Source organism: Juglans regia, unplaced genomic scaffold, assembly GCF_001411555.2.
Source record: "Juglans regia cultivar Chandler unplaced genomic scaffold, Walnut 2.0 Scaffold_94, whole genome shotgun sequence".
Lineage (NCBI taxonomy): Eukaryota > Viridiplantae > Streptophyta > Magnoliopsida > Fagales > Juglandaceae > Juglans > Juglans regia.
The window spans coordinates 1-108,174 of NW_023364404.1; the positions used below are offsets into that span (position 1 = coordinate 1).

Sequence of the window (108,174 nt, forward strand, 5' to 3'; positions counted from 1 at the left end):
CCAAATTTCTAAGAAATTGCTGCACCCATCCGAGCAAGGGAACACCCGCTGTCCTTTGAGAAGCTTCATGATCTCCTTGTGAGTCGTGAAGGCTATTTGCGTCGTCTTGATGCCACCACGTAGCAGCTCATCGCTATGGCGAATTTCTCAAATCGCAGGTCCTTTCCCAATTCTTCTGGAGGAGGAAATGGCTCCAGAGGCTTCAACAAATCAAGCGAAGGAGGCCAGTCCAAGTCTAATGGCTCTTCGGCCCAAAACTGCAACAATGGAGGCCCACAAGACAACAAAAAGGCCAACAAGCCCAATGGCCAGCGTAGGTATCAACCCAAGTGTCAAATATGTGATCAATTAGGCCATATTGCCTAGTATTGCCCGTGGTTGAATTTCTCTGAGGCAACAGTTAACTGTGCTTCTACCTCGCAAGCCAAGGACACTAAATGGCTTATTGACTCAGCCGCCTCTCACAATATCACCGGCGATCTTGCAAATTTATCAATCCATTTAGAATATAATGGAACCGATGAGGTTGTCATTGGTGACGGATTAGGTTTGCGTGTCTCACATATTGGTTCATTGGTATTTCATTCACCCACCCGCACTTTTCATTTAAATGATACACTTTGTGTTCCCAGTATATGAAAAAATCTTATCTCTATTCATCATTTCACTACCCAAAATAACGTTTTTGTTGAATTTCATCCCTCATTTTTTCTTGTTAAGTATCAAATCACGTGCGCGGTTCTACTAAAATGTGCATGTGAAAATGGTGTCTACACACTTCCAGACTCACTGGTATCCTCTCCAAAAATGGTTGCAAATGTGCATGAACGAACGTCACTCGATGGGTGGCACAAACGTCTAGGAGATTCGTCTCAAAAAATTGTTCAGCAACTTGTTAATTCCTTTTCGCTTCCCATAAAAATTAAAGAGCAAGTGTATCATCTTTGAACATCTTGTTCAATCTATAAAGCTCATAAACAACCATTTCGTCTAACTAGTCTTCAAAGTCATGCACCACTTGATCTAATTTACACTGATGTTAGGAGTCCCTCTAACACGGTTGGTCTTGAAGGCTCACGATTTTATTTGATTTTGGTTGATTATTTTACCAAATACATTTGGTTTTACCCCATGGCAACAAAATCCGGTGTAAGCAGCATTTTTCCTCAATTTAAACACCTCATTGAAACGAAATTTCAAACAAAAATCAAAAGTCTTTACTCGGATAATGGTGGTGAATTTGTTGCTGTTAAACAATATCTCTTTGTACATGGAATTAGCCACTATACCACCGCTTCTCATGCACCTCAGCAAAATGGTGTCTTCGAGCGTCATCATCATCACTTAGTGGAAATAGGGCTCACACTTTTACATGACGCTTCCCTACCACTATCTTATTGGTCTCATGCCTTCTCCACAGTAGCCTACCTAATTAACCGGCAACCCACTCCCTTGTTACAAAACAAAACTCCATTTGAAGCCTTATTCCATCAAATCCCAAATTACCTCAAATTAAAAAAATTTGGCTGTCTCTGTTTTCCCCTTACCAAACCTTACAACACAAATAAGTTTCAACCAAAAGCCATCATGTGTCTATTTGTAGGCTATTCTCAAACTCACAATGCTTACAAGTGTTTAGATCTCTCCACAAACAGACTCTATCGCTCTCGCCACGTTACATTCAACGAAGCCCAAAACCAATGCAGACCCTTTCCTTTGTGCGTAAACAAGTTCCTTCGTCGTCTTGGACTATTGCTCCAACCATTTGTGTGCTGACTCCACTGCGACCAATGCTAGTGACCTCAGATCGTGCCACCACTTCTGCATCACCTTCAGGTAACTCCTTTGATCTCCCCTCTTTTGCTTCTCGACATTTGCAATTAAATTCTCCATATTCTAACCCCAATCTCTTGTGTCCCGATGAGGGCTTCTCACACTCCACACACAGAGAAAATCATCTGCAAACCCACACAAAATGTTTTGGTTTCTCACAAGTTTTAGCCTCCATGGAAAATCCTCCACTACATTCCCACATAGAAGTTCCCAATTCAACACAATTTTCACCTTCTGTGTTTATTGCTCCGAATGTTTCCCAGCCACAAAGAACACTCCATGGTCACTAGGTCAATGAACCAAATTTACAAACCTAAGCAATTTCATGCAGTCACCAAACATCCTATTCCGCCTTCCATTGAACCTAGTTGTGTGAGTCAAGCATTCCTTGAACCTCACTTGAGACAGGCCATGTCTGAGGAGCTCATAGCTCTAATGAGACACGGCACATAGACATTAGTTCCTCCACCTAAAAACTATAACCCCATAGGCTGTAAATGGGTGTTTCGGGTTCAGAGAAAAGGTGATGTGATCGTTTTAAAACGAGGCTTGTTGCAAAAGACCTCAATCAATGACCTGGTTTGGACTACGAGGAAACATTTAGTCTGGTTGTGAAACCGACTACTATTAGGACTGTTTTAACAATTGCTCTGACACAAGGGTGGTTATTGAGACAACTTGATGTCAACAATGCATTTCTACATGGTAAGTTGACTGAGGACTTATACATGGTTCAACCTCTGGGTTTCAAAGATGACACAAAACCTAATCATGTTTGTCGGTTAAATAAAGCAATTTATGACCTCAAACCGGCTCCAAGACCATCGTATTCAGCTCTAAAAGGTGCAATTCTAGATTTTGGTTTTGAGAACTTCAGAGCAGATTCTTCATTGTTCATCTATAAAACCCAATTTGTCACCTGCTACTTCTTGGTGTATGTGGATGATTTGGCTATCACAGGAAATGATTCCACTTTCGTTTCATCAATCATTGACCAACTTGGCAATCGGTTCTCTTTAAAAGACATGGGCCAGCTACATTTTTTCTTGGGTATAGAAGTTATTCCAACTACAAAAGGTCACTTCTTGTCACAACACAAATATATTAGAAACCTATTGACAAAGACTAACATCCATGGCGCAAAAGATGTTAGCACTCTGCTGTCCACAAGCACTGCTCTCAAGCTAATTGATGGCACATCTTTGGTTGATAGCACAAAATTCAGAAGTGTCATTGGTACCTTGCAATACTTGTCACTCACATGCCTGGACATCTCTTTTGTGGTAAATAAATTGTCCCAGTTTATGCATAAGCCAACAACAACTCATTGGACAGCTGCAAAAAGGTTATTTCGATACTTGAAGCATACCATTTTCCATGGGATTCATATTCAAAAAAGCTCAACCTCCAACCTTACCACATATTCCAATGTCGATTGGGCAGGTAACTTTGATGATCGAAAATCCACTTTAGCATACATAAGCTTTCTTGGTTCTAATCTCATATCTTGGAATTCAAAAAAATAAAAGGGTTGTTGCACGATCATCAACTGAAGCTGAATATAAAGCACTTGCAAATGCTGCTTCTGATCCATTATGGCTCTTAGTACTTTTTTCTAAACTCGGCTTCTCCATTTCAGCTTCTCCAAAACTGTTATGTACTAATTTGGCAGCAACACAATTGAGTTTCAACACAGTCCAACATTCAAGGATGAAGCACATTCAGATTGACTTACATTTTGTCCGCGACATCGTGCAAAAGGGTACACTAAATGTTCATCATGTTAACACACAAGATTAGCTTGCTGATCTATTAGCCAAATCCTTGTCACGTCAGCGCACAGAGATTCTTAGAAACATGATTGGAGTAACTGATGGCAACTCCATCTTGCGGGGCATATAAAAGATGATTTCTCAAATCATGCTGAAGATCACACGAGTAGCAAATCTGGCAACAATCAAGGATGTAACAGCTAGAAAATACGCCCCGCATATCATTGCATGCGGGATGAAATCTGAAATTGTTGAGGAACCTGGATGGTAGACAAATATGGATTTTTTTTTCCTGCATATCATTGCATGCATCTCATGTTTATCATGAATCATGCATATCTTATCTCTGTGCAAGTTGGTTATTTAACTTACTAAGATTTCAAGTAAATCTCACCTTTGTGGATCCACTATCATTCCCCTCAGAATGATAGAAGTTGTGTCAGAACTAGTAAAGGAAGAACGTGAAGGACCGCTGGATATAGATGGTTGAAGAGGAGCTGGACAATGAGCGAAGACTAGATATAATTTTGATGCTCATAAGTATTGTTTCTTCATTCTTCAGAGTGTATGAAATAATTGATCTAACCATGTAACTTAGATTAAGTATTTACTATTAAGCAAATTCTATCCTTAAATTTGAACTTATGATGGTTATTAATGCTACTGGGATGTTTTAGTTCATTATGGCACGAGTTATAACTAATCAGCCTTATTTCGCTATGATTATTTCATACTGGTAGTTGCATACTAGGATGCATTTCATATTAACTGTTATGAACGAATGCTCCAGCCACCTTCCAAAAATGCATGCTCAATATTTTCAGTGATTTAATTGAGAATAGTTTAGAGATGTTCATGTATGATTTCTCTTTATTTGGAAGTACTTTTGAGAATTGCTTAACTAACTTCCAAGTTGTTTTAACCAGGTGTGAAGAGAAGAACCTGCTACTTAACTGGAAAAAATGTCATTTTATGGTTCAGTAGGGTGTAACTCTTGGGCATATAGTGTCATCTAAAGGCATTGAGGTCATCAAATCAAAAATTGACTTGATATCTAAACTCCCTACACCCAAGGCAGTGAAAGACATTAGGTCATTTTTAGGGCATGTTGGTTTTTATAGGAGGTTCATAAAGAACTTTAATTCCATTTCCAAACCCCTATGTAAGTTGCTCATGCATGAAACTGTTTTTTAATGGACCCCAGAACATCAAGATGCATTTGATTAATTAAAAATCATGTTCACTACAGCTCTCATCACGCAACCCCTTGATTAGTCCCTCCCTTTTGAAATCATGTGTGATTCTAGTGACTTTGCCATAGTAGTTGTTTGGGCAGCGTAGAAACAAGCTTCTCTATGTCATTTACTATGCTAGCAAAACTTTAAATGGTGCCCAAAATAATTACTCCACCACAGAGAAGGAATTCCTTGCAATTGTTTTTGCTTTAGATAAATTTCGAGCTTATATCCTTGGATCTCCTGCAGTTATTTTCACTGACCATGTAGTTTTAAAATACTTATTGACCTAGAAGGATGCCAAACCAAGGTTGATCAGATGGATACTACTCCTCCAAGAGTTCAATATCACCATCAAAGACAAAAAGAGGGTGGAGAATATGGTGGTGGATCACCTTTCCAGACTTACATTTATAGAAATGGAACCACACATTCGCATATCTGATTCTTTTTCTGATGCGCATATACTTTCAGTTGAGTCAGCCCCTTGGTTTGTTGACATTGTGAATTTCCTGGTGACAGGCAAAATAACCCTCTATTAGACTGCTCCGAATTTAAAGCAATTCAAAATAGAGGTTAAGTATTTCTTTTATGATCATCCATATTTGTTTAAGTACTATTTTGATCAAATTATCCGTAAATGTGTCTCAAACATTGATATACCCTCTGTTCTTACTATCTGCCATACTGAAGCTTGTGGTGGACACTTTTCTACCAAAAAAACAGTGGCTAAAATCCTACAATCTGGGTTATATTGGCCACACATGTTTAAGGATTCTTACAATTTCTGTAGAGTGTGTGAACCATGTCAGAGATTGGGTGGAATCACTAGGAGAAATATGATGCCACTACAACCAGTTTTAGTTCTTGAGATTTTTTACTGTTGGGGGCTTGACTTCATGGGACATTTCTTTCATCTTTTGGGTATTTGTACATTCTAGTTGCAGTAGATTATGTTTCTAATTGGGTAGAAGCTATTCTATGCAAAGGAAATGGTCATCAAGTGGTGCTTAAGTTCCTAAAAGAAAACATTGTAGCTAGGTTTGGCATGCCAAAAGCTATCATCAATGATAATGGAACCCATTTTTGTAATAAATCATTGGATATCCTCCTGAAAAAGTATGGGATCCATCATAAGGTGTCCACCTCTTACCATCCCCAAACAAATGGCCAAGCTAAGTTGGCAAACAAAGAAATTAATCAAACCCTTGAAAAAGCAATCAATCCAAATAGAAAAGATTGATTATTAAGGTTGTCTGATGCTTTGTGGGCCTATAGAACTTCTTATAAAACCATCCTTGGCATGTCTCCCTATAGGCTGGTTTATGGTGAGGCATGCCATCAACCTGTTGAACTGGAACACAAAGCATATTGGGCAATAAAAAAGTTTAATTTTGACACGGATCAGGCTGGATCTTTGAGGAAGTTTCAGCTTTTTGAATTAGATGAGTTAAGGAGGGATACCTATAAGAATTCTAAGTTGACCAAGGAACATATGAAGGTTTTGCATGATAGGAGTATTCTCAAAAAGTCTTTTGAGCCTAATCAGCAAGTCCTACTCTATAATTCTAGACTTCATTTGTTCCCTGGTAAATTGAGATTTCGGTAGAGTGGCCTTTATGTGATAAAAATAATTTTTCCTCATGGTGCTATTGAGGTTGTAAACCCTCAAAATGAAAATATTTTTAGAGTCAATGGCCAAAAACTCAAACCTTCTCTGGGAAACGTTTCACCCGAAGACACCACCATCCCTTTGCATGATCCTATCTACACTACAACCACCTAGCTCCTTACTTTGCTTGATGCTTTCTTTTCTGCTTTTTTTTTTCTCTTTCTTTCTTGCTTTTTTGTTTTGCAGGTTCAGTTCCACCTTTCTCTCTTTCTTTTCTTATTGTCATAACCATTCAGATTAAGATAATTACCCCCCCCAGGCCGGAACTACCTTGTCCCTATTCAGTTATTCTTTACTCATTGAGGACAATGCTAAATTTAAGCTGGGGCTGGTAGAGAAAATCTATTTCTAAGAGTTCCCATGGTGTTTCTTTGGTTTTTAAAGATGCTTGACTGAACTGTGCAATAACTGTCTTCAAAATTCTAAGCTTGAGAAATGGTTGTTTAGATCATGGGTTATATTAAGTTCCAATAGCTTAGGTGTAGCTTAACATAGAAGTTCATCAAATAATCTATCACTCGAGCAAGAGAAATGTTTGATTAAGTTTCTGGTTGCTAAACTCAACCACACACAATCTAGGACACCTGGTTGCCTTCTTATTTTACTAAGTCTAGCCCAATATTGCAGCTAATAGGAGCTCTAATAAACCATATCTTAATGGTTTAATAAAAAAAAAAAAAAAAAGAAGAAGAGAGCAACCAATGCATCTCTTGATTGAAAATGAGCAAAACACTTGAGAAAATGGACAAACCAGAGATCAAGAAAAGTTTAGGGTGCTTTGGAAAAGGCTGCTTATCACCGGGGTTTAAAAAGGAAAAAAAAACTCTTAAAGTGTGATAGCGTGAAAGTCACCATTGCAATGGTTTTGAATTCGAGCAAGATCAATTTTGATTCTTCTTGATTAAGCTATTGATATTGGGAGTGCTTAATAAAATTTGATAGCCAACTTTGGTATTCTTGCCACCCACTTATTACACTTAGTGAGCTGCAGCATTTTTACACATTTCCTCTATTCAAGTGCTTGAGTATTTCATCAGCTTCTGTGAAGAGCTGTAATCTGATCTATCTCAACTTTAATACCCATGCTTTTGAAAATCTCTAGTTTTGGCATAGATTTTTTTATTTCGGTAACTTTGGAAGGAAGTTAACTTTTTTGTTTTTCTTCCAATGGCTCAATTTGTTAGAGACTGGCAAAAGACTAACTGGTGGGTGTGATGAGATGATAATAATGTATAATTAGGCATTGTGATTATTATACATTAGAATAGAGATAATTGCTTAAACTCAAGTCTGATAGCATTTTGGGTCTTTTATCTATTTTAACTTTTAAATTTTTAAGTGTGTTAGACCCCTCTGGTAAACGATAAGTGATAATTGAGCCCACATGACTTCCTACTTCCATCGTGTGATAAAACAACAGGTTTCTAGAATGGAAAATGCTGGGCTCCTGCTAGAGCTTTAGTGTATTTTGTTATGTGTATTTTTTAATTTTTTTTATATAGATTTTTTTAATAATTTTTAATATTTTAAAAAAATAAAAAAATTCATTATATTATTAAATAATATTTTCTTAATTATGAAGTAAAATATAAAATATTTTTTTATAATTTTTTATTTTACTTCGTGATTAAAGAAATATTTTTTAATAATTTTTTTTTTTACTTCTTGATTGAGAAAGTATTTTTAATGATGTTCTAAATTTATTTTATTTTTTAAAAATATTAAAAAAATTTATATAAAAAATAACTTTAAAAAAAACACATATAAATACATGCTACAGTCCCAGCAAGAGCCCCCAGCTATAAAATATGAGGGTAAACGAGTAAAATTGTATGTTTTTAAGTGGTGTGCAGGAATGTGGACTTCTGTATAGAATTTTTCTTCTAAATACCCAAATATGTTTCTAACCTTACACCATCACTAATTTACACCTACCCTGCCACAGGGAGGCCTCGGCTGGAATGGAAAGGGCTGTAACCGAAAGGGACTTGGAGCTGAGTGGGAAGGAGATTGAGGAATATTCACACACATCAAGGCTGACGGGAGAAAAACAGAAAAGAGGAAGGAAAGATGAGATTGGGGATATACTCGGCTGGGGCATAAATTCCAAGAGAGCATAACCTCGTCCATTCTTCTTTTCCATTTCTTTTTTTTTTATGTTAAAATCTTATGCATTAGTTAAAGAACTTTATGTTTTCGTTATGCAAAACTAATTTCCGTGCCTAAGCTCGACCATAACTTGGATTGGGTTGTGGTTTCTATAAGTTGAATTTCCTTTGGTTTAATTTCATAGTCTAAGGGATTGTAAATCAGTTTACAAAAAGAATCAACATGGGTTCTTCCTTCGACCCTTGATTTATTGTTGACAAGAGGCAAAATGAATGCTTGGGTTGCAATGAGAATACATGGTTGTTATGTTTATTCCAAAACTGTTTAACAATTCAGTAGAGGTTTTAGTGTTGATTGAATTTACGTTTATGGTTGAATCTTTCGAGTGCTTATCTCTCGACAAAGAAAGTATTTGAAGGGGTTAGGGAATCAAAATTTATTTGAGCACAATCCATGAAAAGTGAACCCGTAGCTTAGGTGTTTGATCTTTTGTCCCTTAGATACCAAAAATTGCACACATATTTGATTTTCCGCCATTGTTCTTTTTTTTGACGTTTTCTTCTACTCTACAAACATCCTAAGAAATCTGAGTTGGTATATTTGTATTTAGCATACTTCACATTTGCTACATTTCATTCCTTTGAGTACATATAAGACTAATTACTTCGTTTTGAAGTCTAGATCAGATTTACACATCTAATTGTTACATAGCACATTTACACCATTTTCTGAAATCAAAAGCATCATCAAGCATTTTAAAACTGAAGTGATTTTCTGACCACCATAGTCCCAGTGGAATCGAACTTGGGACTCTCCCTTGAATCAACTTGACACCTTCTACACTTAGGAGGCAGCTTTACTAATGAATCACCAATATAGGGAATTTGCAGTAGTGAAAATGTATTTTCTACCTGCACCAGTGCTTAGCATTATCTGTCGATTTATTGTTATCCAATTATGCTAAGAAGGTTTAATTAATACATCCATCATATATGCTGCTTAAAAAAAAAAATTACTTAGCTGAAAAGAAGGGGCTAACATTCATGATCAAGAACATGCAGGGACAAGCGCATGCGGCCTGAGTAATCATACAACCTAATTTGTTGCCGTTCCTAATTAGGACCTGAATTTTTCTGGATATACGTTTGGTAAAATCTCAAGCTTTGTTGGTGTGTTGCTCTTTAAATATTCTTGTGGAAATCAAAGTAAGATCTCATGAGTTACTATCACAATTTCAAGGGTTCTAACAGATCAGAAGCACGTAATATGAATTTTTCAACTGTTTTATTTTGAGATTTATAGCTTGGGGACAAAGGTGATGAGGGGTCACATTAAAAGCATTCACTCAATATTTCTGATTTAGGTCAAGGGTTAATGTACAGTATTTTGCAACTTCCTTTTGCGTCATTAGGTTTCTTAATTCGTATCAAATATTTCTGGAAATCTTTTAGATCTCACGACATGCCTTGTGTGAATTGAACTTTCCTGCTGTGTTGGTGGGTGGATTCAACTCAACGTGAATACTTATATATATATATATATATATATATATATATGCAAATCAGCCGTCGCTTCCAACCTCAAATTGACCTGCATCCTCTGTTGATCGTTTGGCTCCAATTGAATTTGGCTGGAAAAATATCTCAGAACCGTGTGAATGGACCTGGGAGGAGAATAAAGTTTTCGAGAACTCTCTTGCAATGTACTCGGAGTACCTTGGGAAAGAAGAACTATGGGAAAAAATTTCTTTATTGATTCCTCCCAAAACTCCCAGTTAAATAAGCTTGCACTTCAAACATCTGGTTGAGGACATTGAGTTAATCGAATTTGGCGGCCTCCCGCCACTCCGATATTATACGAATTAGCATGCAGAAAAGAAAGAACAAATCAAGATTGATGAAGATGACGAATATGGCAATAATCACATGAGATCTTGAAGAGGAAGCGAAATCTTCTACAAGTACGTACAGTTGAGTGATAGATTTATGTTCATGCAGAGACAAGTTACAGCATATGCTACAAATTAACGAGCTTATATAGTTGCTGGTTGATATTGCACATTAGAATGTAACTTGTTTTCTTGTTTTCCTGTCAGTGAGCAGAGGTAATGTGCTATCTGTTAACAAGCCTTTCTTGAAATTCTTCTCAAAATTCTGGAGGCCAAGGTTATACAACATGGATCTTGTTTTAGTATAGAAGTCGTCTTCAACTGGAGGTTTAGAGAACTTTTCCCCTAGCTGCATAACCACATGGATAAGTGCTCAGCATAAGTGTGTGCCAATAGAACACTACATGTTACCATCTCATACCACAAAGGGAAAATGATCTAGCGTGTCACTGCCCCCATTGTCACCCATTATACATTAACTTGTGAGACTATTGATTCAAACCGCTCACATCCATCCAAATCTGCTCCATTTAGCTCAGCACCATTCACTTCTACACCAGATTCTACTAACCGAACCATTCAGATGGTGTTTGATCACTTGATTTGCATGAATGCTCATCTTGATCACATGGATCCTCGATTTGATGATCTGCATGCTCGCATAGATAGCCTCCAATAGCTAGTAACATGACGCTTCAACGACATACATGAGCTCCTAGCTGCCTCAACTAAAGAGGATGGTGAGAATTGACTGCGAGAGCCCTTTGTTGTTTCGTGACAAAAAGGGGGAGTGACATATATGTAGGGGGAGTAGGATTGGATACATTCAGGCGCAGTAGCTTGGAAATAAAGGGAAAATTTTGAAGGTTTTTTTTTTTTTTGTGAAACAATTTTTTATGCTACTGTAGTCCTTGATTAAACTCAATGTTTGATTGTTTCTTAATGATGATTTCCATGATAAAAAAATGTATTTGTCATGTCTATGCTTGAATTCTTGTTTTTTGATTTATTAGCAGGCATTGATGAAACATGTGAGAATATTTCTTGTATCTCTATGTTTTTGGTGCGTTTACCTGTTTGTTAAGTGATTATAAAAATATTTCAACTTATTCAGAGATTGTACCTGTACTTGGCAATCCTGCATGAGATCTGTCAGGATTAGGTTCATGTATAGGTTAGAGGTTTTTTCACAAAAATGCCAACGGGAGATATTGTTAATGTGAAATGAGTGTGTTGGCATATTTCATATGACAACACGTGTTAAATTGTGTTGTAACTTGTTTAGTGTTGAGTGGCTGAAGAAAACTGGTAAAATGACAAGGGATTGAAATTAGCTCAACATGGCTTGAGCTAAGCTTCATACAAAAAGTTCACTCGACCTGCGCTCGAGCAGAGCTTATACAGAGAATTCGCTTGACACTCGCTCGACTTGGCGCTCGAGCGAAAGCTCATATAGAGAGTTCGCTTGATATCCGCTCGACATAAAGCTTGAGTGAAGCTCACACAAAGAGTTTGCTCGATACCCGCTTGACATGACGCTCGAGTGGTAACCTAGATAGAAAGTTCTTGCAACATGCACTCAACTCATGCCTCGAGTTGAAACTTGGATACAACGTGTGCTTGACATTCACGAATGTTAAAAAATATGACTTTGACTAGGGTTTCGGCGCTATGTCCCATTGTGGCTATAAAAGGAAACTTGTTTGTTCCTTCATAGGGCAGACACGTACAGAGCAAATAGAGAGCTAAGAAAGAGAGAAAAATATCTCATTCCATATACTTTAGTTTTCTCTTGAAATCAGATCCCCATCCGATTGTGGTTGAGGTCAACTACTGCTACATCAGTTTGTGTGAATGTTCTTTGGCCAGAAGGGATTCCAAAGTTTCCATTGAAGCAAAGATAGAAAGGTTCTTGTGGCAAAGCTATAGAAAGGCTAGAGTTTCGGAGCTGCATGCATGCAGAGATTGAGTGGGTCACTAGTGACGTTGCAAGCCAAATTTAGCTACTACAAGGGTTTTGTGAGCATTTCTAAATTGGTTGTAACAAATTAAATTTCTGTAGTGAATTTTAGGTGGTGACTTACACTTGGAGTGATTTTAGATTTAGAACATGTTCTTCATTTGAGTTTCTATTTCGTGACCAAATTTCTATGTTGGTTATTTTTCTATGATTTTTTTTCAGTGACTGATTTTTGTTTGACAACATTTTTAAATCGTGTAATAAAATTGAAAACACCTAGAAGGGGCCTATTCACCCCTTCTAGGTGTTGTGTTAGGTTAGAACCATTTATTTTTCAAACCTTTTACCTGAACATTATCCAACACAAAAGTCAATGCAACTGTTAAAAATTTCGACAAAAAAAATTCTTAAAAAACTATGCTCAAACAAGTTTTCAACTTTTCCTATAGAGTTTCACAAATTTCATTACAAAAATTATTTTTAAAAATAATTTAAAATTTTCTTTCATTTTCAAAAACCCAATCTAAAATAATTATCAAAATCCTCAAATATTCTTTGAACTTTCCATAACTAAGCATGTCCATAGTTTCTACTTTTCTCGAAAGACAATCAATAGAAGGAGAAAAGCAAAGTTTGGTCAACCGAACTAGCTTGTTTAATCTATATAAACCGAATTAATTGGGTATATCCTTTAACAACCGGTTCTTAAATGAACCAAGTCTTGGGCCTTGAATGTGGGAAAACAGGGGTGTGCATGTGCTGAATACTGGTACATCCAGTTTTAATGAATCACCCTAGGGCTAAGGCCACCACAATCTTTGATCAGTATATGAAGTTGAAAAGAAGTGTTGTTCATCTTATATGTTTTTTTTTTCATCTTCAATTACACATGATATATATTGATATCATTTAATGATACATCATGAGATGTTTAGAGGATAATAATTGAAAGGATGATGAATTTATTTTTCTAACCAAATATAGATAAGAGCTTTCCTTCTTTAATGCTGAAAAATAGATGATATTATATTTAGTTAGTTTGTAGAGAAATCAAGAGAATATATTTAATGAAAAATATTTCATGTTAATTTGTCTTCTTGGGATCGATGGATATGATTAATTAATCACGAAGATTGATACAATATTTATATTAATTGAAGCAAATCTCAGCTTCGAGTAAGACTAATACTCTTCACTTTTTATAATTTCTTCATTAAAACAGGGTTAGATTTAATTTTGGGGATAGACTGATATATATATATATATATATATATAGAACGTCAACAAAATCCACGTGTTTTATAATCGAAGTGTCAAACCATAACTAACATGCAGGATTGATCAATTATAGAATATAAAAAGTGGCTATCCATTGAAATGATGTAGCTGTCTCTTGCTAGCTGAATCACTGTAAATGAACAAATATTAGTTTTGAATAGTAAAACAACATTATTCAAAAGCATATTAAAAAATTAAACTACAAATTAAAATCAGCTCATCATGATAAGCATCCACACTGCCAAAACGGACAAATAAAAAGAGGGGATTAAAATAATATTTTTGCATAAGAGACGATCGATGAACCATTAAACATATATACTATGTACCTCATGAACCGACTTACTAAAGCCAAATTCTACATAAGATCAATATGTAAAAACTAATATTTCCTATATAATCCAAGGTTTATGAGATTTTTAATTGCAGATAATTCAATTCAAGGGATGCAATTAAGTCATGCTATAACGTCATGCTAACAATTATATATTCATACTATAATATAATAACATAGAATATATATATAGTAATATATATTCATACTATATGTGGTGAAGTATATCACTGGCTAATTTATGAATATGAATACAAAATACAAGAAGAAGACTTTTACCTTAAAGTTGAACTTTACTGCAAACTGAGCATACATAGAGCTGCTGCCACATGTAGCCTATGCTAATATCATTCGAGCATTGGAAGTGAGACGCTTCATTATATACCGTATGTTTAGCACTGAAATGCAACACACCCCCCAAAATCCAACAATGAATCCGAGACTTGCAGCAACATAAAATCCTTTAGTAATAAATCCATCATCATCATTTTCCTTCTTGTGACCCTGGTTGTTAATGTAATTTGGATGAAGATCTTCTAGACATTTGTTTGGAAGTGGAGAGCCACATAGTTTAAGATTTCCCAAAAATGCAGAAGCATCGAGGCTCTGTATTTGAGTTCCTGTTGGGATTTTTCCTGATAAGCTGTTGGTGGACAAGTCCAATTAACTAAGAAAATTTAAGTTGGAAATGCTCATTGGGATTTCACCATAAAGTTGGTTTCTAGATAAATCAAGAGACTCCAACTTTCTCACAAACCGATCTTCAGAGTGATTAATTCAGATAAGTTGTTTCTTGATAAATTCAAGGCAACTAGTTCTGTAAGATTAGTAATTCCTTCTGGAATCTCTCCATGTAATTTGTTATTTGAAAGATCAATCATCTTCACAAGTCTCAAGGAATTTTTGAACATTAACTCTCTTCCTTTCCATACCAAGTATGCATAGTCTGCATAAGTATATATTTTTCCATTATCCGTGTATATGGCAGAAATTGTACTCTTTGTACGAGACATTGCGGTCAAATTGTAGATACATTATGGAATAGTTCCCTCGATCTTGTTCAAAGAAAGGTCAAAGATTTGAATATGTGATAGACGACATATGCTTAAAGGCAACCTTCCATAAAGCTGATTAGATCGTAAGTTAAGAATAACCAAATTTGGTAGACTATTACCAATCCATGGAGGTACCATTTCGGCCAAGTTATTTGCTTCCAAGTCAATGGTTATCAACTCGCTACAATTCTAAAAGGACATCGGCATTCCAACAAATCTATTGTTGCTTAAATGCAAAAGTTGAATCAAGACTAGGGAGCCCATTGAGTTTGGTATTTTCCCTAGAAATTGTTGTTGGCCAAATTAAGAACAACCAAGTCACGAGTATACGTCCAGCAATCTGGAAGCTCTCCAGACAATGTATTGTTTGAGAGGTTTAAAGAATCCAATAACATTGGAGTATTGAGTTTACATAGGAAGGAAATTGGCCCTGAAAACCTATTATTTGATAGGTCTATTAACATATTCGATGGAAAAGGTGGTATTGAACCGTCAAAACAGTTGGCGCTTAAATCTATACTAGCAAACTCACCAAGTCTGGATGATGACAAGTCAGGCAAGTTCCCATGCAATTGGTTGTTAGATATATCTAAATTGTATAACATGGGAGGGAAGTCCTAAAACCAAGCAGGGATAATGTCAGAAATTCCAGCATAAGAAATATCAAGGTCATAATAATTCATTTGACTTTTAAGCCACTTTGGGAAAGCTGATCCCAATCTGCAAGAGCTCAAATAAATAACATCTAGTTGGAATGGTGGAACCCAATTGTAGCTGAATCTCAAAACCAAAGGATTTAACCCTAAATATAATGCTTTCAGTTTGATGAGATTTGAAAAATGGGCTTCAGTGATCACCCCTGCAAGGGAATTCTTAGCAACATCCAATGTCTGAAGATTGGATAGGTTTCTAATATTCTCAGGCAATGACCCCGTGAATGAATTGTTCCTTATTTGAAACTTCTGCAAGGAGTCCACCAAGCAACCCGACACATTACTGATAAATTCGTTAAGACTTCCACTAAGATTGTTATCTGAAAGAGTCAATGACTCTAAGGTGCATAAATTCCAAAAAAGATTTTGGAATGCCACCAACAAGTTGATTTCCAGCAAGATTTAGTGTTCAAAGAGAATTTAGGCTACCAAAAGTATCCAGAATGGAGCATTGTAAGTCATTAATATAACTGAGGTGAAGATCAACAAGGCTTCTAGTGGCGTTGAACAACCAAGGAAATATTGAGTTGGTGAGATAATTGAAAGAAAGATCTAGAAATAGAAATTGTGATGAGGAATTAGCATTGATGGAAAGAAACCGAGGAGTCACTGTGGAGATCAGACTGCAATCACGTAGACTCAAGTATTTCAAAGAAGGGAGCATCATAACCTTATTGGGCCAATTGACTACCTGGCTGAGGTTAACACTGCTTAGGCCCAAATGTGTTAAGGATGGAAGATGAATTAACCAATCAAGATTATGTGCCTCTGTCAGATCAAAATTCCATCTGAGATCAAGAGAAATCAATCCCGAGAGATTTCCTAACTGTTGTGGAATGGTTCCAACTATAAAGGTATATGAAAGATAGAGATGTTGTAATTTAGTGAGTGAGGCAATAAAATTTGGGAAGGGTTCCCCGGAAAAGTTATTCAAACTTAAGTCCAGGTAAGTCAAATATTGCAATCCAAGTAATGAAGAGCTTATCTCACCTTCTAGATATTTATTTTTATATTTATACTAGTAGATTTTCCCAGGAACATAAATAAAGTAGTTTGAAACCATGTGGGGCATGAACTCCTTGGACCTACTAACATGATATGGCTAACAATTATTAAAGGAGTATAACTACTTTTCAGTCTCATTCACATCTATGCAGCAATATGTAACAACTCTTTATAAGGAGTCGTCTTTGCGTGTAACATAAGGGCAATAATTAGTTGGAATAATTCTGTTATTATTCTGTTAATAAGAATTAATATTCTGTTAATTTGTTATTAAGTTCCTATTCTAGTATAAATACAGTGCAGACTTTATAAATATATGTATTTATATATATATATTTTCTTCTTTTTCTTTAACTCCATATTTTCAACATGTGAAGCTATATACTCAACGAACATCATGATCAGGCAAATTCAAACTAAGCCCAGTTTTTGTTGCCATACATAAGAGTCCAGGTAGTAAGAGAAAAAATGTGACTAATCTGAAGGCTACCGACATAAGTTTTGATATCCCAATTAAGTACTGAACTATTGATGTATTAGGTTTGTTTAATTTCTATGTACTGTCTGGGTTTTGCCGTACGTACGTGATTAATTATATATGAAACTACATGTGGTGTGAAAACGAGTGGAGCCTCAATATAAAAAGTAGTTTATGCAGTAGTTGATGATAATTTATGTCTTGAATTCGATCCTAGCTAAGACCTACATGATATGGCTAACAAACCACTAAATAAATAATAATAATAATAATAATAGTTACAATCGTGAATACATAAATACCGTGTAATCATTTTAAAAAAAATAAATAAATACGAGATTCATATGAAAAGAAATTAATTTTTTAATAGTTGATCTCACTATTTTTTAAAATGACTATATGTCATTTATGCATTTCACTATATGTAACATTACTTAAAAAAAAAAAAAAAACTATATATACGTATTTATTTATTTGGAAAAATAGGACAGAACATTAATTATTTATTTATATTTTCTAATGTTGTAACATTGCGTGTCTCTCTCTTATATGCTCTGTCCCAAATGACATAATTTTTTATTTTTTTTAGGGTACTTATAATATTATTAGACGTACTGACCATCAATAAAGCGAGCGATGTAGTGCAAAATGAGTGATAATGAATGTAACAAGATTATTGAAAGGAGTACTTTTCACTTGCAGCAATATGTAACAATTCTTTAGGTGTCTTCCTTGATTTTCGTATTGGACTACAAATCGGTTCGACCCCGTCCTTGGCCTTTAATTATTCAAATTGCAAAAGGGGGCTTTCCTTTGTTAGAAATCCACAGACAACATTCTGAAACTTCCCAACGATGAGAGTCCAATTCCACGCAAAGTTCACTCGAATTTGATTGGATCAAGTCAATTTTTCGTGTAACATAAGTCAATTTTTCCGTCGTCACAATTGTCTCAAAAAAATAGACTTTGGGTCATCCAAAGTCTATTTTTTGAGAGACGGGGCAGGTTTGGGGGGTGAGATAAAAATTTTATGTTTTGTTTTAGTATTTAAAATATTATGTTTTAGTATTATTATTGTATTGAGATTTGAAAAAGTTGAATTGAGATTTGAAAAAATTGAATTGTTTATTATATTTTGTATGGAGATTTGAAAAATGTGTAATGATGAGATGAGATGAAAATTTTGTGTCTCATCCCACCCCCCAAACCTGCTCTAACACTACAACAAATTTGAGTTATTTAGTCGTTTGCGGTGCTGAATCCTCTTATAATGCAGTCCTGTTCGAACGATGTATCGTTCCGTTCGACTGTTTGCTCGTTTGAATTTGTGGTTGAATGTTTTATTATCAATGTTTTGAATACCGTACCGAAAGCCGTACCAGTCAAGGTACTGGAACGAAATATTTCGATACCAGTATCGTTTCTGTACCGTTTCGAGATAGTTGATATATAAATAAATTATATATATAAATTATATTCCAAAATAATAGCCTATTTATGAATAAATTATATATAAATACATATATATAAATTATAAATAGTCTAGTCTGAATTGGAAGTAAAAAAATAAGTTTGTAATTTGAAAAAATGAAAAAAAAATGGAAGGCCGAAATATCGGTCAGTACCGGCCGAAATATAGGCTGGTACAGGCCGAAATTGAGGTACCGGCTGGGATTTGTTAGCTTCTTCCTATAGTACTCTAGGCTAATGAGGATCTCATGAATAATAATGGTGTAAGAATGTGAGAATAGCGATGAAACAGATGCGGATTGTATTATGGATGAATGTATAAAAATCTATCAAGAACATGAGAAAGAAATGAACGCAGGCAAGGTGTATGATGAAATTCCTCAAAGGGATAAACTGTTTATCACGCTGGGAGCATTCGAGGTCTCCCTTCCTCCAACAAGTTCCACTACAAGATTCTGGACCCCTTCCCACTACCCCACTGTCTGACTATATTCCATTCTAACAAACTCCTCCCTTTGATAAAATCACCTCTCACAACAGAATGTAAATGACAGCATAAAATGCACCGTTTAAGACACTCCCCCAAACGGTGCGTTTCACAATCAAACTGAAAATGACAATACTAATTATAATTCTCAAAACGACATTAATTCCTTCCCCATGAAACGGTGAGCTTTGATATTCAATTACTCTACTGCTTCCTCCAACGACGCCGTCCAGAGTATATCCATCTCAAACACTTGAACTCCACGTAACACTTCCGAACCCCCTAGCTTCGATTCTCTTCCTCAGTTCTCTAGGGTTCTTGACAACTGCCCTCTTCTTCACAGCACCTTGCCCACAAGGTGTGGGTAAAGGTGCTGCAACTCCCACAGCTTCTCCCAAGTATTATTCTCCTCCGTTGTGCCCACCCACTTCACTAAAACTTCCGTAATCACGTGATCCCCATGTCGCTTCATTCGGCGTTCAACAACAGCTTCGGGTTCAGGTTGGACCTCGCCTTGTGTATCGACGAGAGGTAGAGTGGCTAAAGGTTGCGTTTGGACTCCAATCTTCTTCTTGAGGCAAGACACGTGAAAGGTGGGGTGGAGCTTGGACCCCTTCGGCAAGTCCAGCCGATAAGCAACCTCCCCCATCTTCTGCAATACCTTGAACGGGCCATAAAACCGAGGAGAAAGTTTCATGTTTCTTCGATTAGCCACTGATTTCTGTCTGTAAGACTGAAGCTTTAGGTAAACCCAATCTCCAATCTCAAAGTGTCTCTCCGATCTATGTTTATCTGCTTGAATTTTCATATGATTTCTTGCATTGTCTAAGTTCTCCTTAAGCACTTGTAACACCTTATCTCTACTCTGTAATGTTTGGTCAACTTGGTTGTTTGCCGTTGTTCCTGGTATATAAGCTAAAAGAGGCCGAGGCGCACAACCATACAAGGCCTCGAATGGGGTCATTTTTGTGGAGGTGTGGTATAATGTATTGTACCACCACTCTGCCATTGCTAACCACTGCACCCACTTCTAGGGTTTCACTCCAGCGTAACACCTTAAGTAATTTTCTAAACATTTGTTTAAGGCCTCAGTCTGTCCATCAGACTGTGGATGATATGCTGAACTGTGATTGAGAGTCGATCCTTGTAGTGCAAAGAAGGCTCTCCAAAATGAACTCACAAAGATCGGGTCCCTGTCTAAAACAATAGTTCTTGGTAAACCATGCAACTTAAAGACATGATTTAGGAATAAGTTGGCCACTGTTGCAGCAGTATATGGGTGGGACAGTGGAATAAAATGGCCAAACTTAGTGAAACGATCAACCACCACTAAGATGACATCGAATCCCTGGGATTTAGGCAATCCCTCAATAAAGTCCATTGAAATGTCCGTCCATGCTTGTTTCGGAATAGGTAAGGGTTGCAAGAGACCAGCGGGGGAAGAAGTCTCGTACTTAATAGCCTGACAAACCCCACACTCTCTTACCATCCTCTTAATGTCCTTCTTCATACCACTCCAAAAAAAATCTCTCTTAGCCCTTTGGTATGTTTTCAAAAACCCGAAATGTCCTGCCATTGGATTGTCGTGTATATACTGCATTACCTTGTTTTTGAAGGCTGATTCAGCCACAATCACAATCCTGCCCTTTTTGAGTAAGAGCCTTTGCTGTAATTGGTAATCTTTTGGAGGAACGCTGTCATGCTGTAATTTCTGCATTAACTGCTGCATTTCGACAGAAACTGTGTAGCTGGCTTTTAATTCTTCTACCCAATCAGCTGTGCGAAATGATATCATAGCTAGAACAGCCCCAACATCCTCATTTTGATCCTCCACCCGTGACAGGGCATCTGCCACCACGTTCTCCTTTCCCTTCTTATACACGATAGAGAAATCATAACCAACCAATTTACTGATCCACTTTTGTTGAGCTGCAGTACCAACTCGTTGTTCCAATAAAAACTTTAAAACTTGTTGGTCGGTTTTAACTACGAATGATTGGCCCAGCAAATAGGGCCTCCACTTCCTCACTGTTGTGACTAAGGACAACAGCTCCTTTTCATAAGTAGAGAGTAGTAATGCCTTTCCCTTTAAGGCCTTACTCATGTAAGCTAGTGGCTGTCCAGCCTGCATTAGTACTGCCCCCATTCCGCGTCCACTAGCGTCACACTCAATAGTGAACGTTTGTGAGAAATCCGGAAGTCTTAGAACTGGTGGCTGTGTAACCGTTGACTTCAAGTTGTTAAAGGCTTCCATTGCCTCGGTTGACCACAAAAAAGCATTTTTCTTTAGAAAATCAGTAAGGGGAGCTGCTATCACCCCATAATTCTTAATAAATTTACGATAATAGCCAGTAAGCCCCAAAAAACCTCTCAATGACTTTACATTCTTTGGTTTGGGCCACTGTAGCATAGTTGCTACTTTCTTAACATCAGCTGCCACTCCTTTTTCACTTATCGCATGACCCAAATAATCAATTTCGGGCACCCCGAACTGACATTTTGATAACTTAGCGAATAACTCATGCTGCTGTAATGCTTCCAACACCTTCTCTAAGTGACCCAAATGTTCCTCCCAGCCCTTGTTGTAAACAAGTATATCATCGAAAAATACTAGTACAAACCTTCTCAAATAAGGTCGAAACACATCGTTCATTAACCCTTGGAAGGTTGAAGGTGCATTTGTTAACCCAAAAGGCATAACTAGAAATTCGTAGTGCCCATCGTGAGTCCTAAATGCTGTTTTTTCCACATCTTCCGGTATTACCCGTATTTGATGGTAACCGGATCGTAAATCCAACTTGGAAAATACAACCGACCCATGCAACTCATCTAGTAGTTCATCAATAATGGGAATCGGAAATTTATCTTTTATAGTTTCCTTATTAAGGGCCCTATAATCGACACACATCCTCAAACTTCCATCCGACTTCTGTACCAACAACACCGGAGATGAAAAGGGGCTGGCACTAGGTCTTACTACTCCAGTTTCCAGTAATTCAGCAACTATTTTTTCGATTTCCTCCTTTTGATAATGAGGATATCGATAGGGTCGTACTGTAATTGGCTTGGTTCCTTCCTTGAGGGTGATTTTGTGATCATGTACACGTGAGGGTGGTAGCCCTTTAGGTGTTTCAAATACCCCTTTGAACCTTTTGAGCAGATTCTGCATCTCTTTTCCCAAACAACCCACATTCCCTTCTTCCTCCCTTACTAATGACTGTAACAACAGCCCTTTTCCCTTGTTAATCAAATTAAACAAGGATTTTTTACTCTCCACCAATGTGGAGTCCTTTAAAGTCAACCCCACCAAGGTAACTTCCCTTCCGCCATACTCAAATTTCATTGTAAGATTCTTGAAGTCCCACCGTATGAGTCCAAGAGTTTCCAGCCACTCTACTCCCAACACCAAATCACAACCACCAAGAGGTAAAATGTAGCAAGGAGAGTTGAAATAGGTACCTTGTATTTTTGTGTGAGCTGCATTGCAATAACCTTCACTATATATAAGCTGTCCGTTTGCAACCCTCACAGCAATTTTCTGTGTTTCTTCCACTGTCAACTTGGTTTTCCTCACGATAGCCGGGTCGAGGAAATTGTGTGTACTTCCCGAGTCCACAAGAATCACCACTAGCTCTCCCCCAATGGTTCCTCTCAACCTCATTGTCTTGGCACTAGGAGTTCCTGTGAGAGCATTCAATGAAATCTCGGGTTCTAGGATTATTTCTTGGACCAAGGCTGGAGCTTCTTTAGTCAACTCCTTAGCTACTTCTTCCTCTTCCCCTCCTTCTTCCAGCCCATTGTACCCTTGTAATAAATAAATTCGGGACTTCGTGCACATGTGATTTGGGTTCCATTTTTCTTCACAATGGAAACATAGGCTTTTCTTTCGTTTCTCATCCATCGATAATGATGACACTGCTCTCTGGAAGGTTCTCGGCCCCCTACTATTACCTTCCCCTCCAACAGCCGTGTTGCTAAGTCCATGGCCTATTAGTATCATGCCTCTCTCATTGTGCAGCTTAATGGATTTACGAATGCTACTTACATATTCCTCTTGCACCCTAGCTAAGCCAAATGCAGCATTTAAATTAAGAGGATTAAACATACGTAGGGGTAACCTAATTTCATCTTTCAGTCCACTGAGAAAACAACTCAACTTATCATGGTCCAAAAGCCCTCGTAATCTGTTGGATAGTGCCTCAAATTGTGCTTTGTAGTTAGCTACTGACGAAGTTTGCTTAAGACGAGTAAGGGTCTCCATAGGATCGTCGTAAGCTGTGGGTCCAAAACAGACCAGCAAAGCTCTAACCATGGTGTCCCAGCTATTAAACTGAGCTGTGTCAAGGGCATCCCAGTACCACACCAAGGCTTCCCCCTCCATGTGATAGGAAGCAAGTAGTAGACGTTGAGCTTGGTTTGTTTGATGATATTCAAAATATTTAGAAGCTTTGAATACCCATGCTGATGGATTTTCCCCACTGAAATGAGGAAAGTCTAATCTGATTCCTCTCTGAAATCCCCCTCTATTTTGATGTTGATCTCCTTCATGTGCTTCATACAGGTCTCTGTTTACATGGACATTTTGCTGGGCATTCTGATTGGCTACCATCGTACGCATCATATCCATGAACTGGTCCATCCGAGTATCAGCTGTCTGTTGGTTTGCCCGTATTTCACGTAGCTCCTCGCCCAAAATATCGATTTGGCGTTGAAGACCCTCCAGATTGTTCTGTTTGGAACGAGTTGCATCAGCCATGCTGTGATTGGTTATATGAGACTGAAATGGATTTCTGGGTTGTAAGGCTTGTTGAGTGCGAATTGCGGAAGCTGTGTCTGGTAAGGATCAGTGCTCAAGATACCAATTGTTAGCTTCTTCCTAGAGTACTCCAGGCTAACGAGGATCTCATGAATAATAATGGTGTAAGAATGTGAGAATAGCGATGAAATAGATGCGGATTGTATTATGGATGAATGTATAAAAATCTGTCAAGAACATGAGAAAGAAATGAACGCAGGCAAGGTGTATGATGAAATTCCTCAAAGGGATAAACTGTTTATTACGCTGGGAGCATTCGAGGTCTCCCTTCCTCCAACAAGTTCCACTACAAGATTCTGGACCCCTTCCCACTACCCCACTGTCTGACTATATTCCCTTCTAACAAACTCCTCCCTTTGATAAAATCACATCTCACAACAGAATGTAAATGACAGCATAAAATGCACCGTTTAGGACACTCCCCCAAACGGTGCGTTTCACAATCAAACTGAAAACGACAATACTAATTATAATTCTCAAAACGACATTAATTCCTTCCCCATGAAACGGTGAGCTTTGATATTCAATTACTCTACTGCTTCCTCCAACGACGCCGTCCAGAGTATATCCATCTCAAACACTTGAACTCCACGTAACACTTCCGAACCCCCTAGCTTCGATTCTCTTCCTCAGTTCTCTAGGGTTCTTGACAGTATTTGAGCCGGTACGAAACGTATGGAGTACCTGTATTGGCCCAACAGTCGGTACGAAAAATTTCGGCCGTACCGGCCTGTACAGTACAAAATTTAAAACAATGTTTATTATACCATTCGAACATTTGTATACTATATGAGGTGTTTTTTTAGAAAAAAAAATTAAAAACTATTTTATTAAATAAAATTTTAAATAATTTATATAGTTTTCAATATGTGCAAGGCCCTATAATACTAAATTTAATACTTAATATAATATTTTTTTTGATAAGTAGTATAATGAATTATTTATATTTTAAATAATTTTATTAAGATTTTTCTAAATTGAGACACAAAATCTGCATTGAGGATTTATTTTAAGGTGCTGTAAATATAAATGGAGTCCTTCTACGGATCAGCTTCTGTTCACAGCTAATCCGTAGCACACCTTAGCTGGCTTCTTCTTTTTTTTTTTTTTTTTTTCTAAATGTTCGTTTTACCCAAATACCTAATTCGAAATCCTCACGTAGAAGAACATCCCGCGTCGCCTAGCACCTGCCCCTCCTGCCCAGCGCCACCCCGCGACGGTCATCACTCGGTCTAGCGCCACCCAGCGCCGCCCATCCCTCTGTCCTACGCCGCCCCTCGTTCCTCCTCTGTCGCCCCTCGAATTTACACATCCCGCGTCGCCCCAGCACCCGCATCGTGTCGCCTGACCAGCGCCACCCCGCAATGGCCATCCCTCGGCCCAGCGACACCAACCGACGGCTCTCGAAACCTGTTGCGATCTCACAAGGTATAATTTTGTCTGGGCATTGTGTCCTTGCTGTCAATATTGGAGCTATGAGCGCACTGGGTTCACATCAGGCTCACTCACAAACCATTCTCATATGGTACGCGTAATGCACAGTGCCCCAGAGGTATATATATATACACGAGTCCTAGGTACTTGGATTTGTCTTTGATTTGTGTTTGTTGCTGGCTTTGGAGTTTATGAAAATGAAGATATTTGGTTCCTGAGATAGATGTTGGAAAAGATACAATTAACAAGCATTATTGGGATTTAGGAAAACATAATTTTCGCCAAGTTTTCATTCATCTTTAGGGTGTTCGGTTAAATTACGGGAAATCGTGTTTCGGAATCCAAAGAGATGATAAAGTTTTGTGAGTCTTTGTGATTCGTATTGGTTTGATGTGTTCAGAATAGGATTTGAACTGACTCGATTTTATTTGGTAGATCAATTATCTTATCCATCCGGATTGAATTTCATGTGGTTGCAAACTTGGCCTTTCATGGTTTTCCAAAGTTTGGGGTCTATATTGTTTATTAGAACATGGTCAGTCCTAGATTATCGTTCTTGGAATTTGATAGTGTTGAGGGTTCTATAAATGGAATTGTATATTATCCAAGTTGTTATTCTGGTTTTTTGAAAGTTTTCTCCGACTCTGTATTTGCAATGATATGGAATGCTCGAACTGATTCATTTCCTCTGGAAATCATTACTAACTCAACATTTCGATTTTCTGATGTACAATTCTTTATGTCATTATCTAGTCTTTGACTTCTCTTTCTTGTTGCAGAACGTTTGTCGTGCCTTCTAGGATATGTATCAACCCAATACATAATAAGAAAGGAATCCTGCATCACTCTGATAAATCAAGTTTAGAGGAAAGGTGAGTTCATTGAGTCTTTTCGTGTCAGTTGGTCTTTTCAGAATAAGGTGCTATGTTGTTATTGAAATGTCTATTTCAAAATTGTTATTTTATCCCTCTGATTTGAATTTTGAAGGTTCCAGAAAAGATGCCTTCTAGGTTAGGTTGTATAGATGCAGCTTAACTTTATTTTATATTTTAATGTTATTTTATATCCTATGCATAAGGCACACTTTAGCACTGTTCTCTTAAGCAGATTGGTGCTTGAAAGTGTGAATTCTTATTTCCCTGTGGTTTCTTGTTTCTTGAAAGATTCGATGGAAAATTCTGTTGAGATAGTGTGATTGAGAAGCTGCTTCATGTTACAAAGGAATTAGAACCAGGTAATACAAAATTGCTTGCATATGATTGTGAATTCGGAACCAACTTATCTACTTCAAGTCTGATATATCCTAAAGCAACCCTTTTCACCTAACCTTCTCTAGTTCCAAACCTCATAAAAACCCACTTTTGGTGTAATTCTTTAGTGCTATGGCTTTTCAGCAACCTTTTCCATTGCTGAATCTACCGACCAAAATTAAATTACCATGACCATATGCACCTCACAGCTAATAATTTCTAAGAGCTTTTAAGCATTCACTCCATGTTACCTATATGCCCTCCTATGAAATTATTTCAGTCTTCTATATTTCTTTTTTTTTTTCTTTTTTGTTTGACCTAAAATTGAAAAGAACCACTCCATCTTTCTCGTTCTGTATTGTTTCATTCCAGAAGCAAAAGTTTACTTTAAACTAAGATAGCACTCTGTATTCCTTTTAAAGAAGTAAAATTTAGTGCTCTTCATGCTCATGTTTTCGCAAGTTTCATAAAGTTTTTTGATTAACTGTTTCTTGTCCATTTTTATCTTCCTTCGAATGAAAAATACAAGTGTTATTTAAATTTTATTTGTGTTGTCTCAGATATGTGCCCATATTGATGTTGTGTAACTCGATGGAGAATTTGCAAAGTCATGGAGATGGTGAAGACGTGGAGATGCACTTGGTGTTGCTTGTCGAGATTCTAGGCTAGGAGTTTGGACCTTGGTGTGCAAACACTTGTTTCTTTGTGGGGATGTTCTCCTGTAATTTTTGTACATTTTGTTGATGCTATAAGTTGGCCCATTTTATTGTGTCAATGCTTGCACATTCTTGACACAAGCAAATTAGGGTGGTTGCACTGTTATGTGGATGGCTAATTATATTTATGGTTGTCATGCATTTCCAAATTGATTGCACAGATCTAGAAGTTATTGTTTTTATTTTTATTTCCGAACAGGTATACAATTTTCATCTGCAATAACTTGCTAGTTCCATTGAAAGTGGATGTTAGTTTCAAATTTCTAGCTGAAAATCGTAACAATCAAGCATGATTAAAGCATGAGCCATGAGGAAACCGTAACAATCAAGCAAGGATATTTTATTTTAATAATATTCCAATGTTTCTATTGTTTCGTCAAACTCAAACCAGAAGTACAAAAATAAATCAACACCAGCTCTATTACTGAGGACTGGCTGGCAAAACTATTTAAGGGTAGGTACCATTACATAGTGGGCTGTACATTTGATATATACAAAGTAGATGCTACCGAGTTATTTACATGTTACAGTTTATTCAAACCATGCAAAAACTATTACAATTGATACAACTCAATACAAACACAATAATTTTTTATTTCACTTCTAAAGATTTGCCTCTCTCTCTTACTTTAGTTTCCTTTTTCCGAACTTCATACTCGCATCGCAACAAGTCATCCCACCTCTTCCAAACTACATTTTTTCTTGTATGCTTCTGAACGATATCCCCCGTGTCACTGCACCTTTTAGTCTGCTGGTGGTCAAAACTTCAAAGAACTCTAGCCAGCAACCCCATAATCAAGTTGTATCTGTTCTACCAATACTAGCAACTAAAAGCAAACTGAACGTGAGTTACCTCATTTAAACTCCCATTTAAGATGAGTCTTTCACACAAATCTAGATATCCAGCAAGGAACATAGAGATTAGAGTGAATGGGCACAAGACCCTGCAATAAGAATGACAGATAAAATTATAATGGATGCAGATTAAAAACCAGTAGAAGCTACTTCAGAGATTCTTACACTTGAAATGAGTTCAAATGCAGCCTCTTTCACATCGTCAATTGTGATATCTGATATAAAAGAGCTCTCAAGATTACAAGAGAAAGCAAATGCTATATATGTCATGGTGAAATCCCATGCAACCCTAAGACCATAGACAAAAAGAAAGCAACACTGTAAGTGAATGGACATTATGTTAAGAAAATGCATAGAAATATGTCATACTTTAGAACCTAAAGCACCTGATACAATAAAGACACAAACCTAAAGCACCTGTTGCAATGAATTTATCATCTTTTTATTTCCCTAATGGTGTACAGGTGTACACTAGGCATGGGGGGTGGGGGTTAGCGGGGGTTAGCTTTCAAGGCAAAGCCGCCTGTATCTAGAAGGTTATTTCAAATACTTCTTGGCTTCCATTCTAACAGCTATTTCTATTTTCACTTCTTTTGAACCATAATAGTAAAATTCAATAAATAGTAGTACCATTTAGGAAAGCAAGAACCGCAAATCACTCCTTTCTATTTTTGTTTTCTAGTCCATGCCATCATCAACATTTTGACTGGGCCACGAACTCTCTTCACCAAAAGGTTCACTAGCTTGTATTTTCTTAGATTTTGAAGTTTATGAGGATACCCATACAGAAAGCATCCAAATGGAGAAACAATTTCCATATGCAGCGTAAGTGTACAGTGCTAGTTAGCTTTCAAGGCAAAGCTGCCTGGTTCTCGACGGTTACCATTTTCATTCTAGAATGCCAATCAATTTAGAGATGGCTATCTTTAGTGATGGCTAGACAGTTACTACTACTCTTGATGATAACGGTGATGCAGATGAAGATGATATAGAATACAACACAATCCTTTTTGTATAGTTTAAGAAATTAAATTCACCACGATGCAATCAAGCCCATTTCTTAATTTCGTATATAATCTATAGGAACATCAGTAAAGTGAGAATTAAAACGAGAGAAAAATGACCAAATTTTGTTAGAAATATCCATGTATCAATTCAAACCCATAAGAATATGATGATGATCGGTATTTCAAGAAAACAAAAGGCACAAGATTTCCACAAACGTCAACCAAAATTTCAGGGGAAAAATACACAGAACCCATTTGATAAAGAACAAAAATTAGATAGACAAACAAGAAAGAAAATAGAACTCAGATTAAAGCACAGAAGCGTCACGCCAACACGAGCCATACGTCGGAGTAGTGAAACATAGAAACAACAGAGAAAGTAATGGTACAAAGTCATGAGCCGCATATTCTTGTAAGACCCAGAAACGGTAATAATAGTAGAGAAGAATGAGAGCGCTCCCTCTACCTCTCTTAGTAGAAAGCAACAGCTTTGAGTCGCCTGCTCAAACACAGAAACCCCATTTGGTACGAGCCATGTCTGTACGCTTGGATTCTTTCTATTGCAAGTCGCTGATTTACATTTTGGGAGAAATGTAAAGGAATGGAGGGGGTTCTAGACAGAGGGAGGGTCGACGGCGACGGTGCAACTTTGCAGAGGATGGGCGAGGCAGGGGTGGTGGGGGGAGGGAGGGGCGGAGGAAGAGGATGGCGACAGGGCTCAAAGAATTTCAAATGGATGAGACATGAGGAATGTGCGATAGCAAGAGGAGGGAAAAATAAATTACTTTCCACGTAAGGTTTGTTTCTGCTGATCCGAAACAGTAGGCTAATGGTAAGATTTATTCATATAAATGCACTAAAATTGTATTTAAAGATTTTAAATAAAATCTCATTTTATTGAAAATTTTGAAAATATTCTATATAATAATTTATATTTTATTATATTATAATTACAAATAACTTGATAAAATTTTACCTTAAATTTTAATTTGTATTGAGTCGTCCCTGTGAATCAATTTCCAGCTTGCATTTCTCCAATCTAATCAGTTTGCTCAACCTTTTTTTTTTTTGATATTAAACCTCTGTATTCATTCATTGAACTATAACATCATTACATGATTTTTCCTTACAAATAATACTCCTAATACAATTAGGAGTCTCTTCAATCCAAACTAAATCTCTATGTAAAGATAAAGCTTCTTGAGCAAGCACATGAGCTGCCGTATTTGCTTCCCTATAAACAAAATTAACACTCCAGTTCTCTATAGTTTTTAACATCTTCTTGGCATCTTCAATTACACCCCCATAAGAGAAGTAGTCTTCATCCCCTTTGTTTACAACATTCACTATAGCTTGAGCATCACCCTCAAATAAAACTCTGTTAAAGTTGAGCTCTCTACACACTTCCATTGCTTTCCATAAAGCAAGGCATTCGGCTGTTGCAGAGTCTGTCAAGTTAATCTGTTCTCGTGCAGCAACCAAGATTTCCCCTTCCTCATCTCTAATGACCACCCCGAGCCCCACCTTTCTATCTTTTCTCGACACTGCTGCATCCCAATTAGCTTTAACAAAGGACTCTCTTGGTCTGCTCCACGAAACAGCTCCTCTATCTACTCTTGGAATTGGATTCTGTTTTGCATTCTGTTGAGCCAGTTGGAAGACTCTCAATTCATCTCTAGTTGCTTTAATGACTTGGCTTGGTCTTTTGAAAACTCCCTCAAAGATGAACTCATTTCTTCTTAACCAGATGTTTCTCATAACCATAACAGTCTCCTCTAACACATCTTTGCTTACCTTCTCCACCAAACTGTCCCATAGTTTTAATAAATCAGTTTCATACAAGCTCCACTTCTGTATGACAATGTCTGATTCGGACCAAACATCTGCTGCTGCTGGACAGTACCATATTGCATGCATCACTGATTCATCATCATTTTTGCATATTGGGCAAGATGAGCTATCTGTTATTTTCCTCAGTGACAGATTCACTCTAGTTGCTAATAATTCCTTCATAGCTCTCCACATAAAAATTTTTACCTTTCCTGGGATATTCAAACCCCAAACTTCCTGCCATCGAGCATCCCCTTCTCTGCCCCTTGAACTTTCACCCTTCAATGCTTCTTTCTTGTTCATTTCCATCTGATATGCACTGCTAACAGAAAATTGTCCCTTTTTGGTACCTCCCCAAATGATTTTATCTTCAGAGTTTAGTCTACTAATAGGGATGCTACATATTTGTTCAACTTCTTCTTGAGTGAAAATTCTTTCAATCAGTTGTTTATTCCATTTTCCTTCAGAGATCAGCTCATTAACTTTTGCTTCCTCATTTAGAATCGAGCAAGGAGATTGCACACAGTAAGATGAGGGTGTTTGAAGCCATTTCTGCCCCCAAATCCTTATGCTACTCCCATCCCCAACTCTCCACCTTAAACCATCTTTTAACAGCTTCAAGGCCCCCCATACACTCCTCCATATGAATGAAGGTCTATAACCCAACTTAGCTTCAAACAAAGAGACTGAGCTAAAATATTTTTCCTTGAAAATCTTGGCTGCCATACTCCTTGGATTCTGTAAAAACCTCCATCCTTGTTTAGCCAACAAAGCCACATTGAAGCTCTCGAGATCTCTGAAACCCAAACCTCCCCTCCCTTTTGATTTTCCAAGTTTTTCCCAGCTGCACCAGTGAATATTATTGCTACTAGACTGGTTGCCCCACCAAAACTTTGCCATAAGGGAATTTAATTCCTTACACAGATTTTTTGGAAGTTTAAACACACTCATAGTATATGTTGGGATTGCTTGTAACACTGCCTTGATCAAGATCTCCTTTCCTGCTGAGGACAGAAAAGAGTTCTTCCAATTGCTGATCTTCTTCCACACCCTTTCTTTGATACCTCTAAAAGTGTTGTACTTAGATTTCCCTACTACAGGAGGCAAACCCAAGTATTTTTCATAGCTGCCTTTCATAACTGAGCCTCCTTGTTCCAAAATCTTCCTTTTTTCTTCATTCCTTGAGTTTGAGCTGAAAAAGATTGCTGTTTTTTCCTTGTTCAAGAACTGCCCTGATGCTTTTTCATATTTCAGTAGTAATTCTTGGATTTTAATCCACTCTCCTGCTACAGCTCTTCCAAACAAAATGCAATCATCAGCAAAAAGTAAGTGGTTAATTCGAGTTCCACCTCTTGCTACTGTGACTCCTCTTGTGTGACCCCTAGAATCTGAATGATTAAGCAGTGCACTAAGCCCTTCAGCACAAAGAATGAAGAGATATGGTGACAAAGGGTCGCCTTGTCTCAAACCTCTCAAAGGAAGGAACCTAGATCCAGGGCTACCATTGATTAACACAGAATAGCTCACAGTTGTTACACATTTCATAATAAGTTCAATCCATTTCCTGCAAAAACCCAATTTCCCCATAACAGCCTCTAAGTAACACCATTCGATCCTATCATAAGCCTTAGACATATCTAATTTGATAGCCATACTCCCAACTTTGCCTTTTTTCCTAGCTTTCATTGAATGAAGCACCTCATAAGCCACCATTATATTATCTGTAATCAACCTTCCAGGAATAAAGGCACTTTGGTTGGGTGAAATAAGAGCATTCAGAAATTTTTTCAACCTATTTGCCAAGACTTTTGACATGATCTTGTAAGCAACATTACAAAGGCTTATAGGCCTAAAATCACTAGCCACTCTTGGTTCTTTAACCTTAGGAATAAGAGCAAGATAAGTGTAATTCAAAGAAGAATTCAGATCATTACCATTGAGCCATGATAAAACAGCTTTGCACACTCCATCACCTACTACATGCCAATGCTTTTGAAAAAAGCATGGTCCAAAACCATCTGGGCCTGGTGATTTTAATGGAGCCATTTGTTTAAGAGCTACCTCGACCTCTCCTCTAGTGAAGGTTCTAGTTAAACAAATGTTCATATCATCTGTCACACAAGGTACCACCTCCCTTAAACTGTCTTCAATATCTGCAGGGGTCGGGTTTGTTGAGGTGAACAGGTTCTGAAAATAGTTGTTAAAAACCATTTCAATCTTCTCAGGTTTGGTCTGCCTCAAGTTATAATCATCATAAATCTGCAAAATCATATTCTTTTTCCTCCTTTGATTTGCACAACAGTGGAAAAACTTAGTATTTCGATCCCCATGAATGTACCAATCCAACTTGGCCCTTTGCCTCCATTTTAAGTCCTCCATCTCAAGACAGGTCCCTATCTCCTCTTGTATTTTCTTTATCTCCATCATATTGTGACTCCCTTCATCTTCTTGTAATTTTTTAAGCCTTTCTGTTTTTTCCTTTAATAGTCTTCCCTTATCTTGAGTAATCTTCCTGCTCCAGCTTTGAAAGGCTACTCTACTGTCTTCCAGTAGCAACTGCAAATCCTTTTCTGTATCCCTGCCCATTGTTCTCACTTGCCAAACTCTTTTTATAACCTCTTCACAATCTTCCTCCAAAGACCATTTGGCCTCATATCTGAACAGCCTCTTCCTCTTCCTTTCACTAGAAAAAGTCTGGTTCACATAAAGTAAGATGGGTCTATGGTCAGAGCACCTAGCAGCTAGAACTTCTACCCACCCTTCCTTAAACATCCTTTTCCACCTTATATTAGCTACTGCTCTATCGAGCCTTTCCTTTGTGAAAGTCTCATCCCCATGCTTATTACTCCAAGTATATTTATCACCCTTCCACCCTAAATCAAACAGACCTCCCATCTCCAATGCTTCTCTAAACCTGCCCATTTGTTTCTCTAGTCTTGGATTGCCCCCTTTTTTTTCATCATGTGTTAATATTTCATTGAAATCCCCTACCACACACCATCCTACCTCCTCTAATGGTCTCAATGATGCCAACAACTGCCAAGCTTCTGCCCTTAGTCTAGTTTCAGGCTGCCCATAGAAGCCTGTCAGCAACCACCTCTCATTACTATCTTCATTTTTAATCCAAGCATTAATGTGTCTATTGGAATAGTTCAGAATTTCCACTCTCGTGTACTGGTCCCAAAGTAACATTAATCCCCCTTTCCTACCCTAAGGTTCCACCACAAAACATCCCTCACTCCTCACTCTTCTTTTTATGCTATCACATTTGCCACTCCTCAACTTTGTTTCCATGAGGAATATCACATTTGGCCTCTTATCCTTTACCAGTTGGCAAAGGTCTTGAACTGTCCGAGGGTTGCCAAGCCCTCGGCAGTTCCAACTGAGAGTTTTCATAATGATTGGTGGGGCTGTCCACCAGCCTCCACCAAAAGTTGTGACTCTTCAAGCACCTCACAACTGGTACTTTTTTGCCTCTTCCTCCCCCTTACCTCCTCCTTCCCTACAACAGTTGGACTAAATAATCTCTTTGAAAGGCTGGAGACACTATGAGAAATTGTTTTGTCACCTTGTTCTCTTGCTCTTCTCTTCCAGGCTCCTATGGTTTTTCCTCTCCCCCTCGTCTCCCTTATGCTATTTTCAACTTCCTCTCTCAGAGAACTCCTTTCTTCCCTCCCTTCCTCACTTAATGTTTCCTGACTCTCTATAGTAATATCCTTCACGCCCAAATTACTCTCTTCCCTTTCACTTCCTTTAGTCTCTTGACCTATCTCTCTCCCTTGTTCAAACCCTGAGTCAATCTCTACCCCTCCCTTATCAACAGTCTACTCTTGTGGAACCTCCTTCACCTTCATTATAGCAGCTGATTCCCCTCTCTCTATGCTGACTCCATTTCTAGTTGGACTCCATCTACTCTCTCCTTGTTTTTGGAACTTAGCTCTCACTCCAGCCCTCATCCAAGCACCAAACTGTATTTCCTCCCCATCCTTTCCCCTGCAACCTACCTCATCGTGGATAATGCACCCACATCTGAAGCAGAAATGAGGAAGTTTCTCGTATTTAACAGGTATCCAGAGAACCTGCCCTTTTATAGTAATAGTTCTTCCCCTAGCTAATGGTTTTTTTAAATCTAACTCTGTTAGGATTCTAAGAAACGACCCCCATCCGCTTCCATCAACCAGAGTCTCCACTTCCAGCACTCTACCAATAGTCTCCCCCATCACCACTCCTCTATCCTTATTCATACATGCTAAAGGTAAGTTGTGTAACTGAATCCACATCCTTTCTCTACTGAAATCCATCTTCTGTGGAGGGATAGATCCATTCAGCTGCATTATCACAAACATCTGGTTATCAAATAACCATGGCCTTCCTTGAAGAATACGTAGTTTGTCAGCTTGGTTGGCAAAAGTCATAACAAACATATTTGTTCCAACCTCCTGGAACTGAGCTTTTCTACTAATTCTCCATACTTTTGCCATTGTGTTTTCTATCACCATCCTACTAATGCTTCTCTCCACCCACACTTTCCCTACCAGACTACAGTCTTCCTTGTTTTTCAATTCCTCTGGTATCTCATCGTCTAGATCGATGCATTTGGATTCCTCCTCCGTTAGTTTCATACTTTCCCACCTCTTCTCCAGTTCATTCATGTTTTCCTCAGCCTTCACCACCTTGCTTGCCTCTCTTACTTATCAGAAAACAGAGAAGAACCAGCGTCTCCTCCTCTGACCACCCCTTCCCTGCCACCTTCGGTACTCCCACTCAGCCGTAACGAAACCGTTGTGCACGTCCCTTGCCTCTCTGCCACCTCCAATTCTGTTAGAATATTTTGTGGACCCCACTTCACCTCACTCCCCTTCCCGAGAGAGAAAAAGAGCGAGAGAAGACTTACTGATTTTACTCAGAGTTTGCTCAACCTAGATATGCATTGCATGCCTTGAAAATTAAACACTTTTCCTGATACTTTGTTTTAGATCAAAGTAGTTAATATTGTGCATTCGATCAAATAAATTTCTTAACGACCTGTTAATGCCTGTACGTACATCTATAATAACAAATAGAAAATAAATATAAAAAATATAAATAAATAAAAAATACAAATTTACTTTGATACAGAACATACATCAAGGGTCGAGTTGTTGGAAAATACTTTTTACCTGAAGACTTTTGGGAACCGTTGTTGAATGGCAGAGAGGAATCCAGGTCAACTCGCCGAAAGCACACGTGAAACTTTTTCTAGATCCAGGCCTTGCACGTTTTGATGCCATAGTTACACCAATTAGGCACACGTGTAAATAAGAGTTATTTACCATTTATAAGTTTGATAGCTATTTTTTGCTTGATCCATTATATTCATAAAAATAATAATATTTTTCTGTATAAGTTGATGTGGTAAGCCGTAAGTGTCCATAACAACGGAGTGTTAGGTGAGTTATAAATTAATAGGCATGCAAATAAATTTATTCTAAAAATATTATCAAAACCGAAAGTAGCACGAAGCTGAATTAGAGAAATAACTCTTGAAGTCCTTGGAATATATATATTATTCCTAGCAAGGCATCCTGTAATAAGAATTATTTATCTAGCTTTCCCAAAATGTACTTATGTTTTCATTTTAAATATATAAGACTATTTGGTACAAAATATCTCGAAATTAAATATTGAAATTTACTGAAAATAAAAACTATATACAAATTTTGGTTTTCTTTCAGTTCTAGGCTAGTGAAATGCGCTGTGGGGTTGGGATAGTGAGATGAGATGAGATAGTTTTAGATAAAAGTCAAAAGTTGAATAAAATATTGTTAGAATATTTTTTTAATATTATTATTATTTTGAGATTTGAGAAATATTAATTCTTTATTGTATTTTATGTGAGAATTTGTGAAAGTTATAATATTGAAGTAAGTTAGCTTTTAACTTACTATCAGTTTAATGTGTATGAGTGATAAGTAAAGAAATTACAATTTATGTATGTATGTTATCATATGTGCCATGCCAAGTCATTACATATTTATCTATTACACAGAATTTACTTTGTCAAGAATTATTCATATGTTACACAAGATATCCTGTCACGTATTGCTATACATTGCAAGTATGTCATGTTAAGTTAAGTATATCATCTGTAACATGTATGTCATGTCATGTAAGATTCATTGTTGCAGGTATGTCAAGTTAAATATGTTGTGTGTTACATGTTATATCATGTTATGAAATGTTTCTATCTCAAGTAAGTCATATCTTTTGAGTTACGTTCAAGTTATGTTGTATTACGTTAGGGCTTCTGTTTTTTTATATTCCAGGCACGTTTCGTCTTGAATACAATTTGTGTATTTCGAGAATAGTCATGTCGAGTTATTCATGTCAATCACAACACTAACTGATAGGAAGGGGTAATATTCTAGTGAAATTCTTTTGTTCACATTGGAGTGTCTAAATTGGTGTGAAATTTCTTGAGTTAATGAAATACTGTCAACGGATAACGAGCGGGGCCTAACTAGCTGGCCACTAGAGCGCGCCAGACACTAATGTTGATGGAGCCACATTTCAGTTCTCATGGGGTCCACAGTGAGTGTGGCACACAAGGTATGGGGTCCACAATAAGTGTGACACATACAACGCATTCACAGCTAGTGCAGATACCTGTGTTGTGGTGCAGTAATCGACAAAGACACATGACTCTAGGGGACCCATGTAGCACCCAAGAAGTTGAGTTTAAGCAGTTAAAGAACAAGATTCCAAATTCATGTTAAGTCAAGTTTCAGACCAAGTTCATGTCAAATTAAGTCTTAGTTTAAGTCCAGCTCAATTTAAGCAAGTCAAGTTCAATTCACACTTCAGTTTAAGTTATGTCAGTTATGTTATGTTGTATGTTAAGTAATGCTATGATTACTTATGACTTTGATTATGTATTGTTGCTTTTATTTCCATGCATGCATCATTAACCTGTCTGGAGGTTTTATGCAACTTTCAGATATTTGTAATTAAATTTCACTGTGATAGTCTCAACTACCATTTCTCCCTGGATAGTAGATCTTGTTATAGGACCCGAAGGTGAACTGGGATTCGACCAACTGGACACGATCGACTACGTGATAGTGCGGCGTCAATTCTAATATAGTAGTTAACTTAAATTACTATTTGTACTATGGAGTTGCATCTCCAGTACTCTTTTGATCATAGCCATTTTGGACTAGTGTTATGATCTCAGTTATTTAGTATGTCCTTTTGTATGAAGTATATTTTATGTATTTGAGATCTTTTTAATTTGGTGTATAGTATTGCTAAAGAAAAAGATTTATCCCCTGCGAATATTGCATAATACAAAGTGCATGTTATGAACATTTCATCATATATGCCATGAACGAGAGTAGGTAAACTTGTGTTGTATGTCTTGACGCTACAAATGTTCGTTTGATCCCAAGCGAAATTTAGGGGTGTCACAATAAGGCACATTTTGCATCTCTTCCATCTCTTTCTCACTTGTAGGACTCTACTTTGAACTGAGCTTCAAATGAACTGCAAGTGGAGAACTCAATGGTTTTGCCTTTCCCATGTTGAACTTGTCTAGTACCTTTTTGATATAACTCTCTTACGATAGTCACAACTTTGAAGTCTTTTTGTCACAAGAGATCTTCATATCAAGAATCTATTTTGACCCTCCCAAGTCTTTAATAGCAAAATAATTGCTTAATTCTCTTTTCAATTTGTCAATCTTTTCAGAATCATGACCAATTGTTAACATGTCATCCACATATAACAAGAGAATAATAAGGTCTCTATTAGGAAACTTTTGAACAAACACACAAGGATCAGAAGTAGTATCACACCCGTGCTCAACCATAAAGGAATTAGATTTCTTGTACCACTATCTACGTCCCTGCTTGAGTTCATATAAACTGTTCTTCAGTTGACACACAAGATGCTCATTGCCTTCTACTGTGAACCCCTCAGTTTGCTCGATATATTTCCACCTCCAAGTCGTCATAGACGAAAGCAGTTTTCACATCAAGCTTTTCAATTTCTAAGTTTTTATTGGCAACCAAGTCTAAGACAACTCTGATAGAAGACATTATTATCACGAACGAAAAAATTTCTTCAAAATCAATGTCTTTCTCCTGATTAAACCCCTTCACAACCAAACATGGCTTGCTCCTTGGTTGTGAGCTATTTGGCTCAATCTTCAATTTGAAAACCCATTTATTTTTCAGTGCTCTTTTATCCTTTGATAGTTTTACCACCTTATAGGTATAGTTCTCATGCAAGGACTTTATCTCTTCTCGCATGGCTCTCAACCACTCACTTTTTTTGATCATGTTGCATAATCTCTTGATGGCATTTTGGCTCTTCCTCATTTGAAAGCAAAACATACTCAACAACACAAAATCTGGTGGAAGGCTAACGCTCACTAGTACATCTTCTTAACTATTTTTCTGCAACTGGTTTTGAATGAGGTTGTTTTGCTTATTGTTCTGGTCTCATATCATCAATTTCAAGTTCACCACTTTCAATAGTATCAACATGTTCTTCCAATACATCTCCTCCATACTCATCATGCATCACAAAAGAAGGAAAAAATGAATCCATACCAATAGACTCTTCATTGAAAGACTCAGGCTTTTGACTCTGATTCACATCTTCAATGGTTTAGTCTTCAAAGAAAATAACATCTCCGCTTCTCTGAATTTTCTTCTTAATTGGATCCCACAATCTGTAACCAAATTCTTCATGTGCATAACCTAGGAAGACGCACTGCACGGATTTGTTATCAAGCTTGGACCTCTCATCTTTAGGAAATATCATTCCCTCAAATTTTGAAAAGAAATATCATTCCCTATCCAAACCCTTTCAAGAATGTCACCATCCAAATCAACTAAAGGAGAAAGGTTGACCAAATCAACTGTTGTGCTTATTGCCTCACCCTAAAAGCAATTAGGCAATTTTGCATGAGAGGGTATACACATGATTCCATCATATATTGTCCTGTTCATTCTCTCTACTGCACCATTATGATGTGGAGTCTTAGGAATTGTTTTCTCAAGCCCAATGCCATGACTTCTGCAATACTCTTCAAATGGTCTTATTTACTCACCACCATCTCTAACACATTTTAAATGTTTTCGGAGGAAACAAACTTCAGTGAGCAGACAGAAACATTTACAACAGATATTCAAGAGCCAATAAGGGAGATGGAAGCATCCGGAACAAAAGCATTGGAAGCATGTTTTTTATACAATTTGTGTATTTCGAGAATAGTCATGTCAAGTTAAGTTCATGTTATTAGTTAAGTTGTACTACAGTTAAGGATGATATGCGCTGCTTGATATTGTGGTCAAGGCTTATGCGCTACCGAGTGCTACGTTGAAGGAGTAAAATCTATCGTAGTACAAAAGGGTATCTCAGTTAAATTATACTACGGTCAAGAATGATATGCGCTACTTGGTACTGCGATCAAGGCTATGAGATACCGAATACTATGGTGGAGGAGTAAAATCTGCCGTAGTATAATCATTAAGCTAAGTCTAATAAGTTAAAGAACAAGATTCTAAGTTCATGTCAAGCCAAGTCTCATATCAAGTTCATACTAAGTCAAGTCTCATCAAGTTCAGCTCACGCTTCAGTTTAAGTTATGTCTATTATGTTATGCTGTATGTCAAATTATGTTTTGATTACTTATGATTTTGATTATGCATTCATGTTTTTACTGCCAATTGTGCATCATTAACCTGTGTTGAGATTTTCTGTTAACTTGCTGAGATTTGTAATTAAATCTCACTGTGTTAGTCCAAACTACCATTCCCCCAAAATGGTAGATTTTGTTACAGGACCCGAAGGAGAACCAGGATTCGACCAACTGGGCACTGTCGATTGAGCGACAATGCGGTGCCGTCAATGTTAAATTTTATTTTCCATCAATAATTAAATCACCCATTTTTTTTTAATAATAGAGTGTGCAAGTTGTGCGCTTCCCTTTAAATAAAATGGGCAAAGCTGAGACTCAAAAAAGAAAAAATCTATTTTTTAATATAACGTGCCTCATTTTTTTTCAAATAAAATGTGTCTAACATTAGTCTAGTTAAAATCCAGAAAAAAAATTCAAAAAGATCTTATTACTTAATTTTAGCAGAGCCCTTATGTATTGGATTTACATTTTTGCAAAGAAACGTCGTTATATGTAATGTAATTTGGTCATGTTGGGTCTATTCCCACCCATTTCTGTATAAATTTAAACTCTCAACTCTTTATTTTTCACAAGAGAAAGTACAGAATTAGGCCAATCATTGACTTCACCCCAAATAATATAATAACTAACAATATTTTTTTTTTGGGAATAAAATATTAATGATCTTTTGATACAATATATTGAATTAAAACTAATCCAATAAAGAAAAATAATCACAAGACTTGATGAAGTACTAAAGTAGAAGTACTAGCTAGTTTATTGAAATGATGAAACATCTCTGGCCTGTTAATGGAATATTCCTGGTAATTAAGAAACATCATTAATTAGTATTAGGTTGATAGAAACATCACTAATACTTGTAATTAGAAATTAAACCGAGGGGACAAATAATGGAAAGAGATCAGGACTAAAATAATTATACTCTAATTCTAGAGACAAGTCATGAAATTGTGAATGCAAAACTCAACAAAATAATAGGCAAAAACTAATATTATTCCCATCTAAACTCCAAATTAATATTGTGAATGCAGCTAATGTCAGTAATATTATAGTTTTTGTTGGGAGATGGTAGTAATATTGGAAAGTGGAAATATATTTTATAGAAGTGTGAGAGCTAGGTGTCTTGGCCAGGAGGGTTATGGAGGGAGAAATTATGACCAACCAAATTAGGAAGACACTAAGTGCACTGACATTGGCTTCTTCATGCATCTTCAAAATTTGAAAAAATGTAGATAAAATGATTTACATTGGCTTATTCAAAAAGTAAAAGCTTGAACTATGAGCTACAGTAATTTTAAGTATATATATCTTCAAATTTGAATATACAATATTCATCTTCAAAAAAAAAAAATTTATTATAAAAATTATCCCAATTGCTTTGCTTTTCAGTTTTCATTTTTCACGGTTTTCACTTCCCCTAAACGTCATTTCACTTTCGTTTTTGTGTTTAGTTTTGAAATATGTGAATGAAGAATATTATTATTAATTAACATATAGTTAGTGTAATTACAAAATATAAAAAAAAAATATATTATTATTAAAAAAATATTATATTATTTTGACTAATCGAATATAATGTTGTGGCTAGAGAGATTTTCTATTTATGAAAAATATGTATTTTTTATCAAATTTTGAAGATGGCTTTAATGAAGCCAAAGCTAATGCTTAATTAATAAATGACATTTTTAACATATATTTAAATGCATGGATGCGAATTTAAGATGACTATATATGGTAAATTCGTACGTACTATTACATTTCTATACATATATATATATATATATATATATATTCATATTGTGTGTGGTACTAAAATACTTGAGATAACCTAATGTTTGAACATGATTATATTAATATCATATATAGGGAGAGGACTCTTACCATAAAGTTTCTTGATCCAACTTTGTAACATGCGCATGCATAGAGTTACTGTCATGCAGAGCTTATATATCTTAACATCGCTCGAGCATTGGAAGCGAGACGCATCGATCTTTATGTACTTTAGGTTTAGCAATAAAGTGCAACACACTCCCCAGAACCCTACAATAAATCCGAGGCTTGTAGCAACAAAAAATCCTTGACTTATAAAACCATCTTCATGATCATTTGTCTGAATGTCGTCAGTCTTGTGCGCTCTGGTACTGTTTGTGTAATCTGGATGAAAATCTCCTGGACACTCGTTTGGAAGTGGAGGGCCACATAGTTCAGGTCGATTGCCTATAAAGGCAGAAGCATTGAAGCTCTGGAGTTGAGTCCCTGTTGGAATCCTGCCCGATAAGTTGTTATTGGACAAGTCCAAATAATTAAGAAAACTAATGTCAGAAAGACTCGCTGGGATTTCACCATGAAGCTGGTTTCTAGATAAATCAAGTGATTCCAAATGTTGCAGTAGACCGATCTTTGGAGTTATTAACCCAGTTAAATGGTTCCTCGATAAATTCAAGGCAACCAACTCCATAAGACTAGTAATTCCTTCCGGAACTTCTCCGTGTAATAAATTGTTTGAAAGATCAATAATCTTTGCAAGTAGCAATGAAGTTTGGAACACAGACTCCTTTCCTTTCCATACAAATGATGCATGATCCATGAAATATGTAAGAAACCCGTAGTAATCAATTAGGCCTGAACTCTCTTTCTGAGACATTGCAGTCAAATTGTTGATACACTCAGGAATAGTTCCCTCAATCTTGTTCAAAGAAAGATCCAAGAGTCGAATATTTGATAGATGACATAAGTTTAAAGGAAAACTTCCATAAAATTGATTTGATCGTAGGATAAGAATAACCAAATCGGGTAGGCTATCACCTAGCCACGAAGGTATCTTTCCTGACAAATTATTTTCTCCCACGTGAATGGTCTTCAACTGGCTGCAATTCTGAAGGGACAATGGAAAGTTTCCAACAAATCTATTGTTGCTTAAATGTAAAAATTGAACTGAGACTAAGGAGCCCATCGAGCTAGGTATTTTCCCATAGAAGTTGTTGTTGGCCAAGTCAAGAATAGCCAACTCTTGAAAATACATCCAGCAATCTGGAAGCTCCCCAGACAGGGTATTGTTTGAGAGGATTAAGCTGGTCAATGAAATCACACCTGAATCACATAAGAAGGAAATTGGCCCAGAAAACCTATTGTTCGATAGGTCTAGAAATGTCACATTTGAATTAAAATGTGGTATTGAACCCTCAAAAATGTTGGAGCTGAGATCTATTCTGCCAAAAATACCTTGTCTGGATGATGATAAATCTGGCAATTCCCCATGTAGCTTGTTGTGAGACAAACATAAAGACTCTAGCCCCGGTGTGAAGTCCCAAAACCAAGCTGGGACACTATCAGAAATCTGGGCATGGGATATATCAAGCCTAGATAAATTCTTTTGACTTCGAAGCCATTTTGGGAAAGTTGGTCCCATTGTGCAAGAACTCAAAAGCATAATATCCAGTTGGAAAGGGGGAACCCAATCATAGTTGAAGCTTAAATTCAGAGAATTTGATCCTAGATATAATTTTCGTAATTTGAAGAGATTTGAAAAATGAACCTCAGAGATCACCCCTTCAAGAGAATTGTCAGCAGCGTTCAAGACTTCTAGATTAGATAAGTTACCAATACTCTCAGGCAATGGCCCTGTGAAATTATTCTGTTGTAATCTTAAAGCCTTGAGATTGTACAAGTTTCCAATACTCTTAGGCAATGGCCCCGTGAATTTGTTCTGTTGTAAATTTAAAATCTCAAGATTGGAAAAGTTTCTAATGCTCTCAGGCAATGGCCCTGTGAATGTATTCTCGTCTAATTGCAAAACCTTCAAAGAGCTTCCCATACAACCAGACACATTAATCATAAATCCATTATCAAGGTGTCCACTGAGACTATTATTAGTGAGAGACAATGAGTTTAAGTTGCATAAATTCCAAATCGATTTTGGAATGCCGCCATCAAAGCTATTGCTATCAAGATCTAGACTTCGAAGAGAATCCATGCAGCCAAAGGTGTCTGGAATGGAGCATCGTAACCCAGAATAAGAGAGGTCAAGACCAACAAGGCTTGTGGTGGAGTTGAACAACCAAGGAAATATGGAGCAGTTGAGATAATCATTGAAAGAGAGATCAAGGAATAGAAGTTGCGACGACGAATTAGCATTGGACAGAAAAGGAGGAATCGTTGTGGAGAGACTGCAAGAACTTAGACTCAAGTCTGTCAAAGTAGGGAGCATGCTAACCTTATTTTGCCAATTGAGTACCTGGCTGAGGTTTACAAAGCTCATGTCCAAGTGTCTTAAAGATGAAAGATGAATTAGCCAATCGAGATTATGTAACTCAATCAAATCCATATTCCCGCTTAGATCAAGAGAAATCAAGCCTGAGAGATTTCCTAGTTGTTGTGGAATGGTTCCAGCAATGTAAGTTCTTGAAAGATTGAGATATCGTAATTTAGTGAGCGAACCAACGAAATTTGGAAAGGGTTCCCCAGGAAAATCGTTGAAACTTAAGTCCAGGTAAGTCAAATATTGCAATCCAAGTAATGAAGAGCTTATCTCACCTGCTACATATTTAGGTAGTGGTTCAGCAGACAAATCTGCCCGGAGATCAACCTTGACGACACGACCTGTTTTGTTACTGCAGCGAATTCCGTTCCACTTGCAACAATCTTCGTGACTATCCCAAGAAGACAACATATGGGAATCATCGACAAGGTGTTGTTTGAATTGGAGGAGTGCTTGGCTTTCTTCCTCTTTGCATCGGACATCATAATCAAGCAAATTCAAGCTAAACCCATACGATAAGAGTCCAAGTAGAAGCAAAAATTGGAGGTGACTACCACCCATTATTTTGCACTCTCTTTGAAGCAATCACAAGAGATACAAGTCGAAACACAGAAATATTAATCTTAATGGTATTCTTTCACACACACACACATATTATATATAGACTGGTTTTCAGTGTCTGAATTTTCCCATGATAATGAAACTATGAAAACGCGCGTACGTGTGGAGCCCGAATAGAAAATTATTTTGAAACCGAGAATTAATGCTTCGGTGAGTATGTCCTTCTAATATTATAATTATAATATGGCGTTTGACCCTTCAGGAATATTCTTATATTCTGCTCTCTCTCTCTCTTAAATAGGTTTCAGGATCTTTTAGTAAGTTTTTTTTTTTTTTTTATAATTTTTTTTCTAGTTTGGATGATTTTGTTTTTGTTATTTTGTCGTAGTTCACGACATTACTCCTTCAATTGTGCTTCATGTGCTAATTCCAGGTCATGTGAAAGCTTTGATGCACATCATGTATGGATATGCATATTAAATATTATATAGAGAGTAAATAACTCTTATTATTACAAAATGATTGACAATTTAGAGAACTAGAGAACTAATTGAACATTATTAATTAATTACAGAAATAATTTTGTATTTATTTTTTTATTCCAAATTTCCATTCATGTATTCACATTGGTGCATGTGAATGCATATATGAGTCGTTGATGGATGGGGAAGGATGGGTCTCTCATAATTTACTCGAATTTAATCGGTTTGGCCGAGTCAATCTCAGTGTCACATAAGCAGATAAGCTCAATTATTTTCTTTGAAATAAATATCAGGGCACACATTCAGATTGATCATGTCTACTTCAAACTTTAATATCTAGCTAAACCCTGACACACGCGTCATCCGGTCGGTAGACGGTTAAACTCGAATATAATTTGATTCGTTAAAAAAAAAAAAAAAAACCTCATCCATAAAAGTAGATACACGCTCGATTAGTAAATGATACATACTCGACAAAACTTAACTCGACTTAGTTAATAATCATTAGAACTTGCTCATTTATGCTCAAGCCGACTCGTTAGCTCGACTCAATTAAAAGTCATTCATATATTGATAAATATATACATACATATATGTATTTATACATATATATGTATTAGCTAATAATATAAGTACTATAACAATTCTATAACTAAATATATAATATGTAACCTAATTACTTATATCTATATATTGAATATACTTTATAACTAGATTTTGTAATTTGTACAATAATTAATTGACAAGATTTAATAATTTCATATCACAACAAGAAAACTGGGCAATTGCGGCGCCCAAATTCGCCACATTTGCCCCTCGTAATCGCTACTGTAGATCAGATGTGGCGATTTTCAGATCGCCACACGATCGCCACAATCCTAAAGCCATTTCCGCTCTATAGTGGCGAGTTTTAAAAATCGCCACAACTGTATCATTTGCGGCGATTAATTATCGCCACACATGATATAAAAAATCGCCGGGATAAAAGGTTCCCGGGTTCAATATAATCGCCACTACAGACTTATAGTGACGATATATACCGTCGCTATTACCCAATTAGTCGCCGCAAAATAGTTTGATTAGTAGCGATATCCTAAAGTCGCCGCAATGATCTATTTTTGCGGCGACTTTATTTGGCCGCAAATGTTTACATTTTCGCTGCAAAACGCGACTATCATTTGCTACGAACCTTGTTTTCGTCGATAGAAGTATAATTTCAACGGAGACAAATTCGCCGTTATAGATAAGTGGTCGCCGCAAAAGGATGCTTGTAACGATTTGAAAATTTTGCCGCTATAGATATCGTACCGTATTTCCATCTATTACGGCGATAAGAGTGGCCGCAATAAGACTGTATTTGCAGCGATCTGCGAAATTCGCCACTGATGTGGTCATTCAAACGAGTTTTTTCGGCGCTGAAAGTTCGCCGCAAATGTTCTCTTTTAAATTTTTTTTTTTTCTTCCCTGCTCTTCGCCCAGATTCGTTAAATTGTTCCATTTTATTTTCACACTTTCCAGTTTATGTAATTAACACTATTATTCTTATTATTTCAGGTAAGTGAAACAATTTTAATTAAAATTGATAATATTACTTAAAACATCAATTTTAATTAATATTGTTTGACCAACCTGAAATAATAAGAAAAATAGTGTTGTTAACCACATAAACTGCACTTAATGTTGACTTCTAAAATAATATTGTCATATTAAACCCATGCCTTATGATATTAAATAGTTAGAAACAGGAAACATAAATCAAAATATTGAACTTTCGTTATATATGCCTTGAGAAGATGTAGGAACCTAATTTCCAAATCTTGAGTGCACTATTTCCATCTAAGATAATAAATTAATGCAGATCAATTCATCCATTCAGGTGGGGAATTCACATTAATGTAATTATGGGCTATACACTAGGGTGGACCATTCGGAACCCAAAACATTTGCCTTAACTAGTAAATATTGAGAATACATTGTTCAAATATAGGAACTGTGTTGCTTCTTTATCTTTATAAATTATATCTAGTCGCTGTAAAGTAGCAAAATGGGACTTGGGCATGAGGGGTGGGCAGAATCATGGCTTACAAGATTGCATCAATGCCCTTATACTTGGCCGCCACAAGCTGAAATATTTTCATCTCAACAAACACCAATCTGACAAGTGCAAATAAAATGCATCAATTCACACCATTATAACAGTTATATATAAAGGACTAGTTATAAATAACAAAACATTCTCTATTTGTTTAAACCAACATAATCAGCTCTTGAAAGCATGTCACTAAGCAAATGAACAACAGATTTTTTTCAACACTTCCAATATCCAACACCCATAGAATGGACATGCTTTCAAGATTCAAAGGATAAGTTGAAATATTGGAAGTGTTGGATGCTGTAATATTTTCATCTCAACAAACACCTAATCTTATGAACATGATGGGTCCTAAAGGTAAAGGCAATTGATGGTTATGGAGGCCTGGACATATTTAAGTTGTATGCTGTATGCATCCAATGCAGCAGGCATAAGCTAAAGCTAGTTTCACTACATAGCCATTTTTTTTTTTTTTCCAAAACAGGATGTATGTTTCAGCACACCTACACACGCGGATTAATAATGCTCTTGAAACTTGGAGCCGAGACCCACTTAATGATGAGGAAACTCAGAACAGACATATAAATCAGACTTCCGTTGAACAATCGAATATATAGATAATGTACTTCATATTATTAGACATAAACTTACATACCATAACTTGTATTGCAGCAAAAATGGCGATGGTCTTGTATCTCCCTAGGAAAGCCTCTCACAAGTTTCAATAACTGCAATTAAAAACAGTAAAATGGACAAATTAACATACATGCAAACTTGACAAAGATCTTGGCAGAGTAAGACTGATCATGCTGGACCTGGTTAAATATTATCTTGACTCATCTGAGTATGAATTGCCCCTTTTTCTGATTAGAGTTCTCTTAATTCGTTTAGGACTTTCTTTATATTTAATTAACAAGTGCTGGTCATGCGGATGATGCAGATAGAAACCATCAGTTTGAATATATATATATAGCCATCACAACTTGTTTCCTGTTTTCCATTTAACTTCTTCTTTTGTATTCCTAGATGTTTCATTTATCTATAATCATTTCACATTTTTTTATAGAAGGATGCCATAGATACCATTGTCTCTCTTTTATTACATCCAAGTTCGGTGCCCCCATGTTAAATTATTTTTTCACATAGTTATTTTGGCATTGAAATTGTAAGCTGGCTTAATGTAGTTTAAAGGGGAGGTGATGATGTATCTCAGTTTTTTTGGTTGTGTGCATTGTGTTGTAGATGGTTTTGTTTCTCTGCCATTGGGCAGATTTTCTTCCATAAATTTTTTATAGGGTGTTTAGGAGACTACTTTGGTGGCTGAGATATCTCTCTCCACCCAGATTTTCATTTCATGACAGGAACAAAATTTAATTTCCAGAAATGCAAAGAAGATGTGATCAATGAGGTAAGAAACCGAACAAGCATCAATATAATGGCATATTAACCTTCCGGTGCCTTCAGCTTTACACGCCACTGCATCTATCATCAAAATGCAGCATATAATCTAGGGTCTAAAATCTCTTCCATGTTACACAGATCAAGCCAAGAGGAAACATCTTGTATATATATATATATATGTGAAGTTTAAATTATGATACCAAGAAAAAACTGATGGCAAACTAGCCAGAATTTGCACATCTTCTACTATGTGCGTGCTGGTCTACATGCAACATACAGGGTAAGTAGTCAATTATAATTTTGACTTGGTTCCAATTGCAGCCAGAACTGGGGTTAGAATGCAATTTGAAGCACCAGTCCCAGTTTAGCACCACCGATCAGACCCTTTAGGGAAATTATGGCCTCATAATAGTCAGTGTACAGGATTTGTGTGACTGGCTAGTGAGATGTAATTCTTCATAGAATTATGAAAGAAAGGAAAAAAGAAATGGAAGGCTTAGTTGATTTTGCTCTTGTTTTCAGCTACTAGGCATGCCGAATGTCTTTTGTTATTCTCATGAAATCTGTTGTTGTAGCTGCTTGCCAAATCTTGTGAGTTACCAAGTTCTTGTGGAGAGCATGGATAGTCAGCATGCACACATTGGTCTTTATGCAAGCCGAGATGTGCGTGGTGGTCTACATGCAACATACAGGGTAAAACTTTCACAAAGGAATTGCTTAGGCAGCATCTAAATGTAATGACATATATGATTGATATACACATGCAGTTTTTACATCAGGGATGTAAAAACTGCATTTTCTGTTGATTGGGAAGTCATGGAAGCAAGCAGGATGTTACATGAGAGCTCCTACTTCTGTTTATAACTATGGCAGCCATTTTCTTAACTGATTGTGGTAAGGCTCTTGTGTTTGAAGATTTTTTGTACATGTATTACTTAAGAGTTCCATCAATTTATAGAACTAATGCCACTGGCAAACTACTTTAGACTGATATATCAACATGCCAAAGTACTATTATTTTAGTTTCTTAAGCAATGTTAGTATTTCCATCTCAGATTTCCAAAGTTTCTGATGAAATGATGCTTAAAATGCTCTGCAATAGCCAAGACAGATTTATGGCTTTACCAAGACAATGTAAGTTTCGGTTTCTTATGATGCTTAAAATGCTCTGCAATAGCCAAGATAGATATTACAAACCAAGATAATGTATCATTACTGTTGTGTGGTAAGAAAATATCTGAATTGACAAGCATCTGATCTATGCAGTTTTAAGCAGCAGCAACAAGATCAGTGCAACAACTCACTTGTCCTAATTATTCCAGAAGTTCAGTCCTCAAAACTACAAATCAATTAGCATGTGTATAATTGAAACTCAGAGCATCCTAGTAAATCTGATTATTTTAAAACACTAGGTAGACCTCTTTTTAAACTATAATGTTGTTTAAAGCTATGGTAGGTTCCAATTATCCTTTTCTCATATAACATGTAAGTAAATGAAGCCAAATCTGAAAACCCCACCCATCAATATTGAACAACCCATTCTAGCTAAACAATCATCCATGGGTGCTCTGACAAGTGTGTGCCCAATCATAATGTTTATTGATTGGGCACATCATGTACCAACACAACAAAGTGCAAATGGCACTCCAACCTAAGAGTATTTAAATTCATCTATATTCAGTGCCCAATTATTCAAATAACTCACCTGCTAACTAACCATAAGGAGAGTAGCAAGTTCAGCAATTTGGTTGAACCAATTTCAGTGGTTTTGGATGCCAAGTATATATCCAAGCAACAATTTCCTACGAGAAGGGGAAATTGGCATGAATATATTTTAATAATGGGAAAGACTACCAATGAATCTCATAAAGACTAACCATTACCTCAAATTTCATTATTACTACATAAATATTTCTCACTCAGTTAAAGAACAAAAATATATGTATTGAAGGTTACATGTTCAAAAATATATGGTTCTTATTTATTTCATAGTCCTAGCCATTTTTCTACCGTAAATTGCATGTCAAAAACAAAAGAATCACCTAAGAACCATATAGGGAACTATCAACAAACTGGGTTAGGAAGACTTTGATAGAACAATGATAATTTCCTGACTCTTCCTAGGTATTTTGTATTCTGCTTGTATAGATACTCTCTACATGTACATTAATCATGGAATGAAGGGACCGAGTTTGATGGATGTACCTGACTTGTGCACAGCAGTAAAAATCTTATCCGTTTCACCTGATGGCTATTAGCCAAGAGGAATGTTAACCTTCTTGACCAGAAATGGGTAGATGCCTCTTCAATGTATCCATTCTACCAACATAAGACTTCCTTATTTGGAGCGGTGTATCTGCAAAAGAGTACACATAAGGTTGTAAACACACCTGAACATGCATCCATATAATCAATGGAAAACATTGAAAAAAAAAATGCTACATCTCTTTCACTATTCGGGAAACCTGCAAAGAATATTCTTTCACCGTGCTGCAATTCTTCCATGGCCACAACATCCTGATCCTTAGCCAACACCCTCTAGCTAATTGGAACAACCCATTGAATATCTACCCAAACATCCACACAGTAAATTGACCAAAAAATTCCCTCAACTACCCAATGAGGGAATTAATGCAAAAGTAGACAACCGTCCTCTTCACTATATACAACAAAATATGTGGACTTCTGAAAATATATATATATATATATGGTTTATATATATATATTGGCCACCCACTATCCCCCACCACCAAAAAGTTTCCAAAATACACAAAAAGCCCTTCCCATGCGTTTTGAAGGTAGCTCACTGAGTCTCTCCACGAGAGTGGAGAGACTCAGTGTTATACGGGAAATTTTGCATGAATTCCCTCAACATCTTATCCGTTTCATATTGCCTTTCATGAAGTGCGCGCACTTCATCCCTCATTTCGTCAAGTTGCGTCTTGTAGTTCAAGGCATCTTTCTTGTAGTTCTCGGCATCTTTCTTGTAGGTGTCGGCATCTTTCTTGTGTTGTTCAATTAAGGCGCGGTACTCTTTTTCTCTTTCACGGTCACGTTGTCGTGTCGACTCCGGGATGACCATCTCCCCTAACCCCCGGGCATATCCTGGTCTATGCCCAAGTACCTCCCTAAACACACTCGCTGCTGCGTCCTCGGTACGTCGTTCAGGCTCTAGATCATCCAGCTTGTCAACCATCTTTTTCTGCCATAATATAACAATTTCCAGGAACATTGTTAAGTCCTTTAATGCCTCATTAATTTTTCACTTTCAAATATAACCTAATTGAACCTTAACGGTAAATTAAGGTAGGAAATATTCTAACATAAAAGCCTATCGTACTCACATAGTTGTCTTCGGTGGCTGAGGTGACAAATTTACCGTTCTTCTTCGACCAATGAGTCTCCTTATAAAACTCCACCAAAGTCGCATTCGTCGCCCGCTACAAGTGTGGAATTCGTATAGTTAGCTATGATCAATTGGAAACATGAGTAAAAGGAACTCAGCTCGTAGTGACCATATAGATTACGACATAAATCATTAAATGACTCTGAGTCTACCTTCTCCTCCAGTATCCTAACAAAGGATTTGCGGCCTGCTGTGTGGTTATTAGTTTGCTTCTTTCTATTTTCCTGATTTTGTCTTGAGATTTTCTATCATTAAAACCCAATGTTAGCCAACACAAAATGGAATATAAGATGTGTTAATCTTTCCTTATTGTTGATATATATTTTGTGTATTGCATATACAATATATACCTTGAAGTCTTCGCTTCCCCACCTCGCACACAGCTTATCCCAAATGATCGGGTCGACCATGCCACCCCCAGAAGCCAATGCTTCTTCGTGAGTTTTGTATGATAAATATTTGCGGTGTAGTTCGTGATGGAATGCATTGAACCGCTTACGTAGATGTTTTGTGACCGTCAATCTATGATTTACCAACTCCCAATCCAACACGAAGTCACCCTACAAGAATGAACACAATGTTAACTGAAGCCCGCATTTAATTCTACCCCCACTTCCGTAGTTGAGAATTGAAAAAACAACTGTCTTACCCGAACACGTTCAATCAACTCGTCCTTTTGCGCCTGCGGCACGTCGGTCCACCTACCATAACTCATGTCACAATGTTGTTTAACTATTTGCGTTACCCGTGTCGTGAACATGGATGCGTTCTCACAACACGGTGCCGACTCGCCGTCATTAATCTTCAGAGGCACTTTTCCATACTTTCTCAACTTCTCGAACTCAGTGCACTTAGCAGGCCCACGCCTACGTTTGGGCTGTTCCTGGGTAGCTGTAGGCACTGTGGGGGCGACTGTATCTGTATTTCAAGAAAACAAAATTTAGCCTATTTTTTAAGGTCTTCATTACTCTTTGGTGTTTACAAATATATGGTTCAAACAACAATAATTAATGAACTAGCTAGGGCAAAAGACGACCATACCGATATCTTCTCTGTTCGGTTCAGGTTCTCTCACGGGTGAGGATTTTCTATTGGCATGGGGTGGGGGCTGAGGAATCGGACATGGAGGCTCCCATGGCCGACTAGGAGGCTGCGTTGAGTCATCTGAGCCAGAGTGATCCGCATCTGAACTTGAACTATGGTAGGAATTGATACTAACTCCTCGGGGTCGATTGGCTCTGGTTAAGTATGGGACAAATCGTTTGGCCCGAATACCTCGTCCAACACCTTTTCCTCGGATGCTCTCTCCCCTTGCATCACCTACAAGTGCATCACATTTCATTAGCGCAGAATGTGTTGCCAAAAATTAAGGATGCAATGAAATTGAAAATAAACTAGCTATTGGGCAAAGTACGTTCACTCGAAATATCTACCTTGAACATTGAAACTCCTCATTTCCACCAGAATGAATATGGGAAAGGCCAATGCTTTTTCAATACCCGATTCTGGCCATAGAATGAAGAGAAAAATAGTCATGATAATTTGACAAATCAAGTAGGAAAGGACATCACATGTAATAATACATAAGGCAAAGCGATTAAGGATGCATAAGAAATAGACCGAACATATACAACAATCTCTACCTTGATCGTGAAGCTCGATGTGAGTGACTCCGCAGTGCTCAGGGATGGGCTCTCGTCGTTCACGTGTCACTTTGGCCTTTATTGAATGTGACAAAGATAAATTCAGGGAAAAGGGAGAGAACAAAAATCAGTTAATATATGATTGTTATCGCAGCAGCATTTTATGTATGGTTCTGACATGATGTTCTAGATATATATGTGGTCCCTTTTAATTGGGAAAAGGGAAATAAAAAAAAGAAAATGTAATTCTGATGTTTTGAAAGGGACAAGACATATAAATATCATGAGTAATATCATTATATTTTAATTCATTTGCACTATATTATTATTATTATCCTGCAAAAATCAGAGAGCAAGACATATAAATATTACTCATGATCATAATGTCGGGCCACGAACGATATATAATGATCCCATGCACACCCCCTACGTTACGTAATGGAAGATTATCATTTGATGATAATAATGATGCATGATATACTATCCTTTGGAAGATCTGAGACATATATATATCTATATATATATATATATAGATGATTGGATATCGGATCTTTTATGGGGTTCAGATAATGAGTAAAATTACATCCAAGTTCAAAGGAAAGTTTGATTTCTCAAACTGATGAAGATAATCAAAATGAAGCTAGTTAATCACCCAGAAACTAGGTAGATATCAAACTAGTTAGGACCTGACACTAAAATCTTAACGTATATAACGCATAGGTAACAATTATATCTAACTATATATACCTGTAAAAATTTGGTTTTGGATCATGATTTGAACTCCTACAGGCCGGCCTCACACTATATACAGTGGAAGTGCTATATGACTGTATTTGCAATATATAGATCATCTTCATAGCTAGTGAATATTTATATATATATATATAAATATATATATATTTAACTACGGATGATTTGATGCTTACTAGACATTTCTGATTTGATATCAGAAATTTTACTCATTATATGCCTAGCTAGATCAGCACGTACCACATACACTCATGTCATGTATATATATAAATATATATATATATATAGCCATCTTAGGCAGATCACGATAGGATTTGAAGATAATTGATGCATATATGCTGCAGTTTTATGCCAGCATTTTCACCACTAATGTTCAAATATGGGCCAAAGTTAAGAGTTCCGTCAAGCTGCCAATATTCTGAAAAGCTAGCTGTAAATAGTGCTATGATTTGTTCTTTATATTATATATCTTGTTCTAATTTGGGTCGGAGCACAGTATAGACACTAAAAGTACTACTAAATAATCAGCTCGTATAATATTCTTATTGTCCTCCAATTCATTACCTCAAAACCCCCACAATGCATAATGATCAATAATTGTGTGTTCAGCACATTTGTGATACTAGGTCAAACAATATTCTACTAAAATAATAATATTCTGTGAATACTGAACATTCACAAAGTTAGGACCTTTACCATAAAGGCAAAGTACTATAAATTGAATGGAAATAATTAATCCAATAAGCCCTGCTATGGATAACAAGAAAAACTTTAATAAAAAGGGTGAATTGCATATATATATATATATATGCAATTCCCAAGATCCTATCTGGCCTGCATGTGAAAGAGATCATCAGATGGATGTTTGTCGTCAATTATTATGAGTACTGGCCGGGGAGGATTTTAGGGTTTTGAAATACGATATATATATATATATATATATATTCTGTAGTTATATATATATATATGTATATATAACTAGTGCTGGTCTACGTGTGAGTGCTATTATTCGCATGTGCACACCCATACGTGCAAGCTTCCATTGATGTGCAGGTTCATTTCATGGAGAGATGATCATCATCACTAGAGAGAGAGAAATTAATTATATGTTAGTGTGATTGTTTCCATCAAGGGGGTGCACAATGGAATATTGGCAGAGTTGTTGTGCCATTAATGGAGCCATGCCAAAGTAGTGATAGTGCAGTAGGAATGAAGTCGACCTATTATATATTGATCCATAAATTGAAGCAACATCGTGAGAATTATTAATACTATACAACAAGACGCCTTAACACATTAAAACAGTAAAAAGTAAGTTTAGACACCTGATCCGATATCTTGATGATTTCTGATTTCAAAGTCATAGATAAAGTGTCATAAATAATAGTCTAAAAATATCACAATTTGAAGCAATAAGAGAGAGAGAGAGAGAGAGAGAGAGAGGCCAATGCAGGCGAACGCATTATATATGCTGAATTCCATGCAGCAATCATGGCCTTTCAATCAATTTATGTGGATAGCCATATCTCATGATGATAGAGTTAGGCATCGGATATTTGGTGGGTTCCACTTTGTCTTACAACCACATATGTCACTTATCGACTTAATTATATATAATTAATTTGTTTCAAAACTTTCTTTAACATATTAAGATGAAGCTTTACAGCAAATGATCATGATAACATTTTTCTAAGCATTAATAACAACTTGAGCAAATTAAAGAATTAGGGAAATTTGGAAAGAAATGCTAGCAGGACCAACCATAAAGACAATTTATAACCCACTTTTCCCAGCTGATTTATGGCTTTCAAGTACTATCATAATTATCCCCCTATATCAGAACATTTCATTATATATATAGAGTAGAGAGAGAGAGAGAGAGAGAGAGAGAGAGAGAGAGAGAGAGAGAGAGGGGCTGATCATTATGAACTGGTTTATTAAACACGCAGCAGCTTGTTTTATTAACTCATGGTAAACAACCTCCATGTTTACCATGATGCTTCTTCTTCCAAGACTTTTTAACTCTCCCCTAGATGTTGATGACATGGGGAGGCTAGAACTAGTCCACTTATAGAATCTCTATAAGTATTCCTAAAGGATTTTCTGCCAATATAAACCCAATGCAGAAGTGGAGTCTGAAAAAGATAACAATAATAGCTGAAAAATAATAACATTATTATTACATAGGTGATCATCAGTACAAATTATTATATCCTTGGAAGCATATAATAATTATATCATGCACGCATTCCTTAATTGCATGGATGCAGATAGAACAGATTAAAGAGTAGTACTAGTACCTCTGCCCATTAATATTACTGGAATATATAGACAGATATATGCATGATGATGATGAGTAAGATGCATGAGCAAATTAATTAAAAGCCAATATATGGAAGGAAGCTGGAAGCATATATATATATATATATATATATATAAGGCAGATAGCGTAGGCAGGGGTGGTGTATTGGTTGAAATAAGCCGTTTAAATGTAACGGCTAGATAGGTGGTGGGCTCTCACATATGATCTCACGTACGTTTAAATTCCAACCAGCCAGAAGGTTACGTGTCATTCCTCGTATATCTAGCGCAAGTGTAAGTTATAATATTATAACTTATATTCCTCGTGTAGGTTTTTTTTTCCTTTTGTCACCAGGTGTAATAAAAACCTTGAGGTTTTTTTTTTTTTTTTTTCTAAACAAAACCTTGAGCTCTTATAATCAATCAAAACTTACATGGTTTTTTTCTATACCTAGAAACATACTACAAAATTCTTCCTGGAATACACAGGAATTTTGTTTACGAGCATGTTTTTTAACTACCTTGAAAATTACAAACCAATCATACAATTCTAATGTATCATTTTTTTTTTGTTTGGGTTATTTTACAAAAACTTCTCTCACTCCTTTGACGATTTTTAAAAGACAGAACTAGATGAGAAAGTAAAACCAATTCAGTCATATTGTTTGGTGAAGTCCAATTAATTTTTACTTAATAAGAAGCATGTCTCTATTTTTAATAAAATGCTTGAGTCCTAATGAAAACATAAAAAACTAAAACCCTAAAAAAATGAACCAAAAAAAATATAAAACCCAATATCATACAAACCGAATGAGAATCATGTCTCTATTTTTAATAAAACCTTGAGTTTTAATTGAAAAAAAAAACTTACAAAAGCCTAAAAAAATCAACCCAAAAAATATAAAACCCAATACCATACAAACAGAACCAAATATATAATACAAAGATACTAACTATTTAAAAAACAGAAGAACATCTACTAACCTATTCTTTGTAATTAGTTTGTAATTAGTTTGTAATTAGTTTGTTGATTTGGTACACCCAAGATAATCTTAGCTATCTCCTTCTGCAATGTTTATCCTTTTCTCTTCTTTTTTTCACCCTAAAATCCTAAAGCCAAGTGTTGCTAAATGACTTTGCCTCATCCATTCTACTTATATTAAATTCCAGATACAACTTGATGATTAGGTACTCTGTGTGTGTGTGCAGGCATAAGATGTTAATGCTGCTTTAATAACTACAAAAACAAGTCACATTGGGTTTATTTTGTTCTGCCCCTAACCCAGGCACTCCGAATGAAGTTCTGCACAATCGAAAAAACTAAAAGACTTGCTCTTGCAGTGATTGTCAAATGTGTGTGCAAAAGGAAAACCTAAGCATAAATATTATAGCAAAACAACCCCATTTCTAATTTACCCGCACGATTTCGTTAAGAACAATGAAGACCTAGAACAGAGTATTACCTTGGGAAATCGACTCCAGCTGAGTGGATCAGGAGATGAATGGGACGGAAAATGGACTCCAACCCACTTTGCCTCGGAAAAGGGTCGACGATGATGATTTCACAACTCGATGATTAGCCTCGATGGGGCGGAACCGCGTACATAGCTTACGCGAGAATCACTGGTTCGTGAGTTAGCGGTTTCGTTCGGTGGAAGTTGATTTGCTAGGAGAATATAGGGTGTGGACAGTGCTGTAGCCAGAGAGGAATGGAGATGGGTGAAAGTTGGGGGACGAGGAATGAGAAATCGGATTTGGGGGGAAATGTAAACTTTTCGTGGGGTGTTGGCGCCCACGACTTAAAATCAATATTGCGGCGAAATTTTGCGACGCAATATTGATTTATCATTTTGCAGCGGATAAATTCGCCACAATTATCTTTAAAATCGCCACGTAAAAACTAATCTTATTTGCGGCGAATAAATTACGCCGCAAAAAACTTTAAATTCGCTGCAAAAAATAAAATTGAAACCGAACCGCTGGGCCACGAGTGTCGAAGCAAAAATCGCCGTGAAAACTGGGCTATTGCGGCAATGTTAATTCCAGCGGACAAAAAATCGCCACAATAGTCCAGTTTTCTTGTAGTGTATACTAGTATATGAAAACCATACATGAAATAGATATATGCTATCATATTATGTGTATGTATTAATAATATATATAGTCATACAATATATTGTTATTATGGATAAATATCAACTAGTTAAATATTAATTATTTATAAATTTTTAAAATCTTAGAAAATAAAGATTCTACTTGTTAGTTGTACAAATTTAATATTATATTTTTTATTTATCGAATTTATTAATTATTAAATCTTATTCAAAAAGTTAAAAAAAAATAAACAATTCGAGCTCGAGTTAGGAATTTAGCTAATCAAGTCGAGCTCGAACAAAGAATATATAAATAAAAATCTCGAGTTTGGGCTCGAGCTCAAACTCGAGTATTTTGAGTCGAGTCGAGCTCGGCAAGCCAAAGATCGGCTCGACTCGGCTCGATTATAGACCCAGGGTGGGGGGTGCTGCACCCCACACCCTACTCCAACCCTAGCGGGGGACGAGGTTTGCCCTGGGATCCGACCCTGCACCTCGGGGGAGGGACCCCTCATCCAAGTGACAGGAGATGGATTTGGATCTCTAGTGACAGAGAGCGAATCAACACCCTAAAATCATCTAGGGATTCAATTCGAATCGACACCTTAAACTAATTTAGGGTTTCGAATTGAAATCGTAGATTTACAATAATGTTACAAAAGTTCACCAAACAATAAACCTCATACCAATCACACAAATATTTCCACATCACACAAATCATAACTCTATCCTCCAAATTCATTCATTAACTCTTTCCTTCATAATCTAAATCCAAGAACTAAAAATTAATGGGTCCTTGAGATGCTTACAAGTTGAAGACATAGGAGAGTGTAGAGAATCAAGTCAGTATAACTCAATTCAAGGCTGAAGATATTGAAGATCAAAATGTTGAGATATGCAGCAATGGTAATGATCGGAATTACATTGGTGTTATTCAATGGGGACACCAAAGACCAAGTGCCATTTTGGAGTAGGGCAATGAATTCGTTATTCATAGCATCTCGCCAGTGGGCTGATTTGGAGACCTCAGTGTGAGAAGTTGGCTCAATTGCTGGAGATGCAGTTGTTGTTATCAGTGCTCTCGGTAAAGGGTACCGAATACAGCCATCATGTGGTTGCCGAGGCTTATGGATATGATTCTTTGACCTTGTGATCATGGAATGAGTGTTAGTAGAAGCAGGCTGTTCATCCTCGTGCGGTGCATCACCAGAGTTGAGTGCATGGGTTGTTGGCTTGGTAGATGTTCCATGACCCATTCCTGCAGAAATTGAACATAAAGGTGCAAATTCTGTTATTGTGGAAATCAGATTAGGTGTCAATTCCTGTAAACTTGGTGATGGGGAAGAATTTATTTGCAATGGAAGCAAGACAGAGTTGGAAGTTTGAGAAGCGGGGCTTTGGAGTTTATTTTCGGAAGTGTAGGGGAAAAGATTTTCATTGAAAATGACATGCCTTGAGGCATAAACCTTACCAGTAGAGAGATCAAGACACTTGTACCATTGATGACAAAGACTATAGCCAATGATAATGCATGTTTTTGAGTGGAAATTGAGCTAATTGTGATTGTAAGACCTTAAGTTAGGCGAACACGCACATCCGAACACGCATAAATGAGTAATCTGGAACACGGTTATACAGCATCTCAAATGGTGATTTCTGGGCTAAAACAGGTGTTGGAAGCCTGTTTATCACATAAGTTGCAGTTTGAAAGGCTTCTTCCCAATATATCATTGGGAGATTTGAATGTGCTAACAGGCTTAAACCAACTTCGACAATGTGTCGATGTTTTCTCTCAATAGAATCGTTTTGTTGATGGGTATGTGGGCAAGCTAGGCGATGATTAATGACAGTGTTTTTAAAATATGTGTTTAACCGTCTATATTCGCCACCCCAGTCGGATTGGATGGCTTTGATTTTTCTTTTAAAATGGTTTTCCACATATTTTTGGAAATTAAGGAAAACGTGTTCCACATCGGATTTGAGTTTAAGAGGAAATAACTAAAGAAACTTGGAATAATCATCCAGAAAACTCACATAATATTTAGCACCAGTGGTGGAAGCAAAGGAAGCAGGTCCCCAAACATCAGTAAAAATTCAATCCAAAGGTTTTGAAGAAACAAAAGTAGATAACTTAAAGGGCAAATTATGGCTTTTAGCCATTTGACAATCATGCCGCACATTGTGCAATTTATTTTTCGCTACTGGAAGGTTGAAAGTGGAGAGAACTTTGTGAACGGTGGGACTAGAAGCATGGCCAAGTCTACGATGCCAATTTTGAAATAAAACTCGAATACTAGAGTGTGCTTGAGGTAGACTTGTTTTGGTGGTGAAACTGTAGAGGCCATCACTGAGATGTCATTGATGAAGGACCTTCCCCAAATAATCCTTCACAAGAAAGAAGTGAGCATGAAATTCAGAATAGACATTATTGTCAATACAAAATTGTTGAACAGATATCAAATTCTTTTGAATCTCAGGAACTAAAAGGACTTGGTTAAGAACAAAGGTGGATGAGTTAGTGTGGAATTGAGAAGAACCAGTTTTAGAGATATGCAAACCTTGACATTTCCCACTTGAACAGTATCGAAACCATTACAATGTCTTCATGACATTAGAGGTATTTTTCTCGATATTATCTCAACTCTTTTTGTTAGAATTTTTGGACAAGAGCGAATTCAATGTTTATTCTATTATTCCCTATTTAATGTGTTAGGAGGTTTGAATAGTGAGTTGAGTTGAGATGAGTGTTGAAAGTTGAATAAAATATTGTTAGAATATAGTTTTTTAATATTATTTTTATTTTGAGATTTGAAAAAATTAAATTATTTATTATATTTTGTTTAAAAGTTTAGAAAAATTGTAATGATTAGATGAGTTGAGATGAATTCATTATCTAAACAAGGCTAAGTGCTTCATTTTTCATCCAACCACTTTTTGTATTCAAAATTTACATGCTAATATAATTTAATGTGATTCATAAGATCTACTTTATAATAAAAACAATTTTATAATTTGATGGATCATGTCAAGTCCCGTCAATATGTAGATTTCTTGTATAAGATTTTAATATATTATCACGAGAGTATTCAGTGAATTTCTTTTTCCGTTTCCTTGGCTACTAATATATATTTACACAGTGAGATCTTCTTCTTGTCCTGATATTGAAAATAGTTTAAACTGCTAATAATACCTAAATTTCGTATTCTAAGATATATACTAAACCAAAATGCCATGTTGCAAATAAGTAATACACACTCAGTCAAATAGAAGCTCATGACAAGTGGATGTTTTTACTTAATTAAAACACAAATCATATCATTAAACCAAAAGTAGGGAACTAAAATGTAGAAGCTTAGACCCAATCGTTGTGTTTATTTTTCTTCTCTGATCAAATAAGTGCTTAGCCTTATTCGGGGGAGGGACCAGTTCCCACGTGCTATGACGCATGAGAGCAGTGAGCTCTTCGGACATGGCTGTTCTCCAGTGTGGCTCACGAAGAGCCTGTCCCACACAAGTTGGTTCAATGGTGCTAGGAATGGGATGGTTGGTTGTTGAATGTAATTGTTTGGGTTTATGAATGTTATTCATTGACCGAGTGGTCATGGAGTGAATTCGTGTGGGCTGTTGTGCAGGTGAGTCACAGAGAGTAGGTGCGGTGCCAGGAGACAAATCGGTGTTGTGAGCGAGTGGAATTTCATGCGAATCTGATGATTGTGGCTCAATAACATGCGATGCAATGGAATTAGGGCATGAGGATGCATAATTGAAATTTTGGGAATTAAGAGAAGAGGAGGGAGCGGCGTTACCTGGAGGTGATGCGAAGGAGTTCTCCCCTGCCGAAATCACTGGTGAAGGCTGTGGAATGCATGAAGAGACTCCATGAATGGGTGCAGCACTTGCCGAGGACAACGAAGAGGATGGATGTGCAGAGAGACCATTTCGAGTTTCATCAAACAGAACATGCCGAGAGTGATACACTTTATTGGTTGATGGATCAATGCACTTGTAGGCATTTTGGGCCAAAGAATAGCCCACGAAGAGACAAGGAACAGATTTGGGCTGCATTTTGTTTGTGTTATACGGTTTAGTGAGTGGAAAGCATAAACAACCAAATTTTTTTAGTTTCAAATAATTTGGTGGTTGTTTAAATAGTGCTTCAAAAGGAGAGATATTTTGAAGAAGAGGAGTTGGTTGACGGTTTATAAGATATGCCGCAGTGGAAAAAGCATGGGGCCAATATTTCAAGGGTAGGGAGGGATCATGTAATAGAGTGAGGCCCGTTTCCACTAGGTGACGGTGACGATGCTCGGAAACACCATTTTGTTGCGGTGTATGAGGAGCGGTTGTGAGGTGGCTGATTCCATGAATTGAGGAATAATTTTTTAGAGCCACAAATTCACCGCCATTATCCGAATAGATGGTTTTGATTTTGGATTGAAATCTGGTTTCAACAAGATGTTTAAATTGAGGAAATATTGTGCTAACACCAGATTTTGTTTCCATAGGATAAAACCAAATATATTTTGTGAAGTGATCAACCAAAATGAGATAATAACGTGATCCATCAATGCCAATAGAATTGGAGGGTCCCCAAACATCAGTATAAATTAAATCAAGAGGAGCATGACTTTGAAGACTATTTTGTCGAAATGGAAGTTTGTGGGCTTTATTAACGGAACAAGAATTACAAAGATGTGAAACATTTTCTTTTTTTATTGGAAGAGAAAAAGAGTTGACAAGTTGTTGGACAATTTTATGAGATGGATGTCCAAGATGTTTGTGCCACCCATCAACGGAGGTCCTTTCATGCATGTTGGCAACCATTTTTTGAGAAGACTGCACCATTGACTCCGGAAGGGTGTAAACACCATTTTCACACGCACCTTTGAGTAGAACCGTCCCCGTGGTCTGATCCTTAACAAGAAAAAAAAGAGGATGAAACTCCACAAAAACATTATTGTGGGTAGTAAAGTTATGGACGGAGATAAGATTTTTTTTAATATTTGGAACACAAAGAGTATCATTTAAATGAAAGGTACGTGTGGGGGTGTGAAAAACCAATGAACCAATGTGAGAGACAGGCAAACCTGAACCATCACCAATGACAACCTCATCCGTGCCATCATATTCAGAATGAATAGATAATTTAGCCAAATCACCAGTGATATTGTGAGAGGCTGCCGAGTCTATAAGCCACTTTGTTTCTTGAGCTGGTGAAGTGGAGATACAGTTTGCCGTAGCTCCAGGAAATTGAAGACGAGGGCAATATTTAACAGTATGGTCCAACTGCTCACAAAGTTGACACTTTGGTGTGTAACGCCTCTGGCCATTGGGCTTAGTCTTCCTATTGTCATGTGGGCCGCTATTATTTCGGTACTGGGCCAAGGAGTTTGCATTCTGGGAGGCTCCATTATTGCGATCAGAACTATGCGATTTTGAGGAGCCCTTAGAGAGATGACCTCCAGAGGAAGAACTGGAACCCGATCTCCTATTAGAGTAGTTGGCGGAGGCTACCAGCTGCTGAGAGGAGACTTCAAGGTGGCGTAGATATGCATCGTGACCCACCAGAAGGTCATGTAACTCCTCGAAGGTGAGTGGGCGTTCCCGTGCGCGAATAGGAGCAGCAATCTCACGGAAATCAGCACCTAGACCATTGAGGATGTAAAGCGTTAAATCATCTTCAGAGATGGGATGATTGATGAGGGAGATTTCATCTGCGAGGGATTTGACAGTGTGCAGGTACTCTTGAATCGTCTGGCTTCCCTTCTTGATCAGAGTTAGTTCCTCTTTAAGCTGCATTGCTCTAGTCCGAGACTTGCTGGCATACATTGTGTGCAATTTGTGCCATGCTTCTTGGGAGGTTTTGGCAATGGAAATGAATGGAGTGATGGTGGTGGTTGTGGATGCCATAATGGCACTGAGGATAAGCTTATCTTGTCTTATCCAGTGAGTTCTTTGGTGAGCGGAAGTGGAGGAATCATGAAGATTAGGGCAGGGCTTATCACCGGTAACATAATCAATGAGATTATATCCAATGAGTAGGGCTTCGAATTGGGCACGCCATTGAGGGAAGGTAAAGGGTGTGAGTTTTTCATTGATTTGGGATGTAATGTTGAGAGCAATGAGAGGAATTTCAGTTGAAGAGGGTGGGGTTGTGATCGGATTATGGGTATTTTCAGATTGGGGGATTGAATTCTCGGTGGAGGATGGCTCTCCTGATACCATGATAGAGTTTGAAAAATGTAAATCACAGAAAATTCTTAAGAAGATTCTTATTTCTGTCGAGTGAAAAACACCACACACATTTCTATTGATTTCATCAAAATATATACAAGTGTACAGATTCTATTATAGGAAAGAAAGCTAAACTTAAGCCTATAATTACAGAGCATTTACTCGAGATTCATCTAGCTGTTACAGAGGATTTGCCAGCTGTTACATGCACATTTTCAGCCTGTAAAGCAGGTATTGTGATCTTGATCTTGATTTGCTTGATTTGAGGAGTCTTCCCTTATAATACACACTCAGTCAATTAGAAGCTCATGACAAGTGGACGTTTTTACTTAATTAAAACACAAATCATATCATTAAACCCAAAGTAGGGAACTAAAATGTAGAAGCTTAGACCCAATTGTTGTGTTTATTTTTCTTCTCTGATCAAATAAGTGCTTGGTCTTTGTTCAACGTTTGAGTACTAGCTACATGGTCTTCCAAGGAGTACTTTCCAAAGGAAAATTATTAGATACTCGATCCTAAAGTTCGGATTATGTGTTACTACTCTCATCTTTTCACAATATAACTTGTAATTAAAATTATTTATGTAAGTGGGAGTGGAAAAAACAGAGGCCATCATTGAAGAACTTGGAAATCCTCGAGAGGGGAAGGACTTGTTAATATGGACCCCTGCCATAGATGGGCAATTCTCTGTTAGGAACGCATGGTACTGTCTGCGAGTGAAGGCTCCCGAGTCCCCAGGCTCGGCATGGGTGTGGCATGAGTTCTTACCAAAAAAGATGTGGATTATGGTCTGGAAAGCTTGGAACAATTGCATTAGCGTGGATGACAGACTTAGGAGGATTGGGATTACAGTGGTCTCTAAATGCGATTGTTGCACTGGAGGAGGATATGAGGATATTTAAACCATGTCTTATATGCTGGAGATTTCGCTCAACAGATATGGAGAAAATGTGCACAAGCCTTCGGCGTCCCGTTTCGAGAGTACGTTACATGGAAAGAAACGTAGTTGTCAACGAAACTCCGTGTACTTATTCGCACGGACAAGCTCAATATGCCATATTTACGTATTAGATAGCGTGGGCCCTGTTTTTTGTAATATTTGGAAATCCGTTGAAGCCGTAGTGCATCCTCTGCTTTTGGTCTTACCGTGGGTACTCTGCTTTTGTAGGGGTCCCATACTCTGAGATTTCAATTTTGCAGTCTATTCCTCTTAATTAATTAATTATTGTGTCATTTTTCTTCTCTCAATTAAGTGCTTGATGTTTCATCCAACTACTTTTCGTATTCATTTTTCTTCCCTCAAGTAATTACTTGAGAACAATTGTCGGACACTTTCTTGAATGTCTAGAAATTAACTCATCTCACCAAAAAATTGTTTTTATTATATCTGCTTTTACATTTAGTTTTTATATCCAAGTCCTACATGTTTTCATTACAAGAAGTACTGCTAAGTCTGTACAGAAATCTTATACATAAAAGTCTACACGTTGATGTGGTTTAATGTTATCAGATCTACTTCAAAAAAAAAAGAAAAAAAAGTTTTGCAATATAATAGATCATATTAAATCACGTCAATTTATAAATTTCTTACGTAAAATTTTTGTGTGTAGACCGAACTTTCAATTCTTATCACAGTCACGTTATTAATGGAAAATTAAGACACAAATAAGAGGTACCAAGATTTCATCTTCTAGGTTTGTCTGGTTTTTAAAAGGGCAAAGGAAACAGAAAAGTTGGATTTGTAAGAAAAAAGAGAGTGACGGTGCAGTGAAAGAGAGAGAGAGAGAGAGAGAGAGAAAACATATATGAAATTTTAGCTTTTTTCATGACTACTTCTATAAATGATTAGAATTTATTTGTGATCCGATTTTAATGAAATTTACTAATACTTACGTAGTGATCAGATCTTCCTTATTATATTTTGGGCGGTTTTTATTTTTAATCACATACAAATTTATTGTGATTAGTTGGTGCGATTGAATGGTAGAATTAATGGTTGGGAGTGCTCTGAACTACAAGTATATGAATAATTGACACTACAAGAATATAGGGTTTTTGAAACCAATTCATGATTTCCGTCGCTAATTAAAAGGGCAAAGGAAAGAAAAATTGATGCTGAAACTTATTTTCTGTGTCCAACTTACACTCATCGCAAGTTTCCGTCGCTAATTAAAGGTGATTTTAGGGAAAACAAACAGTTCTGCATCTTTTGTGTCCACAATTTGATCCTTCAGTGTCATTTTTCCTCGACACAAAAAATATGCCTCATCATCGTACTTAAATGGCGATTCGAATCCGTTGCAACATTATAACTGTACAATTGACGATACATATTGTTTTAGCAACAATTATTTTCGACGCAAATTGATTATAGTGTTTTTGCAACCATTTCATTTTCATCCCTATAGAAATTGACGCTAATACATTATTTTTTGTATCAAATTTAAACTTGTCGCAACTTACCGTCACTAAAGTTGAGATTGGGACAATGAACAATTGTTTTTCTTTTGCGGCAACTATTTGGTAGTTTTGCATCATTTTTTTCTTGACGCAAAAAACTATTTGCTTCATCATCATACCGTAAGTGTCGACTCGAATTCGTCACAACATTATAAATGTATAACTGCGACGATACTTATTGTTTTTGCGATGATTACTTCCACTGCCATAGGAGAACTTTGTACAAATCCCCCTGGAAGCTTGCAAGTCCCCCAAAACTTCCTCCAATTTCAAACACAACCCTAATTTCATTGAGAGGGTTTTGATTGAGCGCGATGCTCCTTCCCAATCTCCTCACATGATTTCGATTGCTGAATTCACTTCTTTCATGATTAGCGGTGCTGTCAAAAGAAACTCCACAGAGATGGTACATCCTCAATAGTTCGGAAGATTGATGAACTCGAACTTGGTACATCCACAGAGATGGTACTCCACCGAGATGGTACGTCCTCAACAATTCGACATGCTTGATTTTCATGGCCGTTGCAACTTTCGTTTGGTTTTGTAACTGTAAATACATTTCCTTGTAACTGTAATACATTTCCCTATTTTTTTTTCCACTCCTATATTAATCCACGCAATGCTCTTCCCATTCCTTGTTCATCATAAGTCTGCACCGCTCGAGCATTTTGCAAAAACACCCCAAAAGTTACCCCTGCACGACTTTTCTCTCTATTTCTCACCTCTTCATGCTTTGGCCATTTGATTCCTCCTACCAAATCCTTTTTTAATCACAATAAGAGAATTCTCAAGCCATCAATTTTGTTTTGACATAGGGATTTCGGTATTGGGTCTCCATAGGTTAAATGTTTGGTCCCTGTTGGTTTTCATTACATCCATGTGAGTATCACGTGGTTCACTATAATCTTTGTTCATCTCCATAATGTTTGGTCCCCATTTGTTTGAGTTCCCCTTGCATTGAAAATAATGTTTATGGTTGATAAGTGTATTGAACATAATGCTTTGTTCATCACGTGGTTCACCATAATCTCAATTTGGGAGGTATTTTGGGTCTCATTTTCGTGTTTTAAAGAACCCCAATCACTATTGAGTGATGTTTGTACTTAGGAAAGTCATGAAAAATGCATGGAGTTTGAACTCCCACCTTGGCAAAGAATGCACACCAAGTGCTCGATAAAATGCCCAAATGGTGCAATTTGTTGCATTTACATATTTTTTTCTCATTTAACCATCACACATTGGACTTTCATTGATCATAAACGGTATTCTCACAAGTATATGCATGTAGATCATTTCATCTAAGGCATCCAAAATGAGACATCTCATTTTAGGCATGTTAGGCATCTTGGGTCTCATAAACATTGCATGCATTCATTGGGTCATTCACGTCACTCTTGCACACAGTGTCTAATGCTTATTATTGTGTGGACTATCTACAAAGTGCTACCATGTCTCTGCGTGTGCATCCCCTGCAAAATGCTCTTGCTCCTACCTAAGCACAATTCTACGATGCTCTGGCTAGGGAACTTTACGCTCAAAACTTCTCTCATCACACTCTGATTGTTGAGCGTGAGATTTCTCTGAGTGAGCTTCACAAGACCATAGTGCCTCGCATTTTTTTGTCTTTTCTGTGCATGTTGTTAACCACTAGTCATCCCTCCCTTTCTGTGGAGTTGGTTTAGGAATTTTACTCCAATATTCATGCCATCTCGGAAGACGACTCATTTGGAGTTAGCTTATGTAACATCCAATTTCGAGTAACTTCGGGCATGTTAGCTGACTTACTTAACGTCCCTCGTGTGACCAACCCCCTTATCCCTATGCTTCCACTTCTACTCCCAGTAAGGCCGCCATTGCCACTTTCTTATGTGGGCATAAAATTAATTGGGATGGTAGGATACAACTTCTTAATAGTAATGTTATTCATTTCAGAAAGTAATGAATATAAGGAAGAAATAAAAAGAATATCTAATATGACTTTATCAATCGTATTCTTAACAAGCACAGAAGGAGTCTTAAAGCAAACATTATCTTGGCAAACATGTGCATTATTAAGCTCATACTTTATCTTTATTTGAGATCTATTAGTAGAAAATAATTTTTCAGAAGATTTTTCATAATACTTACTAGGAATTATTCCTTTTTGGATACAATTCATATCCGATCCAGAATCAATCATAGCAATAAGAGTGAATTCTTTTTTTTATTTTTTATTTATTAGCAGGCATTGGTTAAATGTGACAATATTTCTTGTATCTCTATGTTTTTGGTGCGTTTACCTGTTTGTTAAGTGATTGCATAAATATTCCAGCTTATCAGAGATTGTATTTGTACTTGGCAATTTTACGTGCGATCTGTCAAGACTGGGTTCATGTATAGGTTAGAGGATTTTTCACATAAATTTTGAAGGAAGAGATTGTTAATGTGAAATGAGTGTGTTGGCATATTCATGTGACAACATGTGTTAAAGTTTGTTGTAACTTGTTCAGTGTTGAGTGGCTGAAGAAAATTGATAAAATGAAAAGGGATTGAAATTAGCTCAACATGGCTCGGGCTAAGCATCATACAAAAAGTTTGCTCGACCTGTGCTCGTTTTGTTGCTCGAGTAAAACTCACGTAGAGAATTCGCTCAGCCCTCACTCAACTTGGTGCTCAAGCAAAAGCTCATATCGAGAGTGTGGTTGACACTCACTCGACATAGAGCTCGAGAAAAACTCACACAGAGAGTTTGCTCGACACCCGCTTAACATGACGCTCAAGTGGTAACCCAGATAGAAAGTTCTTGCAACATGCGCTCGACTCATGACTTGAGTGAAACTTGAATACAACGTGCGCTTGACATTCACTTGACAACTTGCTCGAGCGAATGTTAAAAACTATGACTTTGACTAGGGTTTTAGCATTGTGTCCCATTGTGGCTCTAAAAGGAAACTTGTTTGTTCCTTCATAGGGCAAGCACGTACAGAGCAGATAGAGAGCTAAGAAAGAGAGAAAAATATTTCATTCCATATACTTCATTTTTCTCTTGAAATCAGATCCCCATTCTATTATGGTTGAGGTCAACTACTGCTACATCAGTTTGTGCAAATGTTCTTTGGCAAGAAGGGATTCCAGAGCTGCTGTTGAAGCGGAGATTGAGAGGTTCTTGTGGTGAACCTATAGAAAGGCTAGAGTTTCGGAGTTGCATATGTGCAGAGATTGAGTGGGTCACTCAGGATGTTGCAAGCCAGATTTAGCTAGTACAGTGGTCTTGTGAGTGTTTCTAAATTGTTTATAACAAATTAAATTTCTATAGTGAATTTAGGTGGTGATCTATAGTGAATTTTAGGTGGTGACTAACACTTGGAGTGGTTTTAGATTTTGACCTTGTTCTTCATTTGAGTTTCCATTTTGTAAGCAAATTTTTGTGTTGATTACTTTTCTATGCTTTGTTTTAGTGATTGATTGCTTGTTTGATAACATTTTTAAATAGTGTAGTAAAATTGAAAAACCCCTCTAGATGTTGTGTTAGGTTAGAACCATTGATTTTTCAAACCTTTTACCTGATAATATCCAATACAAAAGTAAATGCAACTTTTACAAATTACAAAAACAATTCTTAAAAAATTATGCTCGGACAAGTTTTCAACTTTTCCGATCCATTTTCACAAACTTCATTACAAAATTTATTTTTAAAAATAATTTAAAATCTTCTTTCATTTTCGAAAACCCAATCTAAGACAATTATGAAAATTCTCAAATATTCTCTAAACATTCCATAACTTATAACATGTCCATAATTTCTACTTTTCTCGAAAGACAATCAATAGAAGGAGAAAAGTAAAGTTTGGTCCACCGAACTAGCTTGTTTAATTTACATAGTTCCGTATTGCCCAGAAAAGCAAAAGCTTTGAGAATCTGAAGTTGAACTCCAATTGGAATTTTGCCTGAGAAGTTGTTAATTTGTCTTCTTGGAATCGATGGACATGATTAATGACAAAGATTGTTGTAATATTTATAAAAGAAGAAAATCATAACTAACATGCAAGATTGATCAATTATAGAATATAAAAAGTGGCTAGTTTGCAGTTTAAATTTAAAATTACATCCATTGAAAAATACTTAGAAATAATTAGTCTAAGATACAATAATTGTATTTTGATCGACACAAATTACAATATACTGAACAAAAAAAAGTACAACTAATCCACTAGCTTATTGAAATGATGTAGCTGTCTCGCCTGCTAGCTGGAACATTGGTAAATGAACAAATATTAGTTTTGAATAGTAAAACAACATTAATATTAAAAAGTATATCAAAAATTTAAACTACAAATTAAAATCAGCTCACATGATAAGCATTCACACAGCTTGTTAGATCAAAACCTACCCATTTTGAACAAAAGGGACAAATAAAAAGAGCGGACTAAAATAATTTTGCATAACATATACCTCATGAACTGACTTACTAAAGCCAAATTCGACATAAGAATATGCAAAAACTAATATTTCCTATATAATCTACGGTTTAGGAGATTTTTAACATATAAAGACGTGCCAATAATTATATATTCATACCATATGCTAACATCGCACATATATATGGTAATATATGTATATTCATACTATATGTGGTGACGTGTATCACTGGCTAATTTACGAGTATGAATATAATATACAAGAAAAAGACTTTTACCTTAAAGTTGAACTTTACAAAGTGAGCATACATAGAGCTGCTGCCACGTGTAGCCTATGCTAATATCATTCGAGCATTGGAAATGAGACCCTTCATTATATACCGTATGTTTAGCACTGAAATGCAACACACACCCCAAAATCCAACAATGAATCCGAGAGTTGCAGCAACATAAAATCCTTTAGTTATAAATCCATCATCATCATCATTTTCCTTCTTGTGGCCCCGAGTGTTAATGTAATTTGGATGAAGATCTTCTAAACACTCGTTTGGAAGTGGAGAGCCACATAGTTTAGGATTTCCCAAAAATGCAGAAGCATCGCGGCTTTGTATTTGAGTTCCTGTTGGGATTTTTCCTAATAAGTTGTTGGCGGACAAGTCCAACAAGTTGGAAATGCTGATTGGAATTTCACCATAAAGTTGGTTTCTAGATAAATCAAGAGACTGCAAATTTCTCAACAAACCGATCCTCGGAGTGATTAATCCAGATAAATTGTTTCTCGATAAATTCAAGGCAACTAGTTCTGTAAGATTAGTAATTCCTTCTGGAATCTCTCCATGTAATTTGTTATTTGAAAGATCAATCATCTTCACAAGTCCCAAGGAATTTTTGAACACAAACTCTCTTCCTTTCCATACCAAGGATGCATACTCTATATAAGATCCTCTTCCCATAATATACACGTATATGGCACTTGAATTTGTATCCATGGTACGAGACATTGCAGTCAAATTGTAGATACATTCTGGAATAGTTCCCTCGATCTTGTTCAACGAAAGGTCCAAGATTTGAATATGTGATAGAAGACATATGTTTAAAGGCAACCTTCTGTAAAGCTGATTAGATCGTAGGTTAAGAATAACCAAATTTGGTAGACTATTACCAATCCATGGAGGTACCATTCCATTCAAGTTATTTGCTCCCAAGTCAATGGTTATCAACTCGCTACAATTCTGAAGGGACATCGGTATATTTCCAACAAATCCATTGTTGCTTAAATGCAAAAGTTGAATCGAGACGAGGGAGCCGATTGAGTCTGGTATTTTCCCATAGAAATTGTTGTTGGCCAAATTAAGAACAACCAAGTCACGAATATATGTCCAGCAATTTGGAAGCTCTCCAGACAATGTATTGTTTGAGAGGTTTAAAGAATCCAATAACGTTGGAGTATTGAGTTTACATAGGAAGGAAACTGGTCCAGAAAACCTATTATTCGATAGGTCTAGTGACGACACATTCGATGGAAAAGGTGGTATTGAACCATCAAAACGGTTGGCGCTTAAATCTATAATAGCAAAGTCACTAAGTCTGGATGATGAAAAGTCTGGCAAGTTCCCATGTAACTGATTGTTATACATATTTAAATAGAATAACATGGGGGGGAAGTCCCAAAACCAAGCAGGGATAATGTCAGAAATTCCAGCATTAGAAATATCAAGCCTGTTATAATTCTTTTGACTTTGAAGCCACTTTGGGAAAGCTGATCCCAATCTGCAAGAGCTCAAATAAATAACATCCAGTTGGAATGGAGGAACCCAATCATAGCTAAATCTCAAAATCAAAGAATTGAACCCTAAATATAACTCTTTGAGTTTGATGAGATTTGAAAAATGGGCTTCAGTGATCACCCCTGTAAGGGAATTCTCAGAAACATTCAACGTCTGAAGATTGGATAGGTTTCCAATACTCTCCGGCAATGACCCCGTGAATCTATTATTGCTTATTTGAAACTTCTGCAAGGAGTCCACCAAGCAACCCGACACATTACTCATAAATTCATAAAGGTTTCCACTAAGATTGTTATACGAAAGAGTCAATGACTCTAAGGCGCATAAATGCCAAAAGGATTTTGGAATGCCACCAACAAGTTGATTTCTCGCAAGATTTAGTGTTTGAAGAGAATTTAGGCTACCAAAACCATCTGGAATGGAGCACTGTAACCCGCTAGTATAACTGAGGTCAAGATCAACAAGGCTTGTAGTAGAGTTGAATAACCATTGAAATACGAAGCAAGTTAGATAATTCTTCCCAGAGAGATCAAGGAATAGAAGTTGTGATGAGGAATTAGAATTGGAAAGCAATTGAGGGGTAGTTGTGGAGAGACTGCAATCACGTAGACTCAAGTGTATCAAAGAAGGGAGCATCATAATCTTATTGGGCCAATTGAATACCTGGTTGAGGTTAACACCACTTAAGTCCAAGTGTGTTAAGGATGGAAGATAAATTAACCAATTAAGATTCTGTGACTCCATCAAATCATAATTGTAAGAAAGATCTAGAAATAGAAGTTGTGATGAGGAATTAGCATTGATGGAAAGCAACTGAGGAGTTGTTGTGGAGAGATTGCAACTGGAGAGACTCAAGTGTATCAAAGAAGGGAGCATCATAACCTTATTGGGCCAATTGAGTACCTGGCTAAGGTTAACACCGCTTAGGTCCAAGTGTGTTAAGGATGGAAGATAAATTAACCAATCAAGATTTTGTGCCTCCATCAAATCATAATTGTAAGAAAGATCTAGAAATAGAAGTTTTGATGAGGAATTAGCATTGATGGAACGCAACTGAGGAGTCGATGTGGAGAGACTACAATCGATTAGACTCAAGTGTATCAAAGAAGGGAGCATCATAACCTTATTGGGCCAATTGACTACCTGCATGAGGTTAACACCGCTTAGGTCCAAGTGCATTAAGGATGGAAGATGAATTAACCAATCAAGATGATGTGCCTCCGTCAGATCAAAATTCATGCTGAGATCAAGAGAAATCAATCCCAGGAGATTTCCTAACTGTTGTGGAATGGTTCCGGCTATAAAGGTATATGAAAGATTGAGATGTTGTAATTTAGTGAGTGAGCCAACAAAGTTTGGGAAAGGTTTCTCAGAAAAGTTATTGTAACTTAAGTCCAGATAAGTCAAATACTGCAATCCAAGTAATGAAGAGCTTATCTCACCTTCTAGATGTTTAGTTGCAGGTTCAACATACCACCAATCTGATCGTAGATGAAGCGTAACAACATGACCTGTTTTGTTGCCGCATTTAATTCCTTCCCACTTGCAACAATCTTCACCACTGTCCCAAGAAGATAGCCAATGGGAACGATCTACAAGGTGTTGTTTGAATTGGAGGAGTGCTTGTCGTTCCTCCTCTATGCACCTGACTTTAGAATCATGCAAATCAAAACTAAATCCAAGTTTTGTTGCATTACAAGATAAGAGTCCAAATACTAGAAGCAGAAAATGGAGATAAGAAGCTCTCATTGTTTTACTTTCGATTTAGAACACTGACAAGATCAGATATTCTATCTTAATGCAAGTCTTGGTTTGGATATCCCAAAGAGAACTACTCGATTTATATTTATACTAGTTTAATGAATGTAGGTCTAGAAAGATTTTCCCAAGAACAAAAATAAAGTAGTTTGAAACCGTGTGGGGCATGAACTTCTAGGACCTACATGATGTGGCTAACAAACCACTATTAAAATGACGAGATAACAGAAAAAGTGACGAGATATAATTCCCGACAACTGCCCAAATCAAATTCCATGCTCCATACTATTAAATTAATTAATATGGTTTAACATATAGTCGATGATGGTATTGCATATACATCCATTTACCTTGCCGTATCATTCACGTACGTCTTAATTATAAATTTTGCAAATTTAATTTGACTTCAAACACTTTTTTCTTGGAAAAAAAAAGTACTTATTAAAACATTCAAATTATTACAGTTATTCTCTAAATTAAAATATTGTAACATTTGTAAACTCTCCGGTCCCTATATTTTCACCTTAATTGCGCACATTTCATCCTTGAAAATCAGTTTATAAAATCCAAGAAAATCTTGAAAATCCCATAATATTATGAAAAAAAGAAAGAAATATCTCAAACTTCATGACTATCTTGACATCTGAGGTCTTTTACTCAAATATTCAGAGTCTCGATCGAGTGGTTATCTCATCTTTCCTTACAAGTCAATTTGCGTGTAACATTATAAGGTCAATTATTTCTGGAACATAACAAAATCTTGGAATTTTAAATTTAAGAAAAATTCAAAGTTTCTATTACATTTAAGATTATATTTAGAGCATTCTCAATGGTTTCTTTATCCTTTCCTTCAAAATACATTACTAAAATCTTCTTTTTCTATTTAAATACTGATTTTTACAATAGATCATACATAACCTTATGTATTTTTTTTATATCATTTAATATTATTTTTTTAATTTTTTTATTCATTTCAAATATTTCTTCTAACCACCAATAAATTTGAAAAGGAGAGAGAAAATAATTAAAAATGTTTTAAAGTTGTAAACAGTATTGTCTACATCTAGAGGATTACAGTAGTAAAATGTAAAATAAAGATCAAAATATAAAATTCATTGGAAAGGTCTTTTGATCAATTTTCTTTATATTTTACAGAAAAATGTATTTTGTATGAGCCATTGTGAATGCTCAAGAACCTAAATGTATATTTTTATTATATTTGTCTAGAAAAGTAACGTTTTTAAAATGAGTAATGAGGGGTTGCAACATTAATGTAATCTCATCATCATTATCTACCTAGACCGTCTGAATCTTATAACTTTTCTGGACTCCAATATCATCATTTGAGAAAGTTTCCACATAATTATTTCCTTCTGGTAAAATGTTTTCATAAAGTACTTGGCCTTACGTTAAAACCGACATTTTACCAGATAAACCGACATATTTTACCAGGTAAACCGACCACATAAACCGACATGGGTTAAGACTTTAACGTAAGGCCAAGTACTTTATGAAATGTCGGTTTATCTGGTAAAATATGTCGGTTTTAACGTAAGGCCAAGTACTTTATGAAAACATTTTACCAGAAGGAAATTATGTGGAAACTTTCTCAAATGACAGTCAACACATATATAGACAGAGAAAAGAACATTAATTGGACCAATTGAGTAAATTTACGTCTAGCAGAAGGCTAACCTTTTGAAAATTTTCAGCAAAAGTAAAGGAATTATGACAGGAATTGTTGTTTTTACACACTGAAAAAAAATTACTTTCCTTGTCATGTGTCGATTTCATACGGTAGCTAGAACAAATGCTGTAGAAGATTTTCTTTTAGTGATGCAATCATCTAGGATATTGAGTAATATTAGAAACAATCATAGAGTATGTAAGTGCTATATAATCGTTTTAAAAAAAATTGATGCTTATTATTAAAAAATTAATTTTTTTTTTTATATAAATCTCGTATTTACTCATTTATTTCAAAAGAATTGAACGGTATTTGAGACTGTAAATATTATTTTCCGGCCTTAATGGCAGTCAAAGAACATACTCCACTTTCTTTCTTTTTTGAAACATACTCCACTTGCTGTCGATTCTAACCTTTTTCTTCTATTTCTTTTGCTTTTGCTTTTTATCTTTAATGGTTTGTAATTAATTAGCTTTGTAGGAATTCATGATATATATAAATTTATCATTTCCAGACTTCCCATCTTAATTATTAATTTAAAAATAATTAAAAAAGAAACAAAAGAAATTTATTTTACCGGCCCCGGCCTTTATCACGACTACTTTTTCAATATGTAATTTTACAAGTATCGAAACTATATTAATCTTGATTTTATTTAAAAAAATTATTAAAATTAATTTTGTAATTGTAATTTTTAAATGAAATCGATTTAAAGAAAATATTTAAAGGAAATGAAAGCTGATCTTTAATAATTGAATCAATAAGAAAAAGAACTTCTAGAAAATTGATTTCACCTAATCTCTCACTATACTTTTATAATCTAACTAATTAATTTTAATTCTCTCTGTTTTTCAACAAAATCTCCAAACTCATCCAAAGGCATTTTTCGATAGTCAATTGAAAATATTCGTGTTCATCATTTTACATAAGAGTATGAAAATTAACAAAGTAAAAAAGTATTAAGACCAATAATTTTAAGACTACATAAGTTCATATAAACCTTTCGATTTCTATAATTACCTATGCTGAAATATCCAAGTTATATCTTATAATTCCCTCGTTCGATAGTAAATCATAAGATTAAAATTATCTAATTAATTACCAATTAATTAGAAGCAATAAACTCAAAATAAATAAGATAAACATAGAAGAGAATTATTTCAAATTAGTATAGAAAAGCAGGCATAGTTTAAAACTAAATTACATTATTTTTCTAAAATAAAAAAAAAATTAATTCATTGTAAAAGTTAAATTCAACATAAATAAATTCACTATAATTTTTCTCGGAGTAAAGAAATTCTAAACTCCCTGTCGTTCCCAGTGACCTCGAATTATTACTCTGCGTTGGTCTCCGCTCGCATGTGCAGATCGGTCGCATCTCTTCCCTCTCTGATTTCAAGCTTCTCACCTTTTTCTCTTCTTTCCAACGTCATCTCTTTTTGTCAAATTTTTTTTTAAACCATTAATGGTGGTAGGTAGAGTGAAATCATGAGCTGGGATCGGTTTTTGAGATTTTGCTGTTGAGCCTTTCCTTTTTTTTTTCTTCCTTCACGCGTCAACTTCCGTCGTCGCATCCCGAAGATTTTTCGTCCCGCTTCTTTATGTTTTTCACTTCTAATTTCAACTTGATCTTTATCCTCAAAACAATTTCAATAACCTCATATTTAGATAAATCTTCATTTAAATGAGAGAGTCCTTAGACAATAAGCTTTTAAAATTTAGATCTTTCTCTTCTTCAAATCTGAAATAAAATTTAAATGAAGGCAATTAAGCCTAAAATCAATAAAAATAAACAAAATTAGACTAAAACTTAAATTTAAGAAGTGATAAATATAGAAAATTATGCAAGTCATCAGGAGGTAAGACCTTGGACAACTTGCATGGAATCCCCTTCCATTATAATGTCTCAGTTAGGGGGTGTTCAACAGGGTACTCTGTATTCGGATATACCCGGCCCGGAACCTGGATTTCAAATTTGGACCAGATTTCGGCCCGGATATACCCAGATTAGAACCCGGGTTGGTTTTCTAGATTTTTCTGGTGCTCTGAGTGCAAACATCCCTGGCTGATGGACATTCCCGAAGTATGTGCTCGACAGTTTCAGATTGCATCATGCATATGTGGCAGGCAGGGTCAGCAATGATCTTCCTTTTTAGTAGGTTAGCTCGAGTGGGCAATCCATTGAGGCAATCCATTACAATTTTTTTTAAATTTATACACAAAATATAATAAACAATTCAATTTTTTCAAATTCTAAAATAATAATAATATTAAAAAATAATATTCTAATAATATTTTATTCAATTTTCAACTTTTATCTAAAACCATCTCATTTCATTTTAGTACCCAAACGGAAGATCTTACTATGTAGGCATTAGATCTGCATAAATAAACTAATATTTAGTACTAATAGGCTGATATTGCAAGCAAGGGCGTAAGTAGTGGGCTTTATCGAATTGAAATGATTCAATCACCATAGCATGTTCTATCTATGGAGAACAAAATAATGAACAAGAAATAATAAAAATTGTTTCCATCCAATAATTTTCAAGACCAAGACCTTACCACTTGAGCAAACCCCTAAGAGTTAACAGTATTAGATGCGACCATGACCTCACCACCAACCCATTTAATGGAGGTCTGGAGATGCCCTTTTTCCCAAAGGAATAAACTAAACCAACTACAAAAATAAATTACTCACATGAATAGCAATCTCGTAAGATTAATATTTATGAATAACGAGTCAATTTTACTATATAGTCAAGTAACAGAAGGGCTTTGTAGGGAAAGTCATGAGTTCTTGGGGCAGCAACAATGGAGATTTAGTATCTGCAGATTGGTCGAATCGGGATGTTCCAGTAGTACTAGAAGGTTTTGGTCCCTTTGGAACCCCTTTCTACAAATTTCACAAACAAATCTATTTGTAGCCATGAAAAATGCTAGGGAGCCCAAAACAGCCTCCCCTTTTGTTTTGCCCGATTGGGTTTTTTATTTTTATTTTTAGTTTTTTTTTTTAACTTAGTGATTAAGAAAATATTGTTTAATAATATTATGAATTTTTTTCTTTTTTTAAAAATATTTAAAAGTGTTAAAAAAATAATCTGAAACTTTTTTTTTAAAGATTTTTGTAATCACTAAGTCAAAAAAAAAAAAAAACTACAAAAAATATAAGAAACCCAATCGGGCAAAAAAAAGGAGAGCCCAAAACGGGCTCCCTACCGTCACTCTTGTAGCCATAAGGGTGTTTGGGATAGAGAGATGACTTCAGTTGTAGGATCTGCATATATATATATATATATATACACACACACACAGAGATTTTGTAAATTTTTATAAGTATGTAACGCATTAATGCAAATTAAACTCAAATTATAATTTTTTTTCTTTTTTCAAAGAAAAATTTAATTAATTTCTGTATTTTTGAAGTGATTGATATTTTCATCTCTTTTTTCAAATGAATGCTTAGACATACATGAACCAAAATATGAGTACTACACAAAGACAAGACACTAAAAAGCAATATTTGAAACAAAATAATATTTCCTCCTTCAAGCTGATATTTTGGGCGCTCGATGGTCGGTGGAAACAAGAGAATCTTTGAGAAGAGAGAGAGAGAGGAACCTTCAACCTCTAATAAGCACAAATTCACAGCAAAAGTATCTATTGTGGCGATTTTACTAATCGTCACAAAGAAAAAACTCTATAGTAACAAAAAATTTTGCGACGAAAAAAATCACAGGAATAGGTCTAAAAGTCGTTGCAAATATGTGAACAATGAATTCAAGTATACATTGCGTTAGAATTCAATGGCAAAATGAAAATTGCCGCAAATAAGGATTTTTTGCGACGATCTTAAAGTCGCTAAAAAAGACCTGATTTCTTGTATCTAGAAATGGAAAATAAATTCAGTGACTAGTAGTTAATAATATAAATTTATGAGCTCTCACCACAAAAATTAACATACTAAAATTTCATCAAGATTTGATCCTAAATGACCCCTACTTTTTTTTAAAAAAAAATTAGTCATGAAAGGGGCAAAAATTTCTTCTTTTCTCTCTCCTTCTTGCAGTACTGTCAGTCGCTTTTTCTTAGAAACCACACTTTTTCTTTTCTTTTACTCTTTTAAAAATAGACAAGCCAAGAAGATGAAATCGCCCCTCTTAATTTATAACACACCCAAAAAGGGTTAAGGATAATCTCACTTCGAGAGTGAGTACCTCTGAAAGAAGAAGAAGATAGAAGAAGAGAATTAATCTTTGTTTACTATTTGGATGATCCTTCTAGAGCAAAGTTGCATAGTACATATAACTCACTTAATGGGCCGAAGCTTAAAAGCACTAAGAAGATAATAAAGCACCATCTGCAACTAGTCAAGACTACGGGCCTAAGCCCACTATTTAATACAACTTAAAGTCCAACTAATAATCTAAAGGCTCAAATGTAAGATAAAAAGATAATTGAGGGCCATGGGCCACAAGGAATGAACACTTCAAGCTGGGTTGTTACATTGACGTTCCCTTCAAACAACCTTGTCCTCAAGGTTGAGAGCACTGAACAATTCTCTGACTCCATCTTTGTAACTGACTTTTCAAGATATAACTTAGTTGTTTCAACATAAATTCCTCCACAATTCTTCTTCAAAGGGGCCATAAAGTGTTCTGCTCATTGTAAATTGGATGAAGGAATATAAAAGAAAAAACCTAGTCGAAGTCATATGATACCATTATGTCCTCATAGAATCCTTTGCCATAGAAAACCATGCCTTGTATTTTACAACTAAATTTGATATAATCGATTTTTTCAAGTCGATACCAAGCACATAAGAAAGGCTATAGGTGCTATGATCCCACTACCAGGCGTATTTATACCACGATGGATGTCACTTTTCTCGAATCTAAAACTTTCTTTCCAAACCACGGTCCCCATTCTTCTCTTCAGGGGGAGTTGTTATGTGAAGAACAAAATGTGGACAATTGGGAGAACTGGCCTGGCTTTGAGGATACAAATTTGGAGATAAATTAAATTGATGAAACTCAACTATCTCAACTGCCGTCAGTTCTGGTTAGGACTCAACCAAGGCATCATACTAATCTGGTTGGCACTTATCTGGTTGGACCTCTCCCACTTCCAGAGCAAGAGCAAGACCAGCCCACTGAGCAAGACCAGCCCTCTCCTCACACAGAGACCGGTGTCTCTCTGATACCAATTGTAACACACCAAAAAAGGATTAAGGATAATATCACTTCAAGGGTGAGTACCTCCGAAAGAAAAAGAAGATAGAAGAAGAAAAGTGATCTTTGTTATTGTTTGGATGATCCTTCCCCAGCAAAGTTGCTCAGTACATATAACTCACTTAATGGACCTAAGCTTAAAAGCAATAAGAAGATAAAAAAGCGCACTAGCCAAGGCTACGAGCCTAAGCCCACCATTTAATACAACTTAAAGTCCAACTAATAATCTAAAGGCTCAAATGTAAGATAAAAAGATAATTGAGGCCCATGGGCCACACGGAATGAACACTTCAAGTTGGGTTGTTAGATAATTTTTGCTAACTAAAATCTTGGTCCCCTTATTTGTGTGTCTTAAATTTCCTTTAATAATGTAACTGGGGTACAAAAGATAAATATGTGTCTACACAGAAATTTTACATATATAAGACATCTATAAATTAACGTGACTTAATATGATCCATTAAAATTGTAAAATCGTTTTTATTGTGAAGTAAATATGATGTACCATGTTAGACCACATTAGTGTATAAGATTACTTGGATATAAAAACTAAATTTTGGTGAGATGATTTTTTTTTCTAAGCTAAAGTATCCTGACAATTATATTCAAGTAATTATATTTTATAACCAGTTAATAATCGAAGCTTGAATACCAATGAAATATAAATCAAGTCATGTATCAATCAATCTAAAGATCATGATCACCACTATATATCGAAGCTTCCAGTCAAACTTTGAATACAAGAAGTAGTTGGATGAAACATCAAGCACTTAATTGAGAGAAGAAAAATGACAACTTTTTGTCCCTTTATATATGCTCCTCATCAACAATGTCTCCATTTGAGTAAAAAATTTCAAAAGCAATTCTTTCAATAATTTTGTTACATTCATTATCAGTTTTGTCAAACATTGTTTTCCTCCATTTAATTTTCTAAATTGGATTATTTTATTTTTCTTTCTTCCAGCTTGGTGGAACTCGATTTGGGCAATTTTCTGCAGGGATCCCATCACTTAATCTTTTAGCTTACATGTCTAATAATATTAGTACCCTCGTTACGAAAAAGGATTAGAAAAAAAAAAAAAAGTTCAGCCATTAGGGACAGCATATATACAAGAGAGACGTACGACGCAAAGCTAGCTACAACATTATAACGCCACACGGTTTCAAACTTATTTTATGTTCATGCCCCACACGGTTTCATGCCACAGTTTCATCATTATGACGGGAAAAATCTAGTCGTACATACATAAAACTAGCATAAAAATGAGTAGTGTCAACCTCAGCCAGGTACTCAATTGGCCCAATCAGGTTAACATGCTCCCTTCTTTGATAGACTTAACTCTAAGTGATTGCAGTCTCTCCACAATGGCACCTCAATTGCTTGCCAATACTAATTCCTCAATACAACTTCTATTTCTAGATTTCTCTACCCATTATCTCAAATGCTCCATATTTCGTTGGTTGTTCAACTCCACTACAAGCCTTGTTGATCTTGATCTCAGTTATAACGGGTTACAATGCTCCATTCCGGATGCTTTTGGTAGCATAAGTTCTCTTCAAAGACTAGATCTCAGTGGAAATCAACTTGTTGGCAGCATTCCAAAATCTTTTTGGAATTTATGCACCTTGAATTCATTGTCCCTTTCCAATAACAATCTCAATGGAAACATTTACAAATTTATGAGTAACGTGTCAAGTTGCTTGGTCGGTTCCTTGCGGAATTTCCAAATAAAATGCAATAGATTCACGGGGCCATTGCCTGAGAGCATTGGTAACTTTTCCAATCTCAAGGCATTAGGATTACATTTGAATAATTCCATGGGGCCATTGCCAGAGAGTATTGGTAACTTATTCAATCTCAAAGTTTTAGGATTATTTGGGAATTATTTCACGGGGCTATTACCGAAGAGGATTGGTAACTTATCCAATCTAGATTGGTAACTTATCCAATCTAGATTGGTAACTTATCCAATCTAGAGATCTTGGATGTTGCTAATAATTCCCTTGCAGGGGTGATATTTGAAGTCCATTTTTCAAATCTCTTCAAACTGAAAGATTTATCTTTTGGACTTATAACTCTTTGGTTTTGAGCTTCAACTACGATTGGGTTCCCCCATTCCAACTGGATATTATTGATTTGAGTTATTGTAGAATGGGATTTACTTTCCCAAAGTGGCTTCAGAGTCAAAAGAATTATCGTATACTTGATATTTCTAATCCTAGAATTTCTGACATTGTCCTTGCTTGGTTATGGGACTACATTCCTAGGTTATTATGTATGTCTAACAACAAGTTGCATGGGAACTTGCTAGACTTTTCATCATCCAGATTCCATGATTCTGCTTATATTGATTTGAGCTCAAACTTTTTTGATGGTTCAATACCACATTTTCCATCAAATGTTTTGTCACTAGACCTATCAAACAATAAGTTTTTTGTGACAATTTCCTTTCTATGTGAATTCAACACTCCAACACTACTGTATATTTTAGGCCTCTTAAACAAGACACTCTCGGGAGAGCTTCTAGATTGTTGGACGTATTTTTAAGACTTAATTGTTCTTAATTTGGCCAACAACAATTTCTATGGGCAAATACCTAGCTCAATGGGCTCCCTAATCTCGATTCATGTTTTGCATTTAAGGCACAATAGATTTGTTGGGAAGATGCCGACGTCCCTTCAGAATTGCAGTAAGTTGAAAAACATCTAATTGGGAACAAATAGTCTTTCAGGAATGGTACCTACATGGATAGGTGATAGTCTACCTAATTTGGCTATTCTTAGCCTACAATCTAATCAGCTTTTTGGAAGTTTGCCTTTAAACCTATGTCATCTATCACATATTCGAATTTTAGATCTATCTTCGAATAAGATTGAGGGAACTATTACGGAGAGTATCTACAATTTGACTACAATGTCTCTGTCTATAAATCAGTGTCATATCGTCTTATACCACAGGCAGAACTTATAGTGACCATGCATGATTGGTATGGAAACGAAGGGAGTATGAGTTCAAACATTCCTTGATATTTGTGAAGATGATTGATCTTTCTAGTAACAAACTACATGGATAAATTCTAGAAGGAATCAGTAGTCTTACAAAGTTAATTGTGTTGAATTTATCGAGAAACAATTTAACTGGGTTAATCCCTGGGAAGATCGGTCTATTGAGAACTTTGCAGTCTCTTAATTTATCTTGAAACTAACTTTGTGGTGAAATCCCAATGAGCATTTCCAACATAAGTTTTCTTAGTCAATTGGACTTGTCCATCAACAACTTATCCAGCAAAATCCCAACAGGAACTCAAATCTAGAGTCTTAATGCTTCTACATTTTTGGGAAATCCAAAACTATGTGGCTCTCCACTTCCAAAAGAATGTCTAGAAGATCTTCATCCAGTGAAATCCCAATTAGCATTTCCAACATAACTTTTCTTAGACAATTGGACTTGTCCATCAACAACTTATCCAGCAAAATCCCAACAGGAACTCAAATCTAGAGTCTCAATGCTTCTAGAAGATCTTCATCCAGTCTACGTGAACACTAGGGGCCACAAGAATGAAAATCTTCAGGCAAATGATGATGATGGATTTATAACTAAAGGATTTTATGTTGCTGCAACTCTCGGATTCATAGGAGGATTTTGGGGGGTGTGTTTCATTTCAATGCTAAACATACGGTATATAATGAAGCGTCTTACTTCTATTAGCACAACCCAATAGCTCGGCATGATTTGTGGGATTCAATGGAGTGAAAAGGAGTCCCAAAACTGCCGAAAAGATAAATCTCGTGAATCATGCTATATTGATGGAGAGACGTTGAAGGAGTCTCAATAGTAACAAATTCAATCCAAAATGGTAGTTCAACAAGATAAGGGGAAACTCCAACAAATGAGGATGAGCATATCTCAGATTCAACTAAATTCAGTTCACTCTCAATGGTGTTTGAAATCAGAATTGATGTAGAGCTTGTCATATCTTGGTTATCTCAGATTTTATGCAATATCTAAGGATTTTATACCATCTGTTATGCATTTTCCATGTAATTTGTTATTTCGCTTTCATGTTTAAATAGACGTTGTATTCCTCAGTATTTGGTAAGCTTAATGCCTTGTGTTCACGTTCAATAATACAAAGCAGTATTTTTTTTCAACTCTTTACTCTGTTATTTTCCATTTCTCTTCTTGGTATCACAACCACAGTGAACACACGACACAAACCCAAAAGCAGCTCCCTTCTGCAACCATGACTTCACCATCCCTCAATGTTGGGGATTTCATTACTCTCAAACTCAGTCCCACCAATTATCCATTGTGGCGTGAATAAGCCTTGGCCCTTGCAGAAAGCCAAGAGTTGCTCGACCATCTTACCAATGAAGATCCTGCCCCACCTAAATACACCATACCAGATTTCAATAATACCACAAATGCAGACACCTCTACACCAAGAATGACCGAAGCATACATTGCATGGCGAAAGGCTGATCGTCTTCTTCGAGAGTGGATAACCAGTACACTCTCTGAAGAAACACTCGGCCTCATCATGGGCCTAGACACAACAAATGCAGTCTGGAAAGCACTGAAGAATGCCTATGCAGAAGATTCACAAGAACGTGAATTCACACTCAGACAATAGGTGACATATCTTCTGAAAGAAGACGACAAAATGATTGGGGAGCATATCCGAACCTTCAAAAGCTTATGTGACAATCTAGTAGCAATTGAGAAACTAGTTCCAGACAAAGAAAAGGTATTTTGTCTTCTCACTAGTCTTGGCCCTCAATATGAAACTTTCACCACTACTATGCTCAAACCACCAAGACCATCATACTCTGAGCTTGTCTCACAACTTCAAAGCCTTGATCAACGATGCAATTGGTTCTCAAATCATGCAAATGCCACCTACTCATTCTCTCCTCAAATGGCATTCTACGGACAACAACAACGGCAATTTCAGCAATCCTCCTTAGGATATCAAGGTAACAAATAGAAATTTATTTCAACAAGAAGAGGATTTCAGGCACAACAACTAAAGGGCCAAAACTGTGGCTACTCCAACCCCACGTCGAGCACTCAACAAAGATGCCCTCCACCACCTGGTGAATGACGTATGACACCTGCCGAAAGATACCTTTATCATGAAGAAAAATGCCAATATTGTGGAACTGTAGGACACATTGCAAAAATATGTTGGTGGGTGCCAAAAAAACCAACTCAACATGAAGACATACCGCAACCTCTAGCAGCACTTAGCTTGGATAACACCATCTCTGAAACAGAATGGACCTCAAACACAGAAGCCTCAAACCACATGACAGGTAAGCCAGGTATGTTAACGTACTGACCTTAGTATCATTTCTACTCTAGATTCTTGGTGATCCTCACAGCGGTGGTGGTGGTGGTGGTGGTGGTTTGAACACTCTGAGTGACCAGAGTTGTGAGACAACTTTTGCAGCTCAACATTCATGGCTGCCAGTTGCTGCATAATAGCATCAGATTGACGCTTCAAGGTCAACATCTCAGTTTGTACTGTCTTAAACTGGGAATCAGTGGATTTGTTGAGGTTCGTCAGACCTTCTTGCAATTGACTCAACCTTGTACCATCTGCCATTTGTTTCTTGTAAGCGCATTGAGATCGAAATCTCTGATACCAAATTGTAACACTCACAATGTAATAAAAACTGTAAATGGGTTTTTGAGCTCACTTAGAGGGTGAGAATCCTCCAGAAACTTGAGAGAGAAAGGTAGACGAAGGAGAAGGGAAACCTATGAGAATATATTTCTGCTAGAATATTCGATACGCAGCTATTACACGCCTATGTGACTTATAGCGCCCACTACTGCTAACGGCTTTGACAGAGCCTTTAACCAATCAAACAAGAGTCTGAATAACAAACATAATAAAAGGGTAAAACAGTAAATGACAACAATTGTATGCCTTTTAAGGCCTAAATGTAAATAACTGGACTCAAGCCCATCTGTATGCTTCTCACGTCTGGCCCAAACTTCTAGTGTCCCTGGCCTACGATTAGCCCAGCCCCTAAGCCCGATACGTGTGATAGTCGTGCATGGAGGAGGTGGCTAAAACCGTTCCTTTATGGTGTGCACGGGTTGAGTCACAGCGTCTTCACAGTGGAGGACAAAGGGTCTAAGGGTGTGAGGCTAACGGCTTGATGCCGTGTGTTTGGGGGGCTAAAACGTATCGGAGGGAGTCATGGTGATGGTGGTTGTGTCCGATGGGTTGCCTCGCTACGAACTCAAGTGCGTCATGCATACGTGATGAGCTCGGTTTGATTTTGGTGTGGCGTAACTCGGCTTGCTGTAAGGGATGACCAAGACCTACGGTGGTCTCCATGGTGGTGCAATCGGCACTATGGTGGTGTAATGTCTTAGACCTAGGTGATAGAAGGGCTGAGGGGTGGTTGTCCGAGATGGAGGTTTGTTGCGCTGTTTTGGGGCTGCTGAATGTGGAGAAGCAGTTATGAAGACTGGTTGGCAGTGCTGGAGGTTGGCGTAAAATGGGGAGATGGTAGGTGAGATCTTTACCAGTGTGTATGGAGAATTGCATCAGACTGAACGGTGATGAGAGGAGAGGGAGTACCTACAGGGAAGATGAAACCCACGGATGAAGAGATCAGTTATGGAATGGGGTTCGAGTGGGGTGTTTGAATGAGGATGGGCTGGAGGTTACAACTACGTGGGAGAGGAAATCGGATGCAGAGAAAAGTGAAAATCAAGAGGGAAAGGGGAAAGGAAAACCGTTGGGGGTGGGGAGAAGAGAACCAGAGAGGAAAAAAAAATCTTTCCTACCTAAATGACGCCCTTTACTCCTCTGCGGGCCTGGGTATTCCACTATGGATTTATGTTGGGTAAATATATATGTTGAATGAATGTAGAAATGGAGTAGTACGTGGAAGAGAGAGCATTGAAATCAAGTTTGCGTGGAGAGTTGCCGGAGAAATCGACGTAGCAAGCATTATTAGACGACTATTGTTGTGCTATCGGGGTTTCCCGGTGAGGATTTCTTCGTGGACGACCTTCTGGACTTGTCTAATGCAGAGTTTGAAGATGGGAACAACTTGTAAAAGATTCCCTTCAGCTCATTCAAGTAAAATAAAAAAATTGTTCGTTTCATCAAATCAATCCATGTTAGCACTTCAGTACGCAATATCACCCTGACAAGAAGAGAGCTCAGAAGCAATAGGTAAATTTAAGAATTGTTCTTTACGATGCAAAAGCGAGCCATACAGCCAGAGCTACCTAATACGTAGACAAAGCAACAAGTCAATGATAAAGAAAAAAAGAAAAGAAAAAAAACAATATCCATATGATCAATATATAAACAAGATTGAAAATTAAGCATGAAAACTTTAAAAAAGCAACAGATCAAAGATTCCCCGTAGGTACCAATGTCTGGTGGTGTGTTTTCTCATAGATAATCGTCGTGAGACCTCCTATTGATCGTAAGTCGTCAGTCATCCAATGTCTGGTTCTCAACAAACCACTATCCATCGCAGTAGAATCATCTTTGGGTGGCAATCGATCTCTGTTTCCCATCAAGCCACTATCCATAAAAGTAGCATCCTCTCTGGGTGACACTCGACCACAGTTTCTCAACAAGTCACTATGCACACATAACCAAGCTCCATACAAAAAGCCCTCCTATTCAAACTGAGCCGGATGAATAACCCAAAGTTCACAATCGTGATCAACGTGTCCCAATCTCCCACAACAATAACATAAATTTGAAAGTTTCTCATATTTCATTTGAATCCACTCCGAAGTAGAATTTATACAGAGTCAATCATTTTACCATTATGTAATGGACCCAATATATCAACTAAACTAGTGGAAAGGAAGAAGTAAGAAGATAATAAGAAGATGTAAAGAATTAGGAAGGAAGAGAGAGACTGAGAGAATTAGAGAGGATTGAAGAAGATTGAGATCGAGAGAGAGATAAGTTGCATGAATAACATCTGAGTTTCCTCCTTCATTGAATATGTTTTTATAGTTACTGCATGTGCAGAACGACATCGTTTACAATTGTATCAAAACGCACGTTTCACTTATTCTCTTATCAACTAAACGACCATGTCGTGCTTACCACTTTTATTTACATACAAACGACACTTGCACTATACTTGCTAACAGAATTAACTAACATCTATATTAAGTGTTGTCTTCATGGTTCTGTTTCTCCCAACATCTGCATATTGCAGCCCCTTACACACCCCTCCCCTTTAAAGCAACTTGCCCACAAGGTGAGGATAATGTTGTTTGAGCTGCCAGTATGGTTCCCACGTGGCCTGGTCGAGAGTAGTTCCTTACCGCTACACCAAAACTTCAACTAATGTTCGATTGTGCCGCTTCCTGGTTTGTCTTTGTAGAATAGCTTGAGGCTCAGGTACCAATTCTCCAAAACTATCGACTGGAGGTAAGGTTGAGAGGGGGGATACCTGCTGTCCAACTTTTTTCTTTAAACAAGAGACATGGAATACGGGATGTAGGTGAGATTGTGGTGGTAATTGCAATATGTAAGCAACCTGACCAATCTTGTCCAAAACTTGAAAAGACCCATAAAATTTTGGAGATAGCTTCATATTCTTTCTGACTAGTAAGGAGTTGTCTATATGGTTGAAGGCGTAGAAATACCCAATCCCTTACAGCAAAGGATCTCTCAGTATGTCTTTTATCAAATTGAGTCTTCATTCTGTCTTGAGCCAGTACTAAATTACTTCTCAGGGTGTCTAAGATCTGTTCCCGGGTTCTAAAAATCTCTTCCACAGCTTCATTAGATGATAGGCCTGGAATATAGTCTTGTAGCTTGGTTGGTGGCACTCCATAAACAACCTCATATGGGGTGAGTTTGGTTGAGGCATGGAAGGTGGTATTATACCACCATTCAGCCAAGGGTAACCACTCAACCCATTGTCTTGGTTTGTTTCCTGAAAAACACCTCAGGAAATGTTCTAAACATTTATTGACAGCCTCAGTCTGGCCATCACTCTGAGGATGGTAAGTTGAAGAATATGAGAGGTTCACAGCTTGGAGTTTGAAAAATTCTCTCCAAAAAGAACTTGTAAATGTAGAACCTATATCTGAGACAATGCTTTTAGGCATTCCATGAAGTCTAAAAATATTATTCATGAAAATAGAAGCTACTTTAGTTGCAGTAAAGGGATGCTTCAAGGCCAAGAAATGAGCATACTTAGATAATTGATCTACAACCACCATGATCATTGAGTAGCCTTTAGAGGAAGGCAACCCCTCTATAAAATCCATGGAAATGTCTTTCAAATTTGTTGAGGAATTAATAAGGGTTGTAGCAACCCAACTGGAAGGACAGTTTCACTTTTGTTTCTTTGACAAATCTCACATTTCTTAATAAATCTTCTTATCTCAGATTTCATGCCTGGCCAATACAAATCACTTCTAGCTCGATGTAATGACTTGTGAAATCCTGAATGACCAGCATTAGGACTTGCATGAATGAAGTGCAAGATTTTCAGTTTTAACTCAGCACAATCAGGGATGTAAATCCTTCCCTTTCTGAATAAAACCCCTCCTTTCCAAGAATAACTCACATTGGAGTTGGAAGTCTGCTGTATTTGAGGAAGTTGTTGTACCATTTGGTCAATCGTATAAGCTTTCTTGATGTCTTCTAACCAAACTGGGTTGGGAACAGTTATGGTGAGTAACATTGAGTCTTCTTCAGTTTCACCTTGCCTGGATAATGCATCAGCAACCTTATTATCCACACCTTTCTTGTACTCGACAGAAAAGTCATAACCAAGCAACTTTGACAACCACATTTGTTGAGCAGGAGTGCCAATCTTTTGCTCCAACAAATACTTCAAGCTGTGATGATCAGTCTTCACAATGAAGGAGCCTCCAAGCAAATAAGGTCTCCATTTCTTGACTGCCACTACTAATGTCAGGAATGCTTTTTCATAGGTTGATAGCAGCAAGTGTCTACCCTTCAAAGCTTGGCTTAAGAAGGCTAATGGCCTTTGGTGCTGCATTAACACATCTCCTACACCACTAGCACACGCATCACATTCAATTATAAACGGTTTAGAAAAATCAGGTAAGGATAAAACAGGAGGTTGAGTTACAGCTTGTTTAAGGTGTTCAAAGGCAGTGGTTGCTTCAGCAGTCCACTTAAAGGCTTCCTTTTTCAACAAGGCCGTGAGTGGGGCAGCTATGATGGCATAATGCTGGATGAATTTCCTGTAGTAGCCAGTCAAGCCAAGAAAACCCCTCAAAGCTTTCACAATTTTGGTATTGGCCATTGTAGCATTGAGTCCAGCTTTTTCTGATCTGCTCTGACTCCTTCCTTGGAGATGAGGTGCCCTAGATACTCAATCTCAGTAGAAGCAAAGTGACACTTTGATTGTTTTGCATACAACTTATGGCTCTCCAAGGTATGTAAAACAGAAGCTAAGTGGCCCAAATGAGACTGAAAATCTCGACTGTAAATCAGTATATCATCAAAAAATACAATGATAAATTTTCTCAAAAATGGCCTAAAAACATCATTCATGAGGCCTTGAAATGTGGAGGGTGCATTAGTGAGTCCAAAGGGCATTACAAGGAACTCATAATGACCCTCATGTGTTCTAAAAGTTGTTTTTAAGATGTCTTCTTCCTTCATTCTAATCTGATGGTAGCCTGATCTAAGATCAATCTTAGAAAAGACACTTGCTTCAAAAAGTTCATCTAATAATTTATCTACCACTAGTATAGGATACTTGGTTTTAACTGTTGCCTCATTGAGTACCCTATAATCTATACACATACGCCAAGAACCATCCCCTTTTCTTACCAAAAGTACAGGTGAAGAAAAGGGAGATTGACTGGGTCTTATAACACCTGACTGCAGTAGTTCTGTGACTATTTTTTCAATTTTAGTCTTTTGATAAAAGGGGTATCAATAGGGTCTTACACTCACTGGTGTTGTGCCTTGTTTTAATATAATTTGATGGTCATGAGACCTTGGAGGAGGAAGGCCTTTTGGTTCATCAAAAACCTTTTTGAATCTAGCCAGTAAGTCTAAAATATCCTGAGGTAGCTCAGTTGGTATCTCATGAGGCTGAATAGGTGTAATTTGCAAAAAGAGACCCTTAGAGTTTATTAAGGAAAGTGTAGCAATTTCAATGTCATCAATTAAATTGTGAGAAGTAGAAACTAACCCTGTTAAGGAAGTGAGGTTGTTCTTATAAGTAAACTGCATGTAAAGCTTACCAAAATCCCATAAAATGGGACCTAAAGCCAACAGCCAATGGATTCCCAAAACGACATCACATCCACCCAGTTCCAAAAGCAGCAGTTCAGTTTCAAAGGTTGTGCCCTGAATGTGTAGATCCACTCCTTCACACCTGCCCACACTATGGATCATGTCACCATTTGCAATTCGGACTGGCATAGGACTAGAATCTTGAATTAGCAATCCACATTTCTTTGCTACTGTAGTATCCACAAAGTTGTGGGTACTGCCAGTATCTATTAGAATGGTGACCCTTCTCTTCTTTAACTGACCAAAAACCTTCATTGTTTTTAAGCTAGGTGTTCCAACAATAGCTTGCACAGAGATGGATGCAATTCTAGCCATATCTTGCATATCTTTATCATCTATAGTGAACTGCTGGTCAGAATCATCCTCTGTATCCAATGGTTCTAGCTGAGACAAATCCATGGTTTCCAAGACATACAATCTTGGTTTAGAACATTTATGGCCTTGCTGCCATTTTTCATCACAAAAGAAGCAAAGTCCTTTTTTCCTACGATCTTGCATCTAGGTGTCTGATAATCTTTGATAAGAAAGTTTAGGGGTAAACTGCCCCTTGGTTGGGGGAGGGCCCAAAATTGAAGGAGTCTGAATTGGTCTCTGTGAATGAACTGATGAGTCAAAGAATTTGGTGCTCCAGGGTTGCCGTGTACTAACATATTGCTCTTGAATCTTTGCAAGCCCAAAGGCATCATTTAAACTTTTGGGACTTAGGGTAGGTTTGGGGGGTGAGATGAGAATTTTGTGTTTTGTTTTGAAGTTTAAAATATTAAGTTTTAATATTATTATTGTTTTGGGATTTAAAAAATGTGTATTGGGATTTTAAAAAGTTGAATTGTTTATTATATTTTGTATGGGGATTTGAAAAAGGTGTAATGATGAGATGAGATTAGATGAGAATTTTGTGTTTTGTTTGATGTTCCAAACCTGCCCTTAATATCCTCACGGGCAGCCTAACTTCATCCCTCAAGCCACTTAAAAAGCAGCTCAATTTATTTTTTTCAGAAATGCCTCTTACTCTATTTGAGATTAACTCAAATTCTATTTTATAAGCTGTAACAGATCCCACTTGCTTTAATCGTGTAAGTGATTCCATAGGATCATCATAGGGAGATGAGCCAAAACGTACTTGAATTGCTTGGGTCAGATCCTCCCAAGAATGAAATACTCCTGCTTCACTGGCATCTTGAAACCATACCAATGCTTCATCATCCATATGAAAGGAGGCAATAAAGATCCTTTGCCCTGGTGGCACTTGATGGTAGAGAAAGTATTGATTGGCCCGATATACCCAAGCCGAAGGATCTTTACCAAAAAATCTTGGAAACTCAATCTTGATGCCCCTCAAATTTGTTCTGCCAACTAGTTCTCGAAAGGGAACCTCATCCCCACTGCCGTGTGTGTCATGGTTTCTGTCAACATTGTGCATGCCACTAACGATTTTTGGAACCTCATCATGACCCACTGAACCATTAAGGGAAATCTTGGAAATCTGTTGCAAAATTTCTGTAAACCGGTGATCTTGTTTCTCTCTATCAAGTCTTGCCGTTTCTTGTTGTTGAACCAAGATAGCTATGGTGTCCTCGATTTGCATTCTTTGACAATCGTGTTGCTGTTTCAGCTGGTTCAATGATTCGACCACCTGAGCATAAGATCGTGTGCCTTCTACCATGGCTCTGGATACCAAATGTAATGGACCCAATATATCAACTAAACTAGTGGAAAGGAAGAAGTAAGAAGATAATAAGAAGATGTAAAGAATTAGGAAGGAAGAGAGAGACTGAGAGAATTAGAGAGGATTGAAGAAGATTGAGATCGAGAGAGAGATAAGTTGCATGAATAACATCTGAGTTTCCTCCTTCATTGAATATGTTTTTATAGTTACTGCATATGCAGAACGACATCGTTTACAATTGTATCAAAACGCACGTTTCACTTATTCACTTATCAACTAAATGACCATGTCGAGCTTACCACTTTTATTTACATACAAACGACACTTGCACTATACTTGCTAACAGAATTAACTAACATCTATATTAAGTGTTGTCTTCATGGTTCTGTTTCTCCCAACATCTGCATATTGCAGCCCCTTACACATTAGCAAAGGCTTAGGATATCCAACTTCACACGAATTCTAGAAAATTCTCCTCAAGCCAGTGTACTCTCAGGTAAAACAACATCCTACATTCCCTAGTGAGTTACCAATGAGACGAACAATCGAGCCATTCATACAATTCAAGGGTAATCATAGAGTCTAATCCAGAAAGATGCATAATTCAAGCAAAGTTTTGAAATTTGACAATTCCCTTCATAGTCTTGCATCAATATAAGACTTATATATATATATATATATATATATATATATATATATATATATAACAAGGGCTATTGCGTAGGACATGGGCTTTATCCCAATGCTTTGAAAATTGGGCAAGAAAGATTCCATTACTGAGATCAAAGAACTGCATTCCGTTCGGATTCCACACTGACTTCATCATGTTCTTAAAAGCTTCATTGTTAACAAGCTTACTAGATAACAGTTTAAAAAGAATGCAACAATCAGACTAATCCACTGTGAATACAATAAGTGGTTCTTTAAGCGCAGTCCCTGAGTTTTCTATTTCTACAAGTGAAAATTTTCCACATGAAGAGACAAATCATCCCCAGCCCAATACTAGTATCACTCCCTGAGATTGAGTAGCACTGGCTATCTCAATTTCAAATACCTAAGTGATGGGGTTTTCCTTCAGTAGAGCATAGATCTCTTACATTTTTTTATTTTTGAAACTGCGATAGCCATATTTTGTTGTATCATGCATTCATGTTACATCCCCAGCCCATTCACTAAAAATCAACGTGCTTTTGTGCAAATTTGTCCTCTTATGTACATGCTTCCTACTTCCAATATTGGTTGTTTACGCCAAAATTACCTTTTGGGATGGATGTTAGCAATTTTCCTGCTTGGGTCAGGGGTTTTGACATTGGTTTAAGGTTAAGGATCATGTGCTCTGGGATCTTCTAATATATGTGCTTGGAAAGGGTTGTGTGTAACCTTAAAAGCATTAAACTGCTTAAGAAATGGAGCATGATCTCTTTTTCGAAATGAGATCTTCAGTGGGCTCCCCATTGATTCTTTGGCCCCTTGTTTCTTTTTGCATCTCTGCCATTGTAATTTCAATAATATCATAATTTATCTAGGTAAAGTTTGTCTCTGAGCTGTTCATTTCTTGATGTATCTGTAGCTTGTACCACCCCATTTCTTACTAGAACTTGTTCTTTTTCCCTCATAATTGTATGTTCAGATCCATAGGAAGTTTTCCTGCTGGCGTTATTCTTCATTCATCCCTAGGATCAGCTGAAATGGTACCAGAATTTGCCAAGCTTGGTGCTTACTTTTCATTCTCTGGATATCTTATGTCCTTAGAAGCAAGGAAAGAAAAGAAAATGATAAGGGCGGTAAGTTGATATAATTCCAGTTTTGCACTACTAAAAGAAAGAAAAATTAAGATCGAACAATTCCAATAGCTTTATTTTTTTTTCAATTGAAAATAAAATAGGAAGGCCAATTTCCTTTTGTAGGTACCTTCTGAGAGGATTTTATTGGAGTCAGATGCACCTGATGCACTTCCAAAGTCTGAACTAGATTCACTGTTTATGGTTGATGGAGACCCCTCCATCCCTGAAGCGCTACCAGGGCAAGGGGGGAAGTTTCCTTCAAATGATGGCAGTTCCAGTAATTTTTCTTATGCTGTAAGAGATGTGTCAACACTGCCAAAAGACACACTCAAATCTCAATCGTCCAGCAAACATTCAGAATGTGCGTCTCTTACTTCACCCTCATTTCTTTCCTTTATAGTTTGAATGGTTAATTTACTTTTTATAGGAATAGGGTAAATCAATTTTTTAATTCTTTTTGTTACTTGCACCTTGAGGCATTTAGAATTAGTGAGAATTGCAAGGTTGTAAAGAGACAGTCTTTGGTGCTATTTTAAGTTTGAAACTACAAGAAATTTTGGACAAATTAGCAGATCAGAGATTCATGAAACAGGACTTACTCTTGTAAAGGATTTCTACAAGTGCTAAGCCTGGTTTTAGGTGTTAATTAACGGGACAGTTATGGGCTTTTAACATGTCTAGTGCGGTTTACTGATAAAAAAAAAAGTTATGGGCTTAATGATTTTTTTTTTTTTTGTTGGTAACGAGAGCTCTTAGATAAGTTATGGGCAGTGAATTTAGTAAAGAAAAAGGTTTTACCGAATGCAACTTGCAGGCCGTGTTTATCAGAAGAAGAAAATATTGCTCATGCCGTTGTTCACTGTGGGGCTGTGCAAGATTTATGGAGGTTTTATCTCCCTGAGTTAATAATGGATAAGCAGCTGTCTTTGGTGGAGATGGCCATGCAACTTTGTGAAAGAAATATGGCAGAAAAGATGTCTACTTTCTTTGCTTTGGCGTGGGGTTTTTGGTACCGCAGGAATAAGTTTGTGAATGACCAGGTACTGTTAGGGCCTGCCAGTGTTGCTGAGAATGTTAATGTTCTGCTGAGAAGCCATGCTCAAGTTAGTATAAAGACACGAAGTGAGACTCTGAAGCATTATAAATGGCATCCCCCTTCGGCTGGTAGTCTGAAACTAAATGTAGATGCTGCGGTCTTTCCTGAGTGGGATAAGGCAGGTGTGGGGGCAGTGTTGCGAGATGAGAATGGCAGAGTTATGATGGCTTTTAGCCGTGCAGAAATTCCCTTGGAAGGTTCCGAAGGTCTTGAGCTTCTAACCATCTTCAGAGGCATGCAACAATGTGTTACTATGGGTGTCTCCCATCTGGTTGTGGAAAGTGACAGCTTGTTAAGTATTGAGGCACTAAATGATGATAGCATGACTAACTCTATGTTGGGTGTGCTTTATTATGAGATAAAGAAACTGGCTAGTTGTTCTGCTGTTTGTATGTTTTCTCATGTATATCTGGAAGGCAACAGGGTAGGCTCATAAGTTGGCTAGAAATGCTTTTAAGGTTGATAGTATGGAGGTTTGGTGGAATTGTATTCCAGACTGTATTTCTCAAACTATATGGTTTGATGATTGTCTGTAATCGTTTGTTTTCCAGTTGATGAATGAAATTATCATTTTCTATCAAAAAAAAATAAAAAGATAATGTATGATACTAGGCGTGCTTTCACTTCCCTTTCCGGGTCATAGTTTTACATGCTTAGGAGTGCTGCTGACCCTATGCTATGGCTCATGAGGCTAATAAAAAGTGTATTCTTTGATCGTCTCCAGGTACTCGATTACGTAGCATCCTTTGTTGATATGAGCAAGGAAGAACTTGCAGAAGTTAGTTACAACAATGCAGTACTCCTGTTCTCTTATGATGGTTCAAAAGTACTCCAGGAAAATTAATGCAGCTTTTCAGATGTAGAACGGGCAACAAAGTTTTTTATTTTTCCTGTGTGTATATGTTATCCTCAATTATGTAATACACATACCGCCCTTCATGATTATTGTTATAACTTGTTCAGAACTTCAAAAGAATCCAAGTAGTTCTATATTCTCAATAACTCTGTAAACATGTTCTAATCTAATCTTGGACAATGATTGTTTTGGTGTGGCCAGGAATCACATGCTTTATGTAATTTCATTTATTCAGGTCTAATTTTGGATATTTTTTTTCACTTTCAGTTATTTGTTGGCTGGAAACAGCATTTTGGGGAACTCATAAGGGGTTCTTAAGTTGTGGAGCTCTAAAGTAAATTTGCTAGGGTGAAGAAGACCCATGTTACGCTTTTTATATAGGACGAACTGCTTTAATTGTGGATGCTAAATGTATGTTTAAGAACTTTACTCGTTTAGGCAGTGAGTTTTAATTGACAATTGTATACTCTTACTGCTCAGTAAGGCAGATTAGTGCTTTAGTGCAACAGTCCGGACCTACCCTTTTATTTTCTGTCTGGATCTGGATTTCATCAGAAAAGAAAAGAGATACGCTAGAAGGGAAAGGGACCTCAACACCCATAAACAACAAATGCACTTGTGGAGATAATAAAAACTAATAATAATACCTTCTGGCCAGCATAATGATTCTGCATCTCTCCAGACCTTAAAGACTCTATTTTCCTAAAAGATGGAGTTCCACAAGGAGACTCCTGTGATGAAGGATCAGTCTTTCTGCTTCTGGGAGATAAAGGTGGGAGAGAAATTCTACTTGGATCAGAATAATTGGGAGAAAGGTATCTAGAATTCCTGCTCGCCATTGAAAGTGGTATACTTACAGGAGCAGTTTCTGGACGTACACGTGTTCGCATAGGATGATTACCAGTGGAGACATATGATGGAGAAGACGGAGATGGAGATGGAGAGAATGGAGGTGAAAGCTGATAACCATCATAACTAATAGTCCTTTGATGGATTGGCATTCTATAATTTGGAACTCTATTACTATATATATCAGTAGGTGGAGATGGGCAGTCATATGGCAAAGCAGATGGGCGATATGCAGGTGGAGATCCAACAACGGGTTGATTTTGTGCAGAAAAAGCTTCTCTGTGGAAGCCACTTGTCCAGCTGTGTGGACGTTGAAATGGCACAGGAAATGGAGCTCGTACTGCTCTCAATGGAAAGGAAATAGCACGAACACCCTTCTCCAAAGAGGGAAAGAACCTCAGAGGGTCGGTGTTGGGGCTACCAACATAATCTGTAATAATCTTTGGTGGCAATGAGGTTGAAGGCTCAAGGTTAAAGTCGGTTAGTGTTTTATGGTATGCCACAGATATGCAAAGGCGGCCAGGGAAGGCCTCCACATGATTGAAACTGTGTTCCTCCATCATTTCCTCGTCCACCCTTGAGAATGGATCACCAAATGAAGGCACCTTGTAAATGATGTCAAAATTATAAGTCTGACTTGATCTACTTAGCTGCCGGAAGATCTTATATGCTGGGAGAAGCCTCATTTGTGAATAAAGAGCCCGTAAAAGTATTATTGACTTCTTGTATGCTTTCTTGTATAAGGCAGAACTTTCACGAGTTTGAGCAGCCACAACTCGTGGATTTTCATACTGAACAACCCACCTCTCTATAACTGTCTCAACAGATCCCCCCATTGATTTAGAACCTTCATGAACCAGTATTACATCGATTATCATTGGCTCCATCAGATTTCTGTGCCAGAAACTCAAGTTATCCAGAGCTGCAGGACGGTCACCTAATACTAAGTTGAACCATTTGTCACTCTTTCTCACATGAGAAGCCGATGACAGGTCCCCACTACGACCATGTGGACGACGAGAAGGAACCCTCGAGTCCAGAATAATGTGTAAGCTCTTTAATAGAAATTGGGAAACGATTTGTTCCAGTTTTCCCGATTCAGGCTGAGAATTACCCTGCAAATCCATCTTACAACAAAAATATGTCTAACTACATACCCATTTCCCAATCCCTCTCGCAATGCATTTCCTTCGCAAGCAATCCCTACCCAGGAAGCCTATCTTTGCCAAGCTTACCGAACTTGGTTACAGACAACAAACATGAATACTCGATATTTTGTTTAAAAATTCAATAACATGTTCTCACATATTAACAGATCATAAGAAAATAATGTAAAACAAGCCGAGCAAATGTTTTGTGTACCTCGGATTCGAAAACGTTGATGAATTAAATTAAAAAAAAAAATCACCCTGAAAAGAAGAGAGCTTGGAAGCAATAGGTAAATTCAAGAAATGTTCTTTACGGTGCAAAAGCGAGCCATACAGCCAGAGCTACCTAATACCTAGACAAAGCGACAAGTCATTGATAAATAAAAAAGAAAAGAAGAAAAACAATATCCATATCAATATATAAACAAGATTAAATCTTCAGAAAAGAAACGAGGAAGCCCACTAATGATGGATGCGAAGAAATTAGGCATGAAAACTTTAAAAAACAACAGATCAAGGACTTGGGTCCCAGAAAAATCAAGATGATAAGGATTTTGGCAGAAAAAATAGAAAGATAAGAAACTTACTCAAAGCCAAAGGGAGCGATGAAATGAAACTTAACCAACCCAATTACAGGCTTAATGTAGCAACAATTTAAGGATTGCGTAGAGCGCACAAAGCCGTGGAGTATGTCCTTATTTTTCTATTGGGGTAAAAGAATTCCATCGTGGAATGAAGGTGGGCGCCGTCTGGTTTCAGCATCAGATGGAAAGACACGATTCCTTCCTCACTTTTCCATCGAATTGCTGCAGAACTCCAACACTGTACGCGACATAAAATATATAGACATAACTATTTTTAATGTTATATAGAAAGGGAAATACAGGACTTGTACTAAACAAAATGAGTGATTTAATTATTGATGGGAAATGCCATATTAAAATGTAGAATATAATCATAATGCAAAGAAGGAAAATTCTGAAGGAGCACGGAAAGTTATGTAGAGAGACCCATAATAAGATAATTATGTGGGCAAAGCTGGCCTAGAAGGGAAAAAAAAAAAAAAAAATCCATTTTTTAATTTATCGGACCTAATGTTTTTCAAATAGATTAAGCGAAACTTGAATAACTAGAACTTGAATAACTAAAAGTGTATCTAACATTAATTTAGGCCTAGTTTGTTTTCAGGAAACTTCTCAATTCATCTCATCTCATCTAATCATTACAATTTTTTTAAATTTCTATACAAAATAAATTAAATAATTCAAATTTTTCAAATTTTAAAATAAATATAATATTAAAAAATATATTATAACAATATTCGATTTAAACAAAACTCTTTATTTTTCACAAGAGAAAGTACAGAACTAGGCCAATCATCGACTTCAACCAAAATAATGTATTGAGCCTAGGGCTGGGCCTAGAACTTAAGAAAAAAGAGTTACACCCACGCTGATACTGGTAATCTTGAGGCCACCACAATCTTTTATACTGGTAGTCATGTTGTTATTTAGTGGTTAATATAAGTGTGATAATAATTCCACAGTGCTTAGAAGCAAAGTTGAAATAGAAATATGAAGTTCATACTCTTTTTGTGATTTGAAAAAAAACGTAAATTCAATTTGAAAAAAACGTTTTATTTGAAAAAAAAAACGTAAATTCAATTTGTGATTGCAGAAGGAAATATAATTTTTAAAGTTAGTTACGGTATTTTTTTCCTAAAAAATGTGCAATTATTTGAGGGAGCTATTCAATAAAAGTTTTAACTTGGTGTTTTTTTTATGTGAACTTTTAACTTTTTTACGTGCTTAAAACACTTTTTTTTTTATCTTTTTTATTTTTTATAAATTTATCAAACATATATTTTTTTTCTTCAAAAGATGTTTTAGGCTATTAAAAGCTCTACCTTGTTACAAAAAAATGATAGGGTCTTGTGTTTCGAGAAGCGGTCATATCACTATAAAAATGCAATCTTTCATGCTGTAAATCATTTTGTAAATCAGCACAAACTTATATCCATGCTAACCTAAGAGCCCATTGACCTGTAAGAAAGGTTTTTGTCTTTCTAGATCCATTACTTGTGTAAATTCCCTAGAGTTTATTGGCTGAACTTTAAGGCTTAGAGTAGAAGAAAGATAAATACATGATGAACCACATAATGTTTATATTTGTTCCAATGAATTTCTCGAATAGTATCAAATATTTAATAAATATTAAAGAATTCACTTTATGTGCATATATACCTTATATTCTATACTTTAGAGTTCGATCGCGAACTCAAGGAGATTCCTATCTTATTTGAAGGCCCATGTTTTGGTAGGAGTGATAATATATATATATATATATATATATATATATATATATATATATATGAGAAATTCTACTCATCATTTGGTCCAAGTTTTCTACACCGCACACTTGACGTGGAGAACTCGGTTCTCAGCAACCCCTCACCCGAGACTTCCTTCCCTTGGTCGACTCCTTAAATAAATAAAAAATCTAACACAAAAACAAAAAAATATAACAAGAACATCAGCAGGAAATTTAACTAAATTAAATACCACAACTAGAAAATCGAATAAAGATATCTACTAAGAACAATTTCTCAGATCTGAAAAATCTCGATTTTACCAATAAACCTAGCATAAACTTACGAAAGACATGATCTTTGGGGGCATAGTTTTCAAAAAAGAACATGTCTTTGAAGCAGAAGATAATGAAAAGAGATTTCGACAGTACTTGGAGAGAGATTTGAACAAAGCTACACTACACAATCTGAAATTTTTTTAATATGTAAGGGTGAATAAATAATAGCTTGTTGACGATAAGAGAGAAGATGGAGGAGGACACTGTTGGAACCCTAGAGAGGAAATAGAAGACACGAAGTGGGAGAAGTGAACTGGATGAACTGAAGACATACGAAGTGAAGAAGGGATCGGGAACTCAAAACGGCAGTGCACAAGGCCTCTTCAAAGCGCACCGTTTGGTTTTAATTGATAGAAATGCACATTTAGATAAAGTAGAGAAATAGGTTTATTTCTTCACTTGCTTGTAATACACAGCGTTTTAGTGTTTACACTAAAACGGTGCGTTTTCAATTCTGTCTTTTAATTTACGTGAACAGTGGTCATTTTATGGTTTTTTCCAGAAGTTTGTTATGAGTGGAGTATTTGACAGAGAACCGGGGGGGAGTACAGGGGTCTTTGATCATTTTGAAAAGTTATCTGTTGTAGTGGAGGAAGGAATGACCTCGAATTCATTCCATCGTGGTTCATAATGCATTTCAATATTCCCTCATCTTCCTTGTCTTATTATCATTGTTCATCCCCAACCCAGTAGCACTATTCGGATTCCATCAAGGGGCTTTAACAAGTGGTATCAACTCTGAGCACCGATCCTGCCAACCTTTCCTTCCGCAAATTCAAACCAGAAATTGAAGATCCATCCACACAGTTCCATTTCAACGCCCGGTGATCAAGAAAGCCATAAACCATACATAACTCTGAAATCCAGAAACTCATAGACCAGAGGTCCTGCCCAAACACACAGCCATTCACAATCCAGAAACCATCAAACAGACATCCATACACCTTACCCAAACAGAAATTCATAAACCAGAATACCATACAAGACCATGGCTGATGCCACTAGATCCAAACACATGCAACAACAGATTGACAGCCTGGAGGAGAACCATCAAGCAACCGAAACCCGCCTCAACACCATTGATGAAAGACTCGACCAGCTCACTGAAATGGTTCTCACCTTGGTAGCTCACCAAGGAAACATGGCAAGGGACCTGCAGAACCAATAAGAAAATGATCAGCAACAACAAAGGGGCCCAAATGTGAGAGGTGTTCGCCTAGACTTTCCTCATTTTAATGGAGACAATCCATCAGCATGGATTTTCAAAGCTTCACAATACTTTGAATTCCATCAAACTACCCCTACCCAAAAACTCTTGTTGGCCTCATACCACATGGAAGGGGAAGCTTTGTTATGGTACCAAGAGGCCTTAGACACAGTCCAATTTGTGAGCTAGGAAACCTTGGTGCGGGCTATGTTGGTTCGTTTCGGGCCAATTGCCTACGACGACCCATGGAGACCTTGACAAGGTTAAAACAAAGCACCACGGTAGCAGCCTATAAGGCTAGTTTTGAGGCACTGTCAAATAGAGTTAGGGGCCTATCCGAGCACCATAAATTGAGTTGCTTTCTTAGTGATGAAATATAAACACATATGTTCCAATGAATTTCTTGAATAGTATCAAATATTTAATAAATATTAAATAATTCACTTTATGTGCATATATACCTTATATTCTATACTTTAGAGTTTGATCACGAACACAAGGAGATTTCTATCTTATTTGAAGACCCATGTTTTGGTAGGAGTGATAATATATATATGAGATTCATCATCTAGTCCAAGTTTTCTACACCGCACACTTGACATGGAGAACTCGGTTCTCAGCAACCCCTCACTCGAGACTTCCTTCCCTTGGTCGACTCCTTAAATAAATACAAAATCTATTACAAAAATAAAAAAATATAACAAGAACATCAGCAGGAAATTTAACTAAATTAAATACCACAACTAGAAAATCGAATAAAGGTATCTACCAAGAACAATTTCACAGATCTGAAAAATCTCGATTTTACCAATAAACCTAGCATAAGCTTACGAAAGACATGATCTTTGGGGGCATAGTTTTCAAAAAAGAACATGTCTTTGAAGCAGAAGATAATGAAAAGAGATTTGGACAGTACTTGGAGAGAGTTTTGAACAAAGCTGCATTACACATTCTGAAATTTTTATAATATGTAAGGGTGAAAAAATAACAGCTTGTTGACGATAAGAGAGAAGACAGAGGAGGACGCGCGATGGAGCGTTCATGAAGGGGAGAACGTTGGAACGTAGGGGGGTTGGAGAAAATTTGAACCAAATTTCAAAATGGGAGACGTAAAAAGTACGTTTTAGTTTAGCAGGAATTAAAAAATAAAAAATAAACACGTCAGCTGTAGAAGGACTATATATGTTGTACTATTGAATCGCAGCATGTTCTCTCACACAAAAAATTGAGGAACAATATTAAATAGAGGAACATATCTCGAAAGCAAGAAAATCCACTTTAGCTAGCTAATTGACCTAAAGATGTTGAACAAGAAAAACTTGAGGCCTATAAAGAAGAGGGAACGTTGATCCTATTCCGTTTGGCATCTTTGAGGATTATGAGAGTTTCCAAACCTTAAAGCTACATAGGATAGAGTGGATGTCCTGGGGAATAAGTTTGATCATGTATTAACTTCTTTAACTGTGTGGAGGAATTTAGTAAGGATGTTAAAAGGTTGTCTCTATGTCATTTTCCTTTCTACCAGGTTGTTAGGTGCTCTTGTTAAGTTCTTGATGTGGTCTATGTTGTGACCAAGTGCTCATTTTCTCTTAATTGGTTACAAGTCTCGCATATATATTTTAAATCTCGAATCTTGTTTTTAAATTCAGCATATGACTTTTAAATCGAGAAAATTATTTTGGGCTTACATGAGTCAAAAACTTATTTTAATGGGGTATTTTAGTGTTATTAGACCAACCCTAATTTTCAAGAAAGCCTCTTTAATTTTGGAGCCTCAAAAATAATATAGTTTTAAAAAATCATTTTATTTAAATGATTTTATTTCTTGAGGAATATTATTTAATATTCATAATTTTATTTTATGTTAAATACTCTATTTATTTAGATGATTTTATTTCTCTTAAGAAATATTTATGAAAACTCGTCATTTTATTTTAAGATGAGAAGTATTATTTTTGGATCAATAAATAAAAGTTGAATTTTACATATAGTCTCATTCCTTCTTGCTTTCATTTCTCTACTTCTTTTCTTTCGTTTAGTTTATTTTTTTTTTCTCTATGTTTAATCTCCACCCTAAGATTTAAGTTAGGAACCGCAAGATTAAGGCCTAGATTAATTTTCCAAAAATCCTAATTCCTTCTTTCTTCATCTCTCTCACTTTCTTTTTCCCCTTCCCCCCTTGCGCCGCCCCCCCCCCCCCCC

At 36.7% G+C, this 108,174-nt stretch overlaps 5 protein-coding genes, 2 long non-coding RNA genes and 1 pseudogene across 10 annotated transcripts; 2 read left to right on the top strand and 6 right to left on the bottom strand.

Moving 5' to 3' along the window:
- Nucleotides 1–25,236: 25,236 nt before the first annotated feature.
- On the top strand, nucleotides 25,237–27,674 carry LOC108986793. Of its 2 annotated transcripts, none has more exons than XR_001995425.2 (4): nucleotides 25,237–25,657; nucleotides 26,319–26,411; nucleotides 26,703–26,773; nucleotides 27,350–27,674. It is a non-coding gene; the product is annotated as an uncharacterized LOC108986793 (long non-coding RNA). The 2 variants fall into 2 exon arrangements; XR_001995422.2 differs by having other exon boundaries at nucleotides 25,237–25,533.
- Nucleotides 27,675–27,824: 150 nt separating this feature from the next.
- LOC108986787 lies at nucleotides 27,825–30,095 on the bottom strand. Its single transcript, XR_001995420.2, has 3 exons — nucleotides 29,834–30,095; nucleotides 28,526–28,649; nucleotides 27,825–28,449 (listed from the first exon to the last, which is right to left on the bottom strand). It is a non-coding gene; the product is annotated as an uncharacterized LOC108986787 (long non-coding RNA).
- A 4,926-nt stretch (nucleotides 30,096–35,021) lies between these two features.
- On the bottom strand, nucleotides 35,022–35,849 carry LOC108979833. Its single transcript, XM_018950601.2, has one exon. The coding sequence runs from the start codon at nucleotides 35,847–35,849 to the stop codon at nucleotides 35,022–35,024; it is 828 nt and encodes a 275-aa protein (XP_018806146.2).
- Nucleotides 35,850–41,482: 5,633 nt separating this feature from the next.
- On the bottom strand, nucleotides 41,483–45,750 carry LOC108979830 (receptor-like protein EIX2). Of its 2 annotated transcripts, none has more exons than XM_018950598.2 (2): nucleotides 42,764–45,750; nucleotides 41,483–41,682 (listed from the first exon to the last, which is right to left on the bottom strand). In XM_018950598.2, exons 1-2 carry the CDS (start codon nucleotides 45,699–45,701, stop codon nucleotides 41,669–41,671), a joined length of 2,952 nt encoding a protein of 983 aa, XP_018806143.1. In that variant the 5' UTR covers nucleotides 45,702–45,750; the 3' UTR covers nucleotides 41,483–41,668. The 2 variants fall into 2 exon arrangements, with proteins under 2 accessions (XP_018806143.1, XP_018806144.1); XM_018950599.2 differs by having other exon boundaries at nucleotides 41,483–41,676; nucleotides 42,761–45,750.
- A 6,729-nt stretch (nucleotides 45,751–52,479) lies between these two features.
- LOC108990421 lies at nucleotides 52,480–53,797 on the bottom strand. Its single transcript, XM_035687258.1, has 5 exons — nucleotides 53,732–53,797; nucleotides 53,433–53,642; nucleotides 53,235–53,327; nucleotides 53,021–53,116; nucleotides 52,480–52,878 (listed from the first exon to the last, which is right to left on the bottom strand). The coding sequence occupies exons 1-5, from the start codon at nucleotides 53,795–53,797 to the stop codon at nucleotides 52,480–52,482; spliced, it is 864 nt and encodes a 287-aa protein (XP_035543151.1).
- Nucleotides 53,798–73,295: 19,498 nt separating this feature from the next.
- LOC109022053 (receptor-like protein EIX2) lies at nucleotides 73,296–76,499 on the bottom strand. The gene has a single exon (XM_035687259.1). The coding sequence runs from the start codon at nucleotides 76,497–76,499 to the stop codon at nucleotides 73,296–73,298; it is 3,204 nt and encodes a 1,067-aa protein (XP_035543152.1).
- Nucleotides 76,500–97,597: 21,098 nt separating this feature from the next.
- On the top strand, nucleotides 97,598–100,341 carry LOC109014755 (annotated as a pseudogene).
- Nucleotides 100,342–100,697: 356 nt separating this feature from the next.
- Nucleotides 100,698–102,953, bottom strand: LOC109014754 (autophagy-related protein 13a-like). Of its 2 annotated transcripts, XM_035687261.1 has the most exons (4): nucleotides 102,707–102,951; nucleotides 102,197–102,472; nucleotides 100,980–102,135; nucleotides 100,784–100,881 (listed from the first exon to the last, which is right to left on the bottom strand). In XM_035687261.1, the coding sequence occupies exons 3-4, from the start codon at nucleotides 102,096–102,098 to the stop codon at nucleotides 100,867–100,869; spliced, it is 1,134 nt and encodes a 377-aa protein (XP_035543154.1). In that variant the 5' UTR covers nucleotides 102,099–102,135; nucleotides 102,197–102,472; nucleotides 102,707–102,951; the 3' UTR covers nucleotides 100,784–100,866. The 2 variants fall into 2 exon arrangements, with proteins under 2 accessions (XP_035543153.1, XP_035543154.1); XM_035687260.1 differs by having other exon boundaries at nucleotides 100,698–102,139; nucleotides 102,201–102,472; nucleotides 102,707–102,953.
- Between the last annotated feature and the right edge of the window lie 5,221 nt (nucleotides 102,954–108,174).

Coding starts and splice junctions, on each gene's coding strand:
- LOC108979833 (XM_018950601.2), bottom strand. CDS start 35,849: ATGAATGAACTGGAGAAGAGGTGGGAAAGTATGAAACTAACGGAGGAG.
- LOC108979830 (XM_018950598.2), bottom strand. CDS start 45,701: ATGGGTGGTAGTCACCTCCAATTTTTGCTTCTACTTGGACTCTTATCG.
- LOC108990421 (XM_035687258.1), bottom strand. CDS start 53,797: ATGAGTTATGGTAGGTGGACCGACGTGCCGCAGGCGCAAAAGGACGAG. Junction 53,643..53,731: donor AGTTGATTGAACGTGTTCGG/GTAAGACAGTTG, acceptor TCATTCTTGTAG/GGTGACTTCGTGTTGGATTG. Junction 53,117..53,234: donor TTAGGATACTGGAGGAGAAG/GTAGACTCAGAG, acceptor CCACACTTGTAG/CGGGCGACGAATGCGACTTT.
- LOC109022053 (XM_035687259.1), bottom strand. CDS start 76,499: ATGAGAGCTTCTTATCTCCATTTTCTGCTTCTAGTATTTGGACTCTTA.
- LOC109014754 (XM_035687260.1), bottom strand. CDS start 102,098: ATGGATTTGCAGGGTAATTCTCAGCCTGAATCGGGAAAACTGGAACAA.